We start from the raw sequence: 141,568 nt of genomic DNA, 5'->3' as shown, positions 1-141,568 counted from the left end.
GCTCTTCTCAGCATCACTGCTCCTGGGAGCATCTATGAGGCAACATGGACGAAAGGTGGACAAAGGCTGGTTCAGATCAAAAATGGCAGAACGAGGCACTATGTGAACAAGGACCAGTGCAGGTGTGCGATGCTGCGAAATGGGACTCTGCAAATCCAGCGCCTGGAGAAAGCCGACAGTGGAAACTACACGGTGCTGGTTTATCAGCAGGATGGAAAATTGAAGGCAGAAGAAAATATAATGTTCTTTGTTCAAGGTGAGTTTTTGCTTTTCCCATACCATTCCCAGCACAGCCGAACAAGACTTGGTATTCTCTTCTCTCTCCTACAGCCTTTCCTACTCCATGCTCTCCTTTCTGATTTGGAGGGGAAGGACTTCTGTAGGACATACTTTTTCCTCCTGCCACTGACAACGGTCTGCCTCTCTTCTCCCTTCTCTTGCTCCTATTGATGGCCTCAAATCCCTGGCTTCTTTCTGGCTCCCCTGTTTGTCAGCCATCAGGTTTCTACCTGTAAGCTGACCTCTAAGCTATAGGACAGCATGGCTTTTTCCCCAAAAAGAGGATAGTTTTGTTCTGTCCTTCTTCAGCCAGCATGTACACCTTTGCCAACCTCTTTGAGTCTGTGGGCACCAGCTGGGATTACAGAAATGACACCTTATTGAGGCAGCAATGACAGCTGGAATGGTTTTAGCAGGGTTTCTGTGCAATGGGAGGCCCCGTGTCTAACGGGCTGCCGAGTAGTGAGGGTGTCTCACTGCTTTGGGAACTATTACTGTAACCAGATTCTGGAAGTCATCAGGGCCTGATGCTTCTTGCTCATGTTTTAAGCCACTGAACTGTCATTGGGGTGTCCTTGTTTCAGGTCAAGGTTAATGTTCCAGCCCAGCTGTGTGCTGCATTATGTCCTCTGCTGTGCAGCAGAGAGGTTGCATTACCTCTGACACATGGTTTTGGAAGTCCTGTAGTAGTTGTCAGGTGCTAGAATAATTTGTCAGGCAGGTTACCCCTTGGTTACTGGGGCTGGACAAACAGCTGTTAAAAAATATATAGTCTCAATGATATCCTCACACAGCTCCATCACCAGAGTCTGGACTGGTGTGTTTCCCACTGGGATGTTCCTCTGAATGATAGGCTCCAGTTTGCAAAAGAGGAGTGGGCTTTACAAGGAGAGGGTGGCTGCAGATGTTGTGGTGTGAACCTTGACTGTGTGTGCTACGAGCAGCCCTTATTTGCTCTAGAATTTATAGTCTCTATAACTTACACTGCCTGAAATTAGAGGTGGCACTGACAGGTTTTTGTTTATCTGGTCTTACAGGTAGAAATAATTTTTTCCATTTGCTGTCCCTGCCAGTTGCCCTTCCTCGAGGAAAACCCTGCAGGCTTTTCTGTCTCTTTCAGTGCCACCAGTGATAGAGAAACTGGAACCAAAAGGGAGCTAGTTGTTTGCAGGGCATAAGAAGAGACAGAAATTGGTTGTCTGGCATAACCTCACTGAGAGCTGAAGTGTCTGTTTTGTGTTTTCCAGTCTGAGTTGATGGGCTTCCATGCTGTGCTGTCATGCCAGCTGAGTGCTGTTGGTAGCACACAGAGCATCATAAGTAGCTTTCCGTAGTTTTTCCTGCTTTAGAGAAAATCTCTCCTGAAGGGCACAGGCAGAGCAAGGCCAACTTCACTTGCACCAAAACACAGGGTCCAGAGGTGGAGGGGGCTGTGGCTCTGAGTTCCTCCCATCCACCTGAAGACTGAGCTTCCTCCCCTCACCTGCTTGGTGTCCAGCTCTGCTTTACTGGGCCAACTGTGTAGGCTACTGCACTGCATTTTCCTTATTATTGCCTTGTTACTTCTGTACTAGAGGTCTAATTTGCTCTTCATTCTTCTGTGGTCTCATTAGCTGGCGATTTGGGGTTAATTCTCTGTTCTGCTTAATAATGCAGGCTTTCAAAAGGAGAAAGCATGTCACATGTGTTCCTTCCCTTCTTTTTCAGAGCCTGTCCCTCAGCCAATCCTCAGTGCTGAATGCAGGAATAAAAATGTATCTGTCAAGTGCGAAGTGAAACAGAAAGCTAAGGATGAAGCCTTTATAATAGAACTGACTCAACCCACTGGCAAAAAGATCCAAAAGAATGCAACAACGTTGGAATGGCACGGGCGGAATTCTGGGATGTTCAGATGTGTTGTTAAGAACCAAGTCAGTGAAAAAATGACCGAAAAAGTAATTAAGTGCCCAGGTAAGAAGTCTTTTTCATCAGAATGTGCTAGGGTGGAGCACACAGCCTGATGCAGTTGCACACATCTGCAGGACTGGTCCAGGCACCAGGAGCACAGAGATTCCGAGTACCCAGTACTGTGAGTCTGATCCCAACACAGTTATTGGGAGCTGATGCTGCTGTGCTAGCCAGGATGCAAGTTGTGCTTTCTGCCTGGCATTCTCCAGCCTTGTCACATCTCCCTGCTCCCCATCCTGCTGCTGCCAGCCCCACTGCTATCCTTAAGGCATTCCTACTCTGATGGCAGGGCGACCAAGCCCAGGGCAGTGAGATATGAGGGGGATTTTGCTCCTCCCCTTCTCCTGTGGGAAATTCCTTTCTATTCTTCTCCTCGCCATAATCATATCTATAAATGTGGTGGTTGCCTGCTACCCATAGATGTGGATGAGTGCTCTCACAAGGGGAAAAATAAGCTGCTTGGACTCTCCAGCTTGGCCTAGAAATCAGGGCAGAAGTTATGGAGATCTTTGCTTTGGGGTGACATGGGTCAGATAAGCATGGCTCAAATGTACCATGGTTTTCCTATTCAGTTGAAGCCTCATCTTTCTAAACCACAGATGCAGCAAAGGACTGAATTAAAATTGCATTTTAAATGGGTAGAGTCATGCTGAAAATGATTCAGTAGACAAAAGAAGTCATCATATGTGTCATCCCCCCACCCTCCCATGTAAAGTCTTGGAAGTTAAGGCACAAACAAAGGACAGATCATACTGGTATGATGCTGGGCGTGGTGTTCAGGTCAAAGTTCAGAATTCCAGTGCAGTACTGAGGGAAAGTCCTTGAATTTGCCAGGCTAGGGTCATCCCACCCAACCAAGAGTGCTCTGCTTGAAGCATTCTCTTGCTCTAGATTCCTGTTGGAGCTGGTGGAGAGTGGGGAGGAGCTCACAAGAGCTGGATCAGTATTTCCAATTTTTACCCATTTTTGCCATGGTGAATTTAGGGAAAGTCCAAGTCTGAAGGACAGCCCAGGGTGTGAGAAGGGAGGGAGCAAGCCTTAAGCCATAAAGGCTTTACTGACGTGATCCCAGGTCTGCTGAGGCTGACTGAAGGGCAAAGAGTTGAGGGACAGGATGGCCTCTGTTCTCTGGTGCAGCTGTTGCTTCCTGAGAAATCCTCCTAATTTCAAAAATAGCCAGACAATGTGGTTTTTTGCTGCTGCTTGACCTGATGGATTGCACAGTTTCATTGGTGCTAGCATTGGGAAGGGGCGAGCAGGATGTGGCATGGACTTTGGAGCCAGGTATGAAAGCGTGCTGCTGGATTAGGTCTGTTTAAGACAGGGCAAACTATCCCAAACACCTTGTCTGGATGAGGAATTGCTGGCAGAAGCTGCCCATGCCAGGACACAAACCAGGCAAGCCTGCACTGCTGCTATAGACAGACATTAGCCATTGTCTAAATAACTTTGATTTCACGTTTTCTCACCATTGAGAAAGGGTGAGTTGGGTGGGAGAGTTTGTTTTTTCTCACATCATTAACAGAGAAACACCAATGATCTTTAAGGTACAAATATAGCATTTCTTAGACACCAAAAACCCTCTAAAACTGTGCAGCACTACTCTTCCTACCCAAACTAAATACCTCTCAAACTTTTCTGCGTAGTGGCAGGACTCTGCTAGCTCCATATTAGATTAAAAATCTCTCATCTTGCAGTCAAACCTCCTTCTAACCTTGCTACCCTCCGTGAACTCTTGGTCCTGCATTTGAGGCCAATCATCTTGAATTTTGACCTTTACAGGCAAGGTACATTTCAGGTGGGCTTCAGCTCAGCCAACTTTTCATGGAAGTGAAGTGCCTTCACACATGGTATGTGAATCTGCCTGGGCTCCTCTTGCTCTCATCTGGGACAAACAGGAACAGAAAAAGTAAAATACACCTTGGTGTAACACTGGCAACTAAAACAGGTGGTAATTTAGATACAGAGAGGTGGCACACATGAACGCTCTGGTTTCAATTTTCTGCAGAACTTGAATCCATCAGGGAGCAATCAGAATTCCCGCAATGAGCAGCACCAGCTTTCTGCTGTGTACAGGGAAAAGGAAAAGGGTGGGGTGTGTACTGGCCTGCCTTTAGAGTCAATGGAAGAAAATACAGCATTCTAAGTAGATGTTGTGAAAGTTATTTCTTTCCATCTAACATCCTCTTTCATTCTCTTTAGTAGGCAAGCTGGACTTTTATCTCATCTTAAGCATAGCAGGAGGTGCAGTCTTCTTTGTCATCCTTGTGATTTGTCTTATTTATTGTATCAGAAGGAAGAAAACAAAAAGACATGAAGGTTATGGTAAGTGTTTAAGGGGCTTTGTTTTGCTATCCAGCCACCTAAAATGTTAGAGCTTCCCACTGACAGCAACCCTGTGGTCAGGAGCATGCTTTCTGCATTTACATGAGCAGTAACCTGGTTTTAGCATATGCTAAATCTGTGCAGATCAGCTGGAATTGCCAGTCTCGCTTTCTGGCACATGCTTTGAGCAAAGGACTTCTTGTTCTCAAGGCCTTTGGTTTGTTTGTGGGGGAAGAATTGCTCCTCTAAAGCTTGGCCAAGGCCACCAGCCATGAGCATCTGTTGGGCTAAAATACACTTAGATATCCTGTCAGCAGATTTGTTTTCATTAAATTGGTAGAAAATCGGGATCCTTGACATCATCAGTATCATTTGGAAAGAGTGTAGATAGTGAGCAGGGGCAGGAATAGCTCAGCTTTTCTATGTGTTTACTCAAGCATCTCATGGAGCTTGCCCTCTCTACAAAACAAGATCCTTGGAGGGCTGGTGACACTGGAGGTCCAACTTTTGGGGCACATTTGAAGAGTTGAGGTTTTCAGTGTGCAGAGGTTTCATCTGTTGTCCAAAATTCACACTTCTTTAAGGCTGCTGGAAACACTCTGCCAGAGTATTCTCTGAGCGTGGGCTCTGAGACTTGGCAGAGAGGCTGCCTGGAATTACACATGGCCTGGGTGTTGCTGCTGGTTTGGGTGGACAGAGGACACTGAGCTGCTGCTCAACAAGAATTGTCTGGCCTACCTGGAAGGGGAGGCTAAAGCAGGAGGAGGGAGGTTGTTTAAAGGTTTGTTTCTGAGTCCTGCCCTCATACACCTCGTGAGCACAATGCTGGTGTGAGCACAGCCAGCTGAGTATTATTTTACATTATGCCTGTTCTCTTTTGAGTGGTACAGATCACTGCCTCAGCTGTGCAGTGACACTATTCTCAGTTCTTGGGTCTGGATTCAGCAGGAATTAAGAAAATGAGTCTGAAAAAAAAGAACTGATATTTTAGTGATTATTTTATGGTGACTAGCCTCTCTGAAACAGTTTGCTGTGTGTTTAAGGCCAACTCAGTGTCCCAAGAGGTAAATTCCTCAATCCCTAAGTTGAGATGCGTGATATTTCAGAAATGATGAGTCAGTGATCAGAAGTCAGTTGGCATGAATTTACTTTTCCTCTGTGCATGAAAATTAATGCTGGCAAAAGGGATCTCTGGCTTCCAGATATCTGGAAATCCCAGCACAGATAATGGCAGGACAGAATGCTTTGAAGCTGCTTCCTGGGGTTAGATTTCACGTCCTCTTCAGTAGCCTTCAAAAGGGGACAGAGCAGCTCAGGATGGGGGTGTCCATCAATGTCTACTGGGGCCTCCCTCACAAAGCTGGTTCCCCTGACAGACAGGGCAGAGCTGCCCCAAATGCCCCAGGTACCTTGATCTCAGCAAGGCAGCCAAAACCTTTCCTGTTGGTATGGGATGTGCAGGCAGAGGTGATTTTTTTGTTGTTCACTGGGACGGCAGGAGCACCTGAGAGCAGCAGGTTAAAAACCTGTATTTGGCTTTTCCTTGCTTGGGCCAAGGACATTTCTCTGGCCTTTTGACTTCTTCCTGGTGCGTGTCTGACTGTGGGGTCCTTCTGTTGTTGCAGAGGAGGAGCGAGTGATGCAGACTCTGCCCATGGACCGCGAGAAGGGGATGCGGGAGCTGCCTCAGACTCCGTCCACCCCCACCCCGAGGCAGCTGCGAGTGCAGCAGCGGCCGCTGCCACAGCCCCAGGGGCTGCAGCAAGCGCTGCCCCCGCAGCCCCGGCCACGGCCCCGCACGCAGCCACGGACTCCGAACCTCCCGAGAGAAAGGCCTTGAGCAGACATCCTGGCAGGAGGGATGTTGGTCTCTCTGCTCCACCGTTCACTGGGAAAAGAAAGTTTCTGACAGCCAGGAGCCCCTCCTGCCCAGCCCTGCGTAACGCTCAGCTATGAAATGGCAGCTTTCGTTGCAGAAAATTAGAGCATCAAATGGAGACGAAGAGACCCAGTGGAGGAGATTCAAGGTGATGGGCATTCATCCCTGTGGCCATTTTTCTTTGAGTGTCTTCATGTTAGGATACGGAGCATTGAGCCTTGAAATCTGTGTCTTTCTGTGGTTCACTTGTTTTTACCTCACCTTGTTGTCTTCGTGCTTTTTGGATGGTTTACACCAAGAGGAAGCTAAAGCTCGACTGAGACAAAATGGACTTCTGGATCTTACAGGGTTTTATCTCCTGCTACACATTAGGACAGCTCTCTGGCTTCAGCACCAAATACACGGCCTCCTGGACCAAAAAGTAGTTGTATGTAATTAAATATTTGTCTGAAGTTGAAAGGATTTGTGTTGCATAATGCAGAGAAGAAAATATTGAAAGGATGTGTGAGAGCCTTGAAGCATCTGTGTGTGAAAAACACAAATGGGAAAGGAATAAACCTCTCCCTTTTCCCACTGTGTTTAGAAAAGAAACTGTGGGATTAAATTGTAGCAAGGGAGAGTTAGGTCAGTATTTTTTTTTTTTAATGAAACACTGAGATTTCTGGGAGAGATTCTTCAGCACAGACGTTTCAAAGGGTGGATGAGACAACATTCTGTGAAGCCTCTTTATCCTGCCAAGGGCTAGGGGAGTGTGCTACATGGCCTCTCCAAGGGCTGTTTCAGCTCAGTTTTCTATGACTTTTTAGCAAAGAAAACAAACCTTTATTCTCAGCATAAGTCTGTTTGGCTATCCAGACAATTTTTTTTTTTTTTGCATAGAAGAGGTCTGGTATCCTTTGGCTTGTGAAACGAGCATTGTAAACTGCCAACCAGTAGGATTACTGGTGGCACTGTCTGAATTTTCATGGCTCTCCATCTCAGGGCCTCCTGCTGAGGGTGAGGGACCGCGTCTCTTGATTTTGCTGGTAACACCTCATGTATAACCAGGAGATGGTAGAGAGCTGCTGAGAGATCTGCATCCCCAAGGGAGAAGTTGGACTGCAATACATGCACCAGCATCACCTTCCCATGTGCTGGACACTGCTTGCTTCTCTGGGCCTTGGGGATGTCCATAACTGCCTCTACAGGACAGCTGAGGAGCTGAGAGCACAGGCCTGTTTCAGAGCAGGGTCTGAATGGGTACAGTGGCCCAGCTGGGAGAAAAGGCAGAGCAGGTGAAGGAGGAGAGAGCTGCAAGAGCCACGGAGCATGAGACACCCAGCCAGCTGGCTGATGTGTCAGGCAGAAGAACACCTAATACCTCTTTTAGGCTGGCCTATCCCACATGTGCCAGGGGAGATAAAACAGCTGTGCCTTGTTTCTCCTGAGAAATCTGACTATTTTTATCTTCTGGTATAAGGGCAAGGAGGCAACTTGTCAGGAAAAGGAAGTCTCTGCCTCCTCCAGAGCTCAGTCACTTCGCTTGAACTCCAACAGCGGGAACAGCCCTGGGAGTGCCGCTTGCTCTTGCCTTAGCTTTCTGCAGCTGATTTTCAGGCTTTTGCTATTTAAAGTTGCATTTGGTAAATGTTTCATGGTTTATTTTGTAACATACCATATGCTATATCCCTGTACTGAATGAATAAAGAGAAGACTGGGTGCAGATGATCTTAGTTCACAGCTGTGCTGGTACTTCAGTATCTCACTTTGATACAAAGGAGGCAACAAAACCATTTTGGTCCCTGAGCCGCAGAAGCAGGGATGCAGGAGGTGTCACACCATCCCTGGGAGGTGCAGGAGTGCCAGGAGCTGGTGGGCTCAGGGTGGTGTGGGTGAACACAGCTGCTCTGCCTGTCCTGTGCTGCCAGAGCTCTCCTGGGTACAGGTGTGGGGGTCCTTCCTGGGAGAGAAGATTCATCCCTATTGGGTGGATTTACACCAAAACACAGTCCTTGGTAGGTGGGCAAGAAAATACTATTAGCTAGGAGTATGGAAAGCTCACCAGAGCAATACTTTATTTTTGATTTACTCCTTATTTTTTTTGCCAGTCACCGTTGTTTCTGTGATGTCTCATTGTACAAGTATCGGCCGTTGCAGCACATGAGGAACAAACATGAGACATCACAAAACCAAGGGTGACTATCAGTGCTCCATGACACATTCAGAAAAAATGCTGACTTACCAAAAGGCACCAAGTAGAACTAGCTTTTTCTGAATACGTGTCATGGAACATTCAAATCTCAGGCTTTTATGCTGTAGTGGACGTTTCAGTTCTGGAAAACAAGCTGGCATTGGGACCTAAGATGTAACAGGATGTGCTTGGCTCTGGCTGTAACCTTTCTTGGTTCTTTTTTTGTACCACTGGGTCATGAGATGAAGTGGTTTTAACTATTCTTAAGGGAGATGAGATGAGATGATTGATGTGCTGGGCTTGTCCTTGTCTATGTGCTGCCTCATCCCCCCTGTTTGGAGAGCTGCAGTTTCTGCTGCCTGGGTATTAGCAGGGATCAGTTTTGCTTGGTGGTGTGCTCCAGAGCCGCTGCTGAAGGAATGGCAGGGAGGTGCAGCCCTGTGATCAAAGCAGGTCTGTGGTTGTGCTGTGGTCCTGTAGCACCCACCACATGGGCAGACTGAGCAGGCACCCAAAAGAGCAATGGTTGTTTCTGTAGAAGATACAAAGCTTCTCTCCCAGCATTAATCCATGTGAAAACAGCAGCACTGGCTGCCCAAACTTGGCCTTTCTAGTAAAGTAGCCAGAATCTGCTTGTATCTCTTTTGGCTATTAACCTGTCCAGAGGGAGGTTCTCAGGCTTCTAGCACAGACAGTGCTGGAGACAGCTAGATAATTTAATTCCTAAACTAAAACTCTGAGTCTGTAAAAGGTCGAGTAGGAAACCAATGCTAGTACAAGTCTTTCTTGAGATGTTTGCCAGAATGAAGCTATGGGGAAAAGACACTGATTTTGTCCTTATTCTTCAACAGATGATCAGGTGCTGATGTGGAGGTAACACCCAGGTGGGACTGTGTTGTCCATCAGCTCCCTCTCCATTCTGACAGATAGGTATCATCTCAGTTGTCCTGAAGCCTTGTAAAGGATGGGTAAATGCTGGGTTTGTGTTTCAAACAGCAGCCCCCATGGGCCGAGCTCAGCAAGCTGGGAAAGGTGCTCCACCAACATTCCTTGCAGGTGCCAGCCATGCAGTGAGCAGCTTGGCATGGCTGGCACCTCCTGATCCCCAAACTGGCTGATGGTCACCCTGAGAGACAGAGGGTCTTGTTCATGTGCTGCAGCTGATAATGTAAGAGGTCTGGGTTCAGGCTTTTGGAGAAGATCTGTTTGTAGTAGCTATCAAGCTCATGAAGTACCCCTGCTGTGTAGTCCTATCTCAGGCCGTGGGAAGAAAGACAAGAGTTCACTGACGGAGAGCACAGTAAGAGGCCCTGTGCCAATGAACTGGCCTCCTGGTCTCCTCTGCCAGCCTCATCTCAGAGGAGGAGTGCCAAACGCAACCTTCTCCTCACTCTTTTCCCCTGGCAAAGTGCTCCTTCCCTCCCTGCAGCTGGGAGTTTACCAGAGGACCTTTTCCCATCCTTCCAGCCTGGCTGCTGCCTTGAGCCATGGATCAGCAGAAGTGTGGGAGCCCTTCCCTCCCTCAGAGGTCCAGCTTCAGCCTTTACCCTTTCAGAGAGGTGCCACAGCAGCTGCTTGAGGGCCTCTGGTGCTCACCCCACACTGAAATTCCCCTCTGCTCTGCTCCAGCCTCCTCACCAGAACTGCTCTTCCTTTGTGAGGGGGAGCTGCTTTCTCCCCAAGAACAGCAGGGACACAGGTGAAGGAGTTTTCCCAAAGCATTACATGGCTGCTGCTCCCCTGGACCTTCTGGTGGAGCCAGGAAGGTGTGGAAGGGAGCTGTGGGCAGAAAAGAGCAGGTACATGAGGAGCTACCTCACATAAGCTACTGTCCAGGGCTTCCAGGCTGGGATTTAGGGGCAGAGGAGGAGGGCAGAGATCGGCTGAGCTGGGCCAGCGAACAAGCCAGGCTCTGTGCATGTGGCACACAGGACAACAGGGCAGGTGGAGAGGATGGGCGGGCACAGAAATGGCTGCTTGAGAAGATGAGCTGGATGACCAGGAAGCAGGATTTGAGTCATATGACTTTGTCACACTCACAGTCCTGGGATGTAGCTTCTCCTTCTGTGCAGAGCTCCCATCTGAAGTGCAGTTTACCTCTTGGGCAGGGGCATGAGTTGCCTGCCTTGCTGGGTCTCCTGCTTCTCCCTCCTTTTTCCATCAGAGGACCAGTTGCCTTGTTCTCACCTCCTGTGACACTTCCCACCATCACTGTCTATTCTAGCTTTCCTTTCCAACAAAACGCCCACTCTGGACGGTTTATTCTTCCTCTTTGAATGACAACTCAGGACTCCACCTATGCACATGTCAGCCAAAGGGAGGAGAGGGGACTTCCAAAGTGTCCTTGTGGCTTCAGAGCATGGTTCCTGATGATCATGCCTACACTGAGAAGCCCCTCTCTGAGTTGCTTTGCTATTGGCTGCCTTTGCCAGTGCTGTCAGGAAAGATTCCTGGCTCTGGAAGGAACCTCTTTGCTGCCTTCTGCCATGGAAAGTGCACAGCCTGCGCCTACTCCGCTTTTTGAGTCTCACTGAGCATGTGGTGCTGTCAGGCCCTGCTAAAGCAATGTTCGATCCTGCCCACCTGCCTGTCACCAGCGCTGGCCTCAGTGCGGTGCCAGTGCCTCGCCTGCCTTTGGTTTGGGTGCTATTGTTCGACAGTTTATGCCTCGGGTGCATCTGAAGCCTAGTCTTGAGATAACAGGAAGAGATAATGCCACAACAGAGATGCTCATTGGTTGCATTTCCCACACGCTTTCTCTGCCTACATAAAAACAGCAGGCAAGAGTTTCGGGCTGCTGCCTGGCCTCCCACACAAATACCTGCTTTCATTCCCAGCCCTTTTGTGTGGCGTGGGGCAGGCGGGCGAGCATGGTGCAGAGGCAGAGGGGTGCGAGGAGCGACGTGCTTGGTGCTGTCACTGCCGACCACTGAGGGGAGCAGCTCTGAAACATCACTGCCTGCAGGCATCCCCAAACTGCATTTCTGTGTTTGCCACTCCCTGGCTCACCAGCAGGGAAATGGGGACAGGCTCCAAGGCTGGTGCGTTTGGACAAACAGCCCTTGGAGAGCCGCAGGATTAAAGTGCTTGGGAGCGCTGCTCTCAGCAGCCGGAGTTAGGCAAACCCCTCTTCCTCTGTTAAAGCCAAAGCGAGATTTCCTGTGAATAATGGCAACGAAATAAAGGCACGCTTGTTTGCCAACACGTTCTTATGGAAGGGTGCCCTGGTCTCCAGCTTTTCTTTCATAAAACATGCACGCACATCCCGTGCTTCCATGACGGGCTCTTCGCAAAGCCTGCGTCAGTCCCTTCCCCATCTGGCTGGGTGCCCCAGAGCCCCCTGTGCTTGCTTGCACGTTTTCTGGAGGATCCTGCTGGGCAGTTCCTAGAAAGGAGCTCTGTGCCAGGGCACTGGGGGCTTGCCCTGCTCTGCCCCTGCTCTGCTCTTACTCCTGACTCATCTGACAATGACATTGTGTCCTGTCTGTCCCTTGTGACTTGCCCTGCCCTGAGCAATAGGCACATGGCAAACCTGGGAGAGCAAAGGCAGTGTGAAGGCTTGGGATGTTCCTGTGATGCGCCTATTCGTATTCCTGCTGGGAATGGGATTTCTCCTCTTGTATGAGAAGGGAGTACTTGTAGCTATCAGTTTGTGCTGGCACTGCTGTTTCCTTCCATCTCTGCTTTCCTGGAGGTTTTACAGCTGTTAAAGGCACCACCTGAGGGAGCTGTGTCTCCAAGAATGGCTGTACAACAGCAGGCTGTACAAACAGCAAGGGCGACTGCAAGGCCCGTGTGCTGCAGACACACAGGTCACTGTAGTGACCAGTTCTAGTTGGCTTCAGTGATTTCAGTAGCCAGGGCTACTGCAGTAAATGGCAGAATGAGGATGTGGTTCCTATTGCTGGTAGGAAGTGCTGGTATCTCAAACCTAAAATTCAACCAGCAAAACCTCCAACGCTCTTCTGCTGAGCTTACAGTTTCTGTAGACTCTGTTTTTCTTTTAGCCATTTATAAATGACACAGCTTAAGACAAGACAAGCTCAGCCTAAAGCTAGCCACTGCAAAAGAGGAACCAAGTAACATGGAGATTCTTAAAACCACTGTCAGGAAGGAAACTTGTCTGCACAGCAAGAGACTTGTAGAAGCCTTTAGGTCCTGTAGTGGAAATTAAATACCAAGTGTTGAAGGAGTTGAACAGAATCCAAAGTTTTCCAAAGGAAGGTGTGTTTAATAAGTAAGAAGGGGTGGAAATAAATGGTCTCCCCACCCTCTTTCTTTCAGGCATCTTGTCTTGCCTAGAAATACAGGCCACAGTGGGCTGTTGTATTTGATGCTGCTGAGAACAACAAATATGTCCCTGACTGTTGCTCTCAAACTACACTCTCTTATCAGGTTCATTCTTGTCCTTCTCACCCCTATTCCTTGGCACATGTGCAGTTTGGCTGGGGTATGTTCTAGGGAGAAGAGGCTGGACATGTCTGAATATCAAATGTTACCTGCAGTAGGCCTCTCTGCTGATGCTGCGAACATCACATCAGGATTTCCCTTAAATTGGAAAACCTCCAAACAGCATCTCTGAAGATCCACAGGTGGCAGGGTTAGAGGGGATGTCAACAACATGAGGAGAGGCATTTCAAGATGGCAGCTGTAGAAGTAGCTGTGAACCTCCCTCGTCTCAGAGCATCTGTGCTAGGGAAGAGCATCTGTGACAGAGCACCTTAGGCAAATGCAGGCATGATGTCTTATCTAGAGATGAAAAAGTGCACCACAACCGGCGGGCACCGAAGCATCTGTCTCAACTGACTCAACACATGTGCACACATGTTAAGCAGCGGGAACTGCTGGTCCTCTCCCTCTCCTGGAGTTTTGAAGGACACGTGCTTCTGAAGGCCTCATAGAAAATAGTACAGAAGAAAGGTTTACAGGCCTAGACTGACCAGAAGGGAAGCAAAAGCTCTCCTTCTCTAAGGTGTAAAAGGAAGGTGCTGCACCCTTTTGGAAAAAAACTGCTGCAGGAAGCTGGGATGAAAGAAATTATGCAGGTGATACTTCTCTGTGGGACAGGCAAGGCTTAGCCCAGCTCTGCAGACTGCACTGCACCGACCCTCTGTGGGCTGAGTCTCAGCTGCCTGGGCCTGGACTCTTGGCCCATCTCCCACGTGGGACCCGGCTGCTCTGCTCCTGCTCCCAGCTCCCAGTGTCATGTGGCTGCATGAAGAGCAAGTGGATGGTGTCATGAGTAAGTCGTGTCTTGGAAGCAGAAACTTGTCTGCAGATGGTGTGGTGGCACCCAGCCAGGAACCCAGGCCATGGATCTCTGCCATAGGTCTCTTGGCAGCTTTGGCAGGCTGAACACCTACCTGCTGCCACTTTAGGGTCAGCCTTTTGGTCAGGTACAGCCCAGAGTGGGCTAGGATGGATACCTTACCTAAAACGTACCACTGAAGACATTCCCTGGGGGAAATTGTGTGCATGAAGCATGGGAATTTTGTGCTCTGCCCGTTTAACACCCAGAGCTCTGCCTATTTAACACTGTCATAGGTTAGCAAGTACAGTCCCGGAAGGGATATCCTTGCTAAGGGGTGCTTACAGTTTCCTCTGGGACCTGATAGAACCTATCAGCTGGCCAGTTTGAATATGGACAATTCTTTAAGCCACTTAAAGTTGTGACCGCCTCTGTGATACACACTTAAGAATAGACAAACTCCCACCTCAGCTCTCTCTCGTTTCCGGCGCTGGGACAGGTGGCTGCAGGCCCCGTGCGGGGGCCAGTGGGCCCGGCCAGGCCCTGCTTGGGCCAGGCCGGGCCGGGCCATGGCCAGCCTGGAGCCATGGGCCTGTTCCAGCCATGGAACCCCCCCCCAGTGCCTTGCCGTGGGCAGCCGGAGCGGCTCGGAACCCCCCCCCCCCCTCCACTGCGGCCGAGATTTCAGCAAAGCGGCACCTCTGTCCGGCAGAGGTCAGTGACCAACAGCGATAAGCCACATTCCAGCTGCAAGGCCGAGGTGAGATTAACCCTTTTATTGCTGTGAAGAGCTGAAAACCTGAGGGAAGAGAGAGAGGAGATGCTTAAAGCTGAAAGTCTGTTGTGAAGCTATGATATATCAGAGTATCCCGTTGTAATTTCATGAAGATATGGGGGGTGGAGTGTTCAACTCATAAGCAGAAGCACCTGCGCTGAGATAGGCAGATGCTGACGCAGCTGTAATTTCATGAGAAGTTTGGACAGAGAGAGATGAACCAGATGAACCAGATGAGGACTTTTGCTCCAAAGAGGAAAGGAGAAAACCCTCAATTCCTAGAGATGCTTCCAGAGATAGTTTTAAAGATGAAGATGACCCTTTGCTCCCAGGGAAGGAGAAGGGCCTCTGTTTTGTTTCTGAACGGCTCAACCTTAAAATTGTACCCCGAAAAACTTCAAGAGTGGACCCTCGAAAGCAGTTGCGGGAAAAGCTGCAAGTCGGGGGAAGGGACTCACATCGCAAGCAGAGAGACTCCTCTTCCTAAATGGACTGAACAATATTTGGAAGTGGGTGGCTGTCTCGGTGTGATACTGTTTTCATAGCACGAGCAAAAAGAGACTTCTCTTTCTAAATGGACTGAACCAGGTTATTATGGAAGTGGTAAACAGACTGAACATCTTAAGGGTTGTCTTTACATTGTCAGTGGGAGACGGGAGGAAGGTGGGGGGAGGAGGAGAGTTCTAAAGGTGGTATAATTTTTTTTTTTTTTTTTCTTTTCTTCTTTTAGGTCTGTTAATAAACTTCTTTATATTCATTCAAGTTGGTGCCTGCTTTGCATTTCTCCTAATTCTTATCTCACAGAAGATAAACAGTAATGAGTATTTTAGACCAAACCACTACAACACCCTGTGTGTTCAGGACTACAGTCTCTACCTTGGGTGGTGAACAGCATGGTTGGAGGAGGGGGACACAAGGCTGGACTCATGCTCAAGGGGCAGCTGGACCATTGCTGCTCAGGGGGCTGCTCAGACTCACTGGAGGAGAAGGGGAATTTGTGGGCTGGCCATACAATGAAGACAACAGTTTAGGGATGCAGCACTTGTTAGCCAGTGCACAGCTCTAGGCAGGGAGGGCAGTTTACAGCTCAGAACTACCTAGCACCTCCAGAGCAATGCCCTGTCCTGCAGGACTCGGTCCAGGTGCTTCATTCAGCCAGGCTCTCCGCTGTCTCCAGGGTCAAGAAGGGGAGGCTACAGGTGCCCTGCCTGCAGCAGCCTGCTTGGTGCTGGTGTGAGCGTGGGGTGCACAAGAACATGTTGGTGCTGTCATCTAGTGGGACCACATGAGCACAGCTCAGCCACAGCTCCGTGCCCTTCCTCCCATGCCTTTTACTCCTCCCTTGCACTAATTTACATCCTGACTATTAGGCCTGTATTTTGTGTCCATAAAGCTTTTCCTTGAAATAGGCAGTGTGAAAGCTGTTATTGTTACAGGCTTCATACACAGTTTATGTCAGGCTTGTTTATCACAGGCCAGGCTTAACGGGAGCTCATCCAAGCTCTTGAACTCTGATGGCCCTCACATACTTTCCCCCAGTAGAGTGTATTTTGTGCCTTAAGAAGAGATCGGCCCAATGCACAAACAGAATAATGGTTAACTGCCCATCTAATTTAGATCTTGTTTTGCACCCAAAGAGATACAAGTGGTCAAGACTAAAGACTTCTCCTAAGCTCTTGACTTCTGTTATTTGTATTTGAGACACAAATCACTATTTTCTGCTTGTGATCTCCACTACAATCAGTTTCAGGTTTTGGTTCCTCTTGCAGCTGCTCAGACATGTTCTAACCACTTCCATAACACATGGCAAACCTCCCTGTCTGCTGCCTCCAAATTTCCCAGAGGGTGCGTTGTGAAAACTTCTTTTCCGGAAGACAAAAACCAATGTCAGAGACTCAGCATTTGGGATGTGTTCAAGACTGAGTGGCAGCAGAAGGGCAGAGGTAGCATTAAGGCCATGCAGCTCATCTTAGGTCTTTCCTGGCCTCAAATGGCTTTGTCCTGTATGTGCCTCCTCGCTCCTCACAAAGCAGGAGGAATCCTGGAACATCTGATACTGCTAATTCTGGTGGAGGAACTGGAACGGGAACCACAGCTGGGCAAGGGACAACAAGGAACTGAAAGCACTCTCCCCAAATGAACAGCACTGTCATATTTTTGTTTTTAAAGATGCAGGGATTTCTTAACCTTATTTTAAATAGAACTGTAGAACAACCCATGTGCTATTCTTCTCTACCCTTCCTTCTTTACCCTCCTTCTTTTGAGAAGCACATTAATCTGCAGGTTACTTCTCTGTAAACACAGTAAGTGTTTAGTTTCTGAAGGGTTCCTAAGTTATTTTTCTTATTTTGTTCTGCTGTGTAAATCACTCCTTGCCCCCCGGTTAACTATTTCAGGTCATGGTGTCAGCTGTGAAGGCTGCAGAAACTCAGTGGTGCAAGCTGATGATGAGTAGGGGAAGGTCTTGAGGGGATTCTGTTTCCACACATGGGGATGGTGTGGGGTCATGCAAAAGAAAAAAAAAAAAACCACAAATCTTTGGAATCATAGAATCATTTAGCTTGGGAAAAACCTCTAAGGCCATTGAGTCCAACCATTAATCCAGCACTACCAAATCCACCACTAAATCATGTCCATAAGTGCCACATCTACACATCTTTTAGATACCTCCAGGGATGGTGACTCCACCACTTCTCTGGGCAGCCTGTTCCAGTGCCTGACCTCTCTTTTGGTGAAGAAATTGTTCATAATATCCAATCTAAGCATCCCCTGGCACAACTTGAGGCCATTTCCTGTCACTTGTTACCTGGGGAGAAGAGCCCGACCCCCACCTGGCTACAGCCTCCTTTCAGGCACTTGTAGAGAGCGATAAGGTCCCCCCATAGCCTCCTTTTTCCAGGCTGAACACCCCCAGCTCCCTCAGCCACTTCTCATCAGACTTGTTTTCCAGACTCTTCCCCACATCCATTGCCCTTCTCTGGACTCGCTCCAGCACCTCAATGCCTTTCTTGTCGTGAGGGGCCCAAAACTGCACACAGGATTCGAGGTGTGGCCTCACCAGTGCGGTGCATTTGCTCACAGAAGACAGTTTTTGGTGAAAGCTGCCCAGATGTGCCTGTGCCGTACCAGAGGGCAGCGGGGACCCGGGCAGGCACATCGTGCCGGAGCACCACCAGCCCTCCCTGCCCCTGGCCGCTGCCCAGCACCCCAGTTCAGCCCCCCAATCTTCGGGAGGTGCCCGGGGCCGGGGCTGCCCCGGAGCCCCGAGGAGAAACCCCGGCAAGGCCAGGAGAGGGCACCTGGAAACAACTGTTCTGTGCGCGGCTCTGCTGCTGGACTCTTCCCTTTCCCTTTTCTTTTTATTTTCGCTTCCCCCTCGCCCCACCTTCCTCTGCACAAACCCTGTGCGCCGTTTTCATCTTCCTGGGAACTCGCAGCTTTTTGCCATGAAAGAAGCGCACTGAGCACCGCTCGGTGTGCGGGCTGCGCCTCTCCCGCCTGCGCCCCCTCTCCTCCTGCCCCAAATTCTCTCTCCGCCTCCACGCACATGCCCATGCGCGCCCCTATATAAAACACAGGGCGCTTTCAAGTGTATTGTCATCACGCAGCAATTCAGGGGCCAAAACCCGATCCTTTTTTTTTTTTTCTTCCCCCCCGAGAAGCTCTCCCCCAAAACATGCAGTTTTCAGTAAAGAGCACCTGCGTTCAAATCACGGTGGCATTTCGAGGAAAGAGAAAAATGCCCCACCTCATTGAGCAAGAGCATCAGGCTGGAAGCAGTGCCGGGCTTGGATGTCTTTTTGAGCCGCCACTACACCCTGGCTCTTGGAACAGTCGTTGGAACAGGCTGCCCTGGGAAGGGGTTGAATCATCATCCCTGGAGGTGTTTATAAGACCTGTAGCTGTGGAGCTTAGGGACGTGATTTAGTGGTGGGCTTGGCAGTGCTGAGCTAATGGTTGGACTCAATGATCTCAGAGGTCTTTTCCAACCTAGATTATTCTGTGACTCTTATTCTTTGTGTTAATACTGGTTGAATGGTGCTCCCTGAAAATCCGGGTTTTCTGAAGGATGAAAACACTGAGCCATCAGACTTCAAATGAAAGGTGTCAGGCTGGGGAAATGTTCAGAGCCCTGTTGCACTGACGGCTGGCTGGGTGCAACACCAATTTCAGCCAGATTATAAAGCTCCTGGCCATCTCTTTGGAATGAATTTTGACACATGCAGTCACATTGCAGCATCCCTGCCTTGCTTCCCTCCTGGGACCATGGACATCCCATGGTCTTTTCCTCTCTCATGTGTGCAGAAATGGACTCTTCTCATCCCCAGTCCCCAGACATGCTCTGCTTCCTCCTCACTTCTCATGGGTGCTTGCAGATTCATGCATGAAATCTCTACCAACAAATGGTTTTTACTCTCTCTGCTGTGTGGCTTTGCTCTATACACTTAATGCCTAATTGCGTCACTTCCCTGGAACTCCCTTGCTCAGGTGAGCACCCCCTCTCTCAGTCAAAGCATGACACAATAAACATTTCATGCTCTGTAGCTGTGCCCAGATAGTGCACATATAACTCACATTATGTGTACATCTTCACTTATTAAGCACAAAGGCACTGCCTGCTCTCTACTAAGTTCCTGCTACAGACTGTGTGTATACAGGCACATTTTCCATACAACTTCAAGTTAAAAAAAATGTTCTTTTTCTTTGCACGGGCAGGCACACACACATACACAGACATGTACTTTCCTCTCTCTGGAAAAGACAAGCCTTTGTTGTTAGGCTGTCTTTGCTTCTCTGGTCTTTCTTTCCCCCCATGTTTCTGACTCTGTTTTCCTTAATGCCTGTCTCTCCTGCTTGTTCAGGCTGTCAACTAAAGCTGCAAGGTGCTGCAGATGTGCCGCTCGAAATCATGTTTGTCCAAGGCATTTTCCTGGGGCGACGTGTGGCTTGTTAAAATGGGCTCTGTGTGTGCTCCCTCAGTGAACCCCCTGCCCTGTTTTAAGGGTACAAATGCAGCATTTTGACAAAAGACTTTGGTGGGACGCTCTTTGCCGTGCTCCGGTGGGAGACCCCTCGGGGAGGCGCAATATCCATCTGTGTTGCAAGAGCTAAAACCTGACAACTGCTTTTGCAGACCCCTGCTCTTGCCAGGACGGACTGGAAGGCTGTACCCAGCCTGCCTAAGCACCCCTTTGCCCTGGGTGAGGTGTTGGATGGGTGGGGGGTGTTGCTCATATGCAGGAGCTGAGGGAGAAGCAGAAAGCTGGGGTGCAACAAGCGGCAGTGACAGAGGCAAGTGATGTGAGTGCTTGAGTGGCCAGGAGGGGTTTCAAGGTGGCTTGCTGGCATCAGCAAAGGCTTGTGGCTTTTGGGTGGGTGCAGCTTGTGGTAGGGGGTCCCTGCTGATGGAATGGGAGCAGGCAGCCAGGCTGTGCTGTGCTGCAGCACCAGGGAAGGGGAGGTCGTGGGGTATCCCCTCACTCCCATGCTTGAGTGCTCAGCACTCCACACCAGCCAGTGCTGGGGAGGTTTCTTGCACCTCACTGCTGCCTAGTTTTCCCAGGGCCCTCAAGGACCAGCCTTTCTGGGCCTTTTGTAAATGATGGAGTGCTCCTGCCCAGAGCTGCCAGTGTCTGAAGAGGAGCATGGCCTGAGCCCTGGGCAAAGGGCTTCAACTCCAGCCAGAGTTCAGCTGCTTCCCCAGATGTGCTCTGTATTTAAATAACAGCTTCCTGCTGCTCAGAGTGAATTGCCTCTGACTGAGAGACTGGGACTGTGAAGAGGTATGTGGATGACAATGAGAAGTGTTGGCTTTATGGGATTTGACTGGTGCAAAACCAGCTTATGGCTTTGCATACCTGAACATTAGTGGTGACCTGTCCTAGTGCTAAGGCAACATGCAGCAAAAAGAGCTGTGCCAAGTGTCTCTATCCCTCTTCCCAGTCTGCATTGACCCCAAATGCATCCACGTGTTGTGAAAGGCTCTGCTGAAGCGGATGAACAGATATTAACTCACCTGAAAGGGATGTGGTGCAATGTGACGTGGTGTGGGAGGGAGTCCTGAGCCTGAGGAAGTCTCTGAGTCTTCTGTGTTGCCCCTGAGGGTGGTAGCATCTTGTGCTAAGCAACATTTTTGCCATGAGAGTGATACTGGGGGCGAACCTTTGAGTAAAATATATTCAAAGATACTGGCTTGTCCCTGCAGTACTGTGCCAGCAGCCCCCTTAATACTCAACCCAGTTTCCTCCCCTACTGGTCTCAGGCTGGTGGGTGTCTCACTGGGGTTGGGGTCCTAAATTGGTCATGTGCTCTTCACTTTTTTCCCCCCTTTGTATTTATTCTTTTCTGTTCAGAACAGACATGAGGCAGGAAGCAATGTCCAGCAGACGTACTGTGCATCCTTCATAGTCTCCTCAGAGCTGTGACACCGTGCTACTTCCAGTTGCACCCCTCTTTTCATGCCTTCATCCCAACCTTATGGTGTATCACAACAGTTGTATTTATGTCTAACAGAGCCAGGTTTTGCATAAGCTGTTTTATTTTTTAGTGAGCTCTCTCATCTGCTCAGTCAGGGGATGGCAGCTGGTGCTACCACGATGGGGAGTATCTTCAGCTCGTTTCGCTCTGCCTCTCCTTTCTTGTGTACAGTAAACCAATGTCTCTGGCTCCCCACCCCCAGCAGCTTGCTGACCTGGAGACCTCTGGGCATAAACAAAGCCCGGCGTTAGTGGAAAATTGGTGCAGCCCTCAGAAGGTCCTTAGGAAACATCTGAGCCCGGATGGAGCCAGCTGTTCTGCGTGGGAAGGCAAGAGGCTAGCCCAGATGAGGCAGAGCAGAAAGGCGAGCCAGAGCTGGAGCACATTATTTGTCTTGCGGCCGAGAAGATGAGTGGCTTGGGCTGCATGTGGGTGAATAGTGCTCGGCCGTGTTTTGTGCGGTGACCTTCAAGGCAAGCTGAAAGAGCTGTGGATGTCAGGTCTTGGTAAAAGGATGTTGGAAACCCAACAGCCCCAGGAGGCTCATAGGGCAGCATGCTGCTGTTTGTAATCATTAGCTGAGTCTTTGCACAAGTTTCCTGTCACCTGCAGTTTTATGTTCAGCAGCAAAGGCACAAACCCAGTAAATGGGTAGTTGCTGTCTGGTGCACAGCTCCTCTCTTTGCTTCTGGACTGGCATTGTGTGACAGAAAAAGCATCCAGGCTACCCAAGGAGAGAAAATCTCTTCTGTACAAGCCCTTGCACCCCGAGGAGCTGATTCAGATTTGAAAGGTTGTTTCTAACATAATCTTTGCTCTGGGATCCTGGCTGGATGTGACTATGGATACTGTGAAACACATGTGTTAAGCAGGGTGATTTGTTGGTGCTAATGGGGAGGCCACAGCTTTTTAACCTCCTCAGGAAATCCAGTTGGGCTCTGCATGTGTATTTTGGGGGTAATCTGGCTCACACACTCAAAGCCCTCCCTCATACCACTGCCATGGCTCTGAGGCTCAAAGCAGAGGGTGAGGCAGCATCCTCTTTGTGAAGTGAGTTGAAATGGTTCAGCTTCCCTTCAGAAGTTTCTGGGTGACCAGCCATGTTAACACAGCTGCAGCTGTGTCTCCACAGGGACGTTGTTTTTACAAGCTGAAACCAAGAACAATTCCCTCAAAGATGCACTGAGGATAAAAGTGATGATGCGGTAAAGACCAGTGTTGTTGCTTGAGTGGTGCTTTGGCTCAGATCTCTTCCCTCAGAATTGGAGAGCTGTAGGATCAAAGCTTAATTTAGGCCGAAAGGGACCCCCTGGAAGTGATTTAGTCCAATCCCCAATGAACCCCCAAATGCAATGGGTAGACTGCAAGGCATCGTCATGTTTCTGAGTAGAGAAACTCTGAAAATAAATCTTGGCTTATTGGGGTTCAGTGGGACTTATGTGGTAATATAAGAGGGGTCAGAGGTTTGGTTTGGCTGAGGATCACATCCAGACTCTTGTAGGCCCATGTCACCCTCCAGAGCCGTGGTGGTTCTGGTCCAAGCATGATCCCTTTAGCTCATCATGAATAATTCTGCTGCCTCCACCACTCTCAGCTGTATCTGTCTGGGACAGTGTGCTCTGTGCCCGTCATCGTGGTTGTGCTTTCCTGGCTTGGGCTGGATAAACAATGGCCTCTTTGCCCCTCTGCAGTGACTATGTGTCAGTGCAGTGGAGAGGCACAAGAGCTGCATCACCTGCTGGTTTGACCTCCTGGTGAAAGGGTGGTAGGAACATGGTTTGTGGGGCAGGGCCGTGTGGGTCCACAAGCTGTGAGGAGGCCACCACCGGTGTTCTGTGGCTTCACGTGGGTGGTGGTTTCACCTTGCTGTTGCTGCTCCCTTCTCCTGATGGTGTCCTGGCACCTCTCCTCCCACCTTTTTGGAGCCAGGGCAGGAAAGGAGGGTGCTTAGAAACCTGCCTCTCTGCAAAGCAAATGCTCCAGCTAGCTACAAGCAGTTGTGTCCCGTCTGACCCTTGGTAGGAGGTGCATCTCGTTCAGAGAAGGTTAATACATCTGGCATTTCTGCTCTCTGGATCCCAGAGCACATATGCCTGCAGCCCAAACCCTTCCCCAGACCTCCCAGGTTTCCATGAGTTTGCAACTGTGCTTCCTGCTACTGGTTGGTGTGGACGTATGAAAGGAACAAATGTTGGATGTTATTTAGCACTTCAGTCAGGTCGTTCTGCAGCCAGGAAGCACCATGGTCTGTAATGGAGACCATATGGGATCTCACACAAACACCCTCACCCGCTCCGTCCTTGTTTCCCTGCCTGTCAAATGGAAATAATAATTCAGTACCTCAGAGAAGAGCAGTGGGCCTTGCTTAACAAACTGATTTGTGTAATGCTCACAGACCTTCATCCAGGAGGGGCGGCAGGAGAGTGTTGTGTTTTTAGCGGCAGGAGCGTTGCCAGCCTGTCTTCTTCTCTTGCTCCTGGCGGGAAGGAGATGCTGGGTGGCCTGTTTGGATGGCAGGCATTGGAGCACAGTGGCCCCTGACCACACAGGGACCTCTTGAGGGCCCGGCTGTACCAGATGCAGACATTGCAGCACAGTGACCCGTCTGTGCCCATCTGCACAGTGGCTGCCCCAGAGCCCTTGTGGTGACACTACTTGGGGCAAGATCAGTCCCACTCGGGGGGGAGTTGGATGGTTTCTCTTGGCCCTGTCATCCCTGCAGCCATCTGTGTCTGTTTCTCACTGGTTGTGAGGAAAACTGGATCCCTCCCGTGCAGCCATCCTTGCACATGTGTGCTCTACATCAAATGCTCGTTCCAAGAGATGTGAGTAGTGTAGAAAAAAATTGTCTTGGAAGATAGGAATATTTCCCCAGATAGTAACATAAAGTAAAAGCCAATAATCTATTTGTTTATTTTTCCCTCCTCCTCCTCTTATTTTTTTTTTGTATGACAGTTTTTATTTTGCCAAACTATATTTATCTTAGAGCTGTTTTTAAAAAATTATTTTCCTTTTCCATACTGACCTTTCTGAGGCAGAACAAAGGAACAGCCTTCAGAGAAGAGAGCTGGTTAAGCCAGAAACCCCTTCTGCCTTGTCCTCCTCCTCATCCAGGGCACTGTGTCTTTATTCCCTCCATCCTTAACTCTTGGTGTTGATTTCTAGAGCATAAAGAGATGGGCTCCATTTCGCTTCCTGGTTGACAGGCTCTAACACTAACACACACACACACACACACACTGCCTCCCTGTGTTGGTTGATGTTTTCTTGGTCTCTTTACTCCTGAGCCAAACACACTGATGTGATGAGCTTGAGGTTCAAAACCTTTCACTAATGAAAAATCCGGGTTCCTGTAACACTGGAGGTCCTCTCCAGTCTTCAGTGGTAGGGTTTGTAAGAAGTCATCTTGGTGCCTAACACCACCTGAAAAGCAGGGTGGCTGCAGTGGTGTGTGCATTTGGTCAGAGTGAGACTCTCTCCCATCATTTCAGTTTGGCCAGAAAACCTGGAACTGTGAGCACTCTGCGCAGAAATTTCCATAAAACCCCAGCTGCTGCTACCTGGCCAGGGAAACCAAATGTCTGGGAGAGCTTCTGGGGGCAAGAGAGAAAAAGAGGGTTCCTGGCACCCCCCTGAGAGGCAAGGATGGGGCCAGCAGTGTTGCTGGACTCATCCTGCAGACCAGTGTGGTAGCTGGTGAAAATCTGTCAAAGCTGAGATGCGCTGAGCAAACCAGCTCACCAGTAAATGAAGTGGCATTTTGCCAGAGAAATTTTTGCTCAGCAGAAACTGTGTGGCTGCATCTGATATGGACCCTGTAAATGGCCATTAGACTGTTGCGGATGAGAGTGATATAATTGAATTTAAGGAAAAGGTTTAGGAGGGAATAAACTCTTTTTTTGCATAATTTCCCAGAAACACTTTTTTTTCCCCCCCTTCAGTTGGTAGCTGAAAATGTCAATAGGATGCAGTTAATACCTGGATACAAAAATAAGAACTAAGGGAGGGCAAATGAGAGGGAAAACTAGAGATGTCCATCTTCACTAGAGCTGGGCGTATGTAGCAATAAACGTTCACAAAATGTGCTTGTGAATAAAACATGCAGCCTGTCTTCCTTAGCGATTGTGACCCATTTTATTCCCAAACACTCCGCTGGAAAAGAATTTTCTACCCACAAAGATGTTCACGAAAGCAAGCTATCTTTTGGAGTAATGTGAATAAATGTAATTGAATTCTCAGGCTGGAGTTCTCTCTTAAAGCCATGCTGAAGAGCCCTATCAGTTGCATAATAGGCTCGTGGAAAAATTCAGCGTGATTGCAAATAACTCGTGACGAGGAGGGGATGTCACCTAACTAGAAGCAGCATAGGATGACTTCCATGACCAATGGCACAACATAAATGCTGAGTGAGGAGTAGGATATTTTCAGCAAAAGGGTCCCAACTCAGCCATATGTTAAAATGCCTTAATGCAAACTGCTTGTCACAGCCAGTGGAGAAGCCAGCCCGCCCGGGAGCAGCCAGGCTGCCGGATGATAACGCGGGGACAGATAGTGGGGCTGCGTTTGTCGGGGGTTTATCTGCAGTGAGTGACTTGATCAGCTTTAATCATATGTGACAGCAATGTGAAGTCTGAAGTTGTGGTCAATCAGTTTGAATTAATCCCTCCATCAGTGTCACTGAACCGAAGATCAGGGCAAGTTGGTGTTGTTTTCTCACTTAGCCCATTCCTAGGAGGAACAGCTCTCCCTGCCCGCAGGTGATCCAACCTTTCCTGTGCTGGCCTACACTTCTCTTTGTGAGACATCCCTGGCCATGGTACCAGGGGTGGAGATGTAAATGAGCTATTGGTTCACACAGAGTCTGTTCACCCCTGCCTGTTGCAAAGTCCTCTCCAGTGGGTTTTTCCCTTTTTTTCCATGTGTAGCAGCAAGTTGCCTTTCCATACGCCCAAAATGCCTGGGCTTTCCCAGCGTCTCCCAGATGGCTATTACACATTAAACTATAATTGCACAGTCAGGGAGTTTTCCTTTCTGATGGTCTGCCAATGCGTTCCTTTTCAAAAAATTATAACTATTGAGGTTAGCAGCTCGGGCAGGAAACAATCCAGACAAATGCAGGCTGCCCCATCTTCGGGCCAATTAATCTGAACCAGATATCCAGTGAGAGGGTGACGGCGGAAATGCTGAATGAGAACTGTGGGGAGCACAGGGCAATTTAGCTGGGCTGTAAACTTGCAATTGAGATGCTGGCAGCAGCACTCGGTGATTATGGGCTCTGGAGAGGGCACAGGAGGACTCTGCTGCAGTGGGCAAGGGAGGATGGGGTTTACGGGCAGCAACTACAACGCTGTTGTGCTTCAGGCATTCCAAGGCCAGCTCCGTACTGACAAACTGCTGGGCATTTCTGGAGGGAAGGCCAGCAAAGTGCTAGGCTGGAATAGCATTCCAGTGGGAATAACCTGTTGGCAAAGTGCAGGAGAGGAGCCTGCATTGCTCAGACCCCACCCAGGAAGCAGTTTGTCGTGCAGCACAGCACCGGCTAAGGGTGCTATCCTGGATCTTGGCAATGCAGAGAGCACCTGCATTAAGAAATTAATGGAAAATTAAGAATGGCAGTTTTAGGGCAGAAACACTTCTAGGAAGCTGGGTGGCTGCCTGGACGGGGCAGTGTGGATTGCAGCAGAGCTGATGGGTAGGGAAGTTGTGAGCAACTCATTCCTCTGCTCTGGAAACTCAGCAGTATGTAGTGACTGGCAATACCTGGCAACCCCATGGCAGGACAGTAAATTAAGAAAACACAATCTAACTTAAAACATGGCAAAGGAAAGAGGCAAAGCCATGTATTTCATTTTCTTTATTCCATCTATGAGGATTTAAGACCTTCTGGCTTAGAAAGAAATGAAAAATTGTTCCGAATGTTTCATATTGACAATACTGAAATGAAATCTTTTGGCTGCCTGAAGAGTTGATTGGTCACCCCCCACCCCTATTTTTTTTTTCTTTTAAAAAAAAATACCAATAACTATGCAGGTTGTGATGAGCCCACGAAGATTTTGGTGCCATCAGATCTGAATATATGTCAGAAAAAGCACTGCCAGTTATATTCAGGTGCAGAATCAGGTGATCGACGAGATGTTATGGGATGGGGGCATGAATTTCTCCAAGGAGGGCCATGAAGTCTGAGATCAGGTTCGTAGCAATGAATGTTAACCAAATGGGGAGGAATGTGTATACGGAAAGTTTGATAGAGAGGTCTAAGAGAAGGAGATTACCCTGAGATAATAATTGCCTTTGTACTACAGGCTGGTTTGGGGGGAAAAAAAAAAATGTGGTTTTACCCATTTTCTCTCTCCCCCTCTATCCTCCTCTCCCCTGTTTGATTTGTAGTTATAATACAAATAACACAATGTCTATAAACCCTCTCTCAGTAGCTCCATTCCTGACCCTACCTGAGAAAAAAACCTCAAAGTAACAGAAAACCTTAGGCAAAACCATTTGGGAATGGATAGCATGTGATATTGTGTATAGATTTTAGTCCTGCTAGCTGAGTTATATGAAAATGAATTGGATGCAGCAGAGAGGTCAGCAAAAGCTGTTGTTAAAAGCTACTCTCTTTCAAGATACATATAAAACTCCCCGAACACATTCCCTTTATGAAATATACAGCTGAAATGATAGGAGCTGCTATCCAAATTGCAAACGGTGCAAAGAGTGGGTCAGGAGAGGTGTGACCAGAGGAGAGAGTAACTGAGTGCAAGCACAAGAGGCCAGTGCAGAGCACGGGAGGGAACTGTATTATTTTGTGCAGAAAAGCCACAAAAGTGTCACGGAAGCAGATAAAGGAGGATGTAAGCAAACATCAAAGAAGGGCTAGTAGCATTGCTTTGGAGAGTTTTAGGGGAAACAATCCCAAAGTGTGACTGGGAAATCTCTCCTTTGTTTCCCTTCTGTGTTTAGGAAAACAGGCTTTACCATTGCTTGCATGCACAGTTCTGCCAAGGAGAGAGGGACATGCCCTGCTGCAAGACAGGCAGGCTGTGAGGACACGGCAGAAGGGACGGGGGGTGCCAAGGGGCAGCCAGGACACTAATTTTCTCTCTAATCCCCTGTTCCCCTGTTGCTTGTTTGTCTTTCAAGCAATGGTCACTATTCCAGCCTGGGTCCTGTGCAGGAAGGAGGCTTTCTCTGGAAAAGAAATGTGGTTCAACCAATTAGGAAGAAAGTAGTGATGTTCTTAGCAGATTTTTGGCCAAAACCCCAGAGCATGAAAGGCTGAAATTAGGCAGGGAAGTTACCTCTGCTATGAACAGCTCTCTCAGCTTATGTCTGCAAAGTTGACTTTTTCTTGAGCACATTTTGATTGCTTTAAAGTCATGTACTGTGCGTGCACGGTACTTTTTTTGTGTGGCTAAGCTCTCAAAGTGAGTGTCTGAACAAGGCTTTGCAGTCTGCATGAGTGGCTGATTTCCCTGCACAGTGACAGGTCTGGTTAAATGTATCATGGGCTGAGCAAAGTGTCAACAGAGCCCCAGCCTGACCCCCTGCAAAGGCTGGAGAGGGGCAGAAGACCCTGCACTGCAGCTTCTTGGTGGACCTTCCAGGGATGGGGCATCCACAACTTCTCTGGGCCACCCTCACAGTAGAAAATTTCTTTGTAATATCTAATCTAAACCTGCCCTTTTCCAGTTTCAATCCATTCCCCCTTGTCCTGTCACTGCATGCTCTTGTATAATGTTGCTCTCCATCTTTCCTGTAGGCACCCTTCAGGCATTGGAAGGTAGGATGAGAGGGGGACAAGAGATGCAGAAGCCAAATTTCTGGGAGGTGGTGAAATATGAGGGATATTCTGCTCCTTGGGCAAACAGGCATGATGTCCACAGCTTCTTCTGGTATGCAGCAGTGCTTCAGAGACATGCAGACCAAAATTCTTACTTTCCTTAAAATAATCAACAAAATTAAAACAAGCCTTCCCTTCCTCGCAAACGAGAGATGGAATGTTGGATGCCAGCTCCCCACAGACAGCATCTTTGTGCAGGTGGCCATCACCAGCCCCTGGGCAAGGGGGAGGAGGGTCTCAAGCCCCACACAAGGGCTTCTGGGTGTGACAAAGGGGGACTGTCACAAACCCACCCTGCTCTTGGGCTGTGTGCAGAGGCATGAGGGGAGGGAAGGTGGGTGCTGTCAGTGCCCCCAAGAGCCAGCGCAGGCTGCTTCACATTTTTCCTGCCCAATAAGTCAGCAGAGAAATCCCTGCTAGAGACAGTCCTTTTGGATCTCTTGACCTCTTCCCTTCCACAGCTCACTGCATCCTCCCTCCCCCACAGGAAGGGGTACAGCATCCTCAGAGGGCTGGGTAGCACCTCAAGACCTGTGGGAGGTCAGTCTGGGGGCCTCTGTCATGTGCTGCAGTCCTGCTCTGGCTGGAGGACAGAAAGGGTAGCAGGAGCTGGCAGTGCCGTGTCTGTCATCCCGTGGGATGGGAAGCTCAGCCTGAACCAAAGGGGCCATTTAGCATTGTGAATTATTGAGTGCTTTGCAATGTGGAGGAGCTGAGTGAGTCAGCTGAGGTCGGGCAACCTGTGTTCCACTTTTAGAAACACAGGCTGACCAGGGCCCAAAACACCCGTCCAGCCCACCAAAACTGCTCTGTGTGGGCTGGAGCCCCTCGCAGCCAGGTGTGGATGATGTGGGGGTGGATGGGAGGCGATGCTGGGGGTCTCACTGGTGGCAAAGGGGAAAGGGATGCACTTTCCCTCCAGGGATGGAGAGAGCAGGCTGGGCAGTGAGCTGTGAGCACACTGCTTGTGCTTAATATTTATTAATGACTTGGAAAAGTGGGGGAAGCAGTGAAGCAGCAAGTTTTGCAGATGGCATGAAATAATTTAGGATAGAAAAGACTGTGCAGGCGCCCCTTGGGACTTACCCAAGGTAAGGGGCAGGCGACCCTCGCTGTTGGCACACATGGTGGGGAAGGCTGCCTCGATGCCACCGCCGCCTCGCCAGGTTCTCAATCGACTGCAGCCGCCTGGGTGACGGTGGGGGTAGGCTGGGTGTCACCACACACAGTTCACTGGGAACATCTGCTCAGTCTGCAGCAGCTGTCTCAGAAGAGAACAAAATGGCTGGCTATATAAAGAACAGCATAAAAAAAAAGCCATGCAGAAAATACCACCTTTCTGCTGTCTAAGCAGAGCAGGTGAATTATGGACTGGAGACATCCTCTTGTTGCACGAGTAACAGATGAAGAATGTGGAGCATAAATGAGCAGGGAAAGTGATGGATGCAGAGAGGCTGAAAATAGTGACTGTCTTGTCCCCACCTGTATCAGGAGGATTGAGGTGAGGTGTTTGTAAAACAAATCAGTTTATCCCCCTAAATGAGCCACAATCAAAGAGACATCCATGGGCACTGATGGACAAAATGGCTGATGTGGGCAAAAGGATGGATTCTTTTCAGCTGTGTAGCATCAGCCTGGAGACTGAGTTAGTGCAAGATACATCATGCACACCAAGAGTCCAGCATTCAGAGCAGGGCTGTACATGTGGGTGAATCACAAATATTCATGTTTTGTGTCGGGATTAGGAGTTGGCATGGCAGGTTGACTGGGCTGTAGTTCCAGAGGGTTGCCCTCGAGGTTCCCTGCAGCTTTTCCCTGGTCACAGTGCAAAGGTGATGCTGAGCTGGAAGGGCAGGTGAGTGGTCCCCCCCAGCAGTGTGAAACCATCAGCCAGCATGTGGGACCCATCTGACTTCTTCACAAAAGAGAACTGAGGTGCTGGGCTGTGCCAACAACAGCAGTGGGGGAAAGAGGCAGAGGAGATTGGGGTTTACATCAAATATCTGCCAATCCTTGCCTCTCCACCTACCCATTGGCACCCAGCACTGAGGTTTGGTCTTTTACCTGCACCAAGGGTGCAGAATCTCTTTGCCCCACAGCTTTTGCTGCTTGGTGCAATTGTCTGCAAGACAAACACAGCGTACAGAAGTTGTGCCTTGGCAACTAATGGGGTAAAAATGCAAGCTGGAAAAAGCTTGTCTCAGAGACATGCATATTCGTTCTTCTGAAAAGGAGCTGCTTCTCACCTAGGATCTTAAAGCAGTGGGACTGTAAACAGCATTTGGTCCCTTGCACAGGTCTTTTTCACTCCTCCAATGCAAGGCAGGGGAGTCATCTCTCACCATGGGCACTCGTGGCACCGCTTGGTAAAATTCTTCCAGGGTGGTTAGTTAAATTACTCAAGCAAGACAAGCCTTTGCCTCCGATACGGTTGGGAAATGTGACCTAGTTAAGCCCAGACGTTTTTGAGTGCGATGAAATGGAAGCGGCTTGCGCTTGCTGAAAATTGACACCAGAAGCAGAGCATTTGCTGCTCTCCCGGCCGGCGGAGCGCCGAGCCCGCAGAGTGTGGGGTGGGTGCACGAGGCAGGACCCTGCCACAGCAACCCTGTCCCAACCCTCCTCTGCTGCAGCACGACTGTCCTGCCAGGCACCCCTGCAGCCCCAGCCATTCCCCCTCTGCACCTCGCTCTCCTCCATGAAATCCGATTAAAGGGTGAAATGAATTTTGGAGCCACTGCTACAGGCTGGGAAATGTCTGTGCATGGAGGAGGGGGTGGAAAAGGCCTGTCTGCTGGTGCTGGAGCAGCAGAGAACTGGCTCTGGTCTCGTTTTAAGCCCAGCCCCACCGAAAAGCTGCTGCCGCAGCTGCAAGGGAACTATAAACGTACCATGCAATAACGTTATCGCTTTGATGGATGCTGGAGAGGCTTTGAATGCCTTCTCTTTTTTTTTTTCTTTTACAGTGTGGCCTTGTACCTTGCAGCTTGCCTTGCTGTAATGTGCCGGTTTCTTTTGTAACTCAAATCCTGCCCCCTCTTCTCTTTTAATCGGCATAATACCTTCGTTTGCTGCCCCTTTCCTGGAGGAAGAAAGAAATGCTCTACCATTCGAGGAAAAAAAAGCCTTTGTCCTCCCCTCTTGCTGTGCCCAGAGCAAGTTTATGTCTCTCCAACACGGATTATCACAGAGGTGTCCAGAAAGGAGCACCAATGCAGGCTGTACAAGTGCCTGGAGTTCTTCTCTTGGAGAGGAACTGGCCTAGTGGGGACTGCAGGCTCCTCGGGAGGGAAAACAAACTTCTTGGTGCTGAGAGTCATCGGTTTTGGCATTTTCTTTCTCAAAAACAGTTTCCCGTTTGACAGTGCTACGCTTGGGGCAGTCCACTCAAATGCACTGCTGATGTCTTGGACCCTCCAAGGGGCTGACATGGGAGCTTAGGAGTGCACCACAATGATGTGACCTCCATTTGCCACTTTAGGAGGGTTCTGCAAATTGCTGGACTGGCTGATGCAATGGGTTCTTTCCCAGAAGGATCCCCTCCATCCTCCCTCGCTTCTCAGCAGCTTTCCTCCCTCCCTCCCTCCCTCCCCCCCCCCGTGTGTTCCCCTGTGCACCTTCAGGCTGTGGAGTCTACTCCTGCCAGTTTTGGCAGAGGCCAAAAGCACCGAGGGGTTTGCAAAGCAATTAGGTTCAGAGGAGAAAACTCCCTGAAGGCTGTGAACGTTGCAGGCACAGCCCCTGGCTCGGGGAGTTGCTACGCCGTGGAGTGCCAGAGGCTGGGAGGGTCCTCTGGGGAAAGTCACACTCTACGCCTGTTCTGGCCTTTCTGCACTTTTCCTTGGACATCTGCTCCTGGCCACTGCTGCAGACAGTGTACCAAGCTGGATGCCCACCAGTCTGGTGAAGGGTGGTCATTACTACATCCTTCACTTCTGTAGTTCTCTGATTTTGTTCATCCTCCTTATTCCATCTCTCTGGCTGTTTCCCTGATAGGAAGACTTCTTCTCTTTCCCACTTGGCTGTGGCCCTGTTCTCATCTTAGACAATTTGTCTCAACATTCAGTCCTTGCTTGGCTTCAGCTGTGGGTGACTCATTCCCTGTGCCTTGCCTCAGTCCCACCTCTTGGCTGTCTCTTGGACATCTGCTGTGCACTGCATCGTTCAAACACAGCCTGCCTGCCAATGCAGCCCCGCTCTGTGCCCTCACACAGCCCCCTGACAGCAGAAACTTGCCTTCCCTGGAGAGCTGAGGCCTCTCCAAGGGCACAGTGGGCTCTCCAGTGGATAGGATCAACAGCAAGGCATTAGTACAATCCTCTCCCCCCACCCTCAGCCTAAAGATAACTTCATCTCCCCACCAGCCTGGAGTCTGGTGCAGGAGAGGGACAGAGCAGCACAAGCTCCTGCTGTGCTCGCCAGGCTGTCCCTGGGTACTCAGTTAAGGGATTTTTGAGCTCGTTGGGTATAAAAAGCCACATGCAGCCAGATACCTGCTTGCATTGCTGCCCCGTGGCTCCCTCCCTGCTCCTGCACCCATGTCCGGAATGTGCCTTGCTCAGCATGCTCTGCCTTCCTCTCTTTCTTCATTGCCTGCCCTGCTGCAGGGTGGCACAGCTCTCATGATGAATTCCCTTCTCATGGGAGGGGGAGGAGAGCTGTTTTTCACAACCCAAGGCCCTGCAGAGAAGGGCTGCCCCATCCCTGTTTGTTTCACAGACCGGGTTCCCTGGAGACCCCAGTTCCTCAGGGGCACAGAGAGCTCATTGTAGAGGGATGCATTGGTACCCAAAAAGATGGAGTAAGAGTATGATTTGTTTTAGTCTTAATTCCAAGTTTGCTTCCATGTAGGGTTTAGGAGTAAGATGTTGCTGGTTAGCAAGGGTATAAAATCTAACAAAAGTCAAAGGCTGAATTTCAGGCCAGTATCATTAGCCTAGACAAAATTTGATGAATGTGTTTTCTTTCTTCCCTCCTCTCCTAAAATGAATTCAGACCAGGCCAGTGTTTCCTTCTTGGTGAGGGATTTCTGAGGCTCTGACTCCATGGAAAGTTTGACTGGCATGGGTGCATGGCCAGTTTTTGAAGACAGCATTTGTTGAGGGTTTACTCAGTGCTTGGAATATAAAACCGAACAAAGCATATACATTCAGTTGCTGTGCTAAAAGTAAGGGCTTTATGTGTGTACTGTTCAAACACACAGGAGAGACTCTGCTGCTGCAAACCCAAGCCAACTGGCTGAATTAAATACAAAGATATGCACTTAAGAAACTCCCATGCAGATTTTGCAGTTGAACAACGACTGTGCTGAGAAGAGACAAAACCCAGGTGCATTTCCAAGTGAAAACTTCCACAGCTACTTAATGTCAACAACAATAATTCCTCTTATAGGTGCCTTTCACCTTGAAGCCTCTCCAAATGCTTTGTAGGTCTGTGTGTACATTTGATCGTTTGCCCAGCAGTGAAGGGGAGGCTCTGGTGTGGGATGTAGCAGCCATACTCTGTTACCTACAGTGCCCTTGGGCTCCTCATTTCTGAGCACACAACAGCAGTGTAGTTAGCTCTCTAGCTTTCTCCTCCAACCTCCTTCCCCTGCATTTCTTTTCCACATCCCTCCTTGCATCCCTTGCTCCTGCTCTTGCCCTTCTGTGCTGCATTTCCTGTTCCTGGACAGTCCTCCCTCTGCTCATCTGTGAGCGCACTATCACTCTGCCTTGGCAGTTCTCTGCAAAACCATCCTCCTAAAGTACTCCCCCTTCTTTCCTCTCCTTCAGATTCCTCTGAACTTGAACTCTTGGATTTTGGTTGGATTTGCATGCCGTGCCTGTTTTAACTTGAACGCAGCCTGGGACAGCAAAGATGTTTTATCTACAGTGACAAATTGCTGCGTTGCTTTACAGTGCTACATGAGGAGAACAACCACCCTAATGGTACTGCAACCTGACAGACGTAATATGCCAGGGAGAAGAGGTTAAAGAAAACAAAGGTCAGTGGTGTTTTATTAAGTCTGAAAGAAAAGAAATGTACGTAAAAGGTGTCTTTGTCCAACACTTTGCATCCAGACACTTTCTGAGATCATTCTGAGAGTCTCCTGTTACAGGCGGAGGAAGGACAAACTTCCTTGTCCCTCAGGGGTGGTCAGAGCATACTGATTGTAAGAGCCACCTAGCAAACCTCCTCCAGGCTGAGGATGGGGTTCCCAGCTGTCAATTCTACCAATGGTTCCATTTAAGCTGCTTTAAGTGAGGGCTGCTTTAAGTGAGGACTTCAGTGTCATGTGCCTAACCTCACACAGCTGATCCTCTGACATACCTGCTCACTTTAATTTTTGCTTTTGGGCTGGGCTTCTTCATGCTTGAGATGACCTTACCAGAGTGAGTGCTGCATGAAGTGCTGGGCAGTTAGCAAGCAAGCCGCCCTGAGGTGCTGCTCATCATCTACCTGACACTTGCACATCATGGTTTTCCACTCTTCTCCAAGCCCAAGCTTCATCTCTAGCTCTTCAACACAGAGTCCCAAAAAGGCACAAAGAGAGTAATTTATGATGTGCTCGTGCAGCACCTCGCACCGCAGGGGCAAAGTCTTTATGTGCAATGCCTCACTTCTGCATTAAAACATTTGGATAATATGTGATCTTTCTGCACCCTGGGCAGGAGCAGAGCTGATCTCAGTGCAAAGGGCAGCTCAGAGCCTTTGGCCCATTTCTCCATGGACATGCTGGATGGTCTGACTCATGTGGCACGTGTCCATTAGAAACAGGCTTGGGTTTGTCCTCACCAATTTCTTCAACAAAACGGGCCAGAAAGTACCCAGGGAGATGGTACCAGGCCTTGGCTGTGAGTTCTTCCAGTCAGCAAAACGAGGAAAACCAAATGTTTTTGGTTATTCAGCTCATCAAAGGTAGCTGAATATCATCAGTGTGAAACCTTACGTTGTTGAACAAGATAGGCACATGAGGACAGTGGAAAATAGGGATAAAAAGGGACCTTTTGTACCATATTGTCCAATCCCCTGCTGTTTGGGGCAGCTGTGGTAAAGAACTGCCTCACTTCTGCATCAAAACAAGTTGGGATTTTTGTCCCAATAAAATCTCCTGGAAGTCAATCCCAGAGACGCACTTCTTGGACAGTCAGGTCCTTCTTCTAATTTCCAGCTGAAATGTATTCCTGGCAAATTTATAGGCGCTTGTTCTTGTGCCAGCACTGCCCTTTCACTCAAATAGCTCTTCTCTCTTCCTGGTACTTCCCTCCAGGGTATTTGTAAGCAACAAATATATCTCTTCCCAGCCTGCATTTTGCTAGACTCAAGAAATCAAGCTCATTTAGTCTCTTCTTGTAGAAGAAAGCTCTCTCCTCCCAGGTCATGACAAGAGAGAAAGGCACAAAAAAAGGCAATTTAAAATTAATTCATCTTTTATATGGACATACAATATTCTGTACTTCTGTGATGGCATTAAAATCTTGCTATTTCTGTTAGAACTCCCTCATCTGACATGTCTTAGGCTCGCATTTGTCTTTCTCACATCTGCATGCTACTGCCAGCTTACAGACATTTGATCAGCTCGTGCGCTCAGGTCTTTCTCCTCCTCTGTCACTTCCAACTGATGAGCTCCCAGCTGGTAGCAGAAATTCTCATTATTACTCCCTCGGGGCACGACCTTGCATTTCGTACTATTAAATCTGATTCCATCGCTATTGCTTCTGTCCCTTTCTCGTAGGAAAACTGCTCTGATTAGTCACCATATACAGCCTTAGAGACCTAAAGACATATTCACTATAGTTTTATTTTTAGAAACTGTTTGCTGTTTCAGTATTTTCATTCAATGAATGATGCTGATGTCTCTCTGTATTACCACTTCTCTCTAACAGAAACTCCAGGCTGATGTGCAGAAGGGCAGGAAAAAAATTGCCTTCCAGATGAAATATATGGCAAGAAGAGCTATATTTCCAAACAATTTCAAGGAAATAATTTTGTATGTTATTTGTCACTCTGCTGCACAAAATGATCAGACACACTGTCCAATCAACAGCAAACCAGAAACTAACAGGTATGAAAATGTTCTGTTTTATCTAACTACTTTTCCAGTGATCCAGATTTACTGTGAGTAAATTTACTGCATCTCGCTGCTGGGATGCAGCTCTCATCTATAGAGCTGTCACAGTGATGGCTCCCAGCACTTTGGGTTTTAACCATTAAAACTATTTTTATGATGTTCAAAATACTTCAGAAACAACTGCTGTTATTGCTTAAATTTTGTGCCTAATTACTGTGGCAGTGGGCAGCTTATGAAGATCTGTGATGGTGATGAGAATTCATTTACTCTAACCCCTCATTTTCAATTACAAATAATGCTGTGTGGAGATCGTTTTACTCAGAGAAGGTTTGGTGTAATTCAAAACACCCCTCACATCCTTAGGATGCTGCAGCCACTCTGAAGTGTCTGACACTGCTGGTGCTTTATGGAAAAATGCATTTCAGAAAATAGCTGGGGAGAGCTGCCCACAGCAGTACTGCAGCATTTTATTTCCCATGTCTAGATTGTCTGGTGGATGTTTGTGAGGTGTTTCATAGGGCTGTGAGCTCTTTACTGGCTTTGTAGGTGTTTCAGCAGCACCTAAAGCAATGGGGCTTCCTGGCCTGAGTGGACTTCTGCAAAGTCCATCTCTGCCAAGTGAGTATTGAGATCACTGTGACTGCTTGTAAACCAGAGAAGTCTGATGTGTGTAGGGAGCTGTAGTCCTGTCAGGGTATTAAAGTCAAAGGCATTTTCAATTTGTTCTTGCTTATACAAATGGGGCACATTCCAGAGGCACACAATGATTTGCCATGGAGGTCTTCAGATGGCCAAAATTCGTTTCTCTGGAAAGAACCAAATTTTCTTTCCACACTGTGCTCTGCACATGCTCTGGGGATGCCTTCTCTGTTGGGATTCTGGGGGGAAGAGGTATCTGGGGGCAGACTCTTGCTGTGTGCCCATGATACAGGCTTTGGTGGAATCTGAATGATCTGCTCAAAGTATCAGGACGTCTGTGCACCTTTTCAAGCTGTGCATCATGGGTTTGTGCCAGCAAAGATTGTATTTCTTGCCTCATCCAGACATGCTAATGAGGTGCTCTGACAGGGCTTACCTTTGGAGAGGTGAAAGAAAATAGCAGAGGGAGATGGAAGGCAAAGCGTCATTTTGGAAGCATGAGAATTTCTGAAACATTAATCGGGTGAATAACTCCCTGCCAACAGAATTTCACTAAACCATTGATCTGAATCATGTCACAGATGGCATCATCTTCCAAAGTGTTAGCAAAACACGGGGCTCAACCTTCAGTGCCCCTGCATGGCTATTTCTGATCCAGCACAACGACACGCCTGCAAAAGACAGAGTGTTTAATAACTGCAACTCAGGAAAAAAATAACCAACCCTGTTTGGGATCTGAATAGCTGCCTTGCAGAAGGAGAATTGCCCATTTTGCTCAGTGCAGCAGTGAAGATGGGCTCGTGGGATACAGAGTACCACATGCTCGGATAGACTGCGAGATCCGCTACGATGAGTTTTTATAAGTGTAAAATCTCGACTGGCATTTCTGAGTGGAAGACAAAGGTGCTAGGCTTGATAAAGTAGGACCAGTCATGGCACAAATGGAAGGAGGAGGAAGAAGATGTGCATGTCAGCTGGCAGCCTCCACTTATGGCATTTCATGGCTGCAGGAAAAATTTAGGATTGAAACATTGTTTTAAATACTAAAAGCAGCATGACGTGATGACAGGATGGATAAATAGCAGTGCTCCCGGGCATGGAATCTCTGGTGCCAGAAGCTACATCTGTATTACCTCAGCCAGTGACCTTTTTGGCCCATCCTGGCTGTGTCTCACCTTCTCAGTCAGAAGAGATTAATGGTCCCCCCCTCCCTACACCTGATTTCCATGCAGGAAGGCATGCTAGCTCCAGGTCAGCTCCGTGGGTGGGAGCTCATTCTAGTGGCCAGGAGCCTGAGGAGAGCCACAGCACTCATCCAAGACATGTATCACCTCTCCCAGGCACCTGGGGCCTGGCAGCCTGACCTCAGCTGGAGTTTCACTGGAAGAAGAGCTGAGATTTCCCCACTCTGGTTTTCCGAGGAGGGACAGGACTCCCAAGGACACTGGTAGATGTCTCTGGGGCTTTGCCCTGTCATCTCCTGAGCTACCACTGAGAAGTCTTTACAAAAGATGGTCAGCTGCTGTTAGACATCTTTCTAACCACCACCACCACCCCAAGCAAAAAGATGTTAAGAGCACAATGCTAAAGATTGCGAAAGCAAACCCTCCACAAGCAGGAAGGCAATGCAGGAGAGCCAGAATAATGGTTGCCTTGTGCAACCTGATTTTGGGCCCCATGAGCATCCAACTTGCCTGCTCCTTTAGCCCCTGAAGCCCTGCCTCTCTTAGTGCCCAGGCTGAAGCTGTGGAGGGGCTGAACAGCAAACCATGAGGACAGAGGAGGCTGTTGCTGGTTGACCTATGCTCCTTTCTTTGGAGAAGCTGGAAAGCGTCTAACAGTTGCCGTGGAGGCTGAAAGAAGACGCTGTCTCACTGAGAAGACACCAGAGTTCTGTCCCTCAGAGCTGGACTTTCTCCCTGCCTGCAGTGCCATGTACCTGGGGAATATCGAGGACATCACTTCATCAAACATTTGTAGGTAATCACTGCCTCTGTGTGCTCTCATTGCCCAGTGCCTATCTTGAAATCAAAATCAGTGACAGAAATCAGTGAGAGTCCTGCTCTGAACCTCCATGCCCTGAGCCAATGCTGATCCCTGGGTAGGCAGGCCCTGGGCAGCTCAGGGGGTATCAGAAATAGCTGCTTTTTCTCACCAGGTGAGCTGGTGATAATAAATGCAGGAGTTGCTGTAAGCACTTCAGCATTATAATGGTATTATAGAGGAACCTACGAGGAAATTAATAGGACCAGAGTAACCAGATTTGAATAGCATTGAAAAGGCTGAGGAATCCATCAGCCCTAGGCAAGACCTCTCACAGAAGATGTCAGCCCAGCCAGTTAAAGTCAGGCAGCGTTAGAAGAAACTGAATATAATGCCAACCTTCATAACAGACACTGCTGCCACCTATCACAGTAATGATAGTTCATAAAGAAAAGCCCATCTCAGTGGCTTCCAGAAGGATTTCCTTTAGCAGACAGCTGGGCACCTGGGCTGATTAAACACAGATACAAGTTTGAACAACTGGAACAGCCTATCATGTTTTATTGCACCCAGGCAGTTCAGGATGCAGCAAACACATCCAGTCCATTTTTAGCTCAGCTCTGAATGTATACACTGTGAGATAACTAAACATTTAGTCCCTGCAATGAACACAGTGCGGCACAGGACTCATCAGCAGTCCTTCCATGGGAATGGGCACTCTGTTGAGGCCCCAGGGGTGGGAATATCATCTCTGCCATGAGGCAGCAAGAGGCAGTATGCATGGATTGGCTGTCACTCCATCCTTCAGGCTGATGGAGGAAAGCACGACAGTGACACTTGCTCTTGGTTAGAAGACAGGGGCTGCCACAGGGTTTCCTCAGTACTGAAGGAGTACCTGAAAGCATGGCTTGGCCATCAGTGTCTCCACACTTGGCTCTGCATTGCAGTACAGCTGTGATGCCTCCTGGCTGCCCAGAGCCACAAGCACAGCCCTGTCCCTCCCAGCAATATGCTGGTGAGGTTCTTATACCTCTTCACTGGTTTGAAAATCAGCCACTGCCAGTCTCAGTTAAGGCACTGCCAGGTGGAGTCGGGGCTGAGCTTGTGATTTTGATCTGTGATTGCCTGGTGACTTGTCGGAAGCACTAAGAGTCACCAGGAAAAGAGCTGGAGTGAAACATTGCAGACACTGGGCTTGTAGGTAGGGAGCTCTTCAGACCTCGCTTCTCCCCACAGAAAGATTTTGTTTGTCTCTCAGAGTTATCTGGGTCCCAGTTCCCTCCCTCAGGACCGCACTGCCACCCTGACAAATCATGTCAATCTCAGCAAGACCTGCTTCTAGCACCAAGCTTTTGGCAATATCCTACTTTACAGCCAGGGCTCAAGCAACAGTGAGACAATCTAGGGAAAAGAAAGGGATTAAAAGTGCGATTAAGTGAAGGGATGCCAGAGGCAGGGAAGGTTTAAACTCCTCTCCTTGTGAATCTTTGTAAAGCTGGAACTGAGGCAAAGCCGTGATTCCTCAAATCACCCAACACCTGGAAGCCACTGGCAGGCTCACAGCACGGGCAAAATTACACCACTTTTACTGGTATTATCATCACTAACCAAGCAGTGAAGGAAGAAAAGCATCACCCAAGGAACAGTGTCCACCGTGCATTTGTACACCATACGGCTTTAATTGCACTCAAAGGCTGACAGATAAAGGCCAAGTCAGTGTTCTTTGAAGTCAACCAAAAGATTTCTGTTGACTTGAGTGGGCATTGGCTGAGGAAGACAAGCTGCAGGAGGAAGTCTGAATCCCTGTGATCCCATACAGGACTCTATGAAGGAATGGTTTTGCCTCCCTGAGAAGCCACTGTTGTCAGAGCCAGCAGAACTGGGAGCCCATGGCTGCCAAATCAGAAGCGTGGATTTAGCAAAACCCCCATGCTGTGGTGTTCCCATTCACTTCTGATCTGTAGAGGAGTTGCATGCTGGTCCATAACCCTCACCACTTACCCACACCATCCTGCCCCATTTGTAGGGAGTCACCTTTCTAGAACTACTATTTTCCTGGTTGTAAAATGGGACCAGGACATCAACTGGGGCACCAGCTCAGCATCTGGCCTCTTTTAGATTTTTTTCCCTTCCTTCATGTAGAAGAAATAGCAATCCACGCTAATTTTTAAAACTGGAAAAACTGTCAGATCAGATTCAATTAGCCTCTTTCCACCCCTTGCACATGCCTGAAATAAAGCTTCTGTTATTGGAGTTTAGCTGACGATGCTTTTGTGCAAGGAAGGAAAGGCTCCAGTTAGTTTTTCTTTAACTGAAGCCATATGGAATTGAAACTTGTTGAATCAATAATGAAACATGTCTGTGTCACAGAGCACTTTTGATTCCAAGACATACAATGGACTGTTTGCAAAGTCACATTGCTGGTTAAAACTACATTTTCTTAAAATTGACAAATAATTTAGGGACTCAGCTGCTTAGGAGGATATGGTCTAGTTGATTGCCTGAGAAAGTTAAAAAAATTCCCAACCAGCCTGAGGTTCTCTGTTGACTCATTTTCATAATGCATTTAAGTACTCTGGCAAACGCTTGCCAGCCATTTAGGCAAGTAGCTTAAGACACATCAACAAACACAAAGCAGAAATTATTTCAATGTCCTAATTTCCCATCCATCCTTCCCAACACGTGCACAGTAGCTTCACTGAGAAGCAGGTGAGTTGCTAATGCAGATTAAGTTGTCCTTTGAGAAGCCACTGCAATTAATCCACCCAGTAACCCCCGAACAAAGAAATACTTCCGTGACACATCAGTGTTTCCAGATTTGGAAAGGATTTGACAAATGCCAAACTGAAGTTGCACAGCAAGTGAACTGTGGTGGAGAAAAGAGTGTGCAGCCTCCAGAGGAGGGCATGGAATATCTAAGAGGATAAATAACCTACTTGCTCAATGGTAGCTGTTATGTTATGTTATGTTATGTTATGTTATGTTATGTTAATTTTATTTTGATGCTTGGCAGTAAAGAATGGGGTTGAAGGATGTCAGAGGTACTTTAGAAAAGCCTGCTGGTGACTAGGAATGTCTTCACTTTCTGTTGGCATGCAGGTAGCATGCCCACAGCCACCTGAAGTCCAGCTATATTACTATATGAGGTATTCCCTCTCGTTTTGGTTCTCGGCCTCAGTGACACACAGTTTTGTAATGTCAATGTAAAGTAGCATTTTGTGGAACTCAAAAAGCTTTGGTAGTTCTTTTCAAGATGCTGAGCTTTTCTGAATGTCCTTTCTTGGAAATGCTGGGCTGAGTCTGCCCTGACAACATCACATTCCATAATCCCTTGCTTCCTACCAGCTCTGGGTATAAGACAAGCATAAGACCCTTTCCGAGCAGGAGGAATGTTGTGTGGTGGTGGACTCCAGGCTGGCAGCTCGGGTTTCCTCCTCAGGGACTGTGGGAGCAGATGCCTGGAGCTGGTTTTCTTTCTTTCCTCTCTGATTCAGTGTTGGGTAATTAAGGACTGAAAGGTTGCCTTAAGTGCAGCCTAGGGAATTGTATTTTTCTGCAGATGGTGTTCCCTGTTATCAGTTACTATATTGTGATAGGGCCTAAAAATCCGATGCAGATATGATCCTTTCTTGGAAAGGTTTAATATTGGAACACAATCACCATGCAGGCAGATAAGAAGATATCTAGGATTATGGTGCACTGTGGCACTCTAAATGGAGGTAACCTGAGCCAGAGAGTGCTGGAAAGAGGCAGGCACTGGTGGCAAATCGTTCAAATCCCAGAATTTGAGTCCTGTAGCAAGGGGATCAAAACACCACAGGGGACAAAATCATTACTAACCAAAATAGCTGACATCATTGGTGGTTATATGGGAACCTGCCTGTTGGTAGGGATGTATATATATATATGTACACACATACATATATATAAATTTCCTGGTGTGGATTTTCCATAGCAATTTATCACTTCGGCAAAAATAAAAACCCCAACAAAACCCAAACAAATGAAGTGAAAAAACAAAAGAGTGCAATGTCTCATAATAAGCTCTTTCTGTTGTGGCAGCAGCTGCAGTTTCTCCTCTCAGATTTCTTTTCTTTTATTACCCAGAAAGAATCAGCAGCTGCTTAGGAAATATTCCAGAAAGATTCATTGAGAAGTTCCTGGCTGTTTTTCACATACTAATCTGACAGAATCAACATCTTCAAGGAAGGGACTAACTCTCCTGGTCTCCTCATAAATTAGTGGGTTCTGATAATGTGGTTATCTAAAAGGAAACAGCAGGAAAAATAAAGAAATAACATGTCCTGGTGATGGGAGACAAGTAGGTTTTTTGTGTCACAGAGGGGGTGTGGGAATTGCTTAGGTTATTTTAATGGTCGTGTTTGCATCTCTTCAAAAACTTTTGCACAACCAAAGTGCTTTCCAAATGGGCGTATCTGGAGGCAACACCCCTAAGAGGGAGCATTTGGAAGAGACATAACACACACTCCTTGAAAAGTAGGATACCTCCAGGACATATTAACTCTGGGGTTATTTCGGCGCTGTCGTGCTCTGTGCTTTAGGACTGGAGCATGCAGCCACCAGAGTGTGGATGGGGAAGCTGCTGGGGTGGAGCTCAGTGGCACAGTCCAGATCAGGGGCTCTGGGCAGGCACTCCCAGGGCTGAACTTCTCTGTTCTTTCTGGCGTGGCTTCCTTTAGCCAGGATGCCTCCGCGACAAGAACATTCCTCCCCATAATGTGGATGCCCCAGGAGAGGCAGAGCTGGTGCCTGACCCCAGGCAGGGATCTGGCAACCAGTGCTTGTTAAACAGGTGAGGGTAGAGATGGGCAATTGTGTCAAGACTCAGCATTCCCTCAAAATCTGGCTGGAAGCTGTCACCCTGCGCCTTTCCCTTGCCATTGCAGGACAAATCACATTCTCATTTCCAGGTCTCTGGTGCATGAGGGCACAATTCAAATGTCATCTTTTGAATGATGTTTGCCCATGATTCAACATCAAAGGGTGTTTGCCCTTCCCCTGTCCTTCTGTGTCACAGGCAGCTCTGCCTCTGAGCTCACTCCTGGCAAAAATCCAAACCTCCTTTTGGCATCCAGAAGTGGAGACATGGATCTTCACACAGCATTATGGAGCCTTCAAAGATCATGGATCTTGCTTCATGGAGAACTCAATGAAAAAGCTTCTTCTTCCTCTTCTGCTGTCATTAGTGACTAGGGGAAAAAAACCCTACAAAACCCTAAAAGTAGCATGTGATTCTTCCCACAGAAGGTCTGAGGAAAAGCAGTTTGGATCTGTGATGTCCAGTGCTGCAAAACACTGTCCACTGAAGTATACAAGCTCTTGGGAGTGTGGGAGAGATAATTGGAGGTTAATAGAGCTTTTACTGCTGGCTGCCTGGCCTATTATTTCTGTGAAAAAATCCTGACATTTTCCCTTTATTGAAGTGAGTTCATGATCATCTATATAAAAGAAAGCTGTATTCTGAGAACACATATGCATTTGCATACGGATGGTGTTCTCTTGAAAATTATTTGAATAAAAATAAAAGAAGAATGAAAACAGGAGTTTTCACTCAAGGGAAAAGTTAATGAACTCACTTCTCTTTCTTTCACTCCCTGATTAAATATTATGTTACCATTTTATCTTTGTGCATGAAGAGTAAAGCCCTATTCTGTATTTTGCCAGCTTCATTCATGAAGCTTTGTATTATTTTTACTGCAATAAAAAACTAAAAATGACTCTCTCCACATGAGAAGCAGAATGGAGAAGAGCAGTAATTCCCCACAGTATGGAGGAAGGAGAAAGTGAAAGACGAGACATCCTCTTTTGTTTGTTTGAATAGGCATGAGATGTGCTCCAACATGTGCTGGCAGGAGCAGTCGGAGAAGACCGGCTACAGAAGCTCATCAAGAAATGCAAAAGGCATTGCCTGCTATCTAAGATATCAGTGAGACCTTCCTTTCTGAAGAGGCTTTTTCCTTTAATGCTCATTCTTTCTGAGAGTCTGTGGCCTTGTAGTAGATTGTACATGTTTTAAAGTTGACTACTTGATCATTCTAATTAGGATCCTGTGGATTTTCTGTGTTGCTAGCCAAGCGAATTTCAGTGCATGTTCAGTTAGACCAGCTGAGTAGCACTGGACTTCTTGTTGTGCAGTGGCCAGGTAGCTCAGCTGAGCCAGGGTTACTCACATGGGACACCACCCTCGTTCACAGCTGGCACCAGAAGCATTGCAGCATTCAGGTATTTAAGCCCACATTCCTATGCCAGAGTATGAGTCCAGATTTGGCTTGGCATTTTATTAGCACTTCAGAAGGCTATTGCCATGGGTTTGTCAGCCTCTGGATACATGAAATTTGCTAGGAGTTCCTGTCTGAGACGGGACAACACCTGAAAACTAGCACTATGTCAAAGCAACTTCGGAGGGAATGCCCATCACCTGCTAAACATGGCTGGTTTTCAAATGTTTTTGAGAATAAATGGTGTTGATTTTAGTCTAGAAAGGGATGCTTTATGGAGGTGTTGGCTTAGTGCCTGAATGGCTTGCAGTCTTGTTTGATTGGTGTTGAGATGTAAGCAGAGGAAACACGAAATCTCAGATGAGATATTCACATGCAAACCTTGTAACACACAGTGTTCTCGGGGCAGGGTGGGGGAATGTTAATTCCAAGTGTGTGAAAATGGAAAACAAACAAACATGAGAATGGGGAAAGGAGATTTAAAATTTAGAAATGGACCCCTCTGTCCAAGGATTTCATCTGTGCTGCTGTTACTGGCCCAGTGCTCTAGGTAGCAGGAGCAAGGCTTCTAGCTGCCAGTCAACCATTTTCTTTTTGATAATTATTCACATTGCTGCAGAAACGGAAATTATCTCTATTTTCTCACTTCCCAATTCAAAACTGTAATTGCAGCTGCTCCCTCCTCCTTGTTTGGAAGTTTTACATGCAGAGAGTCATCAGCCAGGCTTGCCTTAAATCAAATCTTCCCATGCAGCCTGGGTTATAATCTAGTGAGCACAGCAGCTGCCTAGTCGCAGCAAGGAGAAAAGCAGCACATTTCTGCAGCCACTGGCTAGGAAATTCTTGCTAAAATAAAAGGGCTATGCCTTGTCTGATGCCTTTATAAAAATGTAAAGGAGTCAGCTTCCTGAGGGCTTTCACAGATATTGCTAATCATCTTAAATTGAAACAGGACTTCCAAAACCAGCATGTAAATCCCCATAACACACCTTCAATTTCTGTCTCCAAGGCTACCCAGCTGCCCTGATCCTCCGTGACAAGCTCTGGAAATGCAGTGAGACTTCCTTTTGCACTAGTCCTTCCCTGCTCCTCAATCCCCCTTGCTCTGGAGTCATCTTGCTTGCATGAAACACCACTCCACAGCGTGGTGGTGGGTGAGGAGCTGGCCTGAAAGCCCATGGGAAGTCTGAGTGGCAGGGAATGTGCAGGCTCTCATCCCTTCCACTCACAGAGAAATGCTGTTTCCCTCAGGGATACAAGAAAATAGCCAGAGCCCCCATGCAGACTTGCCCAGCTTTGCTCAGTCATCTGTGCCAGGGCTGGAGTGGAGGTCTCCTTAAAACAATGCTAATAGGATTTATTCGTGCTGTTTTCATCAGCCCTTCTTATTCTGCTATAGGACATGCAATTCATGAATGACAGCCACTAGTCCCCAGTCACAGAAGTGTATTTTGAGGGACACAGTATGTGTAGCCTTACTGAACATTTTCCAGTGACTTTATATGCAGAAACTGTACTCTCACAGAGAGCCAAAATCTGCCCTCTTCTGAAGTCCCTTGGGTCTAAATTAGTGAGATTTTCATACACTGTGATTTGAATCTGAATGTGTTTCCTTGCTTGCAGTCTCTGCGGTCACACAGTACACAAGGGGACTCTGTGCTGTGGTTTACCTTGTGACTTTTGGGGATTTTTTTGGGGTGTCCTGAAGAACCACATGATCAGCAGACACATTCCTTGTACTGCCAATACAGGAGCACCTTCTGACAGTGCTCATCTTCCAGGGTGCAAGATTTGCCAAGGCACAGGTGTGTGGAGCATCCTAGCAGAGAACAGGAGCCCTCAGCTGACAGCTCAGCTGAAGGTCTGGGGTGAGATACAGCTTCTCTGACCATTATCCAAGACTCACAGAAGATGTGCTGATGAGCCTTTTGCACTGCAGATCTCCTCAAAACGCTGCGGGGTCAACAGTAAAGTGCCAAACTAGAATCAATGAGGCCTTACGAAGACACTCAAGAATAGCAAGTCAACCAGTGGATTTGCAGGCAGACTTTAACAGCTTGTTATCTGATGTCCCCTGGGCACAAACACTGAGACATCTGCAGTTTCTGACCTTTTTTTTTTGTCTCTGCTGGCTCAATAGCTAGTTAGCTGGTCATTCGATGGGAAAACTAAACAGAGGGAAAGAGAGCAAATTGTAATAGGCAGGAGATGCTGGACTATTAGGATGCCAAAAGGACTGGAAATATATAAGCACAGAGGTTGCTTTGCTCTCCTTTATTATTTGTGCATTAAGCTCTCTGAGATGGTTTCTGGAACTCTGTTAAAAGCAGGCTTTTCAATATGCCAGTTGTCACTGAACTTTTACGTTTGTTTTATTTTGCATGTGTTTTGCATCTCTATTCTCTTTGCTTGGCACTGCAAGTTAGAAATTAACCTGAAAAACACACACTGAGACTTCACTGACTTTCCCAGATTTTCTTTTTTGTCTGAGAACACAAAGCTCTCTTCATAGCATCTCCTCTAGTCCCATCAAGGGGAGGGAAGATCCCCAGAAGACTGACTTCTGGATCATCCTTTGTACTGAGATCTCAGTTCCTTGGAATGCAGTGACTGCACTAGCTTATATGTATGGGGGGTGTGGAGCCTCCTCCCTGTTTCTAGGCTCTTGTTAATAAAGAGTGTGCCCACATTCTCAGACAGGGCCCTAATCACCAGCCTTAGCCTAATCTCTTAATTAATTCCTGTTAATGTAAATGCACTCGAAAAGATTCTTTTAGCTGTACTGTTTGAGAAATTAGAAGTGCTTTTTTGAAGAGACAGTGTGCTTCTTCTTTCATGGTCTGGTATAATGACAACACTGTCTTGCTGTATGAGAAGGATTTGACACATCCTATGGTGCTCACTTCTCATCCCCGGATTATAGATTATTTTAAATCAACTCAGGATAATAGGTGACAGCTCAGTGTATATTATGTGTAACATTTCAGTCTAGCATAGGCAGAGACCTCCTGGCCTCTTGTTTCCATAATTTCTGTGTCTCAGAATGGCCTAAAGTCAAGGTTGGGTTATGCACCTTGTGTAATAGAAGGCACCAATATGTGAAATTCTGGGACCTGCCAAAGAAATGCACTGTTCCTGCTTCTGATTTAATCTGATTTATTCTCATCGCATGGATGTCCTACTCATTACAATCAAGGTCAGAAAAGGATTTGAGCCTGTTTCTGATGTGGGAAGACAGCAGTCCCACAGGTAAAAAACACAAAGAAGAGGTAAGCTCAGATTGACCTTACTAAAAAAATAAAAAAGCTCCCAAAATGGAGTGTAGCTGGTCAGTACCAAGAGAGTGAATTCGGAGCAGGGTAAGAATTGTACCTGCTCATGTTATAAGCAGAGACCCCCCTCTCTCATGACTTCAATTTTGCCTAGGAGAATCCATATAAAAACAAATAAATGCCAAGAGAAATGTTTCTATTGTTTTCCTTCTCCGTATCTAATGAAATCTATTCCTTTAAAACAGAGCAATATCCTCCCCTATGATTTTTTGCAGTCACATCGCAGAAAGAGAGAAAACCTGAAAGCAAAATTGAATCCTTTTGATTTTTCCTGGTTCAAGAGAGGAGACATGCCAGTGGGAAGGAGAATAAAAATCTCACTGAGTAAATCTGGATTTTAAACTGCCTCTAATGATCAACAGCAATCATACAAATATTTATTTTTGGTTTTATAGTTTATTTGTGTTAAGGCTGACAGTAGATTTTAAATTTGATATTCAGTCTTCCTTACATAAAAAAATGTTGGTTATTTAATTATTCACTTCTGTAGGAGTTCAGAGTGCAAGTTGTTGTGGGGATAATTTTGTCACGTACTGCCTTAGAATGTATTTTCTGTTCCCTAATTCTTTGGTTGCAGAGGCTCAGTTCGGCACTAGAGATCAAATCCTCTCTGCACTCAAGTTGACAAGGAAACATCCAGTAGTTTGAATAGGGTGTTGATTTTATCCTTACTGTTCATGCTGTAGTGGGAGCTGCCATAACATCTAACATCAGATCTTTAACATCTCTCCAGTCCTTTGAAGTGCAGTCCCTCATATTTCATTCACCATTTCAACCAAGAAACAGCAGAGGGACTGCAGCCCTGCTGCTGGAAGGGCAAGAGGGAGGCAGGAGGTAGGAGGATGTGTCATTTATTGCGTAACAGGTTGGAAAACCTTTTTGCATGTGGTTTGCTCATGTGGTGACAGCGACATGATGTGCAACCTGCAGCCACAGGCAGGTTTCTGCAACCTGCCTGTTTTGCAGCTGTTATGGCTCTAACCTGTGAGACCATCAAGCAGACAAACATCTAGAGATCTGCTGCTAAACCTGTACATGTGCATGGAAATATCACAACGCGTGGGGTTTTCCTCATGTGCTTAGTGCTCAGAAATTCCATCAAATTTCAACAAGAGCTCAGCATGTGGTGTGTTTATGAGTGCTTAAGTAGTTAGGAATCAAAGTTCAGGCAGCCAGGTTTGAAAAATGTCGTCAGTCTTTGAATGATGTGCTCTGTTGAAAGGAATCTAGCCTAAGACGCTCAAGAAGTTTGAGAGTTTAGGATGTAAAGAAACCTGTAGCGTGTGGTGTGTGCTTTCTACTTTTCCTGGATTTCATTATGCCTTCCTGCCTCACAGAACAGCTGTAACACTAAACCCATTGAAATTTGTAAAGTGCTTAGAGATCCACTGAAGGGAGGCTGTAGAGGAGTAAAAGGTACTCAATTTTCATTGCTGTTCTATCAGGCAAGAGAGTTTCCAGAGTGTCTTAATAATAAATAAGAATAAATAACTGCAAATGTAGAATCTGTTCTATGCTCATTAATAGGTACCTTTGGGGCTGTGGTTGAAGAGAATCTCTTTTAAGGAGAAGGTGAGTATAGATCTGAAGATTTGAATTCATATTTCAGTATCTTCTTCAGGGCCATGGCTTGAAGCACAGGGGTATGGTTTAGTAGTGTATGAACACTATCCAGGTCTACCGGAATTTGAATAATAGTGGCAGATTGTTTGACCATTTTCTCCTGTCAAATTTCAACTAGATTTTCAAATAAATCATTCACCAATATTTTTTCCTCATGGTTTGGTTAGCTCAAGAGCCAGCTGAACAATATTCATCAAATAAATTACTCACTTTTTCCTCATCAATCTGCAAATAATTTATTCACAAATACTTTTACATGAGGCAGCCAGCTCTAGCCAGGACAAATCAAGGTAATTTCCTACGCTTTTGATCACATGCCAGTAGGACTTTATCTTGGACAGCTCAATAGAGACAGGTTTTAATGCATAATACATAAATGGGCAAGCTGAGTTTTTCACAGTTCTTTGTGAGCTCTCTACTATTGCCCATACTTCTGTTCAGCTGCTAAAGGGGAATGACAGGGGGACATATATTTTCCATCCAGGTACACTGAGAAACATTTCACAAAACCAAGTGTACAGCTCCGAGGGTGTGGGGCTCACGTCAGCCACAACCGTGATGGGGCAGCCCCTTGGCTGGAACACGCAATCTGCTCACTGGAGCAAGGCGAAATTTAACAAGAGCTGAGGAGAGGAAATGAAGACGAGTATTGTGCCCGCTTGGAAACACAAAGGGAACCTAGGGGCGGAATGAAATCAAGCAACGTGGAATTTCGCCAGCGTGCTGGGGATAAAGTCCCTAGCTCTTGAGAAAAGGGTCTTTAAATGAGACAGCACATCCCCGTGCAGATGTCTCCAGGACAACGTTTGTGCTGCGGCTCCCTTTCCTCAGGGTTCTCATGCAAACAGTTTGGAAGCCACTGAGAGCCCCCTTCCTGCCCTTAGAGGCTGCTGTGTTGCTGACGGGGCAGTCGAGCATGGCCTTACCTGTCTGTCTGCCTACACCTCTTGTTTGTTGTGGAGAGCTCCTGGCTGCCACACGCCAGGCAATGGCACCAAAAGATTTCTCCCCTGGTTAAGGTTTGCAGCCTGCAATCTGCACTGCATGAGAGCAGCACTTTTGCACCTCTGCCCCTAAGCAAGGTGCTGGGTCCTCATCATGCCGGGTCCTTCTGCTGTTGGTCAGAGACATAGAGCCCTTCTAAATGTTCTTTACTCTCGCACTCCATGCTGGATGTGGGCCTCATACACAGACATTTCACCCCTGTCCTCCGCTGCTCAGGCAACAAGGTGGGGAGAACAAGAGTTGTTATCCATGTTTGCCAAGAGAGAAACTTTGCAAAAGCTAGCAAGTGTATGTTGGAGGAGTGGTGCAAGTAGGGAGTGGTTGCGTGTGGGTTTCTTTAGGATCAGGGTGTGTTCATGTTTCATGAATGTGTGCATGCATAATAATGTGTTTAACGTAACAACTCCAGTCCTGATCCTTCCCCGAAATTCTGCTGGCTAACCTAGTTACCCCCAAATGAGACACTTTCAGCCTATACATTATGCAAAAATGTAGGTATGAAGAAACGTAAGCAAGCATTTTTACAGCATCATCAATAAATAAATACGTGCTATCTACTCAAATCAACAACATGCTAAACACTGAAAGTCAAATGGGCTGCCTTCCTGAGAAACAAACAACTGACCATGTATTTACTCTGCAGCTCATGAATAAACATGGAAAATGCACAAAAACAGAGGAAGATATTTGTCTCAACTTGGAGAAAGCTCCTGGCTCAGACTGGCTCTCATAGCTGAACGATACAAAATGGAATTGGCAAGGGGGGAAAATGACATAATCACATACATGTAACAATCCATTGAAAGTAGGACACACAAAAAGGAGAAGAAAACAGGCTTTGAAGGAGAAGGTAGACTAACACAGTGGTCAGCTTCAAACCTGCTCTTTCTGTCATCTGTGCAGGCGATTTATCAGCCTTGGAGAAGTGGCTCTCAAATTGAACGAGGGATCTCAGACACCTGCTTCAATTGTCACAATGTTACAGAATGTATTTTAACACACCCTGCTGCAAGGCCACATACTGAGGGGGGAAGAGCATAGTGATGAATGGCAGGATAAAGATGCTCTCAGGAAAAACACAGATGCAGAAAGAGATTTGGAGACTCAACATGGGTAATGAACTCCACAAGCTTTTTGTACAGCATAGGAAATAGTCTACTTCCATTTTTAGTTATGAGAGAAGGGGAAAAACAATGACTGAGAAATGACTTACTCTGTGCACAGCGTGTGTGTATAGACCACAATGACATTGTACCCAGGGTGGGTGCCTGTAAGTCAAAAAACACACTTAGAAACACTGGAGTCCGAAAAATCTGCAGCGACTGAAACTAAATCTTACAATGTGAGTCTTCAAAGAAAACAATCTGTTCAGTTAAACAAGAAGTGATAGGAGCCCCATGTATAGTTACTTATCCATGAAAATGGGGTCGGTGTGCAGGTTTGTAGGCAAAGGCATAACAAGTTCTGATGTCTCGAAGTTGAAGTTAGACAAATTCAGCCTTGAAAGAAGCAATTTCCTAGCAGCAAGGATAATTAAACATTGGAATAAATTAGTAGGTGGAAGAAGGCAGTTGCCATTACTTGGAGTCTTTAAGACAAGATGTGTTGTCTCTCTAACTCACTTTGATCCAGCTGCTAAGGAAAAAATCTATGGCTTTTGTGTATGGGTCAGATTAATGGGTTACAGTGGCCTTTCTGTCTGGAAGTCAGACTGTATATAGAGGAAAAGTGGTTCTTACTGAAGTAAAAGAGTGAGAGGTGAGAACACCACCCATGGCTCAGGACAGCAAGAGTTTCAGGACTAAAGGTTGAAGAAGGATCAGGAGTTTAACCAGTGTGATGGAAGCTGACTGGCAAGGGTGAGAGACCTTCTAACCAGTTTTCTGATTTTGATGTAAGGGACATGTCTTGGTTCATGGAAATGACGTTTTCCAGTGAAGAAAAAGTGTGTTTAAATGCTGGCTAAAGGAGGATGTGGAGCAGACTGATTGGAAACAGGCAGCAAGAACAAGCAGGGATATGAGGGCATTGTAAACACATTTGAAGACAGCCTTGTTTTGTTCGGGCAGTCTTTTCTCAGTCACTTGTGGATTCAGCCTCATCTGCTGTCTGGGAGCTCAGAGAACTTCAGTGTGCACAGGACCAAGTGTCCCCTAGACACCTCTACAAAGAGGTCTATCTACTCTGTGCAGGAGCTCAGGTAAGCGTGGTTGGACAGTGAAAGTTCTCCTCATCAGTTTTAGGAGGGTCTCATTTCATTCCTGTCAGGCAACACCCTCTCTGCTGTAAAGCATTACAGAAGGAATAAAGTCCAGCCTAAAATCCAGTCTGATAATCATGCTCAGTTATGAACACAACACACACTTCCTGCTACTGGGAGCAAACAACCTCAGCCAAGCCAAGTCATGCTCAAGAGCAAAGTGCACTGGAGACGCTAGAATAAAGCCTAAACCAGCCATTTGGTGCATGAGCATTTGCCCCAAACCATGGGTAGGCATCAAAGGTTCCCCACACAGGGAAATGCATAACACGGATCCCTCTCTACCAGGGAGCCTGGGCAGCAGACAGCAAAATGTGCCCAAGGAGGGCACAGATTTCACAACGAATGTGGCAAGGGGACTGAAAGAGCAGATAACTGTCCGAGTTACTAGAGAGCCGCCCAGTGCCTCCGCTCTTTGTTTTTACAAACAAACAGGAAATTAAATCCCCGAGCAAACAAAAATCTCCGAGCAGGCTGGGAAGAAAGGCGGTGGAGCGGTGGCACAAATGCCATGCTGCAGCAGCCCCTTACTGAGTTAACTGGGATCTCAATCAGGGGAAAAGAAACCCAGTGCCAAAAACGGGCAGTGCTGCTTGTGGGGCTGCCTGGCACCAGTAGGGAGGGAGCGGTGGCTTTATCCACGAAGTGCATGGGGCAAAGGGTATCCGTGCTCTCCCTCTCCCGACCCAGGCCATGAGCAGGGCAGGATCGCAGGAGCACGGGCAGGCCCACTGTTGCCGTGCTGCCCGTGGAAGGGTCGGGGACACGAGTGGGCGCACCCGGCAGTGCATGAAGTGGCCGCTGTGCCTGGGGGGTCCGCAGCCCAGCAGGCAGCCCCCGGCCGGGGCTGTGTTTGGGGACAGGGGCAGCAGCGGCTCCCACACGTGTGCGGTGGCTCTGTGCGCACGGGTGTGAGCAGAGGGGGCACAGGCGACCCCCGCGCTGCGAAGCGGACACGAGGGGACCCCACCCCCGCGAGGCGGGGCCGGACCGAGTGACCAAACCGTGCCCCAGCCCCGCGCTGCCCAAGGGCCGTTCCCGGGGCTCCGGCGGACACTCCCAGCCGGGCGAGCCCTCCCTCCCCGCACCGGGGCTTTCCCGGGCCACGTGTGCGCGGCGGCGGCGGCCCCGGGAGGGAAGAAGGGAGGGAGGCGACGAGGGCAGCGCCGTCCTCCGCTGGGCCCCGCTCGGCTGAGGCGCTCCTGCGCGCCCCGGGGCCGGCGGCCCCGCTCTCCTCCCTCTCTCCCGCCCGGGGGGAAGGGGCCGGGCCGGGCCGGACCCCGCGCCGCCCCCGCTACCTGCGGGCGGGGGCGGGCCTGGGAAAGTTTGTCTCTGTGGTTGGCTGCGCCGCGCGGCGCGGCCGGTCGGGGCGGGCGGGCGGCTCCGTGCGCTCGCAGGGCAGCGAGCGGCCGGCCGAGGAGCGCTGCCGCCGCCGGTCCCCCTCGGGCCAGCCCAGCCTGCGTGCCCGCGGTCCCGCTCGCGTAGGGAGAGGCGCCGCGCAGCCCTGCCAGCATGGGGCACCGCGGGGAGAGGGCGTCCTGCCTGCGCCTCCTCCTCCTCGTCCTGCTGCTGCTCGGTGAGCCCGGGGGTGCGCGGCCGGGGGCGGCGGGGAGGGCGGCCGGGGGTGCTCAGCCACCTTGCCCGCAGGTAGCGCGGCAGGGCCGGGAGGGAGCCGCCCGCCGGGCCGTGCCCGCCTGGGGCGCGGCGGAGCCCGGCCGGGCGCTGCCCTGCGCGGGGCCGGGCTGTGCCGCCTGCCCGCCGGGTGCGCCGGCCCCGGCCGCGGGCGGAATCAGCCGGCGCAGCCCCCCCGGCCCCCGCTGCTCCCTCCGGGGGATCGCTGCCGGGTTTTCCCCCGAAACTTTAGGGGGCCTCCCCGGAGCGGAGGTGGGTCGCGGGGTGCTGCCCGGTGGCTCCCCGCCGAGAGGGGCTCCCGCAGGCTGCCGGGGTCCCGCGGCGCCCCGGCCGCGGAACGTGGCGGTGGAGCCGTAGTTGCTCGTAAGGGAGCCGGTGCGTGGGCTGTGGTCGCGGTGAGGTGAGAGCGCTCCTTCGCTCTGAAATCTCACCTGGCGGAGATGAAGCCGCTCCTTGAGGCGGGGACCCTCCTCCTGCCTGTGCCCCGAGGGGGCTGCGAGAGGGGCCCCGCGCCCTTCTCGGCTTCGCCGGGCACACGGGGTGCCGGGGGAGCGGCGCTTCTCCTGCGCCCTCCCCGCCGGGCTCCTGGGGTTTGCTGCCTCTGCCGGGAAGTTCTCCCGCTAGGAGATAGCGTGTAGGTGATGGTTTATGCCGTGTTCAGGTAATGGTGTAGCTGTCGTTAGCGTGACATGTGGCATTGTTCCTTACTGGTGTCAGTGCCAGCCAGGCAGCGTGCAGGAATAAAGACAAGCGAGCGCTACACAAAAGGGTGGGTGGTGGGTTGTCGTGGGGTTTTTTACCTTTTTTTTTTTGTTTTTTTTTTCCTTTTTTTCCCCAACCTTGTACTTGTAGCATTGTTGCTAACCCTACTGCAGAAGTAGCAGTAAGTAGAGTACCAGAAGACTGTTCGGGTAAGGTAGTTCTGTGTTAGTAGTATTTAAGTGGCTTTGTGTGGGCTCTGGGCGGCCAGAAGGACCTCAGGTGCTGGTGAGCAAGTTACTCACCACAAGTCCTACAAGTTACTCTATGTAGTTCGTGATTCAGAACACTTGATTAATTGCAGGTACTAAGTGGGAGCCTTTTCCAGATTTCAGGTGGAAGGAGTAACTAAACAGTGCCCCAGCCCCACACTGCCAACATTCTTCTTCAAACAAAACTCTATTCGCTGACTTAATTTGTGCTTGCACTTTTGACTTTGCTGTGACTTTTTTTTTTTAATTAAGTCTGCCAGAGCACTTTCTTCATTTTTTGGCTGTTGAATCTTTCATAGCCAGGTCTGCAGAGCTGAGAGTTGCAGTTGAAAAGTCAGCTCCCTAAACCTGGGCTTGTCCTAGTCTCTTTCCTGAAGCTGCTTGTAGGCAATTGGGGCAGAGGGTTTTCTGTCTGCGAGATCCTACCAGACAAAGGTGTCCACTGTGCTTTCTCTTACTTGCAGCTGAGGTTAGTCATCTCGTTTATCTTTACAATATTGGCATTCTGCCAGCTGGGGAAACAGTCAAGAGCTGGAGAGCTCACCTTCAGTGTCTTTGTTTAGAAACAGAAAGGGAATAAGATTTTTCAAGAGAATGGTTTAGTAGGACAAGCAGAAAATCAAGACTCTCAGATGCTCAAGGTCATGCAGCAAAAAGTAAAAACTATTAAGAATGATGCACAACAGGAAAGTTGTTTCCTTCTTAATTCAAGATGAAATAATTAGAAGAACTTAGAGTGTGCATGCAGAGATACATGGCCATTGTCATGATCTGGTTTCTCTAGATGTTCTGAGCTGTCTCTTGGGGATTTTTTTTTTGTAATTGGAATGGTGCTTTTAAAATTGAAAGTGCTTTTGTGTGCAGAAAAATCTCTGAACTTTAGTCATACTTGTGGTGTGTGTTGTAGTGTGCCTATCTTCTGATACCATTACTTGGTCACTTCTATGAAATATTCCAAAGGTTAAGAGGTTTGGAAAGTAGTCTTTCTCTCACTCTGGATGGAAGAAGTGTGCTTCTGTGAGCCTTTTCTAGCAGCTCTTTAATGGAGAGGAGGTTTGGGGCTTTTGCTGCAAGTGTTGAGGAATTCTTGTATGAGGGAGGTGGAGGGAAGGAGCTGAAGCGTAGACAAGCTTATCCCTTGTGAGTACTTAGACTTGACTGTTTTCTTCAGATATTTACAAAATAATCCAGCAAAAGGATGCAAATCGCTGAAGTATTTGGCTGTGACAAATGAGAATGTTTTATCATCCTTTCTTCTTGATCCAGTACAGTTATAATCTGTTTGGTAAGGAGATTGTGGATCCTGATACTAAGGCTTGATCTTCTCTCTCTTTTCTTCCCTCTTCTGGTGTGGCTACATCCTGAGAAGGGAGGGCACTATGAAAGCGTTTTCCTCTGTCTGTTTCATGTGTGATTTCACTCTGCAGCCAATCTACCTAATCAACCTGTGAAATGCTCTGGAAACGAAAACATCTCTTAGGACAAGACAGCCAAAAACCAAACCAAGTATCTGATTGTTACCAGGGCTCAGACTGTAAAGTAAACAATAAGCATTCCACCTCCTGGGCTTTTTTCCCTGGCTCTTGTTTGAGGTTCAAGGTAATAATTTCAGTGGATCTGAAAAAAAAGGTTTTTGTTTAAATGCTATGGGCGTGAGGAGAGCATGTACTCAGCAGATCCTGGGGGAAAACCACTGATAATGGGTTTCCCAGAGATTGTCTTTTTCTTACTCACCCTTTAGACCTGTGTGGCACTCACTGTCTGCTATGATGAAAGTCAGTTCCAGCATGCCAGAACCCCAGGATGTGTGTTTAGATGAATGGACTTGTTTCCTGCATCTCGTGTCTGAAATTATTTTTGTTTCTTTTCCTCAGAAGCTACAACAATTAGTCATTTGAATCAAGGTTTAATTCAAGCTCTGCAATAGAAGGCTTTTGGTAATTAGTGTAAGTTATTGTGATCATACACTTCAAGGAAAAGCATGCTTTAATCTTTTCCTGCATTTGCAGCTAAAGTGGAAGCATTAGAAAATGGGAGAGCCTCAAGGTTTAGGGCAGGGAGGCGATGTAAGGATGATTACCCATGGAGTGTTCAAGGTATGTTAGAGTGGAATCTGCTCCCTGCTCCCTTGCTGGTGCCTACTCACCTGCGGGTGAGCCCAGGGCTGGCCCTGTGGCCTTTGCCTGCCTGTTCTTGGAAGGAGGCAGGCTCAGATCCTCACTGATACCCAGGGAAGGCTGACAGCTAGACCTGCCTATCTCTTGAGACTTAGGAGGTGGCTCAAAAGGCTTCCAAAGGGGAACTGCAGACTGCTGAGACACTAGGAGCACGTAGTGAGTGTTGGAACTGGGTTGGTGAGGCACTGAAGGGCAGGTGGTGTTGCTGAGGAGGAAGCGCTTTCCCTGTGGCTTTGTCATGCTGATGCATTTTCTTGGTGTGTAGGCTGCAGGAACCTGTGGGAATCGAAGGGCGAGCAGTGTAGTGAGTGTTTGTTCCTTTACATCCTGTGCTCTTTAGGGCTGGCAGATGATAGCTTAGTCACCTTCTCTGGCTCTCTCGCATCTTTGTAGGTGCCTGTCTGGGGCTGCTTTTTAGGGAGTCTGGGTGCTTTTTCTGAAATTCTTCGACCTTGTTCCCCAGGTTTCTCAATGGCTACATTTCAACATAGCAACAGCTTGCTCTCTTTAGGTAGCCTCTGTTGTATTTGGCTCTAATCCCTGAGCTGAGGTATAAACCTGCCTGAATAAGATTTGAAGTAAGCAGTAGGGGTCATTTAAAAATGCAGCCACATGCTTGATTAGAGGGGAATGTGCTTAAGAAATAATATATATCCATCCATCTAGTTATATAAACAAACATTCAGGGACATTTGATATTTCAGCTTTCACATCTAATGTATGCATGGGTTGATTTGTTTCTGTGTGGTTGTTTCTTGTTTTGGGTTGGGGTTTTTTTCCAATCTCCATAATCCTTGTCAAACACTAACCTGCAAAACAGAAATGTATATTTTTTTAGTAGGGAAATGAATATATATCTCAGTAAGGTATTTTTAGAAAGTGAGCATTTCAATTGTCTGGTTTTAAATGCCTTTCAGTGATGTATTTTATGGCGTGTGAAGTTCTTTGTTTTAGAAGGAAGGGAAAGGGGACACATTGTCTGAAAATGTGAGTTCTTTCAGACTATGTATGGAAGTCGATCCATTGAAAGCAAAGTTGGAAGGAATTTGAGGAAAACATTACTAACATGAGCTGGGTCAAAGTAGAGGTTATGTCAGTGTCTATAAAAGTCTTCAGTACTTTCAAAAGAAAGATATTAGATGGAGTATAAAGTCAGACTGTATATTGCAATGCAAATAAAAATATCTGTTTAATACTTTGGTTTTGATTTTTTATTGGAGATGTTACTAGGCCCCTGATATTTGTTCTGCTCTCTCAGATCTGTGATAGTAAGTGATAAAGTCTGTTTTATAGAGACCTGTGAGGTGAAATTGTCTAGGCATACCAACGTTTCCATTTCTGTCCAAGAATAATAAGCAGTTTCGTGCATGACCCCAGTTCCTAACCTGCTCAAGGTACCTCAAAACTGGATCTAACAAGGCAGGGAGAGACTGTGACATAAGCAGGTTTGAAGTTGTTAGAATTTTCTCTTCTGAAGAAGAAATAAGCTTGTATCAGGGAGATATTGTGTGGGGAATTTTAAGAGAGAATTGGGCTGTGAGCTGTAACAGCTGCCTGAAGAGGCACATGGCAGCATACAGAGGCTTCTCTCCACCGGACCCTGGGGGAGGAAATGTCACAGGGCAGACCCCTATGGAGAGGAGCCTGCCAGGAGCTGACAGACAAGTGAAGGACATTGAGAAAGTGTGTTGCTGATGTGGCAACACGAGATAGGTCACAACATACAAGGAAATACTGTGCCTTGGAAAAGTATATAAAAGCAACTCACTCCTTTGAATAAACCATTCAGATTCCTTGCTGGTCTGGGCCCGCCATTCAATCGCCGACAAATGGTGCCCCGTGTGAGGAGTTCATTTTACGCCTATCTGTGCATCCGTCGGTGAGCCCCACGGGACTTGAAGTGCTGCTGCTAGAAGCAGGAGTGCTGGCCAGCGATAATCCCTACAAGTTGTAGGTGAGCCATGGGGGATGTAGGGGATGGAGTATCCCAGGAACAGAATGTCCCAGAGACGTTAAAACAGATTTTAAAGAAACATGGCAGCAAAATTAAGTCTACGGATTTGAACACACTCTTGTTCTGGGCAAAAAACTGTGGCTCAACTTTAGATAGGACCAATATTTTTGATCCTCGGACATGGGACACTTTAGAAGACATGTTGTGGGACCGAGCTGCACAAGGTGACGCAGCGCTGACAAAGCTTTTATCTCCATGGAGGACAGCGTGCAAGGTGCTCACAGCGCAGGCAGCACCCAGAGACCAGACAAAGAAAGACAGACGCTTGTGCCACTGCAGCAGCTGTGCCGACCCCTTCTGTACTGCCAGTGAGCGACCGTAAGTCTGTCAGGGCTGTGGGAAGAGAACCAGAAGATGGCCCCTCATCCCCTGAACCATTTGACCCTGGAGGGAAGCCGGACAGTACTGTAGAAAGGCTCGCGCCGCGCGGAGCTGGGTCGCGGCGAGTGGCTGGAGTCGGGGGGTCCCGTCCTGGTAGCGTGTTCCCTCTCGTTTGCCCTCTGCGGAAGTGCAGCAGCAGTGGCAGATGCGGCGAGGGCAGAGCGTGCAGCGCCGTGAGGGCGTGGCACCGGCGAGCGCATGGCAGAGCTGCGCCGCGGCAGTGAGCGCGTGGCGAGCACGTGGCAGAGCTGTGCTGCAGCGGTGCCCGGTGGCAGCCCCCATGCCACGGACAGGCGGGGAATCGGTGGCACTGAGAGCTGGCGGGGCCGTGGCTCCGCTCAGCACATGGTGAGGGCTGTGAGGGGCTCTCTGCATGTGAGAGGTGAAGAGATGGGCTGGCAGACCTCTGCCAGCTGGGCTGCCGTCTCCTGCCCCTTCCTCGGGGCTGGGGGAGCTGCAGCATACAGCATTTGCACCAGCTTGTGCAGGAATGGCTGCAGGCTAGGCGTGTTGTTCCTGCAGCTGGTCCATAGAACTCTGTTTTGGTTATTCAAAATGATACCACAATCCCAGACCCTCAAAGAATGCTTTTTGACCACACCACCTTGTGATACCCTGCATTGTTCTAATTGTTTCTTGTTAGGGATGCTCCTGTAATAATTATAATTTGTAAGCTATTTTTTTTAAGCAAGAATTAGGCTTGTTACATTTTGAAACTTTTTGAAACCACTTAGAGAATTAATGTTACTACAATTGTAATTTTCCAAAGCCTTGATTTATATATAGTCTGTAAAACAATGAAGTATTTAAGCAGTTAATAATATTACCTTGCTTATTTTTACTTGGTGTGCACTTGTTGTTGTATTAGATGTATTATTTCACTGTTCATAGTAAGAAAACTGCATGTTCCATGTTTTCCTGAATTTGGTAAGTTAAAAGATGTTCGTGTTACATATTGTTAGAACAGAAAAGGGGGAGATGCAGAGTTGGGGTGTGCCCCCTGTGAAAGACTGTAAAGAAGTTTACATGTTCCTAATTTTTCAGTTGCATTCAGAATGGTATTAATAATGTTTTAAAGCAATTTTATAAGTATTTTAGAGAAACCCTCTCAGTCAAGGCTTAAGGCTCTGGCCAGGCCCTAGCCTTGGCTGACTGGAAGTTATACCATCAGACCCAGGTGTTTCTGCCCTAAAAGTGTAATCAAGTCATTTTGACTTGCTGATTTGATCTTTAAAAAGCTGGACTCTCTTTCAAAGTAAACTTGAAAGTCCTGCCTAGGAAAGACTCTCCAAGTCTTCACTGTGAAACAGGACCTTCCAGCAGTTGCAGACTCTGAGTGATGGTAAAAGCTTTAGACAACTTTACATTGTTTCTCAAAGTTTTATCTGTTTGATAACTACCATAATTCTTATTTATATAAAAGGGGGAATTATGGGGAATTATAAGGTAGAGTTGGGTTGTGAGCTGTAAAACCTGCCTGCAGAGGCACATGGCAGCACATAGGAGCACATGGGGGCACACAGAGGCTTGTCTCCACCGGACCCTGGGGGGAGGAGGTGTCACAGGGCAGACCCCTATGGAAAGGAGCCTGCCTGGAGCTGAGGGATGGGTGAACAGTGAGTGACCACCCCATAGAAGGACATTTAGGACGTGTGTTGTGATGTGGCAGGATGGGATAGGTCATGCCATAGAAGGAAATGCTGTGCCTTAGAGAAGTGTATAAAAGCAACTCACTCCTTTGAATAAATGATTCGGATTCCTTGCTGGTCTGGGTCTGTCATTCAATCACCGACAGTATCTATATACTTGTATCAATGGTTCTCAGGTTTTCCTTTTTGGTTTTTTTTTGGCAGTTGGTTCTCTGTAGACCCTCAATTTTCAATTATCTTTCAAACTTGAATATCTACTGAGAAGAGGCTTTAAAAATAATGAGAAACTTTTAATATACCTTGTGTTTTGCAAGGGGCTGCTTTTGGATAAACTGGCAGATAGCTGCTAAGGTGCCAAAAGTCTTGAATAATGTCTTTCCAGATAATCAGCATATGTAAAATAGGGTAAGAAGCAAGACAGAAATTAAGGAACTTAGTTTCTTAGTTTTTTTGAATTTCATATCAGAAACCGGCTTATTCATTTACATGTAAGCTTTTATAACTGTAAAGCATAACTGTTTCCTTCTCAATGAAGTCTGAGACAGAAAAAAGGATGGTCTTTTTTTTTTTTTTTTTTTTGTGCCTTCCAGAGTTAGAAGTGGTTTCAAAGCTGGGTTTCCAGTGGAAACTGTTATCAGCTTTGACTACTGAGTTTAAAATGAGCTAGGTAGAAGGTAGAGCCTGTTTTGCCAAATGCCTTTGTTGAGTCTTGGAAAAATTACAAAACAATATGGTAGTGCTTGTAGATTTGAGTCGATGTAATGGCCGTGGGGACTGCTTGAAACTGGCACCGGAGTGCTGCACTTGGTGCTCATTTTCATTACCCTGGAGGAGGCAAGATGTGGGGAAAGAGGGGCTGAAGAAGCAGCCTGGGGAACACTGTCTGTTATAGGCAGCAGTGGCAAAATACTGCTGCAGAAATATGAAGAATTGCTGAAGCAAGCCGAAGTATTTGACTGGTGATAATCTCCACGGCCAGATGGAATTTGCGTGGATGCTCTAAAGGATCTGAATTGTTAGCTGAGCTATGGGAAGAAGAGGTAAGAAAGGCAGAGAATCCTGGACAGGATTTCCTTTAGAAAAGAATCTGAGGGTGGTTTTTAGAATTAATTGACTTGTGAACTTCAGGAATGAGAACTAATTAAAGACTGGAGCTCCCAGGCAATCTGTCACAGCTGCCAATAAGCAGGGCTGGCAGCAATGCCTGTAGCATATCTGCTTGTTACTGTTTGTTATGAGTGCCATCTCTTAAATTGTTTATTATTCTGCAAGACTTCAGGCATTCATGCTGAAATTTTCTGGGCTGGATGTCTCCCACAGGTTGGCTTTTTTTCCCCCCAGAAAATACTTCTCCCCTCAACTACCTCTTTCCTTAAAAAGCTGCAGTACTTCCAGTAGTTACACTTGGGGAGGCAGCAGGGGGAATTTTTTTTTTTTCCTTTTTGATTCTTGCAGGTTCTAGCCATTTCTTCCTTGTCACTCTTGAACCAATAATAATCTCAGCTGCCAAGTTTAGAAGTTCTAGCACAACCATGGTTTAGAACATGAACTGGAAATTTGGCTGAAGTGTTAACTCTGCATCAAGAATGTGGCTTTTGCTGTTCTTAGGAAAATGTCCAAATTTGGCCACATTATAAGACTTGGAAAAGCATCAGTTTGTAAAAGCTTAATAGGGAATTAGTCTCAGGTCCCTAGAGAAAGCATTCTGTCATTGCTTGTAAGGTGTCAAAGGATTACAACTGTAGCTGGGGGTGGAGAAACGGAACCCTCCTTTTAATTCCAGTTTCAGACTTCTGAAAGTGTGTGTGAAGTCCTTTTTTTTTTTTTTCTTCCCCCCTTCTGTTCTTTTTTTCTCTCCTTTTGCCAAATTGGCCAATGCTGGAGTGATGTACTGGTCTGTGTGGATCACTGATCAGAGCTGCTGTGAGAGTCTGCTGCTTGTAGCGCACAAAGTATATATATCATCTTTCTTAAATGTAGTTTGGAAAAAAAATCAATGTAAACTTTGTGTTGCTTTTAACTTTTGTTCTCTGGCTTCAGTTCTTCTCTCAGGCTTTTTTCCCAGATATCCATCACCATTCTTTACTTCACACTGGCTGTAAAACAACTCCTGCTGCTGTAGCTGCTCTTATTCCACTCTTTCTGTTTAACAGGCTTGATTAGTCTGGACTTGCCTTTCTGCCTTTCTTAAAGACGTGGTTTTAACTGTGCTGCTCAGGGCTTGCTTCACGACTGCAATTTGAGTGCTCTCATGCTCTTTGAGTCACTTTCTTCTTGCCATATCAGTAGCCTCTCAAAAGAGTTTGGTGGAACCATTGCTGGGGGGTCGTGTTGGTTAGCAAGAGTCCAGTTCCGACAAAAGCTGGCTCCGCTTAGGTTTGCCAGTCTTAAAAAGAATAATTGCCGATGTAAAGGACTTTGTTTCCGTGCATGTTCCACTGCTGGCTCCAAGTGCAGAGATTTAGCGTCGTGTTTCATCGGCCTTTGATGCAGTGTGGCTGTGGGGAATCTCTGAGCAGGCTGTAACGCATTGTTCTCCTACACGCATTAAAATGACTGTTGCAAGAGAGGCATCCGCGGGGACCTCTGCCAGCTCCTTATTGATGTGTGCAGTTTCATCTATTGACACGCTACTCTTCGTTATTGCACAGTGGATCCTGTGGCAGTGGAATTCGCTATTAAATATGCCCCGCAAAAGAGAATTGGCAGAGGCTGCTTTAAAAGCAGTGTGACCCCTGCATTTGCAAAGAATAGCTTCTAAATATGAAACAGATGCTGAACTAATAGGGGATGCTTCCTAGATTTTCAGGGTACCAAACATACTCATTTTGAGCAAAAAAAAATCAGAATTTGCTTCATTTGTGAATGGTAATTTAAGTTTCAATACCCTTTTCCCCCCTCAGAAACACATGTATAATCAGTGTTTGTGTTTGAATGCAGCCAGTAATACTGAGGTGAAAATAGGCAATTATTTGTTAATGGGAACTGTTAGAATAAGCAGTGAGGTGTTAGTCTTTCTGTCTGCACTCTAATCCTCTTCCAAGTACTAGATGGTGGGAGAAGTGATATATCTTCCTTTGCCACAGACTTTTGTGTTTTCAGAGCACCATCCCATAATATTTACCCAGATAACATCCACCTTCTCCCAAAAGAAGTGTTATGTTCTTCAGAAGCCCAGCTCTGTGTAAAGAGCCTTTATGGGGTATAAAGTGAGTGCTCCTGTTCACATCCAGTTCATAGGGAGGTTTAAATTAATGCAGAGTAAGAAGTGTATCTCATCAGCCTTGTTTCTGTTTGATCTCAGGATTTGGTTCTGGACAAGGCATGCTGTACCTTTTGGCATGCAGGGCTTAAGTGCTTGGAGCCTTAAGTGGCCTCATCAGTGAGAAAATAAAGAGCATGACAGCTCATTGGAGGCAGGATTGGAGGTGGGAAGTAACATGAGGCTGGGTCTTCCCTGTCTTATCACAAAGAAGGGTTGAATAGTCACTAAAGCTATTGACTGAGCCCTGTCTGCTGGCAACTGTATTGATAGGCACCTGTCAATAATTGCAAAGCTGCTGACATCCCTAGGTCTGTGGATTTATCTATTAAAAAAAAAAAAAGTTGACAAAATAGCATATGTATACCCAGGGGTCATTGGGCACAGAAGTATGGCTGTTGCTTGAAATTAAAAGTGGGAGAAGGAAAGGGAGGAGAGAAAACTGGAGCAGGGCATGCTTTCCACAGAGAAAGGAAAGGGGGTGAATAGCTTGTTTTAAAATGGAAGAATTAGTTAATTGTATGTCTGCATGAGATGGTGGTGCTGGGGCAGTTACCACCACAAAAAAGCCTTGGTAAAAAACCGCAGGTTTCTCAAAGCTCTGCAGTTGAATCTTGAAATACCCTAGTTTTCTAGGCAAAGTTTTCTGCTCACCACTGGCAGGTAAATGGAATATCTAATTGTAGACTCCTGCAGAGTTTTAAACAAGGACTGAAGTGTGATGCATGTGGCTGCAGGGTATGCTGTGGCATCTGAGTTGTTGCTGGTGTCTGCCTTTTAAATCTGAAAGGGAGGGTTGAGGGGGAGGCTGCAGCGCTGTGAATAGTTAGTGGGTGGGGATGTCCTTCCGAAATAGCCGAAGAACAAACGAGACTTCTCATGGTACCCTTGTTCCTGCTTAGGACTAGAGGCCACAGGGCGTGTGCCTGTTCCATACGTTCCTTTATAAACCTTAAAGGATCAGCAGAGATAGGCCAAAACTACTTAGAAAGTAGCTGTTAAAAGTAATTTGAAGCATTTTTCACTGACCCTCCTCTTGATGTGAGCCATCAGCTTTTAGTTTGTATGTATATAGAGAGGTTTTGCTCCCTGTCTGATGCTGTAGAGAGACACTTAAACCTCTTTGTGCATCTGGGCAAGACAGTAACCTACAGGTGGATGCAGGGCAGTGCATGGGGCACTTCTGAACTCAAACTTGGAAGGTGGGTCCTTTCCTTGCTTTAAAAATTCCTACCCAGAATAGGAAATGAGTCCCCTTACCCAGACTTTGATGGAACATGCATTTGTCATCAAAGTGATGTGCTGGCTCTCTTCACCTTCTGTATTTTCTTTTTTTTTTTTTGGTTGCACTTCTGGTATTGGTGCATGGGGGTGAGAACACGCTTTGCATATGTGGGTTTGGCTCCAGTCCAGCATGAGTTCTGCTCTCACATGAATGCAGTCTGGGCTCAGCACTAATCCTCCAGTGTCAGGGTTGCCTTGTTGCTGTGGGATCTTGATTGCAGTCCAAAGCCGGGCTTTGGTCAGGTGACTGTCATAAGTACACAGATGTTTCTTGGAATTAAAACTCTGCAACTGAGGTTGGCTCCTGAGTGAGCTGGGAACCCAGTTTCTGATCCAAAACAGCCAGGTGTGTGTTGGCTGTGGCTGACACATGGACAAGGAGGGACAGCCCTGTCTGCCCTGGTTTTGACTGTTCTGTTTGCATGGGTGAGTGAAGAACTTCGACCTTCAAAGTTACTTGAATGCTTCTTGGTACTAGTTCACACCCCCACTTCCTTCTGCACCTCCCCAGCAATTGCTGATTTTACATGCATTAGAGACTTGAAAGGCTCATGCAGTGACGGTTGTTCTCAATGCATAGAGCCAAGGGGATCTTTAACCTGTGGTAATTAATGCCCCACCTTTAAGACCTCTGTGTTGTCCTGGATGTATGTCACCAGATGATGACAGGAAATGGTCTGATGAATGTTTCTGTGTCTTTGCAAGATCTTTAAATTCCTCACATGCGGTTGCATGTACCCTTCCCTTGTAATTTGATATGAATTTGCTCCTGTTACATTTACCATGTTTCAAACAGATCTTCAGTACTTCTTCAGAGGCAGTGGTGTATCTGGCTAAGTCAGGCTGGGCTTGGACACTCTCTGAAGATGAGCAAGTGTGGCTTGCCAGTGTTCTTGTTCTGCTGTGGCATTTCTTAGAGACGCCTGGTTCACGCACTGAGCGTGGCTTGGAGGGTTGGTGGGAGCTTCAGGGGACCTGTGGGTCTGCTTCAGCAGCCTTTGCCATGGGAGCCTGAGACTGTCTCCTAGCTAGCCTGCCTGTACTGAGGAGGTTCTGCTTTTTTGTGGAAAAGATGGCATGTGTGCTTTGTATTGAAGTAGGTGAAGGGCAGTGAATACCTGCTGGGAAACCTGAATAGCACTTGGACAGAATTCTGCTCATCTGGTGGTATATATTGTTGGCATTCTTAGGAGAGTAGAATCTCTCTCTTGCCCTCTTTCTGAACATCCCCTTTCTGTGCATGAAGTCATTTTTTGCCTGCCTTTTTTTCTTCCATTTGAATCCACTTCTACCTAAATAGTCTTCTTTGCAGCATCAGGAGTGTGAAGGCCCGCAAGGATTTTGTCAGGTCATCCTGGGTGTTGTGTTCTGCAGGGAAGTCACTGTGAGTAGAAGCACTGGAGTGTACACTTGTGATGGGCAGAACTGTAAGAGGCTGTGGGGCATGAGCTGAGCTGTGTTTGAGCTCATTGAGGCAGAATGATAGCAAAGGTATAACAGTAGAGAAGTTTTTTTCAATACGATCTTGGTGCTTGTGAAACTTTACAGAAGTTTCTTATCATATCTGTTTCAGAAAAAGGACATGTATGCCATCTCTTCTTACTGTAACAGCAGGTCTGATGAAAGCTCTCTAAAGAATATTGCCTTTTATTACTGTGGTTACGTAAATACTGCTACTCTGTTACGCAGTTATTCTGTGACTTCTTGTAATTTTGATGATTTTTGCCACATGAATGCTGAATTATGCATTGCATGGAAGCTCCTGTCACAAGTCTCAAGTAATAATAAAACTGGAGTTTAAAACTGAGTGAGCTCTAAAAATGAAATAGTTGGCAGAACGTTCTTTGAATTTTTGGTGGGGGTCGTATAGAAATTCTGCTGTCCATTTCTGGATTCCCCCTCCTTAGCATCAGCTACTTCTGATTGTTACAGAAATTTTTTATGTTGAGATAGAAACTAATTGGCATTAGGGCTATGAAGATGGTGAAGGGACTGGTGGGGAAGCCATACAAGGACAGCTGAGGTCACTTGTTCTGTTCAACCTGGAGGAGACTGAGGGGAGACCTCATCACAGTCTGCAATTTCCTTGTGAGGGGAAGAGGAGAGGCAGACACTGATCTCTTCACTCTGGTGACCAGGGACAGGACCCAAGGGATTGGCCTGAAGTTGTCGGGGAGGTTTAGGCTGGATATCAGGAAAATGTTTTTCACCCAGAGGGTGGTTGGGCACTGAACAGGCTCCTCAGGGACATGGTCACAGCACCAAGCCTGACAGAGTTCAAGAAGTGTTTGGACAATGCTCTCAGGCACATGGTGTGACTCTTGGGGTGTCCTGCACAGGGCCAGGAGTTGGACTTGGTGATCCTCAACTTGGGATACTCTGCGATTCTGTGAATGTTTTTTTCCTTGTCCTTTGATATTTCTGGCATTTAAGGATGAAATAGGGACAAACATTTAACTGTGTGATATCCAGACTTAGTAGGAGCTTGTGAAGTTAGACTGAGAAAGTCTGTTTTCTTCTCTTTGCTGACAGAAACTAGGGAGCCTTATTTTAAGCTTTTCCTGCAGAATGTTTCTTGTAACCCCAGTACTGCCTCATGGACTTCGTCTGACTGTGATAACTGCAGTTGAATATCCAACTGTTGTGCATTTCCATAAAAATACATAAATCCTGAAACAGTCCACAGTAGAGATGTTAAATTTGTTATCGGCTTCTAGTGTTGACATTCAAGGATGCAGCTTTTGCCTCTGCTGTTGTTTCAGGCTCTCTGCAGATAACTTACAGCCTTGGCTTACAATACTCTGGGTGGGTTTCACTCAAAGTTTGAGCTGCCCTGTATAAATATGAATCCTTCCTGCAGAAAACAGGGTTCTGATTATTGAGTTCTTCTGCTTAACAGATGTTTGTTTCAGTGATAACCAGCTGACTGACCATGCCTGTGACTCCTTTCTAGCAGTCAGCTGTGTACATACCTTTTCTTAAAGTGAGTATCAGCTAGGAGTAAGAAGTGGTTTTGATGATTTACAGCACCATGCCCAGCAGCGTTCTTTTCCCAGAGACTTGTAATCTGAATAATGTGATGTGAGTACTGCTTTGTTAGATTTGTAAACTCACATAATGATTAGAAGGGAAGAATACATCTGCCAGGTGGATTAATGAAGATGGTTCTTTTCATCAGTAGAGAGATTTTTTCAATAGGATCTCGGAGAATTCTGGGAGAACTCGCTGATTGTACTGAGCAATTGTAGGTGATGGACAGGTAGTGAATTTCTTGTATTGAACTGCTAAGAGATGAAAGTGAAGTAGTGTGAACAGGGTAGGCAGAAATATAAATACCTTAAAACTGCCCAGGGAAGATAATTACTCAAATATTAAGCTGGTTTGGTTTTTTTTTTTTTTTTTTTAACACAATTCTCTTTGGTAAAGAAGCTATCCTTTTACAATAAAGGCAAAGAGTGCTGCTTTGCCATCTAGGGACAGAATGGACTTCTGCACTTCAAGACTTCCTAGCAATCCCTTGTCCAAGGCTTGCTTATTCCTTGTGAAAGGAATAAAGATCTTGAAATAATCTGTGTTTTGTCTGGGGAAAGGCAAAACATGATCTAGTTGTGTGCTTTGTGCCCTGCATTTTCACTCCTGGTAGGCTTAGGCTATAAAACTACAAACAGTGGAGGCATTTGTAGGCTGCTCTTGCATTGCATTAAGGCGGGTGCTCTTCTGCTTGAATTCTTTCAAACGTCATAATTTGGTGTTGTGGATTTGAACAGGTTTAAGATCCTGGGAAATGCTCTTCAGCATATTAATCTCTAAAAACCTGTTCTTTTTCTCTGAGAAATTAAGTGAGGAGGCAGGAGGTGAGATGAAAGCTGTATAGCTAACTAGAGCCCTGTAAATTCAGTGTGTACCTTCTATGTAGATCTTCACTAGCAGCAGGAGTGCCTTTTAGGTACTTTGTTATTTTCTTGTAACAGTAGTAATACTGATTGCTCTCTAATAATAAACAAATTTTCTATAGGATAGTGGTGCTGTTAACATGACTTATGACTGCCATTCCAGCAAGAGAAACCCAGTTGGTTACAGGGTGTAGTAAAATAAAAATTGAGCAGGGTGTATAAGTAGTACTTAGAAGCTTTAAAGTGTGAATTTATAAACAGTGAAGAAATTAAAAGGGAAATAAACAGTTTTGTTGTATTTATTTATGAAAGGCTTGTCAGTATTATTGTTAGGTATTGCTGACATTGGACAGGGTGAGGTGTAGACCTGGGAGGAGGATACTTTATTTTTAAACCATCCATTGAGAAGTCTGAGTACATGTATACCGTGCTTCTTTCTGAGCATTAATGAAGGCATAACTCCTTTTCTTTTGCCCAAGGGGGCTTAGATATAGCACTGGCTTCTTAAACAATGCTATCTTTTCAGATGTTATCATGAAGTATGTGAGCAAGGAGAACTTCTTGGTGCTGCACAGAATTCAGTCTCTTACTTGTTTATCTTTTTTTTTGGTTTTTTTTGTTTGTTTGGGTTTTTTGTTTTTTTTTTGTTAATGCTTGTGAGATCAGGCTTTCAGTTCATTTTTTCACAGCCTGAGTTAAGGGCCTAGATGCCAAATGAACACCTCCTCAGTTTATGTTGGTATGGTAGAAATATATGTCACATTTTTGATTTCTTTCTGTTTCCTTATGTATGGTGTTTTGTGCTTGCATTCAGAGGGATGTGTCAGTTCATGTGGTCTCTAGTGCTAAGGCTGGTGAACAGGTCTCTTTGGCTTGGCATGGCTTCCAGGATGTCTTCTGACACAGGGATCAGGGCTTGCTCTGCTTGTTGGACAGGAGTGTTTCATGCTTCAGCTTTCTGGGCCCAGTCAGAAGTACCTCTGGGGAATATTGGCTCTCTGTGCAGTGAGTACATCCTTTGTTACCCAAGGGCTGTTTGCCCTCAAGTGAAGGGAATAATTCAGGGAGACACCTGTTCACTAGAAATCCCAAAGGTACTTCAAAGCTGCTACTAAGGCTTTTCTCTCATGCTTTAAAAGTGTGGGCTGCTAATTCTAGTGTTTGTGGCCAAATCCATCTACAGCTCTCCAGGTGAATTTTAGCACCCTTGGCTTTCTAAATTGGTGGTGTACTTTCCACTTCCATTCTCATGGTGTTAGACAGCCACCGCGTTTGCACTAGACATAATTTCAACTGATACTAAAATTTTGTTTGCATCAACACGGGTTGCTGGAGCCTTCTGAGGCTTAGTCTGCAGTGCACTGTTGCTTTTGCAATGTGTACTTGAGGTGTTGTCTGCAGTTGTTGTGCTACATACGTGCACCAGTGCAGGATCCACAAGATGGCTGGTGTGCTGTCCATTGGGATGCAGAGTCTCTTGTTCTGCTGAGCAACGTGCTGTGGGACATAACTGTTCTTTCTGACACAGCAAACGTGAGGATGCCCGGGGTGCCTGCAATCTGCTGTCTGTTTCAATGTAAGCTGATTATAAGTGTTAGTTACCGAATAATTTCAGCATATCCCAAGTTTCACCCAAATATTAACAGCTACTTATTTTGTGCGTAGGTTGTCTTATTAAATAGTGTAACCTAGAATAGTTCTGCATGGAGACTGGAGCAGAAAAGAAACAATTAAGCATTTTCCCTCTGGGTGTCTTTCAAAAATCGTATTCTCCTCCTCCTGCTATTTTAATGTCATGTTGGTTCTCTACCCGCCTTTCACTCTTGTTTCATGCTCAAAAGGATTCCCTCGCTTCTGATTTTGGAGTTACTTGAAAATTCTGTGTTCTTTCATTCCTTTTTTTGTCTCTCTTCTTGCTGCTGGGCCCAGCCTAGTCACCAGCCTGGGTGCCACTGAGGAGCAGCAGTGGTAAAAGGGTAGTGCCTCCAAGCTCCTCCTTCCTGAGGCTGTGGAAGAGAGGGGAAGGATGTATTTAGCCTCAGGTCTTGCCTCTGACAGTGCCCACGAGTGGAAACCTAAGGAAGAGTGAACACAGCCTATTACTATCCTCGTGTATCATCTCATCATCATATGTAGCTTGGAAGCTTCCTAAGTTACAGATGGTATCCTCACAGAATCGTAGGATGGTTTGGGTTGGAAGGGACCTTAAAGGTCATCTAGTTCCAAACCCTCCTGCCATGAAGAGGGACACTTTCCACTGGACCAGGTTGCTCAGAGCTCCATCCAACCTGGCCTTAACGTGCTTAACCTTGGCTAATTCCTCCAAGTATTTGCTGGCTCATGGGTGTTGCATTTGGCCACCTCTGAAGTTGGTTTCTGAAATGTCCTGGGTGTTGGCACCTATTAGCTGATCTTTGTGTGTTAACTTTCCCTTTCATCACCTCTGATGTTGACTGTCCAATGCATAGCATGCCAATGACAGCAGCAAAGTATCTACCTAGGACATACATTTCTTAATATAACAGGAAGCATTTTAAGATGTGTATTTGGGCATGCTTAAATGAAAATGGGTAGCTAAAGGCTGAACCCCAAACTTTGCTAAGACTCCAAGTGGTACTGCGCTGTGATAGTCTTTTATTACGTGGCTACATGTGGGTTTTCTCCTGTCTAATGACATCAAATTCTTCCTGGAAGCTTGAACCTGTGTGACAATCTGTAGTGCTACATGTTCCTGTGTGTAGCAGGGAGGCTGTTCAGGACTGATTGTAGAGGCCAGAGTAGGTACTGCGGCAATTGCTGCGAGTTTAATCAAAGCAGATAACAGTGATAACTTGCTGGCATATAATCTAAAGGGAGAAAGGACTTTAAATTTGTGATGGGGAACGTGAAAAGACTGCTGGTCTTCTTTGGCCAGGTGCTGAATTGATGAGCCTTACTATTCTGCTCCTGGACGTAACAAAATACCTGCATTGAATACAGGGCAAGGTTTTCAGAGGCGATGGAAGGCTTGGGACAGTGAGCCTGGAACTTTACCAAGGAGACTTGGTTCCCTAGAAGGTTAATGCTCAGGCATTTTTGATAATTCAACCTTTTCATTTCTAGAACTAGCTAACTTTGGTCACACAAGAGCAGAGTGCTTCTTCTTTCTTCTTCTCTTTTTTTTTTTTTTTTTTTTTTTGCTTGCTCTAGAAGTCACAAGTAGAAGTGTTTGTTTTTCGCCAGGATTGGGTAATTGGGAGTGGAATTTCACCAGGTGCTTGCTCAGTGCTTTGCTGGTTTCTGAATCGCTTTTTTGTTGCCCACATGCACATACCTGCCCACCTGTTCCAGAAAATCTCCTCTTCTGTCCAGTAAAATTAATCTTCCAGGAAATTAAACAGCAGCAGCATACAATACTGTTTCCTTTCACATGTGAGAACAGCTTTCTAGAGGTAGGATTCAGGGCCACAGACAGCTAATTACACAGCTAATTTGCCTTCAAGCTCTTGGAGGCACTGAATGCCAGGAAATTTTTGACTCTTGCATGCTTTTTTGGAAATTTTGGCTGTTAAATTTGTTGAGCAGGCATAAGTGATGCTGTGAAGTGTGGGTGGATTTCAAATCCTGGCTTTAGTTCATGGCTTTAGCTCACATTTGTGATTTAGGGAAGAGTTTCCATTTCCACACTGAGCTTCAAATGTGAACAGTCCTTTAAGAGTACAGAGGTTGCATCTTCATTACCATTTTGGTTGTATTTCTGAGGTGAATCTCCTCATTGTCCCAGTTTCTGGACTTTGCTTTTTACTGGGAAGCCATCTGAGTGTGCAGTTAGTATTCCTTTGGATGTAACTGAACCAGAAGTGTCACTCTAGGAGCATATCTGCTGTGCTTCAGGTATCTTGGATCTTTGGTATGTTGCAACCCCCCAAACATGCAGAGTGTGATTTTTGGGGGTTTAGCACCAGCTGCCCTCTACAGCCTTTTCTCTTTTTAGACTGTGCCAGTGCTAAAGTAGACTGTTGTGCTAGTCTTAATTTTCTTTGTGATGGGGATTTTTTTTTTTTCTTCCTAAATATTAGTGAAGGAAATAAGGAGTCCATCTTGAATTCTTTCCACTGACCTAAAACTTTATTCTAAATTTTCAGGAGTCTCAATGAAACTGGCCATATTGATTTGAATGTTGTTTGTGAGGCTTTTTCCTGTGTTTCCAGAACTGTCTTGTGTTGGTATTTGTCCCTTTCAAATAATGAAGAGTGCTGTGGCATGCCTGTTTTCAAAGCCAGCTGTTTTGCAGACCCATCTGGGGGTAATTTTATTTAACTGTCTGTGTGGGGGTTGCACAGAGACCTTGACTGGAATCCCTGTGTGCCTTCTAGATGTTGTTTTATGTCCCTGACCTCTCATCTTTTTTCTTATCCAGACTCTTTTCTTCTCTTGCCCCCACTGACCCCCTGCTTTGGAAGTAAGAAATGATTCTGTAATGGAAAATATCTCTTCCTGAAATGGGTAATTTAAAGTCTCCTTTTTTTTTTTTTTATGCTACAGATGAGACTACCTATCTTTTCTGGGGCAAGAGAGTCTCATTGTCTCTCCCACAGAAAATAATAAAAGCTCAGCAGCATCAAGTACTGTAAATACCTTGCAGTCCTGTTCTCAATTACAGAATTAGTTATGTAAATCTTGTCTTAAAGGAGGAAGAGCCCTGATGTCTCTTAAATCATACTCTCTGTGTGCACGCATGCGTGCAGTTCCTGGTCATCCAGGAGAAAAACACCGTGCAGGCTCCACAGAGATTAGCATGCTGAACACTGTTGCTCTGCATGACCTGAAATTGGCTTTTGGCTGCTAATTGGATCTATGGGCTTTGAGAGAAGGGCTTGGAAAACACTGGCCCCCAGTTTTCCAGGTTTCAGACAGCAGTATGGATATGGTGGTTGTGTAGGTGCCCAAGTGAAGTCCTCTGGGGGCACCAGTTGCTAGAGCACAAGTTAGGTGACTGTTTTGTGTTGGCTTATGTCCTCTCTGCCTGGCTGTACATATCTTTGTGCTCACCTTTACGTGAAGAAACAGTGGGATGCAGTGAGCACTAAGCCTGAAACCAGGAATGCCTGTTATCTGTTCCCAACTGCTTCTGGTTTTCCAATTTGGTCTAGTTGGTTAATCTGTCCAAGTAGATCTGCTGCAAAAAGACCTGGCAGTAGCTGTGCTGCTGCACTAACCTACATGTGCTGACAAGGCACAGGCACTCGTTTCTGTGCCATAACACCCGTTCTCTGTGCATCTGCTGTTGGCATTTTTAATGTGGCTGCTTGCTTGGAGATTATTTACGGTGAAGATGAGAGCGTTAGAAAATTAAATTACGGGCGAAAAGGATTGCTCTAAAACACTGAGCTCCATCCCCCCACTGGCTTCTGTGCCTGCAAATCAGTTGTCAAGCGTGGAGCCAAGGTGGGCCAGTGCCATATGCTGCCTTGTTCAGCAGTTCCAGCAGCCTGGCTGCCCAGCCACCTCCTTCCATAATCTCTCACAACAGCAGATGTGGGCAGAGGGAAGCTGCCCTTCAGGATCCCAGCTGGAGAGTTTGAGAGCCCAAGTGTGTGTGTGTGTGTGTGTGTGTTGTGCCATTTGGCATTGTGGCTGCTGACTTCTGTGATGGGCCTCTGTTGCTGCATTTGCTGAAGCCTTCAGGATGTCTTTGCTCATCCTGTGAAATGCTTGTTAGGAAGTGAGTGCATGGAGATTTGAAGTGAACCCCAAAATAATTCTTGGAGAAGTGGAGGTTAAGATTAATAATATCTAGGTTATGAAAGTATTTGGCTTTTTAAATTTCATTTTCCAATCCCATTTAGATTTAACTTGGCTTTAGACAGGATCTTGTCTGTTACGAGTGGGGCATTGGGTAACATTGCAGTGGACAAGTGCCACCAAATTTAAGCAGGTAAAGAACACAAAAAACCAACAACAAAAACCTCCTGCAGCCTGCCCCCCCCCGTCCCAAACACCAAATAAAAAAGCTCACACCTAAAAGCAAGGCAGAATGATCACCCAAGAAAACTGCCGCCCCCCAAAACCTCCAAACAGCTGCTTGTGCTTTTTCTTGCTTTACTTTTTGGTTTTAGTGTAATTGTCAATGAAGAATAAAAGACTTTCTATTGGTTTCAGCCCTTTTTTTATTTGTTAGCATTTTTAAAAGGTTTTTTTGTGTATTACCTAACATTAAAGATAACTTGGAAAACAAATTATTACTTCACACTAGTAAAAATCAGTGCTTTCTGCTTTGGGAGGAAAAAGGGGTGATGATAGTGGAAATTACTTTTGGGAGAAGAGGGAGTGTTTCCAGATTTCCTGTTTTAAATACATATATATTATACAAATTACAGATTTGTGAAACACATGGATATTGCTATTCATACATCTTTTAAAAAAGTCTTTTGACAAAATGCTTTTTCTTAGCTTTCCAGCTTTATCAGCTCTGCTACATGCTATGTCCTCTTTAAAGACCTGCTGGTAAAAAAACTAGTAGCTTTTAGAATTTTAATATGATCTTTCTAGGATTTTTTATCTTGGATTTTCACTCAGTGTACGATTTTTATTTAATGTGGATGCAGATTTAGAAATTATCTATTCCAATTGTTTACTCCAGGTAAATCCCCAAAAAGTTCAGTTTAATCCTAGTGGTGTGGTGCATTCCACACAGAGCAAAGAAAATGGTTTGTCTCTGCCCAGAGGAAATTGCAGTATAGAACAAATGGATTTGGACTGCTCTGCTCAGTTCCAACTGCTTTGGGAAAGATTTAAGATAAGAGAAGTGCAAGTTAATGATGTTGCAGAACAGCACTGATTTTAATTCTGTATATTCCAGTTTGGGGACTTTTAAAAAATACTGCTCTTGCTCAAGTTTGCATTAGTAGTAGGTGTTTTTTAACCTGTGTCCTTCCTCCCCGCTAAAGGAAATGTGAAGGTGTTGTAGATGCAGCATTTCTGGAAGTATTTGCAGCCTGGTTTCCAACTATGCTCTCAAGCCTTGACTTGTGGGCTTTACTTCTTTGTCACCTGTTTTCCTTAGAATGTAACATATTGAACTTCTCCTCTGCAGCACAAATTGCTTCTGAGGAAGAGCAACAGAAAATCACCTGTCTTGTGTGGCAGTCTAAATACCACTTGCAGTCCACCTGGACTTTTTGGGTCAGATGTCACCAAGTAACCTAAATGGGCTGCTCTGTCAGAATAGAATAAAAATGGATATCTCTGAGACTATTTGGAGGACAGTAAATGAAGGCCATTAGTAGGGACAGGTTTGTCAGGTAGGACCCAGGAAGAAGTGACATGTTAATTCCTGCATTTCATGGGTTTTTTTTCCCATCCCCTTTCTTTTTTGCTCCCAGATGCATTTTAGAGACTTGTCAAAAGTAGTTCTTAGATAGAGCCTTTTATCTTTAACTGTCAGTCAGTGATAGGGAAAGGGAATAGAGATTATATGTGATGGAATTGTTTGACATCCAGGGAATCTAAAACGTCATCTTTGGTATTATCTTTGCCTGTTAGGTGGGTTTTTTTTTCCTGTTTGAACCAGTGGTGCTAGGGCAAGGGATAGCGGCTTTAAACTGAAGGAGGGCAGGTTTAGATTGGATATTAAAAAGAAATTCTCTTTGATGAGGGTGGAAAGACACTGGAGCAGGTTGCCCAGAAAAGCTGTGGATGCCCCATCACTTGAAGTGTTCAAGGTCAGGTGGGCTGAAACTTCTAGGAACTTGGTCTAGTGCAAGCTGCCCCTGCCCATGGCAGGGTGTTGGAACGAGATGATCTTTAGAAGTCCATTCCAGCCCAAACCATTCTGTGGTTCTGTGATAACTGAGAACTGTGTCCTAGTGAAAGCCTCGTGGTTTGTTTAGGTGCTTTTGAAATCCCACATCTTGCTGGCAGTGAGTGAGAGGGGTGAGTGGTGAAGAGAGCAGGTTGTTCCTGTGCTGCAAAATTAACATTCACATGCTTTCACATGAATGTTTTTCCACACGGTATAGAGGGAGTTCAGGGAAGGTACTTGCTTTTTCACCCTGTGCTGGAAATGTGGCTTTTCTGAGATCTCAGGTAGTATGGGGATTAGAGCAATCCAGCAGCCTTGCAATCCAGATAGCCTTTCTGAGGCTCCACTTAAGATGCAGTATGCGTTTCTTCATCCTGATAGAGATAATGGGTTTTAAGCAATTACACCCAGGCTAATTCCTTTTGATAAGAGCTCTACATTATCTAAAAAAAGAATCCTAGCCGCCTGGGAAAGAACAATGTAAATGTCTGTCTCACGGACTCTTTCATTTGCTCTTCTCTGATATCTTCAGATGATAGCTGCAGATTTTTCCAGCCATAAAAATCTATCAGACTTTTTTTAGGTAAGGAAGTATTGCAGCCAGGAAGGTGTAACACAACTGTTTTCTTGCAAGGTATGGAGGGAGCCCTTCTGCATGCCTCAAATGATCCCAGGCTAGTGTGATGATTACAGCCTTGACATAAAGAATCAAATTTGGTCTCTTTTAAAGGAGCACCTAGTTCCTTCCCTGTGCAGGCTGGCTGGTTTGTAAGGTCTGGGTTGCTTCTGCTGATTAGGGCGATCTGAATTTTGTAATTTGAAAAGAATAGGAATAGCCTACCACTTTATTTAGCATACATCCCAATCCCTGCTGTGTGTTTGTCTACACTGGAAAGAAGGATATGATGATGTCATGTGTTAAGCAGGAATGGTAAAGGGATCTCACTTATTTCATCTTGGTCTTTACTTTTCTTTTTGAGACTAATATGGAAGTCTTGATAGTTAGCTGCCTTTCTGGTATTTCAAGAACTTCCCTTTTCTGCTTAGTCCTGACTTTTTCTCTCAGACTTTCCAGTGTAGTGTAGAAAATTTAATTGACTGCATTTAAAAAGTGGAAGAAATACCAAAGTAAAATGTTTGTTTAAATGTGCCTCTTCTAGGAAAATCATGTTATTTATATATTAAAAAAATTACTGCCTTAACAGTATTGAAAGGTTTTCAAACATTGTAGGTGTGTTTGGTATAACTTGTTCTTTCTCTCCCAGATAGTCACTGATGACATTCTTGATGTGTAGCTGCCTGATTATAATTGAAGCTGGGAGGAGAGGCAAGGGGAAGAGGGGCAGATTGGAGATAAGGATTGTAATCTCCTGTGCTGATATGCTTTGGCTCTCCTTCCCAAGAGGAGAGCCTGTGAATGTTTGGCATGCTTCCTGTCGCTTCACCTGCCTGCTCACCAGGGAAAGTTGCTGAATGCTTCCCAGCAGGAGCCTGATAATTTCTGTTTTGAAAAGAGAGGAAGAGTATTTGAGTGGACGTGACTCTGGTGGGCTAAAAAAAAAAAAAAAAAACAGGCAAAAATAATTTTTTTTTCTTCAGTTTGGAAAATGGCTTCATGCATTGCAAACACTGCAGTTAAGGAGTTCAGTGCAGAAGTGAGAGGTTTGGGATTTAGCTAGAGATAGGAGGCAGAGTGCACAGCTTTAATGGTGGGGGATCCATTGCTCATACTCCACGTGGCACAGGAAGGGTTGCCCCTGCTCAGCCCACTCCCACAGTGCTGCAGCAAGGGCTGCCTCGACTGGAAGTAAATGGAGGAGTCCAGGGAGGGATGGAGGGAGGATCATTACCACCGTTTGCAAAGCTGGCTGCAGTATTTTTTTTCCTGTCATAAACTGTTGTGAATTTGAAAGGGCTGCTGGGTATTTCCTCCCCAGACATGGTAATGTTTAGTTGGCAAATGAAACAACCTTTTGTTCGGAAAGCTCTTTTGAGATGAAAGGCGTCAGCAAAGTTGTCGCTGTGTCTCCTGTGACTGCCTTGGTTGAGGAGCTGGACTGTGTGTTCTAAGTCTTTCTGATGCAGAGGCTCGAGTGCTTAGTCTGAGCCAATTTACTCATTCGTTAGCTCTTACTTTTTTGACTTTAATTGGCTTCCTACTGCATGTCAGATTGCATTTTCCTTTGGCTGGCGGATGTGGAGGCGACCTCCTTCTCTGGGCTGCTACGAGAGCGTGTTTTCTTATTAGATAGAGCTGTCTGGTGCAGGCTGGGGGAAGCACCTTGTGAGAGTGCTGAAGCACAAGTGTGTTCTTTGCAACAGTAATACCGTCTCAGCCTCCTGGATGACTCCACAGGTTACTTTTCATCTTGTTCTTTCATAAGTGATACACAGATGCAAAATGTATATGGAAATGAAGCTCCTAGAAGAAAGTTTCCACATGTCCCTAATGCAAGGGGAAATCCATAACCAGCCCTTTCCTTGAGGAGTTTTGTAGCTTGTTGAGAGTTTCAGCAGACTACCTGTTCTGTAGATCCTGGACTATTTTTCCGCCTTGTTTTCTCGGTTATCCTGAAAATGACAGGTTGCTATTTAATGCACTCGGATTGACTTCACAGTCTATCTATTCAATCATCTGCTTTCCTTGTTCTCCTTTTTGGAAGGATTTAATTTAATGCCAGCAATGAGATGGTGTACCTGGGTGGTGGGACAAATTTATGAACCACTGCTAGGGAAAAAGTAATAGCCCAAAGCTGCCTTGGCTATGTCTGAGCTGTCTTGCCTCTGTCTTACTAATACGGCAGACCCCAGTTTATTATTATTCTACCTCGAGCCATGCTGTGTCCCTGTTTCTGGTGGAGTATTTAATGCATTTCCATGGGAGAATCCTCTAATCAAGTGCTTGACAAGTACCCACTAGGGCTCTGTGATTGTCTTACATTTGTGTGTTTCTGGCCCAGCCCTGCTAAAGGACCAGTGTTGCCTGGTAGTGCTGTCACCTGTCTAACGAGCCCAAGGAGGCCTTGTGTCTTTGTGTGCTGTCTTCCTTAGAGGGGCTCAATTTCCTTTTGTTTTGGAAAACAGATCCTTGCAATTTCATCTGGTGATCTGGTAACTCAGTGAAAATAAAGTTTTGTATTTAGGCAGTTAACTTTGTGCTTGGGAAAGTTTGATGTCCAACACAAACTCAGATCCAGTTATCAAGTTCTTACTGAATACCCATCTTTGGTGGGGTCAGTGATGCTGAAAAATACAGAATTGTCAAAGTTCTTTGGTTTTCTGTCACTAGTGCTTACATTGTTTTGTCCTCCTCCATCTGTTTCTATAGTTAAATGGGATTCAGATGAATTCATTAAGAACCTGTCACCTTATATTAACAGTGAAATATATTGGCTGCCATGAAAAATAAATGTTTCCAACAAATTTACAGAGTTTTAGGCTCTTGTATCATGACTGCTCTGGGAAGGTGAGGGAGTGTATGCAAGTTACACAAGGCTCTGTAAGAATAAAATATTTGTAAAAGCTCCTCACTTATCTGCCAGAATGATATGGAGCTCACCTTTTGCCAAGATCGGTGTCCGTAGCACTGTGTCTGTAGCTACTTATGCCACAGTTACATGAAATGTTAATCCCTAATGCACAGCAAAGAACATAACACCTTGTTTAGTCTCTAGGGATATTCTTGCTGCAGGACCAAAGGCAGAACCTTGAATTCACAGCCTGCTGGGTCACTTAGAAATGCAGCTCACCCTTGGAGTGTCTGCCCTGTGCACGCTCCTCCTCACTTGTGGGGAGGGCACAGCAGCTACTCTGCAGGAAGTTCTCACCTCTTACTTGGTGATGTTGCCTCTGCTCCTGCTGTACCAGAATCCTGATTGATCTTAGCAGTAACAAATGTTATTGTTTGGAAAATACAAAATTCTGTTACAACTCGTCCGTCTTCTCTTCTGCAGCCTATTCCACTGCCTTCCTTCCAGCCTTGGATTAAGCAGGAATTGCTTGTGGGACTGTGCTGGAGGGAGGGGGATAATCATGGCTTTACAGATCTGGTGAGGACTCCCTGTGCTCCTGTCTTTTCCTTTGGCTTGCCTTTTTGTAGGAAGGTGCTAATCACCCCCTACCTTCATTTGGTGTCAAAGGGTCTTTAGTGACCTTGGAAGAAGAGAAACTGAGCTGTCGGTGCTAATCTCAAACACAAATGTGCAGCCCTTGCCACATTAGTCATGCCTTTGTCACCTCTAGATTGGATTAGTGCAGTGCACGGTATGTGGGTCTTCGGCTGAAGACACACGCAGAACAGTGTTGTCTGCTTGTTTTAGTGTCACCAGAGAGTATTTTCTAGAGAGATGTCAGTGTTTGAAGAGGGCCCTCAGTCAGGATCCTGAGCTGACTTCTCACAGTGGTTTGCTGGAAGCTGGTTTGACTGTCAGGCTTTAAAGCTTACCTGCTGCTGTTACCGCTTTCTGTAAGAGGATAAGTTGAAGGATTGAATGCAACTTAAGATTTAGTGAGGAAGTATATCAGAGCCCTGTAGCTTGCTTTACTTTTTGTTGACTGTTTTTCTGTATGGATGATTTTATGATTTTAGCGTGGTGCTTGGGTTTGGAGATGTGTCCTTGAAGACATCTGGCTGTGGAACAATACATTGACAGTGGAGGTTTTCCTCTCCAATGCACGTGTGAATGGTGCAGAAAAGTCCAGCTTCCTTATTAGGCCTAGTCAATCACTTGATCAGGTATATAATAACAGTCTTCTGGGAGGGATAGAAGGGGTAAGAGATTAACCCCAGTCTGCATTACAAATAAGTTTAATGAAGTACTAATGTTGAATACAGAAGGTCATGGCAATGAGGAAATTGGACTATTATGACTGAGCCTGTACACGTGGACAGACTGCAAAGTAAAGAGCATGGTAGGAGTTCTGAACTGGGGAGGTAAAGGCAGTGTCAGTCCTTGGTTCAACTGCTTGCTGAACTGTAAATGCAAATAAAAATACACTTTTTCTCTTGCAGTTATGCTCAGTGTAGCTTTTTAGCTGCCTTTGTAGCTTTTAAATGCCTACAGAAATCTTATTCTTTAACACATCCTTCTCCACGCTTCTCTGGCGGGGACAAGCTGTGCTTTATGGCAGGTTCCCCAGTGGGGGGTTTCTGTGCACAAGACTCCTTTGCCCACACTTGGATACCTATTGGCATGGTGGGCCTAAGCCAGCAAGCGAGGTCCTAATCTACAGCAAGATGATGTGCAGAGTGATGAGAGGGGAAGGGTCAGAGAATATACTGGTGTTCATGTCACTAGCTGGTGGCTTTCCCACTGAACTTGGTGAACTGCATCCAATGTGGGTTGCTGTACTTTGTGTGTTGGGGGGTTGTTTGTTTAACTTAGGCTTTTCCTCTGTGGTATCTCAGATCAGCCTTTTGGTCCAACTGCTTTTGGTGTTGTTAGACATCTACTTGGTTGTATCAAGATCGGTCTTTCAGTGTTCTGGCTTCTGTTCTACCTGGCTGTTAAAATATTTTGCTATGCATATGGAAGTGGTGGGATGCAGTAAGCTGTTTATGTCTGGAGGCTGAGTTTAGGTAGTACTCTGAAGACATTTCTCTGGTTGGGATTATGAATCAAAGCAGTTTGCTCTTTGGAGAAGTAAGGACCTGCCAAAATCCATGTGCAGCTGCTGGGGTTATTCTCTGGACTACAAGAGCCAAATCAACCAGAAAAGTCTCTTGCTGTGTCTTTGCCAGGTCCTCTGGCTTGTTTAAGTGGTTCACACTTTTGCCTGGAGCATAACATACTGCTTTGCCAGCCTTCTGCAGAGAACTGCTGCTGTCCCTCTCTCCTTCTGGTGAGACGGTCCCAGAAAACACAGTCTGAGCACTGTAGGTTCCTCTGCTCTTGAGGGAACCTGCTCTGCCATGCTCCCACGTGTTCTGGGCCTTCACCAAAGATGACGTGTGCTAGAAACAGGTGTGGTTGCAGAAATCCACTCAAGCAAACTGTGTCTGTTATAATCAGCTCTTCCTTTTAAATCAATTCAGAGGGCAAGGAATCTCACCTATGTGAGAGAAGCCATGACCCTTCAGGGCAGCTGTGACTATACTCGTTTTTGGAGAATGTCATCTTAAAATTCTCATGGCCCTCAATCTAGGGGAGAATTAATTTCATACTTCAGACTCTCTAATGGTATCAGCAGAAGTCTTATAAAAATTCCTGATTAGATTATGCCCTCATTGTAGTAATGAAAACCACTTATTAATGTTTTTTTTAAACATCTTACATAGCACTTGCCTTGTAGTAGAGAAACTGTTATCCATTGGATCTATGGCTAATTCTCTTTTCTTTTTTTTATCTCTCTACAATTTTCTCTCAGTCAGTATTTTGTTACCTCATGTGGTGTTATATAAGCAGTGAAACAAAGATTGCCCACACTAAAAATGGTGTTTAGGGGCTCCTGATTCAGTGAGATTAAATGTTAATGGGAAATACTGCTCTTACTAGTTCTTGCTTTCTGCGGAGTGCGATGCCCAACCTTGGCATATTTAATTCTTATTTCTTTCCTGGTTGAAGCCTGTCCTTAACTGTGTGTTACTCTTCATTCTCCTGCCCAGCTTTCTGCAGAGGGCGCATTGTGAGAGTGCCCAAAGGTCCCCTCATTCGAGTGGTGGGCACGGAGGTGGCGATCCCTTGCAGCGTTAGTGACTATGATGGACCCAGTGAGCAGAACTTTGACTGGGAGTTCTCCCGGGAGACTGACTTCGTGCGGATAGTGAGTACCTGGGATTCTACCTTCACCTCTGAGGAGTACCAAAAACGCGTGGGCCGCGGGGATATCAAACTGAGACGGAGCAGCAACGATGCTGTGGAACTTGTGATTAGGAACATCCAGCCAGCTGACCAAGGGAGATACAAATGTTCCACGCCCAGCACTGATGCCACCGTTCAGGGAAATTATGATGCAGAGGTCCAAGTGAAAGGTATTTCTGAAGAGTGAGGTGTGCTTTAAATTTGTTTTTGATATTGATTATAGATGTACCCTTAAGAATGTTGACTTTCTGTTGTTTATGATCATTATGATTTTTATTTGTTTTCTTCTTCTTCTTCTCATTCCTCTTTAATTCTCCTAAAGCCAGAATTGAAAATTGGGAAGTATGATAGCAAAGGCAAGTGAGGTGAAGAAGTGAAGAGAGGCTGTTTACTATAAACACCACTTTTCTTTTTTCTGTCTAGTAAATATGTAAATAAAACACTAACTGGTGGGTTTTCTGAAGATGTCTGCAAATATTTCATGTCCCTAAGCCTCTGGTTAGAGAAGCTAAGTTCAGGTAAAAACCACAGGCTGTCTTCTCTCTCAGTTTTAGTGACATTTAGGGATCTTTCTGTATGAAGGAGGTAATCTTTTCTTTCTCCTTTAGCATGTTGATGCTACAGTCTTATTCTATCTTTGCTCTATCACTTAGCATTTTTCAGTATTACATTTGGACACTATTTCTTTTCCCATGTCTTATCTTTTACTCCTGTGAATATTAAGCTTAGTTTTGCATGGGAATAGCAAAATGATGATGTTTAGATGAGAAAGTAAAGTGAGTGGAAGGCTAAATGAATTCTTGTCTTGGCTTTTTTAAAGCAGAGCACTTCCTTTATTGCTTTTTCAGCTGAATTTCCTTCTTCCTGGAATATATTTATGAGTGGAAGACAGAATGATTGGCGAGGTGTTGCTCTGTGGTGGTTTTATTGCCTCATATCTGAACAGGTCGCTGTGGGTGTTCTCTTCTTGATTCTGTTTTATGATGGTTGTATCTTTTGGGGTTTTTTTTCCCCCAAATAGTGATTTCCGATGGCTTGTCCGTGAGTGGTTCCAAAGCTCGCTCCTCGACGTCTCTCCGGCTGTCTGAGGGCGACTCCTTCAAGCTGCGCTGCTCAGCGATTACCACCTCACCGGAGCACACTCACCTGCACGTGACCTGGCAGATCAAGAGTGGATCCTCTTGGCAGGACATCCTATCTTTGACTCACGAGGGCAAATTCCAGCCGGGCCCTGGCTACGAGGAGCGCTACCGTAGCGGGGACATCCGCCTGGACACGGGAGCCAACGACACGTACCGGTTATCCGTGTCCCAGGCTTCCTCCGCGGACGGCGGTGCCTACAGGTGCCTCGTGAGCGAGTGGGTGAGAGGGGCCGATGGCTCGTGGCAGAAGATCCAGGAGAAGAGCGTGGAGATCGCCACTGTGTCGATCCAGCGCACCGGTGAGTGCCCCTGGTGGGCTGGGTCACGGCGCTGGGCTGTGTCCAGGCTCTGATGCTTTGAATGAAGTGAGGGTGCATTCCAGCAGAACCTAGGGTGCTGTTTGGATAGCTGGCCTGTTTACATCCTTGACGTAATTCTTCTAGCTTTATTTTGGGGAAAAGGGGGTTGATGGCATGGAAGGATTGCCTGGAACCTCTTAGATGCCTAGATCCAGATTTTATCCCATCCTTCGTTTACTTCAGAGTGCTCATGGTTTTTATATTTATTAAATAAACATTGTATTTAACAGCTGGTCACCTCAAACCTTCCCTGTGCTCTTCTATTAACATGGTGTTCCATAGCACTAAACAGCTGCACTTCCCCTATGAAAGTGGCTTGTGATTCAGTGATAGATGGGAAGCTTTTCTGCATGTTATTTATTAAAATAGCATGGAAAGATCAAGAGAAAGGAGGGAGGCAGTGATAATTTAACAGGGCAAATTATGCAGTGATTTTTATCACTGGTCTGATTGCTCTGCTGTGTTGGCAGGGGTCTAGGACAGTAATGGTTCTGTTAAGCACATCATTGCATGCTTGGCTAAGGAGACAAAAATACATGCAGTGCTATGCTGAGGATATCCAGATATCCCTGCCCATACAGATTTCAGGACTAGATGCACTAAGCACTTGATTGCATTAGCATTATCACTGCTGGTTGGAGGAGGGAGAGCTTATCACTCAATAGGTGGAAAAACAGACAGTGATGGTCCCTCAGAAATATGAGATTATCACGGTATTTTAGAACTGTTCAGACAGGAAGGGTATCTTTTCATTTTTGTAATCCTTTAATCACTATAGGGAGAACCCAAAAGTCTGGGAGTTTTTGATTGGCTCATTTGGATGTAGTTTTAGTGTCTTGGTGGTACTTAGCCTGTGAAATTTGACAGGATCAATCTGCCCCCTCCTTTCAGGGTGTCTGTTGCACAGCAAAGCTTACAGGTGCTCTCTGCTGATGCAGGACTTGCCTAATTAAGAGCTGTAATTCTCTATTTTGTCACACTTTTGCAGTGTCTGATTTAAGTAGGTGGGGTTTAATCAGTGGCTGAAAACAGCATGAAGCTGGTCAGGACCAGTAGTGGTACAGTTCTTTGATGTGGTTTGGGTGTGTGGTTTGTCTGTTGTGGCGGTTTTTGTTTGTTTTGTGGTTTGTTTTACTTCAGGTTTTCTTGCCTTCCTTTTAAGCTCCGTCATTAGCAGCACTGGCACTTTGTCAGGGGCATGAAGGCTTTTTTAAAGTTGTGCTAAAGGGGATAGGTTATTCTCCAGCAAAGTGCTGTATACACATCCTGTAGAAGGACTTGAAGAGCATCTTGTGCTGACATCTAAAATCTCTGCACTTGGATGCTAAAATGAACTTGAGATGTAAATGGTTATATGCCTATGGGTAAACTCTCTCCAAGTCCCTGTATGTGCATATACTGCCAGATTTTGAATGCCTATCACTTCCATGAAGACAAAAATGTTCCTTGGAGAAATGTTGCTCTTAACCTTGCAGATGAATCTTATTTTGTATTCTGGTATTAGTCTGTTAAATTAGCTAGGCTTTCCTAGTGATTCCAATCCAGTAAGACAGTGAGGCAAGTCCCAGTGAGAGATTCATCTGGATTTGGTTTCAGCACTCAGGTGGGGGCCTGCTACCCTCTGTTCAGTCTGACTGCTCTCTGTTATCAGGTGAGATGAGCATTGCTTGGTTTTATTGGCAGTAGTTCTGACTACTCAGTTTGGCTCTAGCCTTTTTGTGTTGCCTCTCATTCCAGATGATAGTCCAAGGAAGTTTATGCAGATGGGGAACTATTATGTTGTAGAACATGGTTTTACATAGAAGTCACTGATCTCAGCAGAGACACAGCTGCTGGTTTAAAGCAGGTATCTCTGTTCTTGCTTGTGCTGAGAAGAGCCACGGTTGTAGCAGCCCTGTCTGCTGGCCTCAGTGAAGACTTTAGGAGCAGCTGCATTACACACTGTGGGAATAGTGCTGCACTGAGACCCAGATTTAATCTTTAGGCAGTGTAGAAGGAGGGAATGAGCAGGTGAAGACACGTGGTAGCCAGGTCACTTGGTGAATGATCTGCACTGAGGTTTACAAATGTACACACACAGTGCCCCTGGTTCACTGCTCACCAGTAACTAAGGCCAGCTTTTCTTCTCCTGGTCTAGACGCTGTGATTCCATGGTTTTAACGTTCTGTGTCTGGTCCTGTTTGAATGCTGGCTATGACCGGATGTGATATGTATATTGAAAATATTCACTGGCCAGTGGTGTTAAGTGTGTTTTGAGTGGCTGTTGGTGTTGCTTAAAAATCCACAGTTTGTGTTGTTCTGAGTAGTAAGTGGAAAAATCAGCAGTATAGGGAGTTACTGCTGCCTTCAGTGTGCTTCCATTTCATGTTTTTGCAGCACACCTGAGGTCAGTCAGGATTCCAGCATGTGGCCATGGCTACTTCTCATCTAAATCTGTTTGAGGAGCTCAAAAATGTCAGCAGAAACCATGCTGAGTTCCTATGTAGTTCCTAGTGATTTCTGTAGATGCTTTGTCTTCTGAGGTGTAGTCCCAAAACACTTTGACCCTCCTGTGAGACTGAAAAATCCTGTACACATTTTCCTCCTGTGCAGAGGTGATGTGTGGTCTGTGGTCGAGACAAAGCCTTCATGGACCAGTTGCTGTTGAGCTATAAAAATGCTGTTCTCCCTCCCTTTCTCCCCTCTGCCCTCGTCACACATCCCTTGCTTGACTGATAATGTGTTTTGCCCTTGCAATAGATCACTTGGCTCAATATCCAACAGGCATTTGAAGGTAGGGCTACTGAGCCTCTTCAGAAGCTCCCACTGTAGAATGTGAAGTCCTGGATAACTTGGGGTGAACTCTCTTTATTAAAAGCAACAAATAAAAATATATTTTTTGTTTGAATTTTTGTGTCTCTCTTTCCAAGCTCTAGATGTGGTCATCTCAACCAGCAATGTGTCTGTGACCGAAAGAGACTCCCTGGATCTTACATGCAACATCACAACAGACAGAAGTGGTATTTTTCAGGCAGAGGTGATGTGGTATTTTTCTGCATCACCTGACGACACCTTGTCAGATGCTCAGCTCTTGCTGAGCATGGACCATGATTCTGTTGTCAGTGATTCAACTCTCATCAGCCTCAGCCACGTGGACAGGAACTCCTATCGCCTCTTGGTGCGTGATGTGGATGTGGAGGACTCTGGCTACTACTTCTGTGAAGCTGCTATCTGGGTGCCACTGCACAATGGGAGCTGGCATAAGGTGGTGGAGAGGACGTCTGCACCAGTCAGTGTGGTGGTGACAGCATTAGGTGAGTGATTCTGCTGTCAGATGTCATGGGTAGTGCGTCCCTCAATCCTTGGCCCCATCAGAAAAGGGAGAGGACCTTGCAGAATCTCTTCTGAACAAGTGTTTCTCTTGTTTGCATCTATTATCTATATGTATGGATCTCTCTTTCACTTATAATAGATATTTCTCCTTATGCAAATACCCTTAGAAGTTACCTGGGAGAAATACTAAAAATGGAACTCCAGTAAAACTTCTTAAAAAGCCTATTGTTTTACAGATAGGTCTAGGTATGTCAGCCTACCCAATCTGTTCCCTAGTTTATTCTTGGGGAGATAATAGCTTCAATTTAAAGGCAGTGAAATTCAGGATGTTGTTGCAGAATGATGTAGGTAAGGTATATGCACCTGCTGAAATTTACAAGGAGTTGGTGGTGTTGGAGACATGAATGAAGCTATATGTGAACTGGCACAGTGCTTGGTGCCTGCTCCAGCTCTGACTGGATGCAAGCACCCAGGCCCAAACCCTTTCAATGTACCCTTTCAGATCCTCTTGTCATGAGAAACTGGTGGTACTGTCCAGTTACAAAGGCAGAGCTCCTCCAACATAAAAGTGCTGAATGAGGCCAGCATATAGAGAGCCTGGTTTTCAGCAATAAATAGCTGTGCCATAAGGTTAAATCTCATCAACAATGACTTTAAATGTTGCATTTTAGCATTGTGCAGAGCAGTTGAGCCGTGGCCGTCTCCAAGTACACTTGTAATGTGTACTAGGAGTTCACAAGTGATTAATGTCTTCATTTCCTGTCCTCATTCAGCCATTCACATTTCACATTTAACTTGTGAGTGGTGTTCCCTTCTTCCCCCACTTATGTGCATGTGCAGTCATGCACGTGTGTTCATGTGTGTACAGATGTACTTGGCATGCTCATGTGCTTTCTTGTAGTGCCTGTACCTGTAGGACTATTCCTTACTCTTTCCATTCCAATTTGGCATTATTTGGGAACAGGAGAGAATAAAATCTGCTTTTCAGCAGATGCAGATGCTTGGTTGCTAGGGAGAGGGAAAGTAGAATAAATTTTCGGTGTTTGAGGTTTTCAACTGCATCCAGAATTCACCAACTCCTCCTCCTTAATGGAAGTTAAGAGCTCCTGGAGTATTAAGTCGTTGAATTGTCTGTGAGGCTGTTCTTTGACAGCTGACAGAGTGGAGGAATGAGGTTTATCCAGCCAGCCTTTTATTCTTTCTAAATCCTCTGTTTGAGTGTCTGTCAGGGTGAAGCGCCTATCTGGAGTGCTGCTATCAAAGAGAAAACTCTCTTCTTAGGGTCCTTCCCCTGCCCACAAATAAAACAAACCTGAAGCAATTTTCTAAAAATTCGAGATTCTTGCGGCTTTTTCCTTCTTGTGTCCCTGTCTACAGAAGTGTATCTGCTTTCACAGCCTTTGTTGCTGTGAAAATACTAGTTGGTCTTAAATGCCTTCTTTTTGGGGGGGAAGGGGAGGCAAAGGGGGAATGATAATAGAATTGTAGAGTGTGAGCAATACATCATGAGGCCCTGGAGTAAACTGGTCTTTTGTGAATGGGAAAGGAAGAGCAGTGTAGCTGTAAGATCCATGGGGGCTTACACCAGAAGTGGATTTTGGCCATCATTAATAATCTGTGCTTTGGTTGTAGCAGAATTCTGTGCATTTTCTTTTTATTTTGCCTTACTTACCCTGAAAATGTGAGGAAATCTCCACATGCTCATTGGTAGTAGGTACTATAGACTTTGTAAGCAGTGCTTTTATGATTTTGTGTTACTTAATGCCACAGAAGCTCACCATTGGTATTACCAGATTCTCTGGGGTCTGGTGTGTATTGATGCCCTTGTTCTTGCCAGATGCAAGGACACTGTGTGCCTAACACTTACTGGTGAGAGATCTTTTCTGCAGGCTGACACAGCAGCAGCCCAGCTTGTTTGCTACAATTGTTTTTATCCTTTGCATCTCAAGTCCAAAAGTGCATATGCACACAGAGTTTCCACAGCAGTTCTATTAAGATGCTTTATTATCTTGGCTCGTTGGTGAGCTAAGCCTAAGTTTTAGCCTTGGATTGCCTTCTCTGTCCCAATTATAGCTTCGGTTAATTGTTTCTAGAAGGGCAAAATGCCAAGTAAAACATAAAGCAGGAAATAAATACAGAGCACTGAATACAGTAAGGCTGTAAAAGCCGTGTGATGAGTATTGGCCGAACAGTTGGGAAGCTGGTCATTTTTCTGAATTATAGTTGACAGGAAAGAAAAAAATATTCTAATACTAGTAAATAAATACGTATTTCCTTTGTGGTGTGAGGTTCTTGCTGTAATCTTCTTCCTTTACTATCTCTGTAGTCTGAGAGAAAATAGTCATGCGGCTCCCTTATCGCTTTTGGGCTTTGGGCAGCAGCTATTTCAGATTTAAATCCAACAGCCCCATTCTTAACCCGTGAAATTCAGGCACTGATTTTCCAGCCTGAGATATTCCAGCCTCACAGCTGTACAGTACATACTTCTCTATTCAGACTGAAGCTTTTTCTGATCTACACATCTTTGACTCTTATCCTACTTAGTATTTATTGACCTAGGTAGTATTTAAATTGCTGACCAGTGAAATTTGCTGTGCCCAGCTCTTGGTGCTGCCTGTGGCCAGTGCCAGTGGTGTCTCGTGTCCCCTGGTTTGGGTCTCTGTGTGGGTGAAGTGTTTGCTTTTTAATGGGCTGTTTTTCAACATTCTTAAACTATTGTAGAGCCACAATGGGATGGTTGAGTGTGGAAAAGAAGGCATTTCAGGATGGGAGATACCTCTTATCCTGGAGAGATACTAAGGAAATGGGATGTCTCTGGTCAGTCCAAAGCTGGAGGATAACCAGTGTCCTGCTGCAGGCTGCCCCAGGCATTTGGCAGGTGCAAAAACTGGGTTGAAACTGAACCCACAGGTGGGTTCTTGGGGTCAGGCCTAAAGGAGGGGATTATTTTGCTGATTTTTCTGAAAAGATCTGACTAGACCTTTGAAATGGAAAGTCGTGTTTGGAAATGCAGGCCGAGGGGTACCTGTGTCAGACTGGTGCAAGTCTGAGAAGCAGAGTCCAAGTTCCAAGGTCTTGTAAGAAAAATGCATATTGTAGCACTTGGCTTTTGGTTGGTAGAGGCTGAAACTGGATGTTAGAAGTTAGTGTATCTTTTAATAAATTCTAGCATTTTCTCCCTTCTTGTAGCTTCTAACCTGCTTCTTCTGTGTTTCCTCTCCTGCAGAGCCAGACTATGATGTGTTCCTGAACGCCTCTAAGACACCCAAGTTTTCAGATGACCCCACAGAGCTCAGCTGCAGGATCACAAACGTACAGGACACCGAAGCAAACGTCCGCTTCACTGTCTCCTGGTACTACAGGCAGCACCTGCCCGGCGACGATGTGGTGACAGAGGAGCTCCTGGCCTCGATGGATGCAGACTGGACTCTGATACCTGGGGACAGGGGCAGAGAGCGGATTCAGAATGGGGAAATAATCTTCTCTAAAAAGTCTGCTGACACCTTCAGTCTGAGAATCCAGTGGACTTCAGAAAGTGACAGAGGGGATTATTTCTGTGTCATCTCGGCGTGGAGTAGGCACCGCAACAACAGCTGGGTGAAGAGCAAAGATGTGACTTCTGCATCTGTCAACATTTTCTGGGCGACACAAGGTAGGACCTTTGCACCTGGGTGGCTGAGAATAGGCTTGTCAGCCAGCAGGCCCGCTAATGGGCTTTGGAAGTGGGGTTCTGTGTTACGAAGATTGAGGAATACTAACAACTTGTGTAAAGGCCTCTTATTTGTGGAGGGGAATAACTGCTTAACAGCACTCGCCAGTTTTATGCAACAGTTTGAAGTGGAAGTGCAAAAGAAGAGACACCATAGAAGGAGAGATTCCATCAAGCTGCTGAGACTACCAGGAGCTGGGCTGGAAGAGGCAGGGGTGGTATCCAGCAGTGTTGGTGTGGTCATTGCCTACTTCCATGGCTCGGAGTATTTTAGTCTCTTTAGGATGCATCTTGCTGCTTAACAACAGGGTTGTATTGAGGTGAAAAGAGGAATGCCACTTCATCATCTCTGACTGACAGGTTGAGAGTTGTGGTTTTATTTTTCTCCTCTACAAGCCCATGTTTAAAAGGCAGTTCTGAGGAAGTTCATGGGCATAATACTACCAGAGTATCAAAAAATAAGTGGGTAGCAGAACAAAGTATTTCAGTGGTTTGCTTGGATCTTGACTTTTTTTAGGCAGAAGTGAACTAGCTGTAGTCAGTATTTAACTGATTTTTGGGAGCAATTTTTAGAAGCTTGGTAGTTAACTGAGGTTGCTTAACTCTGGTTTAAAATGGGATCTGTGTTTCCTGGATGTCCTGTAGTGTGATACTGTTTTGGCTCAGAGTGAAGTCATGCAAGAGGGTATGCTGGAGAGCATCAGAAAGGTTAGGATAACCTAGGATGTAATGTCTTTGGCAAAAATCTGTGCTTAGCTAAGCTGCATTCATCTTGATAGATTTGTTTAAGAGTCTAGCTTAGGCATCCACAGGCGGAGAACTATATTTCAGAGACAAGCAATTTGAAATAATTTTGAAGTTGTTTAGGGATAATCCCTGAACAGCAAATGGGAAATCTTCTGCTGTGATTCTGCTTCAGTGGAGAGAGAAGTAGTGGGCTGCTTGCTCAGTACTCTCTGCATCCCCAGACCAAGCGTGTGGTCCAGGGAAAGGTCATTTTTTTTCTTTTTTCCTGAAGCTGGCTTCTCCAGCAGGACTGAGAACTCTCATTAATGCTGAGTGTTGGTCACAGCTAATTCAGTGTTATGCCACAACATGGAGTGTGTGTATGTGCATGTGAGTGTAATGGATCGTCGCCTTCCGAGCAGCTACGGAGACCAGCTGGAGTTGAAAAGTCTCAGCCTGTGTTGACATTTCTGAGGGAAAACAAACCGTGACAGGTGTGAACATTCCCTTGTTTCTGGTTTTGTTCCAGAAACTCTGCTAATTTTGCAGCATAAATGTAAGTGTTATAGTCCCCATGCTGAGAAGTACGTTGTTGGCAAAACTTGGGGTTGGGGGATTTATTACGTGAAAGCGAACTTTCCTACAAAAACCTCCTCCTCCTGAGGTAGAATGTTACATGTATGTGACATGGGGAGAGTGAAATATAGGTTTGATTTCCCTTCTCTTTCACCCCTCAACTCCCCCTTCAGCAGTGCAGCCCGAGATGCCTCTCTCTGTGTGCCCTGTCCCCTTGCCATATCCTATTCCTGTGAGCTCCAGACTCGGCTGGGAGCCCAGTGCTGTAGCCAGCAACTATGAAGGAGTTAATCTGCTGCTGCCTGTGCTCTCTGACTGTTGTTTTGACAAGTATCTCTGGTGATTTGAGTCCCTAACTGCTCCCAGTGCTTACAAAAGCCAGCAGCCAGGCTCCCACGTGTTTGCCTAAGGAGAGAAATCTGCCTCTTCCTTGGATAGCTTGTGCCTATATAGAGACTTTTCTTCCATCTATTTCATTGCTTGCATCTTCTTTGTTGACTTTAGAGCAGTGCTTTGGGGGGGAGGACTTTGGAGAAATCTCACTTTGAAAACGATTGTTCTGAGTTCTTGAGAAAGGAGAAATGGGTTTATATTGTGTCTGTGGGTCTCTCAGCAAAGAGAGGTGTTCAGAGCCTTTATTCAAAATGTAAACATCATGTGAAGATGCCAAAACCTCTTTTCTGTGCATTGTTATAATAAGTTGTGTGTCTGCCCATTTTAACTTGGGGTTTTATTGTCTCTGTTTTCTATTTTATTCTGTAGGGACCAATAATACTCACACATCTTTCTGCTTACTCAGCTTTGCAAATGCAGCCAACTGCTATCATAGATCACCATTGTTTTTGACATAGTCTGCCTGCTATGTTTCTTCCCCCCTTCTACTTTCTCCCCTGCCAAGGTGACAAAGAAGGCATCTCTATCTCATCTCAGAAATTAAAACCATCAGTTGTATTGTGTTTTGTTTATTTAGAATACAAGTTCCAGTCAGTGAAAAGGGATAAAGGAAGGGAGGAAACGTTTTTTGCCTGGCTCTGTAACTCATTTTCAACCCAGAAAACAGTTTGATATTTTAAAAGATAATTTTGTTTATTTATTTGAATATGAGTACTGCCTACATTTAGAACACAGATACTGTTTGCAGTAGAATGTGGAATCAATGCTTTTTTCCTAAACCAGTGTTGTCAAATTTGGATCTGCATGGAGTACTTTGCAGAAGAGAACATTATCTTTTAATTGAAATTCCAAATCCCAAAGGTACTATTATTTGGGGTTTTGTTAATGCTTCTGTCCTTAATTTACAAAATAACTATATTTAACATAATGTTACTTGTCCTAAATGTTTGCCAAGGCCCTCCCATCACACTTAATTGGGAGCAAGGGTGTCTTAATCTTTCAGACAATCCTGCAAATAGAGAACAGATAATATTTCTGCCACCTACTTCCTTTATCATTGCTGATGTATCATAGACACAGTGTAGTACAGACACACAGTTCCTCCCAGGCAAAGAAATCCCCGTGGCACTAAGCTGCTAGGTGTATTTGCCAGTTTGGGTGTAGGAATAAGAGAGTTCCTGAAGTCAGGTGTGGGTTCACGTGTCAGGCTGTGGTGCAGGCTTTGGTGTGGCTGTGGTGCTTCCAGAGCTGCTGGGGCTGCAGTTGTACCTCGGGGTGTTGTACATCCACCTCCTACCACAGCAAAGCTGTCACTGCCTTGATGTCTCCTGCATTCCCTGTACTTGCAGCCTTGTTAGTGCACCGGGGGATGAAGGAGCCTTTATGAACTCTGAGATTCTTGTCAGCAGCCTCAAGTAGCGCCGTGAGGCTCCGAGGTTGCTGTCAGCCCTGGCCATTGTGCTGCTTTTCCAGCTGCAGTCAGAGGAGTTAGTGCAGGGAAGGTGTTCACTGTTTTCTAAAGTCTCCATGGCCTTGTAGCTGTTGGGCTTCTCTAGAAATTTGCCTGGCTTAGATTAGGTGAAAACTGGTTTTGGTCACTAGCCAGGAAGCGCTCTTGAAGCTGAGCACGCACTTTGTGGTAGAGAGCAACAGGAGAATTACAGTGTGGCTTAACCACTTGGACTGGCCAGCGATGGAAGGCAGGCTCCAAAGTACAGTTTACTCAAATTTTATTTGGATCATTTGGCTAGGGTTTCTTCTGTTGCTAGCCCTCTGTCTTGGAGTAGTGCCCAAGCTTTGGGTATGGTGTACTTAGGAACTCTTCCCCTACTGCTTTCCAGCATAAGCTGCAGATTGCAGCCCCCTGTATGTGAGCAGCCAGGGTGTGTTTTATTGTGCTTTTTGTTCATGGAGCTTTACAAGAAGGAGATGAGACTCCACATGGGACTGCAGGTATGCCTGCAGAGAGGCAAGCGTGTGGAGTAGTGGTCAAGACAGATATTGCTTCCTTGGCAATTCCCAGAAGATTAGAAATGAGACCTTAGGCTGCAGTTCTTGGAAGAAAACGCTCATTTGACCTCTCTGGCTCATCTTATGCTACAGGATCTGATGAGTAATTTCTGCTAACGTAGGAAACATGAAGAAACTTTCCTTTCCCTCTTAATTTTCCGTGCAGATTACTGTTATTTCTAAGATAAATGCTGAATCTTCGGGCTGCCCTCTTTCTCATAATGTGCACTCTTCCACACAGAGACAGCTATGTGCTTTTCTAGGTGGGGGTGAAGGAGTGCTAATTACATTTCATCTGCTGCTACTGAAGGAGAACAATATTGGCACAGAACCAGAATGTTAAGAATGGTGACCCAGGTTTTTCTAGTTGATAGGATATGGGGCCTTTTGTTGCTGTAGTTTTACTTTGCTACATATGCAGGTCTCTAATACTATGGCACATACAGAAACATTCCTTTGATCTTTTTTTGACTTTGTTGCAACAAGAAACATTCAGCACCTGTATGTGGTGGGTTGTGTGTCCCCTTCTCTATTCTGTTCTGGATTTCTTATGGTCTAACAGAAGGGGGAATGCCTCTGCCTTGTGTGTTCATCCAAGCTAAGGATCTCAGGGGTTTTTAAAGGTAGAAAAATGCTTTGAAAGGACTTTCATAGGAACATATCTCCTTGTTCTCTGTTCAGCATCCTAATTTCTAACCCTTTTGAACTCTACCACTGTTTTCCAGCTGCATCTCTAGGCCTCAGTTGTTCTCTTCCACAAACTCTACCAATGGTATTTCTGCTGTTGTCCCATGCTACCACCACTCATTTCTCCTCTTTCTTTAGCAGAAATACTTGGTAAAAGCATTTGCTATTGCCCTCAAATAGAAAACCAAGAAAGGATGTCTAGGAACAACTTGCTGGGGACAAGGCACTGCCCTTTGTGCAGCTGCCTGACCTGCGGCTCAGGGAGTAGTGGAAATTAAGGTGTTTGAAGCCCAGGTAGTAGGGAGACTTGTATCAGCTGTAGCTGAACTGCTCTGAACATGTGAGGGTATTTAGTCTTAAACACATCTACCAGAGACCAGATGTTAAATTCCCTTTTTTTGGTGTCTAAGACCCAGTGCTCTGATTGAAGATCAACAACGTAAAGAACATTTAAATAAGGAGGGATTTTTGCCCAGAGCCTCCTCATATGGCCTAGAAAGCAACAATATGTGCCAGAAGAGTATAACTAGCTGTTTGTGCTTCTGCTTTTGGGACAAAATATAATTGCCTACTATATTCCTAAAATATGTGAAAAGCTGATCTGTGCTGGGCTCCTAAATACTGCAGCCTTACGAAGAGGGAAACATCAGAGTCTCATAGACACAGAATGAGGAAAAAATGGATTTGGAATCTGGTAACTGATGGGTGTTTCACAATGGAGAGGAAAACGACTCTATACGACTGCAATTGCGATTGTACCCTGAGTGCCTAAATGTGCAACTCTAGTATTGTCACTTGCTTGGTGGGTGGAAGTGTGAGGGGGGTTTGGTGTGGAGTATCAAATAATTCTGTGCTCAGCTAGACCACTAGAAGCATCTCAGCCTTCACTGCTCCTGCTGTTTCTTTATATAGCTTTGTACTGTGATCTGCTTTATACAGTACTGATTTAAAGTTGTCATACCGGGTTTCTCATCTTGTGGGCTGTGTTTACTCATTGTGAAAACTGCTGCTTGAAGGCAAAACACTGCAAAATGTAATCTTGACAAGTATCTTGTTGCTCTTGTGGGGAGGACATAAATATTACTGCATTTAAGTTCAGTTTTGGGAAATGTGTTTCAATCTCGCCGTTACTTATTTCCCTTTTCCTGAGAAGCTTCGTCTTGCATAAAGGGGTTCTGTGAAGTTTAACAGGTCTACGCTCTTTTTTTAAATGAAGAAGGGAAGGGAGACTGTGGTGCAACAAAGTAAGTCCAGACAGTTGGATTGGCTGTATTTTTGCAATACTGTTACTTTCATGTATTCTGCCCCAGCCCTCCCTTCCTTAGGAAGAACTTTGATCTACAGGGTGTCTTTTCATCACAATGCCAGGAAACTAGCAACTCCCTTTTCTTTTATCTGATTCTGATTTCAGTCACTCCTCATTTTCTCAGTTTCTCACTGTGAGCTTGTATTTTGCGCCTCTTGGAGCTGTGCTCTGAGATGTGTAATTTTCCCAAACCTTGAAATGAAGGGTTTCTTGGGATCGAGGAGCCAGTAGAGAATGGAGAACAAATGGAAGGAAACTAAGCAGTAAGTGTTGCTGGAGCTCTTGATGTCAAATGAGCTGTTGGGAAATGTGAGGGCTTCTGGCAGGCTTGTATGCAAGTAAACGTACGAGAAGCAAGGGGAGGAAAGGCTGACATGGAGGCAGAGGTGTGCCTAAATCTTTCAGCACAGGTGTGTGTGTATATGGGGATGCCTGGAGTGGAGACTTCTGTTACCACCAACTTTTGTCATGTGTTTTCAGCTGACTGTGTCTGGATTGCTGTTAGGGTGGCTTTTCGAGGGAAATAAAAGGTGCTACCCTAAGTGCTGCCAATTCAGCGAGTGGCAGCTTTTGTCATTAGTCATGAGTGTTTGCCCATGTGCCCATATTGGCCCATCACTGAGGGTGCTCTTCCAGATCCAGTATACAACTGGGACTCTGAATCTTGTCTGGTATCTTTACTCTTGAATAAAACAATCCTGGGGATCCTCTCTTGTTACAGCCTGTGTATTCTATTATCTGTTCAGTATTTGGTGTTTGTTTGAATTTGTGCATCTTGACCCAAACTGTTGTGTGCTTGTGTGTCTGTGCACTGTTGAGTAGCATTCTAGGCTGTCCACATGTTTAGATAAATGTGCTGGGATTTGTTCCTCCAAGAAAGGAACTCTGCCTGTCTGTAATCTTCTAGGTTGAAAGGTGCTGCAGAAACACCGGTATCTATTTGTTAACCCTCTCTTGGTGCTTATTTCCTTCCCTCTTCAGATTACACGCTTACAGTGGAGGCGGTGAAATTGAAGCCATTCTTTGTAGCAGGCCACACCTTTGAGATGACATGCAAGGTGTCCTCCAAAAACATCAAGACACCGCGCTATTCCGTCCTCATCACAGCTGAGAAGCCCTTCACGGATCAGTCGAATCCCAACGGAACCACGCGCATTATCTCCTTGAACCAGGACTCGGTAGTGCGGCTGGAGGACTGGACGGACCAGACCCGTGTGGATGGGGTGGTCCTGGAGAAGGTCCAGGAGAACGAGTTCCGCTACAGGATGTATCAGACCCAGATCTCCGATGCTGGGCTCTATCGCTGCGTGGTGACCGCCTGGTCTCCGGGTGGTGGTGGCATGTGGCGTGAAGCAGTGAATGGCTTATCCAACCCTATCCAGATAGACTTCCAGACATCAGGTTGGTACAGAACCTGGCAGCTGTGTGTCTGAGCCAGAAAGGGAGAGAACTCTGTGATGCTTTCCCATTTCCCTGTGTCTCAGAAATACCTACTCTTTGGAACAAATGGTATGATGGCTGAGAGCTGTGCTTGTCTCCTTTGGTGGTACTTGTGTCCTTTGTGCTATTGATTGTTTACAGAAAGATGTTTAATGAATTGGCTGTAATCATAACCCCTGGGTTTTTCTCTACTAATGCAGCTTTTATGGTCCTGCAGGCTCATAGCTGGTTCTCAGTATGGAGCAACTGCTGCTGCATTTGCCAGCTGTATCACTAGATTGTTAGTAGTGGCTGCTCTGGAAGAACATTAATATAAACTGGATTTCTGTTCCAAAACAGACTCTATTAGCATAGCATTAAATTCCCTGAGCACACCTCGCTGTTGATGTAATTGCAGAAAATGGTCAGGTCCGGGTAACATTTCAGCCATCTCAGTAAGCGTATCCTGCCACTGCGAGACCTTAGGGGTCCCTCGCGGCTGAACTACAAAGCTCCACAAATTGGGATGAATTTTGGTACCCAGAAGGACATCCTGTTCCTCAATTGCTTGCTGAAACCTTTACCTTCAGCTATAACAAGCCTGCCTGTTGAGATTTTTCTACAGAAACGTGCCTGTCCTGATACAATGTTGGGGGGAGGGAGAGACGGACAGCATTGATTTGGATCATCAGAGATGCATGTTAACTCTGATTTCCTGTCATGTTATATTGTTGGGAAGTGCAAGGGAGCTGCTTTTGTAACACTGGTGCACATATGAGTGAAGGGCTCATCTCATGATTTGATAAACCAAGCTGGTGGGGTTTTGAGCAGGTTTATAGCCCAAATGTAGCCTGAAGGTGCATTCTATGTTGGAGCTCTCTAGTTAGCTGTTTAATTACCAACCTCTTGCACTTCCCTGTTCCTGTTCACAAGCACAGCTTGGAAAGAGGTCTTGCCTCACATCTCTTGTTCTTCATGCTCATATTCTGCTTATAATAGTGGGCTGTAGCATATTTAGAAGATGTGTCTGTGTCTAGGCAAGAACAGCCTGACTTCTGGTTGCATCCACAACTAGGGTAATTGTTCTAGATGATGTGGTTCCTAAAAACTGAACTTGCTTATACTAGGCATGCTGGGAAAAGGACAAGGGCTGAGCATAGGGGGACAGCCTGGCAATGAGGACATCACTTTGTAGGAAGCTTTGAGATGTAGCATCGTGTTACAAACCCTAATGAAGATGTAGCTTTGATCTAAGCTGGCCAGACAGAGGACATTGACTCAGCTTCTTTCTGTTTTAGGTAATTTCTCAAGATGGTTAGTGGGCTACAGTTTTAGCCTATTACTCTTCATATCTGGGTCGGACACAGTGGGAGAGTAGCATTTGCAAAGGGAATGATAAAAGAAACCAGCAAGAATGAAATCTGCCTTAAACCCCACCCTTCCCCTCCAGGCTCTGGTGTGGATGCTTTCCTGCACAAAAGTGGTGGTTGGTGCCTCTCCCAACATTGCTTGTCTTGTGTCACTTTGAACTCCCATCCAAAAAGTTTGGCAGGATACCCAGGGTTCAGAGGGAGATCTGCAAGCAATGCGAGGGAGGGAAGTGTACGTGTTGTAGTCTTGACTTGTTTTTGCTGTCAGCCTCTTCTCCCAGCCCCTTCACCCAGATAGGGTTTCTGGAGCGTGGAGTGAAGAAAGGGAGGCAGCATGTAGAAGTGCCCTGGGAATGTGTGAATTCCAGTAGCAGGGCTGGAGCAGGGGGAGGGATGGTCCTGAAGCCCTGTCAGCCTTTCATTCTCTATAAAAGAATGAAGAAAGAAATGAGATCCCAGGCACAATTTGCTGGAGTGCTATTTCCCAAAATAATCTTGGCATGTAGCAAAATCTGTCTTGAAATACCTGCAATTTTCTTTAATTGATGGATGAACTTTGTGTCCTTCAGTTGTTACTCAGATATCCCTGCTGGATATTCACCTCTGGGCATGATGAGAACATGCGATGAGCACAGTTAGAATGGGCTCACTGAGGAATTATTATTTGGGAAATCATCTAGAATTAAGTACACAAGACAGAAGATGTTTTGTGGGTGTGTTACTTTGGTTTTGTTTGCTGAAGCCTGTCTTTGATGCAAACTGAGTCAGGGAGCCAGAGGTAAATGGCAAAGTTGTGGAGCAGCTATGAAAGCACAGCTCAGATATCACACCCTTCTCTTGCATCCTGTGGCACAAGCAGCTGTCAAACTTTTTATTCAGAAAAAATAAGTTGGTGCCAAAATTTCCCTAATGGCCATGGTGAAAAGCAGAACTGCTGAGGGAGCTAGTTATTTCCAGGGAGAATTTCCCCAAAACTGGAGGGAACATACTAACAGGAAAGGTGCAGGAAAAAAAAGGGGGGCATGCAACTTTCCGGGCAACTGGAAAAAAAAAGCTGGCGAGCACCAGTGTGCTAAATCCTGAGTTGTAGGGAGGTTGGGGTATCTTAAGAGTGTTTTTCCCTGATAGGAAAACTGTTAAGGAGTCAACTGCACTGATTTCTCAAAGTGTAACAGACAACTTATCTATAACTGCTGGAGGGAATATAATACAGCAATGTAATTTTGAAAAATAGGATGTATTGCAGTCTCCTCCGTACTTTGAAGTCTTGGGCTCGGACAGCATTTTCCGCGTACATCGTGGCTGGTGGAGTGGGGCAGGGATCAATACTGAAGCAGCATTTTCAGCAAAAGGAGGAAGCCCTTAAAGGGTTTTACGTGAAGCTTTTAGTCCTAGGAGGAATTTCTTTCTCAGTTGTTTTTATTGATTCCCCTTTGATGGGGGATGGTGAGGCTTGCTGGGATTGGAAATCCTTCTCTCCAGTTTGACTCTCTCCCAGATCTCTCCGAGCTGAGCGATGTTTCAAAGAGGGGTTTTTAGCGTGCATACACATTGTGCAATGTGATCTCTCTGAATGGCAGGGGCCTGTGAGCTTTTCATATATGAGCTGGGGACTGCACACGTGAAACTTCAGTGTTTCCTGCCACAATAGGCTTGAAATGTGCCAGTGCTCTGAAATGTTTTTCTGTGAACATCTGTGGAAAATGTCTTGCTCAGATTCTTTCCATTCAAGGCAGAACTTGCTGGCTGCAAGCAGAGATCCTCCTCTCTTCTTTCTCTACTTGCTGTTGCAGAGGGACGTATTTATTCCGTTTGGTTAATGATCTGAAATGTTAATGTAAAGGCATTTGTTTGAAACGCCCTGAACTAAAAAAAAGGAAAAGTGGATTTCGTCCACCGGACCATATGAACTGGAAGTGAGGGTGGGGGTGTGTGGTGAGGAGGAGCCTACTAGGTCATTAGTTTTCAAATATTCAATCAATGGCAGATTGTTCTCTGCTGGATATATTTTAAGACCAGAGAGGATCTTGTGAATCCTCTGGTATGACCTCATGAATAACATGGATCGCTAGACCCGTTTCGTAAAACGAATGCCTTTTGTATGTCCAGCTGCTCTAAGCAAAATAAGCTTATCTGGGGGGCAGGGGAAGCTGTCCCCTATGAAGAATTTAATATTCCTCGGTGCTTTTTTTGTTTGTTTGTTTTCCCATTGTAGGACAGAGAGGTTCTGCCATGTCTTTTATAAAGGTTGCCCAGTGATGTGAGGAACAAGAGCAGCTGCCAGTGCCTGTCTTGAAATGTTCTCTTAATTTCATCACACTGTTTCTACTCCAATGCATCCTCTCTCCTCCCGAGCTGTTGGCTGATGCATGTGTACACAGCCTTTCTTTCAGCCTGGAACACACCTGTCTTCTGTCCCTTGCTGTTCTTCTCAAGCCAGTGTAGGAAGATAGCTTCATAAACTCTGCTTTGGCATTTGTCCTTTAATTTTCAAACCCTTTTACCATGAAGTGGGCAACCCAGGTTAGTGTTTAGAATGTCTTTGCCTGCTACACACTCACAGAGATTTCCACAGAAGTGACTTATTTTCCTTTCCCTTGAAGAAAGCAGGGAGAAGGAAGCTTTTAATCTCATGTTGAGAAGTGTGTTATGACAGAGACCCATTTGAAGCTTGGCTGTGCTCTGAGCTGTCTCTGCTCTGTGCCATTCAGCAGAGGGTAGAAAGTTCTGGAGAGGAAAAAATAAAAGAGAACTTGTAAGGGAAATATCTCAATGAAATCTTCAACTCTGGATTACATCTCCATGTGAGCTCATTGCACAGCAATGTATTATCGTTCACTTTGGAAGAGGCTGAGATAAACCAAGAGCTGCTGAAATATGAGCTGAGTATTGATGTTGAACTTGCAATTAAAATGAAATGATGCCCTGCAATGACCCCAAGAGATACTCAATTTCAAAAAGGGCGAATAGAAAGATTCTTAAAGGAAAGAAAGCCTAATCACGGAAATGAATGAAAAGCGATGCAGCAGAAAGTCTTTGGCAAGAAAGGCTGGTATTTTCCAGCCACTGTTAATGGGCAGGAACGTGCTTTGTCATTGTGTGCCTTTGTGCATTAATTTGTAGCTGGAAGTAGAAACCACAGACTTAACTACTGAGGGCTTCTTCCAGTAACAGCTATTATGAGGCTTGGGCTAAAGCTTGTTAGGGAACAGCTTCACAAAGAGGCAGGGAAAGGGCAGGGGTCTGGAAAAGTCAAGGTGAAGAAACTTTTTATCTGGAGAAAGGCAGGTCATGGAATTCTCAGTTGAAGAGTGAATGATTTGGTGCCAGGGCAGAGGTGAGTAATATTTTGGACGATGCAGAACTCGTGGGTTGCATCAGTTGTTTTCCCCGTTGTGGTCTGTGGTGCTGTCTGATTGCATGCAGGGAAGCTGCACGCAGGAATTCCAGCCCCCCTGGTCAGTAATGGACTGGGCACAGGCTTCTTGCAGGGAACAGTCTGCCCTGGGTCTCTGTTGTCATCAGATTACTTGACCTTTCTCTTCTCTGCTTGTCTGGGAAACAAAAGTAGCTTGTGTCTGTGGGGAGACTATACCTTATTTCTGCAGAGAAGTACAGGGTAAAATGATAATCAAAGAAGACAAAACATCACGTAGGACACTAGATAATTAGGACCTCTTTGTTACAGAACTGGATTTTAACTGGCCCTTGGTTATTCTCCTTCCTTTCCCCATTTTTCTTGCTGATTTAAAGTGTTTGGATTACTGAGTGAAATGCAATGAATGAAATGAGGATGAATGAAAGCAGGAAGAATGGGGTGACATCAGGTAGAGATGGCTCAGAATTTTTCTCTAATTTATAAATCCTTAAATTGAGTAAATTAACTTGAGCAACTTGAACTCCTCCTTTCCACCCTGCAGCCCCTTCCATGTGAATCTGATTGATTGAGCACATAGTAACAAACAAAATTTGGTTCAGCTTACAAACACTTTTTCCTTTCATTTTTATAGGTAGAAGAATTAGAATAGCACTTTTTAGCTGAAAACTGTTATCACTGTAGGATCTGTCTCCTGGAGTTACCTTCTGGTGAATCAACAGTTTGAGCATTGAGATCTAACATAAAAGGGAACATTTAGAGAAAAGTACACTGAACAAGTCCTGATTCTGAAACCTGGTTTGTCTTTAAGCACTTCTGGGTTTGTACTAGTAAACTTCTAACCTCAATTTCTTCACTTTCTGTTTAAAGTTGTGTAGTGTTTTTCAAGTGTTTGAGAGTCAAGAAATACTATCCTGACTGCAGCTACTTTTTAATATAAAAATGTTATTTTTTTACTAAAGAAAACTTCTTTTAGGGGTTGTATCTAAGCTTACATAAGGCCTTACTTATAGTGAGGAACAGATATTTTGGTTCATTTTAAATCAAAGGTCTCAGCAGAATATGGCAATTTATGATGCTTAGCTCTTAGAATTGGGAATGCTGGTTTGTTTTGTAAATCTGTGCTCTTTAGCTTCCAAATCATCGGAGGGAATGACACTTACCTTCAGATCTGAAGTTACTGAAATCCAGTCATTTCTCAGCTTTCAAGCTCATGAACAGCTTTTCAGCATTTAACTTTGCTTTGTTCTTGATGAGTTTTACAGGTCATGCTTGATCTGTCAGCCCTGCAATTGAAACTAAGCTCTGGTTTGTTTATTCTCCCGTGTGACCAGTAGGTGCCAATAACAGTATTTCAAACTGTTAAATGCAGGTGGCAAGGTGGCCAAAGCCACAGCATCTGTTATCTGCAGAGTTCTGTTTTTCTCGGTGTTAATGTAGCATGAACTCATATCTCACTGAAGGAGAGAGTTCCTGTCACCTCCTCAACCCTTCCTGTGACACTGTACGTGCTTGAGCATGACGATGCTGAGACCCTGAGCCAGTGTTATCAGTGTCTGCTGGGAGTTGCCTATTTCACCACATGCCTTTATCTGTAACCAAAGCATTGAGGTGTTTGGCCTTTTTTTGTGGTTGGTTTTTTTTTTTTTTTTTTTTTTTGGTTTGGTTTGGTTTTTTTTTGTTAGTTTTGTCTTGGAGGGCAAAAACTTAAAATAGTTGGGTTTTGTGTACTGAGTCTTGCTTGGTGTGGTCCGGATTCGGGGCCTTTTGAGCACTGGTGGGAGAATGGGGCACTCAGGCAGCCTCCTACCTTTTCAGGTTTTGTAAGGGAGTGGGAATAAATCTCTGAAGGTGCTTTATTCTGTCCTTTCATGCCTGAGGGCAGCCTGAGACCCAGGGCATGGGTCATGTGGGCAGAAGGTGTGAGATACATCCAAAGAAGACATATAACCCTAGGAAGTTGAAGCCATGCAGTTTTCCAGACTGAACTGAGAAACTTTCACTGTAAATAATCTTGCTTGGGTTTAAAAAAATAGTGAAATGTTGTTTTCCCTCTTCAGCTGGAGAGGGAAGGGCACAACCTCTGACACATCTCTTGACTCTTTGTTGATGTCCAGTTCTAGCACAGGATAGTGATTTCTGCCTGGAGGCAGAGACGGTAATTTGCAGATGTTACCTGCTAGGGAAATACCTAAAAGGAAAGAACTGTTTGTGCCTTACCAAGGGGAAGCACAATCCTGAAATGCCAGTGCAGCTGATGCCTTGGAGCCTTGGCTCTTCATGGGGGAGGCAGGCTGGAGATGTGCTTGGTGACCCGAACTGAGGAGTGTGTTGGGAGCGCCGCATTTCCATGATCCACAGCCTTTCCTGGCTGAGTGATCAGCCAAGTTCAGCTTTTACCCTTGTGACATCCACTGGCCAGGAGTGCTCTGACCCTGCTCCACATTAGCAGTTTGTTGGTGTGCCAGGATTTGAGGGCAGTGTCTGTTCAGTGCAGGAGGTACCTGGACTTTCATCCTAGAAATAAGGCCTGAAAAATCCCATGTACCCTCTGTCTTTCCTTGTTTAACCGGGTAGGGCAGCCCATCCTTAGCCCAACAAAGTCGGAGTCATGCAGTTCCTCTCTCTTGCTCAACCCCTCCCAGCATCCAGCCTGTTTGCTGGAGTAGAGCATGTCCCATACTCCTGACATGATGTCACCTCACTTGCTGCAGGATAGGCTTAGGATAGACTCTGAGCTATGGACAGTGTCAGGATTATTACGGTACTGTTCTGCTTTTGATCAGTGCAGCAGAGGGAGTGTGCTGGGAATGCAGGGATGTTCCTAGCAGATTTTGACAGTCTCTTCATTTCTTTTCTTTGACAGTTCATGCACAGCTTGAGACTTTTCTGCTTATAGTTGGCTGGAGTGCCCTGGTCCATGCTGCCTTTAATCCCCTAGGACCTTGAACTTCTGTCTGCACAACTCCAAACAAAAGGATGGAAAATGTCTTGTTTTATCTGAACACAAATAATCAAATAGGCTGCAAGGGGAATATAGTTTGGCTTGTGTGTGTGTGAATGTCAGGAAACAAATTGAATTCACACAAAACCAGTTTAGATAGATGCTGAGAAAGCAATCAGATTAATCTCTGTTCATTTCCTTGGAAAAGGATACCATCATGCTTAGCTTAAGTTAGGGCTGCAGCCTGCTTGTGAAGTCATTACCTGAGCAGCTTATCTCAGTATTCTGGATCTCTTACTTCCTTAAATGTGTTCTAGCATAGACATGTAGGAGTCTTGGTTGGTAATCCATGTGTAACCTCTATTGCATCTCTACCACCCTTTTTTTATCCTTGCTTGGTGGGGTAATTTGCAATGTTAATTTTAAGAGAGATCTTCTAGTGTCAAAATGGATGTCAAACTCTCAGATTATATGTCTGCTTACTGCCCTTGTGTACAAAAGTACAACTGCTTCTGGGGCAGAGGAGAGGGCTGTAAGAAAACTTATGGTATAACAAAGAGCAGCACATTGTGCCCAGTGGAAATTGCAGGAGTGGAATGTTGGAAGCTGGAGAAGTAATTATTGCATTGTAGTTGGAATGAATTTCTTAGCATGCTGTGTATTATCTGTTGACCAAAACAAGCCAGGCCCTTGTAGTCTAGAAAAGTTGCACCAAAAATGATAACTCTAGCTTCATGATACATCCACATTTCTTTCCAGAACCTCAGTTTGGGAATGATGTGGTAAGCATGTGCCATGTGGTGAGCTATCAGTGTAGCTTTCCACAGAAACCTGTTGAGAGGACAAGGCACAAGTGGGTTTTTTGGGATGATTTCCAGAAGTGTTCTTCATTAAAAGCATTGTTTGCCACTGATCTTCAGTGGATTTGAAATGTATGGTTCTTGTACTAAAAGAGTAGCAGGTAAGGAGGAGGAGAGCAAATAAACAGCTTTTCTGTCCTCCCAAGTCACCCTTCTCTGCTTGTCATTTCTGCTGCTGTGCCAGAAATAGGTGAGCCAGGTAATAATGGCAGTCTAGGGAGTGTAGGGAGTGTAAAAAGGGTTTACTTCTTAATCTGAGTCCCAAGTTTCTTCTTGGGTACCCTGGCTCTTTCCCCCAAAATCATCCTGGAGGTCACTGCTGGGATCAGCTTTCCTTCTACTCATCTCCTTCACCCTGTTTAGTAGAGAAATCATGGGGGTATTTTGGTACATTCTTCAATTTCTGCCTTGTGAAATAGAGAGTATTAACAATGCTGGCATATCTGAGGAGTCGTGATTTTGTTACTTTTGCACTAGAGATGCAGCTGTTGTCAAAATTGGGGGAAGTTTTGGGTTTTTAACTTAAGTGTGTCAGAAGTCAAAACATCACAGTGTTGTCATGGTATCTGAGTATTTCAAAACAGCCTAATGGTTTTCATTGATATCATCACCACTTTGCAGCTGAAGGAGTTACTGTACCCTTGGGCTTTGAGACATCCACAGAAGAAGCTATCTGTGGCAGAGCCTGAAGGAAAACATGCAGAAAAGTATTATCAGATGCACCACTTGTATTGTCTGTTCCAGTTCCACTGTAGAGCCATTGGTATTGTTAAGATACTGTTTTAACTTGAATTCCTATTGACAGCCTCAACAAAAAGACCCATTCTGGATTAGCCTGAAGTCCTGAACTCTCATGCTCTTAAAGGAGTCACCAGTGGAAGACCAGCTCCTTTTGTGCTGGAGAGTAGAAGGCAGACTTGGGCAGCAGCCTCTGTGTTGGGTGACAGGTCTGATGGTCTGGGTACTTTGTCTTAGTACAGGATTAAATAGCTAAGAATGAAAAACTATTTCACAAAAAACTTAAAAAGTTGCTTATCCCTGCTTCAGAGCTCTGTCTCCACAAACTAGGAGAAAATACTTCAAAAACGTGCAAGAAAGGTGTTGGGTAATGAAGTAAAGCCTGTCCTGAATAATTGTGGTTACTCTTCTCCAGGTCCTGTGTTCAACGTCTCGGTGCATTCTGACAGCCCCACGGTTTACCAGGGTGAGGTGGCAGATTTGCTGTGTATCGTCACAACGGAAGGAATGCCCCTTGAGCCAGGTATTTCAGCAAAATTATTTCACTCCTAACTCATTTGCCTTCAGAAGTTACATCCCTATGTCCTCTGGGTGAGGCTGGAGAGTTGAGAACCTATAATTCTGTAGAACTAGACAAAAACAGGAGAGTGTGCTTGCTTTACACAGCTCAATTTAAAGCAAGTTTCCTTCATTTCACCTTCTGAGCAGAGAGGGGAAAGAGTTTCTTACTGTTAAATCCCCCTCTGCTGTCCCCACCAAGTGACCCCCCTGCAGACAATCTAAACCCACAACCACTAGCTGGGCCATGAAAACTCTTCCTGTTCCCTTAGATTGGGAAGGAGGTCCATTGACTAAACCATTTAGGAGAAAATGGTTATCTGTAAAGAAATCTTAGACACCTGGCCAGTCAGCTTCACACTTGAGAGTAAATTTAAGGCTTAAGGTAAATCTAAAAATCATAATAATTGACTGCTGCAGCCTAAATGCCAAAATGCATGTTCATTGCCTTCAGAGCTGAGCATCCTTTTTCATGTGGAAGAAAGAAATACAGTACCTAGTTCCTGTGAAAAGGATAGCAGACACTTTAAAAGCAAATTTTTATGGAGAGCTAAAAAGTTCAGAGAATTGCTCAAAACCTAGCTGCTTGCCAAGCATTGTCTGAGCTGCTTTTCATCAAAATGCTGTGAGAGTAACTCTCTTTCTTATGCCCAAAATTTGGGTTTGGAGAGAGTTTAGTCATTATGTATATGAATATAAATATCTCTTTAAAATAAATCTACAAATATATATGTAAATATAAATATATGTGAATATATCTAAATATAAACTTGTCATGATTCATGCTAAACTTAAAAGCCTACTCATAAACCACTACAAAAGAGGTGCTGTGCAGAAAATATTACTTATGATGTAGTAGCTGATGAAATGAAGTACCAGGCTTAGTAAAGGCCCATCACTTTGAAATTACAAGATGTCTGTTCTGCATTAAATCTGAGCGTGGCAGGGAAGCAATTTGCTAGATTACAGTCATGTGCTGCCTGTGAAAAAATGATAGAAGTCTGTAGATTGTATTATTGAAATGCTTGGTAGGGAGGAACAGCTGAGTAAACTTCATTGCTGTCAAAAGAGTCATAGCCTGGGATACTGGGCACAGCAAGCAGCGATGTGTGCCTGTGCATCCACCTCAGCCTGTCCTGTGGCTTCTGCTCAGCAGGAAGCCTCTTCCAAGCTGAGGTGTGCTCAAGCTCTTACAGGTATTGTTGCAAGGTGGTACCCAGAGCAGCTGCCTTCCTTTCCAAAGCAATAATTGCTGACAGGCAGCAGCTGCTGCTTCTGCTGGTGTTCAACAGCCCAAATAAGCTTGGTGTTGCCTTGTGAAAGAGGCCTCAGCATCCCTGAATCACTTAAAACTTGAAAACTGGAACACAACAAGTTCCACCTGAATATAAGGAGGAACTTCTTTACTGTGAGGGTGACCACACACTGGAACAGAGATGTTGTGGAGGCTCCTTCTCTGGAGAGATTCAAAAGCCCTCTGGACACAATCCTGTGCCATGTGCTCTAGGATAACTCTTGAGCAGGGAGGTTGGACCAGATGAACTCCAGTGGTCCCTTTCAGCCTTACCCATTCTGTGAGAAGAGGCCACTTAGTAGCAGTGGGGCTCTCCTGTCAGTGCTTCGCTGCAGTTGGGTTTGGGATGGCTTTGTGTGTATCTGGTACCTTGAGCCTGGGAGGAACACGGACAGTATAAGGATAATCAAAAAGGTTGAAGTTAAAAGGTGTTGTCTTTGAGGAGCTGCTCATCAGCACAGTTAAGTTTTAACTTGGCAACCTCACAAGGGTTTGTGGGTGTCCCTTGAATTGATAGATTACCCCTGGAGCTGGAGATGATGCTGTTTCCAGCGGTCACGGGCAGCCAGAGCAGAGTCTTAAATGTCAGCACTGTAATCTGTTCCATAGCTGGGTAATGTCATGTTGGACATGGCAGACCTCTGTGGTGTTTTTTTATCTTGTTTATTTCATGTTGGTGGTTTGTTCAGGTTTGTTTTTTTTTTCTTTTTCAGTCTGTAATAGGGCAGATGAGGCACAGACAATAAATACACCTAGAACAGAGTAAAGTGTGGCATTGTGGCAGGCTTTGAGGGGACTTTTCAGTCCACACTCTGAGCCTCTGGTTGCTGGATGAGCAGGATTTGGGGCCTAACCAGCCCAATCATGCTGTGTGATGAAACCCCATGGGCCTGAGAATCTGGTCCATCTCCAGGCCTTACTGGTCCTCTGGATGAGACTGGCAGAAGAGCTGCAGGGAGCAGCTGGAATTTATGCAGGGTGTGCAGACTTCCGTCATCCATCTGCCTCCTTGGCCTTGGGAGCTGGAGAGGGCTAATGGGGCAGGTTAGGGGACAGGCTTAAGGGCTTGTATGGTAGCAAACAGATGTAGTTCCTCACCAGTAACCTTTTTCCTCTCTATCCCATCTCTGATCTGTCTTTATGCTGTGTCAGTATCACAATTTAATTCACAACTGGAATGGAGGACTTGCTTTTTAAATTAGTGCCAGATGTTAGACAGACTGTGAAAATAATGGGGCTGTCTCATCCCACTGGGGACTTGAGGCACGCTCTTAGGGAAAGCCCACACCTGGCAATCAGAGAAACAGGGCAAGAGTTGCCAGCATCTTCTGGGAGAAAACAAATGACTGCAGTGCAGACGTGGTCATTCCATTTGGGAATGTGATGAGAAAGGAGAAAAGAGCAAATGCATTTGACTCCCATCTGAGGGGCGTGGTGGCTCTCAAGGCCATCTGTACTTCTTGTGTCAGATGTGCTGCAGGGCTGTGGTGTGGGATCTCTTGTGAGCAAAGAAGGACCAGGCTGTTTCATGAGATGTCCTGTAAGATGCACATCCTTTGAACACATTTTGTATGCCAGCCAGCTCTGCTCTTGTGCACATAGGCACTCAACTCTGCAAGCATGCATGTGGATTAGTATGTATGCCTCCTGTAATAAGCTGATGTCAGGTGCCACCTTGTCTCCCTCTTTGTATGCCGAATCAGAAAAATAAAGTACTTCCAAGGAGCTGAAGAAAAGTTAAATGACCAGTTATCTCTGTCAGTGCCATTTGTTACAGTTAGATTGATCCATTTTTGTTGTTTTTTTTTTTTTTTTTCTAGATGCATCACTTATGGTTTGAACCCTTTTCTGGTAGAGGCAACTCACAATGCTTTCAGTGTGTGTTTGTGTGTACCCACCCTGTGGGAAATTTTCAAAAGGGTAGGAAAGGTTTTGATGTGACTGCTACATGCTTTAATTTCCTCTGCTTCCTTGAGACCCTGCTGAAATCGAGTGTGTGTTACTAAGCCAGTACATGGCAGCAACTGCTCCCTCTAAAGAAGTGCTCCTTTGGCTTGGCAGCTGTGGTTGGTGTTTTGAGGGGAGTATGTGTGTGTCAGGGGGGAATAGTAGTTCTTCTGTGCCCTGAAGATATAAAAGCTGCTTCTGATACTTCTGTTGAATACACATTTTCACAAATGATCTCTCTAGACTTCCCAGATCACCCATTCTTGGGCTGTGTGCTTAGGGATTTAAAAGTATTACTTACTGTGTCTGAAAGGAGATGTGGGTTTTTTTTATCTGCTCCAGACAGACCCAGTGGGCACTCTGGAGAATTTAACAAAACCAGCTTGTTTACCCCTTATATGGCTTGAAGTGGTTTGCTCAGCTCTCTAGGAAGCCCTATTCAACCTCATTTAAATGTAGTAAACAAAAAGGGTCTCAAAATTGTGATTCAACGCTGTAACAGGATGCTGAGAGAGCTCCATTCTAAGCAGTGGAAGTGTATGGTTCCTAAGAAGCTGGTCTAGAAATAGGATTCCCTTTTTTGAGGAGTGATTGGTCAGGGAAGTAGCTAAGACCCAGACAGCTTAGCCCTGTGTGTCAAATCGCAATGTGCGTAAAGATGTGCTTTACATGTTGATGATCCTCGCTGGCTGAGGAGGGGAGGAAGCACAGCACCACTGTTACTCTGCTCACAGAGCTCTGAAGTGTCCAGCTCCCAATGCTCTCTGTTCCTTTAGGGCTTCATGTCCTGGTGGTACTGAGGTCCTCGATGTCCTTGTGGGCTTGGCACTGGGATGTTACACTTCACTGTGGGGCACCTTGGCCAGGTGTTCCACACTACTGACTGTGTGGCACAGAAAGAACCAGGAAGAGAAACCTTTGTTAAGTGTGAGTGTGGTTCTTGAAGTGGAGTTTCTGTAGATTTGGGTCAAAAATTGAGAGTGACTCGTCAGCATTGACAGAAGGTGTGTGGAAGGGTGCAGATGCCTAGTGTGTACCTGTTTTATGTCAGTGAATCTACATATGGGATTATGTCAGACTATCTACATATGTATTAGCACGTGGGAGCTGCTAGGCATGTTCATCTCTGATATTTAGGGAGCACCTGATTTATGTCTTGGCTTTGCTAAATTTGCCTGTGTTTTTATTGCATGAAAGCCAGAGATATATAGAAATGAATCAGATGACTTTGCTGTATTAAGCTATTTCAAGGAGGATAGTGACAGAGTACTTGGAGCCAAATCCTCCCTCTGACTGTCTGTAGTGAGTCACTAATTGCAAACTGTATACTGACTAATAAAATATGTTGCCATAATACTGTTGTCCGATGTTGTAATTACAGAAGACAGATTCAACTATTTCAAAATGACAGCAAGTGCCTGTACTCATCTTCATATGTGAAGGGAAGGGAACCTCAAATTATCTGAGATGCAAAAGAAGGAATTCTTCAAAGCTGCCTGAGGATCTGAAGGCTAGATTATTATTATTATTATTATTATCTTTTAATATCTAAATTTATTGCTTAAACCCTTTTCAGCAAGGTCAGCGGTGTGTTAAATAAAATTTGACTTAGCCTGAAAGGTGTCTATATGCTCCTACAGCACCTGGAAACACAAGAGCAAGCAGCAGTCTTGGATCTTTGGAAGGAATTGGTCATTCCCAATGTGACTGCCTGTGGACCAGCACTATTACCGTATTTGGCATAAACAGACAGCAGGGATGAAGAGTGGTTTCTATAAACAGAGCTCTCTCCAGCAGAGGCCCTGTTTCCCATAGGCACTTGGATGAGTGCACAAATCAGAGGTCAAAGTTTGGTCTCGTTGACTGAACATGTGTTTATGGTAATTTTTATTAACTTTGGTTTCAAGGGAAGTGGTCTGAGCGCTTTGCCAAGTACCTCAGAGTAGCGTTTGTAGGATGAGAGGCAAGAGGGATTGCTCCAAGGGCTGCTGCTCCATGTGACCTGTGCTGAACCCCATGTAGGATTGGGACACCTGCTCCTGCTGTAGGGCTGCAAAGCAGGCCAGGTGCTCTCCCAAGGTTCTGTGCATTGCCCAGAAGGCCAGGCTGTGGCAGGCAGGGCAGGAAACTGGCTGGTGTCCCAAAACAGTTTGGTCAGACGCTGTCTTTGATAGTAACATGTGCTTTCTCCTATTTTTGTTTTGTTTCTGCAGATGTGTGTAAAAGGACGGCACCTTAGGAAGGAGTTAATTATACCCCAAACACTGGTTTGTTTTCTTTTTTTTTCTGCAGTAAGGAGGAATGTCCCACGTGGCCAGCTGATAATATAGTTCAAGTAAAAGAGCTGAGGATGTCCTTTTAATTTACTGTAAAATATGGAGGTTCCCTTCTTTGCCAAGGTGATAGCTTGCCCGATAGCTACAGATCTTCACTTAGATCTGTAAACAATTTCAGTACAACAATTTCGGTACAACAGCAGGTTTAGGGCTTCAGTTATTCCATTAGCCTGAAGGTCAAATGTGAAAGTTTAGAGAAAAGCAAACTCAATTAGACAAAAGATCAGTTTTAAATTTCAGATTGCTAGCACTGTATTTTTCAGAGCTCTCAATACTAGAAAATGGAGGTCTGATATATTGCCAAGAATCACTGGGACTGCCCTAGGTGTGCACACACTGTACCAGTACTGCAAACTCAGGACAGAAATAGTAACCTCTGTTTCCAGTTTGGGCCCATCAGCTTGCTCATGTGCCAGGAAGGAAGAGCTGTGAGGAAACAAGCAAGCAGGCTTTCCTGTCTGTGCTGTAGGTCAGGCCAGGTTTCCAACTCTGACAGGTGCTGCTGGGCTCATGATAGCAAAGAGCGGCGGTGATTTTAAAAGTAGATACTCAGCTATATCTGCCTAATAGGGTTAAGACTGAGATCTGCTAATGAGATCAATAAGACCTTGCATGAGCACACAGCGAGCTAGATGTGCTGGTGGACTCTGACTACCTGTCAGCTGAGTTAGAAGTGTAAGTTCCTGCAGATCCATACTATAGACTGTGTCCTTGGGTGGTGAAACTTGTACAAGGCATCATGTCTGATGTGTCACAGTAACCCACAGCTCTGGGGATAAATGTATAAAAGCCTCATGGTCAGGCTTTGCTCCTGAATGTTTTGTACTCTTGCAGGTAATTCTTTGTGCACTATACAGAATCTGTGTTCATTTAGGCAAACTCTTAAATGTAAGGAAGGGGCCTTCAGGATAGAGCCTCCTGATTTTGTGGTTGCGTAGGTCCTGCATGAAGACAGGAACTGCAAATCACTCTCTCCTAGCAAATACCTAGCACTCCCACTCCCTTTCACTGTAGGTGCAGCATAACTGTAGAACTTCTTATGATACTAAGCCTGCTTGGTAAAAACTTAGATCAGAGTTAAATACAAATTTTAGAATGGCAGGCAGAAAGGCAAGAAATCTCTTCTTTGTCATCCCTGTAGTAAGTCACCCTTTCTGTACAACTCTATTCTCCCTGTCAGTGTATTTCATTGCAGTTCACTGCTTGAATATTCCTAGAATGGACATGTTCAGGGAACTCTCTCTTTTTCTTTCTGTTTTCTTTTTTTATTTTTTCCTCTACTGTCAGACCAGCGCTGCCTGTGCTGCTTACAGATTAACCTTTCTGCTGAGAAATGGCACTATGAATACTTTTAGAACTCACCAACACGTCTGAATTCTTCTTTGTCCACAAACGCAGATGATATGTCCTTTGATGTCTCCTGGTTTGCGGTGCGCTCCTTTGCGCTGGACAGAGAGCCCGTCTTGCTGGCCTCGCTGGACCGGAGAGGGATTGTGACCCAGAGCAGGAGGAATGGGAGCAGTGATCTCAGCCTGGAGAGGATCAGCCCTCTGGAATTCCGGCTCCGCGTGCACGGCTGCGAGGACCATGACTTTGGGAATCACTACTGCGTCGTGACCCCGTGGGTGCGATCTGCCACGGGCGTGTGGCAGCGGGAGCCTGACATCAAAGCCAAACCCATCTTTCTATCTGTGAAAATGGATGGTAAGAGACTGAAACGTGTGTTACTCAATTTAGTTTTTAACACCTTATTATGTCTTTTTGTGGCAAACATTCCCCATAACTACTTTTAAAGGTGCCTCTGGTAATCTCATTAGATTTTGTCATCTTTTTTTACAGTTTGAAATTTCTTCTTCGAGATTCTTCAGAGTGGAGGAATCTTTTCTGCCTAAACAGTAAATATAAGACTGGAGTGTTTTTTTTCCTGATCACCTCTTGGTGATGTTTTGCACAGCTCAGGCACCTTTCCATCAAGGGCACAGTATTCTCTGAGTGTTAACCCTTCTGCTGCCTGCTGGAGGAAGGCTTGGTTTGCAGATGGGGCATGTGAATTAGTCACACTGTGGTTAGTGTCAAAGCTGGGGAAGAGAAAATCAGAGCTCTGACTCCTTCCTCCCTCCCTAATGACAAGACATGTTGCTCCCTGCCCTTCATCCCTTGTCTGCTTTCTACCCAGAGCTGCAAGTGTTGCTAGACTTCATGAGGAGGAAGTTGCACGCTAGATACTGCATTCAGCACATAGCTAAGGAGGAAAATGAACACAGGAGGGGTTTTGAACTAGTTGCTTTCTTGGTATTTTCAAGAGAGGTCATTTTTGGAAGTTCCCTGAACTTGAAATGAACAAGCAGCTTTTGTTCTCCCCACTGTGCTGATAACTATTAAAACTGTACTTTCCAAACTCCTTACAGTTCTTACTGTCTTTTAACTGAGCAGTAGGTACTTCAAAATCCATTTTTTTGTTTAGGCACCAGCTTTGAAGGTTGATTAGACAGGGTAAATATATAGTAATTCGAATAATTCAAAGCAGAAAGGAGTCTACTCCTTGCTTTTTGGAAACATGTAAAAAAGAATGCAGCCACACTCAGCCTCGGATGGAGAAACAATCCAGTGCTTTTGTCTGGAGAAATGTGTGATAAGATGACTCTTGGAATAAACTCTACTTTGCTATCTCACTCCAAGGCTTTTCTGGTGCTTCCAACCTTTCCAAGGCTTTGAAAGGGTGGAGGAAGAAGAGGAAAGGGAGACCAGTAAAAGAGCAATTTTTCAAACCTGGGAAGATGGAAATCAAGAAGAAAAATCAGTGTAATTTCTTTCTGAAGTAATTAATCTGCCACTGGCTGAATAATGTGGGATTTTCTCCTTTTTCAGGCAAGAAGAAAAAAAAGGGGATGTCTGAATTTCTCAGTGATATCTTAACGACTCTGCCTTCCTTTTTCAGTTCTGAATGCTTTCAAGTATCCCCTGTTGATTGGCATCGGTCTGGCCACTGTCATTGGACTCCTCTCCTGCCTTATTGGCTACTGCAGCTCCCGTTGGTGCTGCAAGAAGGAAGTGCAGGAAACGAGACGAGAGCGTCGCCGGCTAATGTCGATGGAGATGGACTGAGCGTGGGAGCTGGACACACTTGCATTTTGGGAGAGACTCACAGGGCTCTTGGATTGTGTTGAGACACTTGCTCACAGTCCCAGACAAGACAGTGTGTTTGCTCTCTGATATCAGCCTGGACCTCAAGCTTCTCCTCGTTACACGTCATGTCCTGAGAACAATCAGGCCATATTTAGCAATTTGGGAGTTCTCCTTTTCCAGCAGCACTTTCTGCATAGGGATCGTGTCCTTCTAATGTGCAAACTGTTGAGCCTTCTTTCAGCAGGGCCCTGTGACAAAATTCATTAATGTTTTGTTTGTTTGTTCATTGGTTTTATTTCCCCCCCTCATGGTTTTGGAAAGATGTCCCTGTATGAAAGCAAGGTGGGCAGGATGATGGATGGGAAAGAGGCTGGTAAAAGTGTTAGACTTCCACTGTATTAACCAATCTACTTTTCCCCTCTATCTCCACAACACCATCCTGTTCCCTTTCTCTCTCCACCTTGGTATCTCAGAGACTTCTCTGTGTTGGGTTGAAAGCTGGGGAAGGTTCCTGTGCTGGAACCATCATGAGGCTGTTCCAGCAAAGAATTGTTTTATGGTTGTCAGCATGCCTTCTCTTCCCTGGCTTTCCAGGAGATTGAGTTAATCCTGACACATAACTTGCCTGGTGGAGGTCTTTGAAGCACTTTTTTTAAACCTTTTCTTTTCAGTGCTCAAAGCTCTTAGCTGTGGTGAGTAGGGACTAACTTGGCAACCCTGAAGAGTGAATCCTCAGACAAGCATTTGATGGGTGTCTGCTATGGCCACCTTCTTGCCCACCCTTCCACCTTCTCTTCTCCCCACTACAGCTGCTCACATTGTGCCTGAGACCCTGTTCTGCTTGTGGCAGGGGGGCACGTGGTATCTAGGGACAAGGCTCAGCCTTGGAGGTTGGAGGAGGTTGGAGACCTTGCTCCCCTGGTGATGGTGTGACTTATGAATACAGTAAGAGATGGATCTTCATCTGCAGTTGGCCAGCTGATTGTGTTTAGAGACTTGTAAACTATGTATTACCAACTGCACAGACCAGACTTCAGTGCTGCTTCTGCCAGTCACTCACTGGTAACCCTCAAACCTGTGAGCAGAATCCGAGATCTGCAGTAGCTGCAGTGCAGCTCAGGGCAGGAATAAGAGCAGGCCCAAGGGGGCATCCAGAATCCTTCAGGTTCCAACAGCCCTGGTCTTGAGCATGGGCCTGCAGTGGGCCTTTCCCCATGGGCTTGAGACCTATTCCTTGGTGCTATAGTACAGAAGTCCTGCTTTGGTCTTCCACATGCACTGACCTGGCTCCTGAGAGGGAGCAGCATCTTTGCCAGGCAGTTCTGTCTTCCCAGCACAGCTGGTGTTTTAAGCAATAAAGGTCAGAATAAAGATACTGTGTACAAACAAAGGAGGAAGTAGGACTTCACCACAGTCAGATGTCGTAGCCGTGGTTTGGCTTGCATCAAGAAGGGTGAGAGATGCAGAGCTGAGGCCAGGGCTCAATCCTTTCCATGGTTTTTAAGATAGAAGATGGTAAAGAAGAACATCCATGGAAGGTAGTGGCTGTGGTGTGCTGTTGCCTGATTAGACATTAGTTATGTCCTAGACAATCTGCTTCTCTAATAGCTCATCCCACTGCATATTCCAGGGGAGCTGCAGGTCTGGTATCTGGGCTATGAAGGTTTTTTGTGGTAAGTTTTCTGTGTGGGTTTTCTTTTTTTTGTCTTGCCTTGTGACCTTTGTTCTGAGGCTGATGTGAGGGGGTTTTCCAGAAGGCTGCTCTGTGTCCTGTGTGTGAACATGCACCCAGTCACCTCTGTGTGCATAGAGGTGTCCAGTGATTTTTGAAAGATGAATATGAAACATCTTCAAAATGGGCTTAATTTGCAGAGTTGGGGCTTGCAAGTTGTTATTTGACTCTTTAGGACATTTCATGTAGTATTCCAAAACTGGGACCCCCAGACCTACGAACCTCTGAAAGACTTTGGCCTGAAGGTTCATAGGAACTTTTCTTTCTGGCCTGATGTTTTTCTTTCTGGAAGAGCTCTGAAAAGGCCTCTGTTGTTGGCAGACTTAGCTGCCTTTCCTGAAGAATGGGGCAAAAGCAGTCTGTACCTTCCACTGTGAATGCCCAGAAATCTGTAGCAATGCTTTCCAAAGGAAGGGAGTTCAGGAAAGGACTCACTCAGATATTACTTTGACAGCAAGAATTTTTTTTCCTCTCCTGTCCCTGCTGTAGTGAAATCTTGCTTTTTCCTGAGATGTTATGAAACACTATCCTGATGTTTTGGATGCTGGCTGTCGTAGCAGCTTCTTTCCTGCATTAACATCTGCCTTTCTTTTCAGAAGGCATGTGGCATTGGGGCATCTTGGGAGGGGTGGAAGTGGTGGTGAAGCTCTAAGCCCAGCATCAGTCACTTTTTGTCCTGGCAGACTGACTCCTTGTCTATGCCCTTGGTAAAGTTTTAGGGAGAGAGGATCATGACCGTAATGCAATAATTAGGGAATGGATGAGCAGGGAACCGCCAGCTCTTCCCAAACACACAATATAGCACACTTCCTCCCTGCTGGAAAAAAACTCAGGGTTATTTTGGTCAGGGCTCCCTTCTTCTCTAGTGAAAGATCCCCATGTCCTTATCTAATGCTGACCTTCCTTCACAGCCCATAACAAACCATCTTTGTCACTCCAAGTGAAGGAAGTTTGCCACTAGCTTGTACTGCTGACAGCCCCTTGGAAGGCAATGCAGCATCCCATTCCACCCTGTACTTGCTGTAGTTGGAAGGCTAGAAGCTGAGGGGCTAGATCTAGCCCCCAGGTTTCCTTCTACTTGTGCCAATTTTGTATTATCCCCTTTTTTAAAAATAGAGTGTGAATCTTCTCTCTAAGGGAAAAAAAAAATCTAGGTCACTTTTCATGTTTTTTATTGTTATTATTATTATTATTTCCTGTGTGACCAGGGTTTGTGTGAGTGGAGGTGTGTGTGCATCTGGTTGTGTATTAAACCTGCAGAGTATCAGAAGAGTAAGCTGCCTGTGGTGCAGTACAAGCATCCACATCCTCCCTGCTGCAACCTGTGGTATTGTCAAAGTATCCTAAGGGCTCACATTGATCTTCCTCTGTTTGCCACGTCTCCTGGTTAAGCTGGTAAATTCCTCCAGGCACTTGGAATTTCAATCCAGGGCAACCTTGAACATCATACAGCAGAAGGGCAAGGTATTTTCTTTCTTTTGTTTTAATTTCAAAGTTATAAAATAAAGTTTTGGGCACAATTCTGGAATGCAGGTACTGAATAGTTCTAACAATGCTGTGTAAAATGTTTCTTTTTATGTTTAAAATAAAGAGCGAGCCTTTTTGATTATGTCTGTGCTGTGGGTCTCGATGTCTGAGCTATGGGCAGATCCTTCCTTGTACCCTGCATGTATGCAGACACTATTGCTGAAGGTATAAAATGTAAACCTTACAGTCCTGTTTCCAGCACTGTTCACCCTGTAAAATAAGCATGAGCCCTATTCTACAGTAAGTTTTAAATATTTGCCTACATTTCTGTGATGAATTGGGAAGCATAATTATTTTCTGAGTCTATTGTGTTTCTACCCCACTGTAAGTCAGCTTTTTTGTTGGGAGAGTTTTATTTTGATTAGCTAAGGCCAGGAGTCACAGTTGGGAGTGTACATTTAATATCTGCTGTAAAACCTGGCATTAGATGTTGAGTCTTCCTTGACCCCTTCCTGAGGCTTCTCGTTTCCAAGGGTACCAGGAGGAAAATCAATAGTGTTGGAAGAAAACTTCCTGCTTTCTTTGCCAGTGGCTGAATTTAGGATGATTTTTTTACCCCCAGCAACCATGTAAAGACACCAAAATCACACAGCAAGGAGGTGACTTGCTGTCATGGTTTAATCCCAGCTGGCAGCCAAACCCCACACAGCCCCTTGCTCACTCCCCCACTGGCAGGGTGGAGGAGAGAACTGGAAGGGTAAAAGTGAAAAAAGTCCATGTGTTGAGATAAAGACAGTTTAATAGGGAAAGCACACGGCATGCACTCAAGCAAAGCAACCCAAGGAATTCATTCCCTGCTTCCCATGGGCAGGCAGGTGTTCAGCCATCCCCAGGGGAGCAGGGCTCTGCCACGCGTAGCAGTGACTTGGGAGACAAAAACCATCGCTCTGAATGTTCCCCCTTCCTCCTCCTTCCACCAGTTTTATATGCCCAGCATGGCACTCTCTGGTCTGGGATATCCCTGGGGTCAGTTGGGGTCACCTGTCCGGGCTGTGTCCCCTCCCACCTCCCTGTGCCCCCCAGCCCACTCACTGCTGGGGTGGGGTGAGAGGCAGGAAAGGCCTTGGCTCTGTGTGAGCTCTGCCCAGCAGTGGGGAAAACCTCCCTGCACTATCAGCACTGCTTCCAGCACAAATCCAAGACACAGCCCCATGCCAGCGACTGTGAAGAAAATGAACTTCATTCCAGCCAAAACCAGCACACCTGCTTTCCAGCAGGAAGTTGTTTGAGGCAGCAGCGATTTTGGGACGCCAAGGCGAGCTTTGGCAAGGTGAGTTTGTGTTCAGAGTGCTGTATGCTCTGAGATGGCTGCAGTGCAGGCCAGGTGACAGCAAAGTGTGTACCCTTGGCTTCTTTCTACAGGGAAAGTGTGCTCTGCAGACTGTGCTTGCAGGAAGCTGGGAGGTGGCACCAAGCTCTAAATCCTTAAGGAGCAACAGGAACCATCAGCTGAGATAGAGGAATGTCATAAATGGTCCCTCAGCAGAGCCTCTGCCAGCTGCAGGTGTCCAACACACACTTGTACAGCAGCAAGGAGTGGTGTGCCTGTGGGACAGCAGTCCTTGACCTCGAGCTGTGCAGGTTACAGCTTACAGTAAGCTTGGGTTAGCTTTTATGAAATTCGCTTGCCTCCCCTACCCCCTGGGATGACCTGGGTCTTAATACTGTTCTTGTAAACGTGCTAGGATTTTGTCATAAGAAAGAAAGCTGGAAAGTTTAAGTCTGGAAATGAAAGGGGGTACTGGCAAGTAAGTGCCTGGGTGTTGCAGTGAATGATGGGTGGTATCAAGTGTCTCACATCACTTGGTACCTGCCATGGGCTAAGCTCAGCCACCTGCTGATAGAGGTATGGCCTGCTGCCATAGGGGCAGTCTGAAAAGCACTTTTGTGCCAGAGCCTGAGAGTTTAGTTGCTTTCATAACACCAGGCTCAGGCAACACACTTGGCTGTTCTTTTTCTCTGACAGAGCCTAGTGGTGCTGCTATGGCTCTGGCTGACTGCCCTGCTCGGGTCAGGGCCGGTCCAAAAACCCTCTCTGGACTGAAGCTGACTGGTGTCAAACAGGATGCATGAGAAGACCTGCCAGTTCTTTGTCATGTGAAGGTGAAGCCCAGTCATGCAAATCTTCTGAGGAAATGTGTGGCTTTAGCCTTTCCTGTGGGACTTCCCACACTTGTGTGATTGCAGGGGGCTGAGGTCTGCACAGCAGGTATCAGGACAGATGGTGTTTCAAGAGAGAGTCTTTCAGTGACTGATTGAAGCTGTGGGATGTGCTAACTGAAGGAAAAGCCACTGCTCATTCTTGTGCCAGGCAAGTACACCTTAAATGCCACGTGTAGCCTTCAGTCAGACAGCCCTTTGCCAGGGGTCTCCTTCTGCTACTGAGGAAAATGGCATTGGACTGTGGTCAGCAGATGACTGATCCTGAGAGCTCCAGGGGAATGCTTGGATTATTGAGGAAACCAGGCTCTGTGGATTCCCAGGTCCCTCAGAAGAGCTGCCATAGACACAAGCTGTTCTCCTCTCCCTGGCAGCAGAGTTGCATTCCATGAAGTGCCAGAAGCATCAGAGCATGTCTGCTTCCACCTCTGCCAAGGGGTAGAAAGGCAGGACTTCGCAATACAGGCTTTGTGAAAGCAAATTACCATTGTATGATACTTTGTTCATCTGGGGCTTTATAACCTCCAGCATGTGCTGGGCCTTAGACCAGACCACAGACTTTGGGTGCACCTCTGTAATTGTCAGAGGTGAGTGATGAAGCTGCAGACAGATGGACACAAAGTTCTGTTTCCCCTTGGCAACTTAACCTGGCTTATGCCCTCTAGTTCCTTGCTTGTATGATGCTGGCAATGATTTGACATACTTAATGGCTGTTAGGGAGTGCCAAAGACACTAAGTTCCTAAAAGTTTCCTAAAGGGTGGAGTTAGAGAGAAGGGAGGATGAATTTGCAGAGCTTCTCCAGCAGAGCTGGCAATGTGAACATAGGAGTTACTGGGCATCTGGGAACCCAGAGATGTCTGAGAGGACAGGACTGGTGTTGCCTTTGTAGCTCTTGTTGCCTCTGTGCTGCCTTCAGCTCTACAAAGGCCCTGGCATGATGTGCAGTGGCTGGGACACTCAGACTGTGGTAAACAGGGAAGATACCCGTGCTGCTTAGCATTTGCCTGGATGCATGAAAGCTTACAGTCAAATGCGGTTCTGAATGCAAGTGCAGTAGCTGTAACCTCCCCTTTGGTGTTCAGGTACATCCTTTTTCTGTCCCCAAACTTGTTTGCTGATTTAATCTGTGTTTTCTTCCCTCTGCCTTATCTCTTGTTTTTCATTCTTCCCTTCAGGAGCCTTTTCCTGCCTCTGTCTCTCTGCATCTAAAGGATGATGGCCTTTTGTGCTTGTCTCTCTGAAGTTGAGTGAGGGTACAGTGTTATGGTGTGTTCTTGAATCATCTGCTGGGAGCTCAGGCTGCAGAACGCCAGCCCAGTGCCCACCACAGATCACCTGCAAGGCTGGCATCCCGTGCACGTACACACAAGTGTTCTGTAGTCACTTTCCTCATGAGGGCTCCAGGCAATATGCAAGGAAAGTAAGCATTTCTGATGGGGAAATGACTCCAAAGAGACATTTATATTCCCTTTGCCAAAGCAGAAGGGACAGATTTTCTTTCTAAGAAAGATGGGTTTAGCCTGCTTTCTCCATCTGCTTGCTATCATAACACAAATTCTGCTCAGTGTCTAGGAGTTCCAGACAAGCAACCATTGTGCTGAACATTTTCATTTTTCAGGATAACAACTACGTGATTCATTGTTAACACCCAGGATAGCTACTCTGGACTTGAGAAACAGGTAATTAAGGAATGTAATTTATCTGAGCTACTCGAGATATGTATCTTGGAGTAAGAACCTGAAGGCACTTGTTTCTCGCTGCTGCTGTAGAGGAAAGCGCAGCTCACCCGAGACATGAGAATTAGGCAAGATACTTGTGTAAAAGTATTGGGCAGACAGGTAGGGGCTGAGAAAAATGAGGTAATGGCAGCTCCCTCTAGTGATGGACTGGGGAGGAGGGAAGAAGCCGCAGCAGGGAGCTGTGGTCATTATGCAGCCAACAGACAGATGGTGGGTCCTCAGTTTCTCTCCAAACATAGCTTATGTCTCCATGAAAACAATTCCGGGATGGATTCTGATCTCGATTTTGTTACTTGTATAACACCTCTGCCTTTGCATAAGAGTCCTTGCATGATGGTTATCAGGATGAATCCAGTCTGCTCTAACTGTGGTTTTTATCCATGTGCAGGCTCCTAGACTTCAGCCAAGCAGCTTTGCTGCTGTGTGGCTACTGGAGTCAACCGTGCCTCATACTGAGGTCCACTGTGTTATCCACAGTGTCCAGTCCCTCTGAAGGTGTCTCCTCTAGTAGCTGTGCCAACAGCAAGTGACCAGGTTTCTTGGAGTATTTAGAGCAAAAACATTGCCATAAGGTGAGTCTTCCAGTAAAAAAAATTATAATGTGTCTTTCTACTTTTATTGTGGCTTTGGCTTTCTCCCACAGAGACAGACCTTACATACAGGACAGACCTGGTTTGTGCCACTGCCCACTCTCTCCTCTTGCCCCTGTCACTGCAGGCTGACCAGCATGGCCTCTTCCTCTAGCTCAGAAACGTCCATCTCTGGTTTTTCCAGGGAGAGCCCCTTCAGCTCAGAGTGCTCAGACTGGTAGAATTATACATTTCATTAGAAATAAGATGTTAAGGTCCTTTTGAAGTTAATGGCTTTTCCTGTAGCCTTTCAGGTCCGTGCTGAGATGTCTTTGCCTTGTGCCATTATATTTTTTTTTCTCTCTTCTTTCTGTCTCCTACAGTTCCCTGCATGGATGAATGCAGAAAAGGTCTTTTCAGAAAAGGTCTATAAAGGTCTTTTGTAAGTTGCTATTCATTAAATTCCCCTTCCTCGATCCGACTGTGTACAGTGTTAACAAGAGAGCTCTCAGGACCCTTGGGCATGGCACCACTGTCTTTAAACCTCCATTACCTCCTGTCCGTTGTGGCAGCAGCATGTTGCCAGAGTGTCACCTCTTCCCAGCTTGACTGAGACCCACATTTCAGCAGTGAGTGGTGTTCTCCAAGTCCCTGGGAGTAGCAGGGGAGTTCTGCAGGCTCTCTTAGTTGGAAGGTGTCAGGCAAAAGGAAGATAGCTGCTGCTGCTGCTGTTGCAGTACTGAGTACATCCTTTATCAAGCCCTTCAGTGGCAGCATTGAAGGGGGAGTTGCTTTCACACTGGGACTGACAATCCGAGCACAAACAAGTGAGATGTAGTGTGTACATTTGCAACTCCTCCTGCCATCTCTGTTTAATCAAAGTAGTGTACCCTGCAGGCTTTCCCTGGAGCTCACTGCAGCTCCTGCCTTTTGTTTGAAGGGAATTTGTTTGGCTCAGAGTAAATATAACGTGGCCTTTCTGTGACGATAGCCAAGACACCGTTCTGTGGTGCAAATGGAGGATACCAGCAGCAACAGCCTCAGTATCACCTGCAATGTGCTCTGCTCTCGTGGTGCTTGTGTGACAGTGAGGGCAATGTGGGGTGGCGTTGTCCAGAGTGCTCTACCCAAACCTAAGGAGGGTGAAAAGGTGTCATGTAGGAACCAGAGCATGTGCTGTGTGGCCAGGTACAGCTCTCTGTTTGCTGAACACACCCAGCCCACCATGTTAATACTACATTGTGAGTCAAGGTTCCCCTGGCAACCCCTCAGGCCCCAAGCTGAATTTCTTTGGGCACCTGCATATGGATACTTGAAGAGAAAAGATGCTTTAGGAGCTTCAAGAGGAACTGAAGCTGGCAGTTATGGGATTTTTTAAAGGGCTACTCCAGCTCTGCTGTTGGGCCCTGCAAAGCCACTGCTACTCCTGTGATCTCAGAGGGGTGGGAAAGAGGGAGTTCTTTCAGGCAGATGAGCAAAGGCTTTGATGGTAGGCGAGCTGTAAGTGCAGTTCTGCCATTGCTACCTTGCTTTGTCATTTCAGGAGCAGCGCTGTGTGATGGTCCCATGCTGCTGGCAGTGCAGGGCTGGCCCCACTCCCCTGGTGCAGAAAACACTTCAGTGTCCTGGCTGGTAAGGATGGGACTTTCTGTCTGTGTAGATGGTGGGTTTTTATGTGGTGGGGTTTTCCCTGGCAGCCCCAGTGCGGCTCCGTGGGACCTCCAACCCCTCCCTCTTCAGCACCAGCCCCACGGTTGCCTGCCTACAGCTCCTGGGTGCTCTGCTCACTGCAGCAGCCGCAGGGCAGGGAAAAATCCACGCACTTTCAGATTCACACACTGCCACTGGAGAGGCACATGCTTCCTGAAGTGCCTTGGAACCCTCTGCCTACCTCTAGGACTGGGAAACATGGTTTTGTGCATATTCCACCTGGGTTTGTTAGGAGAGCACCTCCCTACTGCAGCTACTGGTGTAGTGGGTTTTGGGAATTGGAGTTGTCATTTTCCCAGCCTAGATGTATTTAACAATTGGTTGCAGCAACGGGTGTTTAATTCTCTTGCTAGCATTTCCAGGCCAGCTATTTAATTTTATTTTTTTCAAACCTACTTGCTTCTGGAAATCCTGTAATCGAATCCAAGCTCTGTCAATCTAATTAGTTTTGAAGTGCAGAATCTCCATAACTTAGAGACCTAAATAAGCAGCTTAATATGAAAACCTAGTTTCTCTCCCAACACGTAACACCATTCTGTATTCCCCCACAGAAATTCCTCCTGAACAACAGCCCACTGCAATTGCTCTCCTATCCCTCTGTTAACCTCCCTCCTCTCTTCCCCAGCCTCTGCCCTGGCTGTGTCCATCGGGAACCAAAACAACCAGGCGCATCCCTCTGCTGCTCCGCTTCAAAGAGTCTTTCATGATGCTGCTTGTGTAAAAGATGCTGATGCTGCTTCAAATGCCAGCACAGAGCGGTCCGGGGGCGGCATGGAGCAGCTCCTGGTGCTGCGCAGAAGCCGGGCTGGGCAGGGGGGCTGCACTGGGAGACTTCACGGTGACGTGAGCAGGCCCTGCGTGTGCTGCAGAGGGGCATCTCTGGAATTTATGGAGGGCAGGCTGCACCACAGAGCATGGCCTGATGTGGTGCAGGGAAGGGCAGCTGCTGAGCAGAGCCTCTGTGCTGTGGTGCTGCACTGCTGGCTCCTCTCTGGGGTGCTGTGAGGAGCTGGCAGGGAGGAGCTGAATTAACTTCCTTGGTGCAGCATCCATCCAGGTCTCCAGCAGTGTGTTGTCTCTCTCAGCCTTCCACTGACTGAAGCAAAGCTGAGATGTCCAGTAGATTTATGTCAGAAACGCACTGCTGGCCTGAACTACAAAGACTGGTGGAGCTATGGCTCTATAGAGGAGTGAGGTTTTCAGCCCTTTTGTGTGGGTAGAAGGTTTTAAAAAACATGAAAATAAGGGCAAACACACACACAAAATGGAAAATCACTTTTAACTAGGGCAAGACTGGGGCATGTGGTTTAGGCTTTGCTTATGTCCCCTTGGCAGAGCAGATTCAGAACAAGTGTTTTTGCCTGCTGCTGTGGTGGTGAAGCAGGAATAACCCATCCCCCTTTCCTGGTTTCTCTGGTTGGTTGTCTCTGCAGTGCCCCGGCCAACTTTGCTCTTCTTTGACCTTTTTTCCAGTAGAAATGATGGTGCAAATATGAGCAAGCACCCGTTCATCTAAGAAGAGTTGTGGGCATCCTTGGCTGAGCCTGGCCAGAGTCCTTAGAATCTGCAATTGTACAAGACAGGTGTTTCTCTGCTTCTCGGCCAGTTCTGCTCTTAGATTTCAATTTCTATTGTTTTGTTTGTGCTTTTAATTATTTGCTTTCAGTTGCTGTACTGTATTGTGTTTTTTTCAGTGCAAACCGACCCAACAACCTTTCTGTGCTGCTGTGGGGTTTTGCTCATAAAGACCCTGACCTTGCCCTGCATTGGAGCCATGTCCCATGCGGGCCACACAAGATTTGAGTAAAGGAAGCAAACTTTCCCACCACCACGAGAAAAGGTTGCTATTTTCTTCACCTTTGCTAGTCTTCCCTTTTGTTTTCTGTGTCTCTCTGGTTTTCCTGGGACTGACAAGGAGTTTGGCTCTGCAGCACATCAGTGGGGAGATCCGCATCCACCGAGATCTCGCTTGGCTCCGGCAGCCCAAGGTGGAAGCCACGTGGCAGCGAGGCGAGCTCCCAGCAAAGTGAGCCTGCCCCCAGCAGGAGCTAGAGGGATTTGGGCATTTATGCTTCGTCAGGAGGTTTCTGGCCGTGAGAGTGTGCCCGGGGGAGCACGGCTGAGCTGCCGGCCTTGGGGAAGCCAGGCAGCAGGCCGGCTCGCTCTGTAATTGGGGGCAGTAACCAGCTGCCTTTGATGTCTGAGCCGGGCTGAGAAAACCTGATGGCAGACTTCAAAGTCTGTTGCGCCAGCTCCCCTGATTATCTGTAGGCTTCTGGCGTGTCCCCCAAGACTGCCAGATTATCCCAGCTAATGCTGTGCTCTTCCCCGCGTCCCCCCCACCCTGCCTGGCGCCAGCCTCTTGCTTTCAAGGCTGCAGCTTCCATCCCTCCCTGTCCTTCTGCCTCTCCCCAGGCACTGTGGGTATACAGCAGTGGCATTTCTGGGTGGGAGACAGAGCTCCCGAGACTTGTGAGGCAGAGGCAGCATTTTTGGAGAGCTTGCCTACAGCCTGCACCCCTGGGCTGTGTTCTTCCTCCCCGTTTGGTCACAAGAGCAGCCTGAAATGCGGGGAGCTCCGTGCAGCTGCTCTTTGCAAGGCACAGAGGTGTTTACAGCCACGAAGGCACCAGGTGCCTTTCCCTGCCTTTCCCCTCCTAGCAGCCTTTGGGAAGCAGGGCTCCCACCCATGCTGCCTCAGGGCATGATGCACAAGCTCAGGAGGGCTGCAAGGACAGGCCTGTGTTGGGTTTTTCCTCTTCAGCCTTTCTGCTGGGACCTCAGATTAGTCTCTGGCTCCTTTTGCCACCTGCTCCGGTGCTGAGGGAGCCCCAGGCTGCTGGCAGAGATGTGATGGGCAGGTCATTGCTGAGGGCTTGGCTGGGATGAGGCGAGGAGGTGGCAGAGCCTTGGGGCTGAGCAGAGGCCCTGGAACCCACGCCTCTCCAAGGGCAGTTTGCTTTCACCTGGGATATTGCATGGCAATGACAAAAGCTCATGGGGAAACCCTCCCTTTTATGAGCTGGGTTTTGTTTCCTCACAGAGCAAGCAACCTTGGCAGCGGCTGAAAACCCTTCCTGTGCAAATCTGGATTTGCCTATGACATGGTCTGAGGTCTGATTTCCTTTGGATGGTGGTGTTTATTGTGACTTTTCAGTGGAAGCCAGCAACAAATGTGATGGCTGCAGGCTCAGGAAACCACAGATTGCCTAACCCCAGGAGCCCGAACGGGGTGAGGGAACTCATGGGAGCCACATAGCCTGACAGGGATCTGGGTTGCAGCCCTTCCCGTGTTTGCCTAATAGCTTTTGGTTCTCAACAGACTCTTCCTCCTAAAAATCAACACTGATTACTGGGTCACCTCCTTCATCCTCAACAACTTCCTCCACAGCATTTCTACCCTGTGCCTTATTCCCATCTCTCCCCAGGCTCACTTCAGTGTGTAAGGTGAGTGTCAGCACTTGTCTAGCCAGGAGGTTTCCAAGTCACTGTGGATGTTGCTGATGGCTGCTCTGCTCTTTTAGGCAGAGCCTCCACCCTGGCTGCACTGGGCTTGGTAAAACTTCCCATGCTGCCTTTTTGGTGCTGTTCTTCTGGAAAGCTTTGACCCAAAGTGTCTGAGCAGCATCCAAAAAGGATGCATTCAAAGGGATCCAGGGAGAGGCAGGAGGAAGGAGAACAGGTATGAAGGCATGCAATTAAAGGTGGTCATCACCAGTGTGAAAGGCAAAGCTAGAGGTGTGGGCAACCCAATCTCCAGCTTTATGTCCTGGAGTGGGAGATGGTGATACCCTACAGGGGTGTGCTGACAGGTAGCCCTGCTATGGTACTGGCAGCAGCCAGGCTGTTCCAGGGGCTAGAAGCCAAGAGTGTTTAATCCCTATGGGCCTCTGCAGCACTTCACCAAGTGGGGTGCCTGGGCACATGCACCTCCTGGCTCAGAGGAGGCAAGTTCTTTGCTCCATGTAGGTACAGACAGGGACCCTCTGTGCTATCCAAGAAGCATATTTCCTTGTCATTTCCTGTCTGGTGTCATCCCCGGAAAAATAGGGCAAGGGAATCTTTCTCCCCATGGATTTGGAGTCACTGATGCAGCTTCTAATGGCAGTGCTGTCTTTGTGAAGAATTCTCTGATCCCCTTCCTTCACTCTTCCCTGCTGTATGTCTGGTTGCATTGATTTCCCAGGGAGAAAGAGAGTGAGTTTTAGACTGTGCAGTCCCAGGAAGAGGGAGCTGTTGGTTTTGTCCACAGAGCAGCATTATTGCCAGGGATAGGGCTGGGCCAGGCAATCCTATTCTCCCCAGTTTCTCTACTGCGAATGTAAACAGCGACTCATGCATCATTAGAGTTGCAAGCTTGGAGTTAAACTGTCCCCAAGTGTGTGTTTATCTGCACACTGACTGTCGGAAGCTCACTGAGGTTGAACTCCAAGTTTCCTTTCCATTTACTCTGTCACTGTAGCAGAGATGCTTTTGATGCTTTTCCCTCCTCCAAAGTGGTAAGTGGGTTGGCTTACTGTCAACAGGATGATCCTCCAGGGCACTGCTGGGAGTGGGTTGCTCTTGGAAAGCAAACCTCTCTGTCCCTTTCCTTCTGAAATGGGAAGGTTTCATCCTGCAGCAGGGAACGTTAGCCTACCACAAGCTATGTCTCTCTCTGTGCATGGCTGTGTCCTGCTGCCACAGGTTACAGGCCCTCCTCAGGGTACAGGTGGGATCCTGCAGGGACCTCTGCCTGCTGCCACAGCCTATCCCCCTGGATTTGGCTTTCTGGAGAGCTGTGTGGTGCTGTGGGAGCTGATGAGGAGCCGGCTGATGGAGGGTCAAGCCTTGCAGCAAGGGGCCTCTGCCTCCACCTCCCAGCCTCTCAGGCTGTCGTATGAGTTGGTTTTATAAATGGGGAAAAGAGGAACCTCATGTTTGTTTTGGGTTGTTACATGAATCTCTTTCCCTCTGGAAGCCAGCTGGGATCAAGCAAGAGGAGTTGTTTTATGGTTGGTTTTTGCTTGTGAATCCCTGAGCTAATTAAGTCATTCAGTCAATCCCGCTGGCAGTGTCAGGAGCAGCACAGCTCAGGGATAAATACTTGTGCCACCTGGGGAAAAAAAGCCCAACAACCCCAAAACAAAGAAAACAACCCCACCCCAAAAAAAACCCCAAACCAAAAAGCCCAAATAATTTCAGAGAATGTCCCTGAGCCCATCTCTAGTGTTTTGGCTACATGCCTCAGAGACTGGGTTTTGCCTGCCCAGGATGTGCCCCTATCAGCCTCCCACCATGTCCCAGGACACCCCTGGCACCTGCCAGCAGGAGCAGCAGCATGTCCCAGGTAATGCAGCCACAGCACTTATCTCTGGGAATGTGCCGGAGCCCCTGGGACTGTGCTGGAGCCTCCTGACCTCAGCCTTCCACTGCAGCTTCCTGTGATTTCATTGCTCCTGCAAGGAGTGCTGGGCCAGGATCTCCCACATCCATGTGCCTGTCCACAGGATGTGCATACAGGATAAAGTTCCTGGCCAGTTCCTGGAGATTCTGTGGTGATCCTTCAAGAACCAACAAGCTGGCTGGAGTGGCTGTTACAATTCTCCTGACCCATGTACTGGATGGGCTGGTGGGAGTGCTGTGGGAGGGACACCCCATTTGGGATGCCCCACTGCAACCTGAGGCAGAGCTTGATCAGCCATCTTCAAGGAGCACTGTGCCACCCCAGCCTGTACCTAAGGCCTCATGCTGCTGCTGGCAGCCATGGGAAATAAGTAGCTGCAGGAAGCTTCAGCCCTAGAAATATGCTTCCATCCCTCCCTGGAATCCAGCCCCTTGCCGTCTCCTTGCTGTTAGCAGGGAGCAAGCTACTCCATGCAATAACGTGGAAGGAGTGATACAGAGGTTTAACCCATGAGCTGCTGTTGGACAGCAAAGCCACAGCCAGTAGGCACCCACAGGTGGGCTTCTGGCACAGACACAGTGGCAGAAGGGGCTTTGGGCATCGTCACACTTGCCCAGCTGGCCTGGGGACAGGGTGATGGCTGTCACCTCCCAGAGGGTGTTACTTTGCACCCTGCTCTGTAACTTCTCCCTGCCATTCTAAGCAGAGGAAACCACCACCGATAGACAGTTTCCTCCCAGCAACTTTCTAAGTAGTGGGGCAGCTGTCGCCATCGCCCGGCAGAACCTACCACCGCCCCTCTGGGAGAGGATCCACGCTCAGCGGATTGCCATGGGCCTGGCACGGTGCCTGGCAGCTGCCTTCCTCTTCCTCTTCCTCCTGGGTGAGTGCCCTGCCCAGTGGCTGGAGTTTTTTTGGAAGCGTTGTGGGGAAAGCAGAGCACAGGGGGCTCAGCCAGCACTGCTGTGGCTCAGTGGCCATGGGAAGAAGTGCATCAGCCTGTGCTCCTTTTGCACTGTGTTTCCACTCCAAAACGAGAGCACAAAGCTTAGGAGGGTTTTGGTGAGGGGATGCGCACATCCTCGTTGAGTGGCTGATTGGGGTGTGGAGCGTGTTACCTCGCTCCCTCTTCCACTGCAAGGAATTTCTGAAGGTTTCCTAGGCAGTGCTGTCACCAGCTCTCTTCCCTGGCCATTACGGTTGGTTTTTTGACTCAGGCCTGTGTCCTGTGGGCAATCTGCTTAGTGTGCATGCCGAGCACCAGACAGAGCGAGTGTCACCATTGGGAGCTATGCAGAAGGGGAGGGTCTGTGGGTGGCAATCCCCAGACCCTCTGCAAGCAGAAATGGAGGGGGGCTCTTGATGCTTCCTGGTGCCCCCTGCCTTCAGAGGAGCTCTTGCTGACCCCCTCTCCTGTGTCCTCCTCCATTTCTGCCTATGGAACATCCCTGAAGCAGGCAGCCTGCTGCTGACCTCCCCTGTCCCATGTCCCTCGGCTTCTGCGTTGCATGTCCTACTCTGGCAGTGATCAGCTCTGCACCCCTGCTCCCTTTCCCCCCTAGTTTGTGCAGGACCTGAGAGCTTGGCCCTCTTAATTTTAACACACCACAAGCTTCCTCCAGTGATCTCAGCCTGGTTGCTGCTGGTTGAGAGAGGCTCTTCAGGCACGAACGGGCTCGGCAGCCCTCTGGCCATAATGCTCTGGTCTCTGTCGTGTGACCCCCAGTGTGGCAGGAGACAAGAAAGCTCAGGGCTCTGTTGTTACAGGACTTGTGATTGTTCCCCTGCAAACACCATGTGTGCTGACAGGTCTGACCACTAGCCAGCGGGCGGTGACTGTCCAGAAGGGGCCTCTCTACCGCGTGAGGGGGTCCCACGTCACCCTGTGGTGCAAGGTGAGCGGCTACCAGGGCCCGGCGGAGCAGAACTTCCAGTGGTCCATCTATCTGCCCTCGGCCCCCGAGCGGGAGGTGCAGATCGTCAGCACCGTGGACCCCTCCTTCCCCTACGCCATCTACACCCAGCGCGTGCGCAGCCGCGGCATCTTCGTGGAGCGGCTGCAGGGGGACGCCGTCCTGCTGCACATCACCGAGCTGCAGGAGCGCGACGCCGGCGAGTACGAGTGCCACACGCCCAACACCGACGAGAAGTTCTTGGGGAGTTACAGTGCCAAGACCAACCTCTCAGGTGGGTCCTGAATGAGAGCCATGCTCCCTGTGGGGCAGGTTTCTATGGAAGTGGTCATCTGTCAGAGGGACAGCTGGGGAAAGGGGCAATTAATGGGGCTGAGGTAGGTACGTCCAGATACCCCCTTGCATATTCTCTGGTTATTCCCTCCCAGCCAGGGCAAGGGAAGGGAAAGGAGGCCTCTGCTCTCTCATGGCCTGACTTCAGCTCCTGACACAGACACAGCATGTCAGAGCTGAGCACTTAGGAAGGCAGGAGTTTCCAGGCTCTGCACATTAACTGTTGTCGTCTTCTCAAGTCAGGGTTTGGGAATTGTCCCAAGTGGGACACTCACAGATGGAAGGAGGTAGCAGCTCTTGCAGACCACTGGGGAGGGAAGGCAATGGGGTGGAGAGACAGAGGGAAAGGCCCTACTGTGAGCCCACCAAGTCTACAAGGTGGTATGGTACTTCCACTTAGTGTTCAGCCCTGTTTTCTCCTGTATCTCGGTGTTGCACCAGTCTACATTTGGGATAGCGAGGGGATGGATTTTAATCTCCTTGGCATTGCTTAATTAATACTGGCTGTAGTTTGACTGAAGATGGCACTGAAAAGAGATTCTCTGTTTTCGTGTTTGCTGAGGTTTTAGTCACTTCACACCTCAACATAAGCGGCTGGAAGCTTTGTCAGTCAGCTACAGAAGGTATTTCTCCTATGCTGTCAGATCCCTTAGGCCCTGGTCGCAGTTTCCTGGGAGTTGTCCTATGCAGGGACAGGAGCTGGACTCAGTGATTCTTGTGGGTCCCTTTCAACTCAGGATATTCCATGGTTTTCTGTTTCTCCCCCATGCTCAGTGATTGCAGACACCCTCTTGGCTTCCATGGCTCCTCAGGCCCTCACCCTCACTGAAGGGGATGCAGTGGAGCTCACCTGTGAGGTGTCCACGTCCACTGACCAGCACACCCATCTCTCAGTTGGCTGGTTCCTTCTTCAGGGAGCAGGAGAGCACCGCGCCAAGGAGGTCCTCACCCTCTCCAAGGACTTCATCCTGAAGCCAGGGCCCTCTTATGAGCAGAGGTTTCTGGAGGGGGATGTGGGGCTGAACAAGGTTGGGAACACCACGTACAAGCTCTTTATCAGGGGAGTGGAGCCATCCGACCAGGGGCAGCTGTACTGCGAGGCAGCTGAGTGGATTGAGGATCCTGATGAGACGTGGAAGGACATCTCCCGCAAGCAAACAGAGAGGACTTCACTGGCAGTTGTGAGCCAGGGTAAGGCCTTGCAAACTCACGTGTTGGCTCCAACTCCCTTGTGCGTTCAAGGCTCTACAGCAGCAGATTTCAGTGCCCCTTCACCTGCCTCTGCTGCAGCCCAGGGACACACTGGGCACTGAGGGGGTGGGCTGGGCTGGGCTCAGGGCCATGGCAGTCCCTGACTTACGAGCTCTTGGTGCTTTGTGCTTTGGCTGTTCATGCAGCCGAATCTCCAATGCCAGCAGCAAGCCCAACCTCACAGACTGTGCGAGGTGTTAGCAGAGGGTGCAGCGTGTACCTGCAGCAGCCTGGCTCCTTGGCAGTGCTAAACTCCAGTGTTTGGCAAACAGTGTTGTTACACTGCCTCCAGTCTCTTGTGGCCTTAATAAAGTGCACCCCAGTCAGCTGCTCGTCACTGTGCCTCAGCCATGGGCACGGAGAGACATGGGGGTGGACTGCATGCGCTGCTGCATGGCTCTTGTTGGGGGTGGCTTGTCTGTCCCTGCTGCCACCAGCCCGCTCGTTTCCAGAGCAACTGGTGCTGCTGTTTATCAGGCCATTCCTCTGAGCACCCTGCCTGCCATCCCTCCTGCCACAAGCCTTTGCTGGCTGTGGTCCCTCCCTCTGCTCTTCCCCCATACTTCCCTCTGCTCTTCTCCCCGTACTTCGAGGTACGCTTTACCTTGAAGCAGCCAAGACAAGGCTGTGGCTAGCTGGTGTCCTCTAACATAGTGTGCAGTGAAATGGGAGCAAGTCTCCCACTGAGAGCCTGCCTGTGGAGGTGGTGTACCCTGTCCCCACACCTCAGGGCGGGTGGAGGAGGCTACAGAGCAGAGCTGGGGCAGTGAGGGGAACTGATGTCTCGTGGGAGGCTGGTGAGTCAGAGCAGGAAACCAAAGAAACAGATGGGTGAGAACTAAGCACTCCGTACGTGGCTCCGGGGAGCAAGGTATCAGGAGGAGGGGGAGTGAAGTGTGTTCTCTTGTCAGAATCTGTTTCCTGGAACCTGTCTGACTGGCAGAGCTTTATTCCCCTCATTGTGCACTGTTTGCAGCAAAGACTTTCCAAGCCTGCTGCTGCTTGGGGAGCAATGGCAGTCAATGCACTTCCTTGCATCCACTTGTTGAAGAGGGCTTGTCATGAAGTGTGTGGCTACAGGCATCAGTGCCTCGGGATGGTTTAGAAATAGAGAAGCCTTGTCAGAATTTGGAATTTGCCCTGTGGTGACTGTTAAAGGTAGAAGGGAGTGATGGTGGTGAGAGGGCATTATGGTGGCAGTATTGGGGCTGCTGGTACTGCCATGGAGGGACAGCAGTGGGCGTGCAAGCCCTCAAATCTGCAGGGCTGGTTTCTTCCTCCAGCACCCAGTGGTGGAGCCCAGGCTGCAGGGCTGAGCACCCCATCACACCGAGAGCCAGCGACCACTCTGACCATGGCTAACTGCTCCATTGGTTTCTATAAACTCTCCAGCAAATATTTAGGAATGCCAAACATATCTGCAGCAGCTGGGATTCCTGTTTGCAAACTGTTTATGAACCAGTGTTTAAATTCACAGGGTACTCTGCTTTCAATAAACTATTTTAGCCCTTCCAGTTGTGGTCTGGGAGCTGCTCTGTTTTACTTCCAAAGCATGTAACCTTTCCCTTGTTTCGAGACTCAGGGGGGACCACAGTGACCCAGGGAGACAGAGTGGTATGAGCCAGGGAATCGGGGCTCAGTCCTACCTCCAGGTTTTTGGCCACGCCAGTGCTTTGTGGGGTCATGGCACAGGGTCTTGGGGTACCCAGAGTGTCTCCTGCTTGCAGCCACTGTCCAGCCAGGCTGATGCCAGGAACTGGGGGCTTTGACTGCCCAGCAAGGGAGGTGAATGGTGTCATGGGATGCAGAGATGGGGTCCTTACCTCAGACACAGCTGACTGCCCAAGAGGGTGTGCCAAGGGGAACATGACTTTAGGTTCCCCATCGCTGTCCTCTTTGCTCAGCACCTACTGCTAACTGGTATGGGGGGCAGGATCCACCTCTTCTTGCTTCCTTCCTACCTCCCCATGCTGTGATAAGTCTTGACATTTCTGCTTTCTGTAGGAACTTAACCCAAATCCTCTCTAGCTTGGAGAGCATCTCTTGCCCACAACCCACAGGAGCCACTGGAAGCTGCAGCATGCAGGACCAGCCACAGCAGACTCAGACAAGCCAGCCCTTCATGCACCTTTTTCCACCACAAGCAGCAGAGTTAAAACCACCACTGCGATAAAACCCCTTTGTGCCCCTTTTTGGCTTACAGGGTAGGTGTCCCATGAGGTAAAACAGCTCCAGGAGGTGGGACGGAGCAGCAGCTGCAAAAGCTGATGCCTCTGAGTTAGGGCAGCCCTCAGTTCAGATGCCTGAGCTGAGCTGGGGGTGGCTGTCCCAGTGAATGCTCTGCTCTGTCAGGCTTAGCTGTTCTTAAGAGGGGAACCCAGCTCCCCAGGGCTCTGGCACTTCCTCCACCTGTGACTGCTGCTTAGTGCCAGGAGCTGGCAACCCTCTCCTCAGGGGCAAGGTTTTCCATCCTGATCACTTTTCTCATGAAAGAAAACGTTTCAGCGGAGAACTCCCTCCTGTTGCCCTCTGAAAGGCTGCTGGTGCTGCCAGGGAGGAAGGAAGCAGGGCCACCCATCACCTTCCTTGTTTTTGATTGCCCACAGGCAGAGACCTCTCCGTGGACATCGCTGCTGCTGAATGCTCCCTTTCTGAAGGGGACACCCTGCAGCTAAATTGTGTGGTGGGAGCCTCAAAGAGCAGCAGCAGGCACTTTAAAGTGATTTGGCTCCTCAACAGTGTGGAAGTGGCCATGGTTGACCACCATGGGGTATTTATTTGGGAGGAAGAATACAAGGAGAGAGCCAAGCTGGGGCAGCTCCGAGCATTCAAGCAGAGCAATACAGTTTATGTCCTCACCATCTATGAGGTGGGGCTGAAGGACAAGGGTACATACCAGTGCTCTGTGTCGGAAATGAAGACTCTTGGAGACTCGCACAGCATCCAGACCAATGTGTCATCAGGCATACAAGTCAACGTGAAGCCAGTAGGTGAGTAAATCCTAACAGCTGCTCTTCTGGGTACTGTCTGCAGGATCCTTGACTGGGGAGTGCTTTAGGTCTGGCCTGATCTTGACAGGGGCAGCAAGAGTGCAAATATGCCAAAGTTTTTGATAGATAATGGGAAAAGCATTTTCTTTAGC

At 46.7% G+C, this 141,568-nt stretch overlaps 3 protein-coding genes across 12 annotated transcripts in view; all 3 read left to right on the top strand.

Moving 5' to 3' along the window:
* Positions 1-8,137, top strand: part of CD2 (CD2 molecule) — a 15,515-nt gene extending 7,378 nt beyond the window's left edge. For 4 of the 6 annotated variants that reach the window (XM_069025195.1, XM_069025189.1, XM_069025192.1 and 1 more), the window contains 4 exons: positions 1-256; positions 1,987-2,229; positions 4,429-4,551; positions 6,177-8,137. The exon at positions 1-256 is cut by the window's left edge and continues 41 nt beyond it. In XM_069025195.1, the coding sequence (XP_068881296.1) occupies positions 1-256; positions 1,987-2,229; positions 4,429-4,551; positions 6,177-6,391 (837 nt within the window). In that variant the 3' untranslated portion in view covers positions 6,392-8,137. The remainder of the gene's footprint in view (positions 257-1,986; positions 2,230-4,428; positions 4,552-6,176) is intronic. The other 2 variants (XM_069025191.1, XM_069025194.1) reach the window with 1 other exon arrangement.
* Positions 8,138-55,494: 47,357 nt separating this feature from the next.
* Positions 55,495-123,446, top strand: PTGFRN (prostaglandin F2 receptor inhibitor). Of its 5 annotated transcripts, XR_011153851.1 has the most exons (10): positions 55,495-55,647; positions 85,722-86,087; positions 86,939-87,358; positions 90,328-90,711; positions 93,957-94,382; positions 101,119-101,538; positions 111,260-111,367; positions 118,378-118,683; positions 118,819-118,874; positions 119,918-119,998. XR_011153851.1 is itself a non-coding variant. In XM_069025185.1 (9 exons), exons 1-9 carry the CDS (start codon positions 55,584-55,586, stop codon positions 120,082-120,084), a joined length of 2,661 nt encoding a protein of 886 aa, XP_068881286.1. In that variant the 5' UTR covers positions 55,495-55,583; the 3' UTR covers positions 120,085-123,446. The 5 variants fall into 5 exon arrangements, 4 of the variants coding, with proteins under 4 accessions (XP_068881286.1, XP_068881287.1, XP_068881289.1 ...); XM_069025185.1 differs by lacking the exon at positions 118,819-118,874 and having other exon boundaries at positions 119,918-123,446; XM_069025186.1 differs by lacking the exons at positions 101,119-101,538; positions 118,819-118,874 and having other exon boundaries at positions 119,918-123,446.
* A 12,314-nt stretch (positions 123,447-135,760) lies between these two features.
* CD101 (CD101 molecule) overlaps positions 135,761-141,568 on the top strand; it is a 15,965-nt gene continuing 10,157 nt past the window's right edge. The window contains exons 1-4 of the mRNA XM_069032346.1: positions 135,761-135,812; positions 136,739-137,116; positions 137,950-138,366; positions 141,033-141,416. Coding sequence (XP_068888447.1) covers positions 135,761-135,812; positions 136,739-137,116; positions 137,950-138,366; positions 141,033-141,416 — 1,231 coding nt within the window. The remainder of the gene's footprint in view (positions 135,813-136,738; positions 137,117-137,949; positions 138,367-141,032; positions 141,417-141,568) is intronic.

The sequence above is a fragment of the Aphelocoma coerulescens genome, chromosome 1 (genome assembly GCF_041296385.1).
Source record: "Aphelocoma coerulescens isolate FSJ_1873_10779 chromosome 1, UR_Acoe_1.0, whole genome shotgun sequence".
In the NCBI taxonomy this organism is placed as follows: Eukaryota; Metazoa; Chordata; class Aves; order Passeriformes; family Corvidae; genus Aphelocoma; species Aphelocoma coerulescens.
The sequence above is the reverse complement of the archived record's forward strand: the minus strand, read 5'-3'. Positions and strand labels throughout refer to the sequence as shown.

Excerpts from the sequence above, each read along its gene's own strand:
- PTGFRN (XM_069025185.1), top strand. The coding sequence starts at position 55,584 with ATGGGGCACCGCGGGGAGAGGGCGTCCTGCCTGCGCCTCCTCCTCCTC. Across the intron at positions 86,088-86,938 it reads TGCAGAGGTCCAAGTGAAAG|TGATTTCCGATGGCTTGTCC; the intron begins GTATTTCTGAAG and ends TCCCCCAAATAG. Across the intron at positions 118,684-119,917 it reads TCTATCTGTGAAAATGGATG|TTCTGAATGCTTTCAAGTAT; the intron begins GTAAGAGACTGA and ends TTCCTTTTTCAG.